Source organism: Mercenaria mercenaria, chromosome 6 (assembly GCF_021730395.1).
Source record: "Mercenaria mercenaria strain notata chromosome 6, MADL_Memer_1, whole genome shotgun sequence".
Taxonomy (NCBI): domain Eukaryota; kingdom Metazoa; phylum Mollusca; class Bivalvia; order Venerida; family Veneridae; genus Mercenaria; species Mercenaria mercenaria.
In genome coordinates, this window is record NC_069366.1 from 58,788,244 (window position 1) to 58,910,139 (window position 121,896).

The following is a 121,896-nucleotide window of genomic DNA, read 5'->3' on the forward strand; positions in this document are numbered from 1 at the left end:
GTCTACTACCATCTTAATTTTATCAAATACAGCATTGGGTGATAACTTTACCAAAATTTTGTTTGCCATGAAAAAAGCATGGACCTTGAACATGACATGTAGACAAACAAAACTAACCGTGAAAGCTCAAAGTATTTAACAGAAGGTTTTGCCTGAGGCAGTATATTTTGAGGAAAACTTAATACATGCAGGTATATTGAATTAAAAAACATTTTGCGCAGACACAACTGGGGATAATGTATATTTATGGATTGGCATTTAAAATGAAAATAACTCTAGCAAAACCCGCAACCACCAGACATCACAAGGCTTTGATTTATATATGCGCGTTACGTGGCAAAGCGTAAACGTATTACGGGCGGCCCCAAAACGGATAATTCAAATGGAAATGACGTGAACGTAAAAAAAAACCCAGATATTACCGCGCATTTCATGGAAATGTAATGACGTTGAGGAAGAATGTATTCATTTATTAGTTTTTTCGCGTTTTATACTAGAATAGCGTTAGCGCATTTTTATTTTCATTTTCCCTCGGGATTCTGCAGACGTTATAACACGAAAAAACATGCTTTATACCTATATAGACATCGCGTCAGAAGTTGAAGCTAAAAAGTGTACCGTCAAAAACGTCGTAAAATACGAACGTTAACATCTACTTTCTATTCGCTGTCGGATTTTTTTCGTCAAGGCAGCTGTGGTGTTCAAACAACAGGCATAACAACACCAAATGACCCAGCATGGAAGTCATGATCTGGTCTAGTCCCGTAATGGCGGACAGATTAGTGAACACTTATCTCACTTGGGCATGAATTAAGGCTAGTTTTGTTTAAAATATCACTGTGGATGTATTTTTGGCAATTTGGTTGAAGAAAATGAGAGAGAATATTGAATTTGGTGAAGTAAAACTCAACTTTAGTAGTCAGTAATACTATATATACATGTATATAGCTCTAAGTCACAGGCTTTATGTGAAACGCAGGAACGGCCCGGGTTCGATTCCCGATTCGGACATGTTTTTCTTGTTTTTTTTTTCTTGATTTGGCAAATTTAAGATACCATGTAGTTTAGAACAAAAACTCATGTTCTATTGTTCATAATATGACCAAACTTCAATTTTAAATCATTTTTAGACAAAATCTGGAGGTCAGTGTCTTTAAAACCTAAAATTCGTTATAAACGTGCTCGTTCATGGTGAAGTTTACTGCGTTGTCAGCTCATTTGAAATGGTCAGTTTTCAAACTCGTTGAAAAAATCTGTCAAACTGCCTCCTTACTTTTTTATTTCTTTAATCCTAGCAGCTCACTCTGGTCCATTGGACCCATTAGGAATGGAAGGTCGTAACTTGGAAAGTGTACAGGAAATGGAGGTTTGGGTTTTACATGTGTATATGCAAAAACGGTTGCCACGATATTGTATACGTACGTGTACATAAGCTCGAGGTCGAGACTGAGACTGATATTTTGTACACGTGACGTATATCATGTTAATGTGATCGAGGGTATGCATACAACAGCACTGCTGAGCATTTACTGGTGGTCGATATTGTGTATGTGTACATGTATATTAGGCCACACAGTACAATTACTGGTGGTTGAGATTAAGTTCATGTACATGTACAGAAGCTTGAGATTGTGTACATGTACGCAAGGGTTCATTCATTTTGTATATTTACTGGCCGCAAGACTATGTTGACATACAGAAGGTCGAAAGTGTGTATGTGTACATATACAAAAGGGCTCAACTGTACATTTAGTGGTGATCGATACTGTGTATGTTACATGTACTTGATGGCATAATTTGCATATTTACTGGCGGTCGAGATTATCACGAGCATGCACCTGGGTAGAACCACCGACCTTCCGTAAGCCAGCTTGATGGCTTCCTCACATGAAGAATTCAACACCCCGAGTGAGGCCAACATCGATGAGGGGCTAGCACGTGTATACAAGGTCACAGTTGTACATTCAGTGGAGGTCGAAATTATGTACGTGTACATGTACAGAAGGTCGACATTATGCACGTGTACATGTACAGAAGTTGTATGTGTTCAGGAGCTCACAAATGTACATTTACTGAAAGACGAAATTATATATAGAATATTCTTATAAAGATAGACAAGGTCACAACTGTACATTTACTGGAGGTCTAAATTATGTACGTGTACATGTACACAAGATATTAACAAACTTATGACCATGTACAGGTCATACAGATGTACATTTACTGCAAGTCAAGATTATGTGCGTGTACATGCACAGAAAGCCGAAATAATGTACGTGTACATGTACAGAAGGTCGAGATTATGTACAGAAGGTCGAGATTATGCACGTGTACACGTAAAGAATATCGAGATTATGTACATATACACGTAAAGAAGGTCGAGATTATGCACGTGTTCACGTACAAAAGATCGAGATTATGCACGTGCACACGTACAAAAGGTCGAGATTATGCACGTATACACTCAAAGAAGGTCAAAATTATGCACGTGTACACGCATAGAAGGTCGAAATTATGCACGTGTACATGAGCAGATGGTTGAAATTAATTACGTGTACATTTAAAGAAGGCAGAATCGAGCTTATGAAGGTCGAGATTATGCACGTGTACACGTAATGAATATCGAGATTATGCACGTATACTCTTAAAGAAGGTCGAGATTATACACGTATTCACGTACAAAAGATCGAGATTATGCACTTGCACACGTACAGAAGGTAGACATTATGCACATATACACGTAAAGAAGGTCGAGATTATGTACGTGTACACGCACAAGTCGAGAATATGCGCGTGTACATGCACAGAAGGTCGAGATTAATTCTGTGTACACATAGAGAAGGTATAGATTATTTATGGGTACACGTACAGAAGATCGAGTTTTCGTACGTGTACACATAAAGATGGTCGAGATTTTGCACGTGTACAAGCACAGGTCGAGATTATGCACGTGTTCACGTAAAGGTCGAGAATCTACACGTGTACATGCACAAAAAGCCGAGATTATGCGCATGTACATGCACAGGCCGAGAATAATTACGTGTACACGTAAGAATGTAAAGATTATGCACGTGTACATGCACAGAAGGTTGACATTATGCACGTGTACATGCACAGGTTGAAATTATGTATGTGTACATGTACAGGTCGTGATTATGCTCGTATACTTGCACAGATCAAGATTATGCGCATGTACATGTACAAAAGTTCGACATTATGTATGTGTACATGCACAGGCCGAGATTATCTACATGTACATGTCAAGATTATGTGCCCATACATGTACAGAAGGTCGAGATTATGTACATGTACAGAAGGTCTGAATTGTCTATGTGCACATGTACAGTAAATGCACTTTATTCCGAGCCCATGCAACCAATTACAAAATGGGACCAACTTTAATTGACAGATGGACACATATTTCAAGCCTATGTGACACATAGGGTTTATTTCTTGTGTTCTAGGTAGCCAGACCTTGACTCAATCACCCTTATGAGCTACTTACTGAAATACTCTTCATTTTCTTACCTTCTTTAAACTAGAGCTATCACTAAAGGTGATGAATGTACTCCCCCCCCCCCCCCCCCCCACGCATGCTCTGACACAGTACATTGCAATTTGACGCACACAAGATTGCATAATTATGTGGACTGTATGCATACAGTAAAGTAACAAAAAACAAAGTCCCAGAAGTCTCCAGAATATTTATCTAAAAGAACGTAACATGCACCATGCACAACTAGGGTTGGTACTGGTCACTTGTGTGAAGTTCCACTAAATTGTGTGCAAGGGTTCGGAAGATTAGGTGTGCACAAGATTGCATATGCAGACTGTATGTACATAGTAAGACCCGTAACTCTGCAAAAACAAATTCTGAAATAACCTAACATGCCCCATGCACAACTACTGTTGTTACTGATTACTTGTGTGAAGTTTCATTAAATTGTGTCAAGGGGATGAGGAGATATGGTACGCACAAGATTGTGTCTATGTGTATAGTAACAAAAAAAAACAAAGTCCCGTAACTCTGCAATTTTTTTTCTGAAAGAACCTAACATGCCCTATGCACATTTACTGTTGTTACTGATCACTTGTGTGAAGTTTCATTAAACTGTGTCAAGGGGATGAGGAGAGATGTGTGCAAAAGATTGTGTCTACACAGACAACCTGAAACCAGTATACCCGCCTTACAATTTCGTTGTTCGTGGGTACAGTAATTAAGTCCTATAGTAGCATTTGCTTTTTCCCATTAGTTAACAGAATTAAGTCATCTAATTTCAGTGCAGGGTTATTCTGTCCAGTTACTGAATTTACCTCTAGTAACAAGAGCACTGCAATGTGGAGCAATATTATGAAGGTATGATCTTTGACCCCCTAAGAGTGACCTTAACTTTGAAGCGAGCCATCGGAAACATGTGTTCTGCCCGTCGTCTCAATGTGGTGAACATTTTTGCCAATTTTCTTTAAAATCCTTTAAGCAGTTCAAGAGTTACAAAGTGGACACGAAACAGTCATAATTATGACCTTTGACCCCGAAGTGTGACCTTAACCTTGAAGCGAGCCATCCAAAACATGCACTCTGCACTTCGTCTCGATGTGGTGAACATTTGTGTCAAGTTTCTTTGAAATCCTTCAAGGGGTTCAAGAGTTAGAATGGACACGAAATTGCTAACAGACAGACGGACACTGGCGTCATAACATAATATGCCCCCTTCGGGCGTATAACTGGCTTTCCCACATGTAACTGACAATTTCTCCACATGTATTAGAGGTGAAAGACAAGTGAGTTCAGATGGAGGAACCTCTGTCAAAAGAAACATTCTGACATGATTTTCCAATCCTCCAATGTCTTAGTTAGAAGTTATGGAGCAAACGAGACAGGTACCATAACTGAAGAATCTATTTATATCCCAGTCTGGCTGTAAGGTTATAAAGCTGAATTTGAAGACCAGTCTCATCATTTCAGTATGTAATTGATCGATTTTAATCCAATCATGAAACTGACCAATAAATTCAAGAAACAAATAAGAAATGTTTATGTTTTTATTTAACATTTCCAAAACTTTTACAAAATATTAACTGATTACTATTATGCTGAAATATGACCAGATATGTTTGAATATTGCAAGTAATACATACAGACAGTCATTTGCTAACTGCCAACAACAAGAGGGCCATGATGGCCCTATATCGCTCACCTGTTATCACTGCACTTGAGACAAGAAGGTCCTCAAAAAAAATATCTAAATCCAAAGGACAGGAACAACAAAGGGAAGAAATTTAACCAAAAAGAAGAAAAAAATTCTTACAAGGTATAGATATGTCAAAAAACACCTAAAAATTGGAGGTACCATCCATGCTGTACCACAGAAAAGGCTATTTATAGTAACGTAAAAGGGAAGTAATTCAAAAGAAAACTAGAAAATGCTTTTGTAAAAAAGCGCATGTCTCCCCCAATGCAAAGTCCTATAGGCAAGAAGTTAATAGGGGTCAGGAGCGAAAGTCAAAGAGACACTGATGGTTGGCTGCAATAGGGATCATCTACTTGGCATGTCCAGTCATCCTGCTAAATTTCAACACTCTTGGCCTAGTGGTTCTCAAGTCACTGTTCAGGCTCCTGTGACCTTGACCTTTCATCAAGTGACCTCAAAATAAGTAGGGGTCATCTACTCTGCATGTCCAAACATCCTATTAAGTTTCAACATTGTAGGTCAAGTGGTTCTCAAGTTATTTCCAAAAAATGATTTTACATGAACAGGCCACTGTGACCTTGACCTTTGATAGACTGACCCCAAAATCAATAGGGGTCATCTACTCTGCATGTTCAACCATCCTATGAAGTTTCAACATTCCGGGTCAAGTGGTTCTGAAGTTATTGATATGAACTGGTTATCAATGTTCAGGCCTCTGTGACCTTGACCTTTAACGGAGTGACCCCAAAAACATTAGGGGTCATTTACTCTGCATGAACAATCATCCTATGAAGTTTCAACATTCTGGGTCGAGAGGTTCTCAAGTTATTGATTGGAAATGGTTTTCCATGTTCAGGCCCCTGTGGCCTTGACCTTTAACAGAGTCACCCTAAAATCGTTAGGGGTCATCTACTCTGCATGACCAATCATCCTATGAAGTTTCATCATTCTGGGTCAAGTGGTTCTCAAGTTACTGACCGGAAATGGTTTTCAATGTTCAGGCCCCTGTGACCTTGACCTTTCACAGAGTGACCCCAAAATTGTTAGGGGTCATCTACTCTGCATGAGCAATCATCCTATTAAGTTTCAACATTCTGGGTCAAGTGGTTCTCAAGTTACTGACCGGAAATGGTTTTCAATGTTCAGGCTCATGTGACCTTGACCTTAAATGGAGTGACCCCAAAATCGATAGGGGTCATCTACTTTGCATGTACAATCATCCTATGAAGTTTCAACATTCTGGGTCAAGTGGTTCTCTAGTTATTGATCGGAAATGGTTTTCAATGTTCAGGCCCCTGTGACCTTGACCTTTGACGGAGTGACCCCAAAATCAATAGGGGTCATCTACTCTTCATGGCCAATCATCCTATGAAGTTTCAACATTCTGGGTCAAGTGGTTCTCTAGTTATTGATCGGAAATGGTTTTCAATGTTCAGGCCCCTGTGACCTTGACCTTTGACAGAGTGACCCCAAAATCAATAGGGGTCATCTACTCTTCATGGCCAATCATCCTATGAAGTTTCAACATTCTGGGTCAAGTGGTTCTCTAGTTATTGATCGGAAATGGTTTTCAATGTTCAGGCCCCTGTGACCTTGACCTTTTGACGGAGTGACCCCAAAATCAATAGGGGTCATCTACTCTTCATGGCCAATCATTCTATGAAGTTTCAACATTCTGGGTCAAGTGGTTCTCTAGTTATTGATCGGAAATGGTTTTCAATGTTCAGGCCCCTGTGACCTTGACCTTTGACGGAGTGACCCCAAAAACAATAGGGGTCGTCTACTACAGCAGCCCTACAACCCTATGAAGTTTGAAGGTTCTAGGTCAAATGGTTCTCCAGTTATTGCTCGGAAATGAAGTGTGACGTACGGATGGACGGACGGACGGACAGACAGACAGATGGCAAAAACAATATGTCTCCTGGGGGAGACATAATGATTGTAAGTTAACAAAAGAAGGATCTGCCAAATAAATCTGTTAACATAAATGAAATTTCAGATCAGTATCTTCATTAGTTACGGAGATATACCCATTTTAATTTCAAAAATAAAGGGAGGTAATTTGACATAAAATCAGTCCATAGTTATCTACCCTGATTGGCTCGGTCCAACTAATGACAATAATGAAATTTCAAATAAGTCCTGTAAGTACTTACTGATAAAAATCCATTTTGACTACAATCAGGGGAGGTAATCAGATATAAAATAACTCTGGAAACTACGAATGGATCTGATTTGTCATGGAATCCAAGTTTTATTGTTGTTGAAGATATTTTGGAAGTTTGTATCAAATAAAACCATAAATGAAGTCTCTATATGGCTACAAAAGCCAAAATAGCCAATTTTGGACATTTAAGGGGCCATAACTCTGGAACCCATGATGGAATCTGTCCAGTTTAAGATAGGAACCAAGATCTTATGGTGATACAAGTTGTGTGCAAGTTTGGTTAAAATCAAATCATAAATGAAGTTGCTGTTGTGCAGACAAGGTCAAAATAGCTAATTTTGGCCCTTTTAGGGGCCATAACTCTGGAACCCATAATGGGATCTGGCCAGTTCAAGAAAGGAACCAAGATCTTATGGTGATACAAGTTGTGTGCCAGTTTGGTAAAAATCAAATCATAAATAAAGCTGCTATTGTGCAGACAAGGTCAAAATTGCTGATTTTGGCCCTTTCAGGGGCCATAACTCTGGAACCCATAATGGGATCTGGCCGGTTCAACAAAGGAACTGAGATCTTATGGCAACACAAGTTTTGTGCAAGTTTGATTAAATTCAAATCATAAATGAAGCTGCTATTGTGCAGACAAGGTCAAAATAGCTATTTTTTGCCCTTTCAGGGGCCATAACTCTGGAACCCATAATGGAATCTGGCCAGTTCAAGAAAGGAACCAAGATCTTATGGTGATACAAGTTGTGTGCCAGTTTGGTAAAAATCAAATCATAAATAAAGCTGCTATTGTGCAGACAAGGTCAAAATTGCTGATTTTGGCCCTTTCAGGGGCCATAACTCTGGAACCCATAATGGGATCTGGCCAGTTCAAGAAAGGAACCGAGATCTTATGGTGATACAAGTTGTGTGTAAGTTTGGTTAAAATAAAATCATAAATGAAACCAATATCGTGCAGACAAGAAATTGTTGCCGGACGCATGCATGGACGCACACACGACGGACGAAGGGTGATCACAAAAGCTCACCTTGTCACTATGTGACAGGTGAGCTAAAAATATTGTAAGTGAACAAAAGAAGGATCTGCCAAATAAATATGTTGGCATAAATGAAATTTCAGATCAGTATCTTCATTAGTTACGGAGATATACCCATTTTAATTTGAAATAAAGGGAGGTAATTTGACATAAAATCAGTCCATAGTTATCTACCCTGATTGTCTCAGTCCAACTAATAACAATAATGAAATTTCAAATAATTCCTGCAAGTACTTACTGATATAAATCCATTTTGATTACGATCAGGGGAGGTAATCAGATAATAAAATAACTCTGGAACCTACAACTGGACCTGATTTGTCATGGAATCCAAGATTTATTGTTGTTGAAGATATTTTGGAAGTTTGTATCAAATAAAACCATAAATGAAGTCTCTATATGGCTGCAAAAGCCAAAATAGCCGATTTTGGACCTTTAAGGGGCCATAACTCTTGAACCCAAGATGGAATCTGGCCAGTTCAAAAAAGGAAGCAAGATCTTGTGGTGATACAAGTTGTGTGCCAGTTTGGTTAAAATCAAATCATAAATGAAGCTGCTATTGTACAGACAAGGTCGAAATAGCTAATTTTGGCCCTTTTAGGGCCAATAACTCTGGACCCCATTATGGGTTCTGGCCGGTTCAAGAAAGGAACCAAGATCTTATGGTGACACCCAAGTTTTTGTGCAAGTTGGTTAAAATAAAATCATAAATGAAGCTGCTATTGTGCAGACAAGGTCAAAATAGCTATTTTTTTGCCCTTTCAGGGGCCATACTCTGGACCCCTAATAATGGGATCTGGCCAGTTCAAGAAAGGAACCGAGATCTTATGGTGATACAAGTTGTGTGCAAGTTTGGTTAAAATAAAATCAATAATGAAACCACTATCGTGCAGACAAGAAATTGTTGACGCACGCACGCACGGACGGATGGACGGACGGACTGACGACGGACGAAGGGTGATCACAAAAGCTCACCTTGTCACTATGTGACAGGTGAGCTAAAAATGAGTTCTACACACGCTATATGCAGAAGCGAAGCTATGTATCCACTATTTTCATGTACAGTTTCAAACAGATATATGTAAAATAATGGTAAACAAAATTGTGGGGTTTTCAGTTTCTGAAAAAAAAAAACAACATGCTAAATTCCTAAATTTAAGAATCTGCAACATAGTTTACTTTAAATATTCATTGCTCATAATTTATGTTAATATTTCTGCTTGGTGTAATTCAACGAACATTTCTTTGTGAAAACAGCTGCTTGCTATTTTATGATGCCAAAAAATTACAAAAAAAAATAAAACATACAATATATTCTTCCTTTAAATTGCATAATTTTCAGCTACTGTTCATTTAGAACTAGAAGCTTTTTGTCACAAAAACATGTCTCCCCACTCTGTATTCTTTAGCTCTGCCAGCCATTTTGTGCAGCGAAGCGGAACGTGCCTGGGATATGCACAACTAGGCTTGGTACTGATCACTTCTGTGAAGTTTCGTCGAAATCTGTCCAGCAGTTTGACCTGTGAAAGCCAGACAAGATTTTTTTTAGCTCTGTCAGCCATTTTGTGCTGCTAAGCGGAACGTGCCAGTGATATGCAAAACTGGGGATGGTACTGACCGCTCTTGTGAAATTTCGTCGAAATCAAGCCAGCAGTTTGACCCGTGAAAGTCAGACAAGATATTTCTACCTTTAGCTCTGGCGGCAATTTTATGCAGTGAAGTGGAACGTGTTGGCAATATGCACAACTAGGTTTGGTACTGATCATTCCTGTGAAGTTTTGCCGAAATCTGTCCAGCAGTTTGACTTGTGAAAGCCAGACAAGATTTTTCTATCTTTAGCTCTGGTGGCCATTTTGTGCAGCAAAGCAGAACATGCCAGCAATATGCACAACGAGGCTTGGTACTGATCACTCCTGTGAAATTTTGTTGAAATCCAGCCAGCAGTTTGACCTGTGAAAGCCGGGCAAGCTTAATGCAGACGTACAGACAGACGGCGAAGGCAAAAACAATATGTCTCCCCCATCTATGGGGCAGACATAATAACATGTTAATTCAGGAAATCAATACAAACATATTCATGGTCCGTAATGAGTAAAGCAGTTATCAATGAACAAAGTTTTTACATTTTGTGTATTGACAGATCATAGTCCAAATGAATTAAATAAGCCCTGTTCACCAATTATTAAATATCAAAATAATTTTGCATAAATCTGTTAATATTGATCGCCTCAACCATAACTAATAAAAAATGTCAAGCAAGGGCTATTTGTAAAACACATAATGACCCACCTGATAGTCCATCAAAGGAGACAAGATATTAAGTAGAAAGGGTAACCATAATGACCACTACTGTGTAAGATATTGTATGCAACCATAACTGATAACAAGAGCTGTCGGAGGACAGCAACGCTCGACTATTTAACAGCCTTGTCGCTTGAATGAATAAGAAAGTCGAAAAAGGGGCATAATTTAGTAAAAAAGTAAAATAGGGTTATGGAACCTGCATAGTGCTTATCAGCTCATGACAGTGGACAAGTGTATGAAGTTTCAATCCATTCCCATTAGTGGGTACTGAGATACCAGCTTACATATAAGAATTTAACCCAAAAACTCCTAAGTTGAAAAAGGGGCATAATTTTGTAAAATGCAAAGTTGAGTTATTGACCCTTTGCACTGCATGTCATATCATGACAGTGAACAAGATTGTGAAGTTTCAATCCTTTCCCATTAGTGGATACTGAGATACCAGCTTACATACAAAAACTTAACCAAAAATTTCTATGTTGAAAAAGGGGCATTATTGTGTAAAAAAGCAAAATAAAGTTATGGGGCCTGCTTTGTGCATGTCAGATCATGACAGTGAACAAGTGTGTGAAGTTTCAATCCATTCCCATTAGTGAGTACTGAGATACCAGCTTACATACAAAACCTTAACCAAAAAATTCTAAGTCGAAAAAAGGGGCATAATTTTGTGAAAAAGCAAAATAGAGTTATGGAACCTGTGCAATGTAAGTCAGTTTATCACAGTAAATAAGTATGTGAAGTTTCAATCCATTCTCACAAGTGGTTACTGAGATACCAGCTTACATACAAAACCTTAACCAAAAATTTCTAAGTCAAAAAAGGGGCATAATTTTGTAAAAAAAGCAAAACAGAGTTATGGAACCTGTGCAATGTAAGTCAGTTTATCACAGTGAATAAGTGTGTGAAGTTTTAATCCATTCCCACAAGTGGTTGCTGAGATACCAGCTTACATACAAAAACTTAACCAAATCGGGACGCGGACGCCGATGCGGACGCGGACGCAGACGCCGACGCATGGGCGAGTCCAATAGCTCTACTATTCTATGAATAGTCGAGCTAAAAAATGCCAAGCAAGGGCTACTTGTAAAACACATAATGCCCTACCTGATAGTCCCTCAAAGGAGACAAGATATTAAGTATGCTGTCACTTCGTCTTCGACCTTAAGGGGACACTACTCTTTCAACAGGAAACTGCAAACACATGCAAAACAAACCTTGGTTCTACACCTTCCGTGGAAGATCGATTGTTTTATGGGTTAGAAATACCTGATTCAAAATGACAACAGTTGATGTAAGATCCTTTTGAGTAAGATGCAATGTATTTGAACTACCAAAATTTTAATGAAGGATTTATACTTAATCACTTATACAAAAGTGTACGTTTCCTTCATGTTACAGATCTTCCTGAAGTTTCTTATTGTTCCATTATCTTACATTGCTGATCAGAGTCTCACAGACTGCTTGAACACTTTTGTTATTTACAATTTTCATATAGGGTAGCCCATGAAAAATTATCTGTGAAATTATTTTGAATCTGGGCCAGCATTTTCTGGCAAGAAGATTTTTGAAGTATCCACAATATGCTTAAAAGGAAAAACTGTATACATAAATGAAAATCTGATAACCACTCTGTTAGCCATGTTTTCAACAAAGTTGAATGACTTTAACATACTTGGTATAGGTACCTGAAGGACTATTTCTGTGATATTATAACAGTAGATTTCATAATTAAGTATAGTGACATACAAGATATTTCAACGATTTGACCTTGTTTAAAACCTCAGGCAACTCTGAAACTACTGAAGGTAACACTCTGTCCAAATTTTATTAAGATTGAGCCAAAATTGTGACCTCTAGAATGTTAACAGTTAAACTGTTGACAATGGACAATGCAAGTGGTAATCATAGTAGATCGTCTTGAGCACTTTGTTCTCAGGTAAGCTAAAAAAAATTGAATACTTAATTCATCTTTGCGTAGATTTAAGTAGACTAGAGTTCTAATGTGTCAGTGTTTATATACATACTGTTTGTAAATCAATTCAAAAGGCAGAATAACTCCACGGTTTCTGCTTTTGACTTATTTTTCATACTCAAATGAACAAAAATTAACGACAATATCATCTACATGTACTTGAATAAAAATGACATAAATCAACATTCACACAACTAATGGTATGCAAAATCATCAGTGTATGTCATTATTATTTCACCATTGTACAATTTGTATATACCGCAATATTATACAATCTGGGATACTATAGGGAAATGTTTATGACTACTGTAAGTAAAATGCCCAGTAATTTTTAAACCATTTCTGGCCGCAACCATAAAATGAACACATAGAATTAGCAAAAAGTTGAACACATATGTATGAAATATAGCAACATTTGTTTCAACTATGACTATTTTTGAAAAATAAAACTAGAACACAAAAATTATCAATGATGCATATATTCTCTTATTGCATAGATACTTTTACATGGGTGGATTAAAAATAACATGGACTTTCCCTAAAGATTGTATCACAAAAAAACACCTGGCAACAAGCTATCACATCTGACTGATTTCTGCAACATTTATCAATATGTTAACAGTTGTAAATTTAAAATGAAACACTGTTTTGGTATTTTTTCTTTCAATTTACCAACATAAAAAATTCCATTACTTTGTCCTTACAGGTGTTTGAGCAAAAGTCCAGGTAATTTTTTATCCACCCTCAAAATTTAATATGCAAGCACACTTTTAAACTAATGGATTCATCACATACAAAGGTGTACCCTGGCCCCGTGTTCACATAACATTTTCAGTCTCAGCTGAGTTTGATAAACTTTATTTGTCATTTATATCTAAATAGCATGTTTAAAACTAATTTTTAAGTTAATATCTATTTTCAAGTGACTTTTTAGTACTGATGGTCAGTCTTAATTGTAATTTAACACTGAAGTTCTAGTAAAACTGATATTAAAATTTCAAACTCAAAATTGTTTTGTGAACAAGGGGCCAGAGGACTGAGTATTATTACATAAATTTTGCAAAATAGTTACATTTACCTAAGTTATTGGACCGTATTTTCTTAATCTTCTTTTTTTTCAAGTTACAACCAACATAATTATATACCAACAAGAGGGCCGAAACTGCCCTTACATCACTCACCCAAGTACTTAAGCAAGTTATTTAAACAAAGGGCCAGAGTTCTGATATTATGCAAACAATCTTTTCCATCTTCAAACTTGACATGTAAATCGTATGTAATGTCCATGAAGACTGCTGCAAACTATGTTAACAATGTGAATCTGAGCAATTTTGATTTATTCAAGGGCAGTAACTCTTGTTACAGGAGTAATATTGCCTATCATCAAATTCATGCTAGATCCGGTGGCTACATACATTGTGTGTAAATTTCTTGAAAATTTCGCAAGAAATGAGGCTTCTAATGTGTTTATAAAGTTAAATGGTCACAATGAATTTGTATATAATGTGGTGTCACATCTTTTTACTATGAGAATAAAACAACTTCATTTCTTGCTAAATCATGTTTTGGATGATTGTGTTGTTTTTTTCAAACATTTCTCAAAAGTCAGAGTACTTGGTTAACATAGTTGAAAATATTAATGAATTAAAGATTACCTCACTTTATAACTCTGGCAGTGCAAGTTCATGCACAATATTGACACTAGTGCTTTTATATGTAATTACATATACCAGTGTTTTAACGCAGTTGGAAGCTCTAAGGGACTTGTAAATAAATTCACTTAACTCTAGTGTTATTAAAGCAAACTTGCTCATTTTCAAGCTGTCATAGATCCTGTAGCCATATACATTCTATGTAACTATCACGCAAATTGCTTAAGGAGTGCGGCCTCCAATATGAAGTGACAAATTCAACCAATTCAAGGTCAGTAACTCTGGCATGACTGAAACAATCCTGTCCATTGTCAAACTGACCATATACATTTGGTATAAAATTCCAGAATGATTGCTGTTATATGTTAACAATATAATTGCTGACTGACAAATAAGTGACAGACGGACAAAGGGTGATCACAATAGCTCACCCTTGAGCTTCTGGGTGCTCAGGTCAGCTTATAATGCCACTGAAAAAAAAATAAATAAAAAAAATATGTATTCTTAGAATGCCCTTGATATAGAAAAAAACATTTAAAAAAATATGTAAGAACAATAGACGAGTTTGACTTAATATTAAAGGAATGTTCCACTAATTCCTTGTGTTTCACATAACAAATGATCAATGTGAAACTGAGGTATAACTTTCTTCCATTTTTTTGCCTCGTACAAGATGACACAATCATGCTCCATGCCAAATCAAGCCATGGGCCATTAATTAAACAAATGAGACAGATTTACATTATCTTGAGATTTTCCAAAAAAATTATCAAACTCTGACCCTGATTATATTTTTACTTTTGGCAATCTGAGAAATACAGACTTTGAAGATAATTGTAAGTTAAAATCTAATGCCTACCAACCTTGAATTTAATTTCTTCTTTTCCATCAATACACATGTATATACAAGTAACGTTTACTGACTAAACATTCTTATTCTTACTTAAATAATTATGTAGGTTCAATTTTCTTCAACAAGAAAAGTGGGCTGTAAGTAAAGAAGAACAAAGAACACTATATTTTAATAATAACCTAAATTAAAGCACATTTGAACCTCAAAAGAGGTTTCTAGCACATTTTTTCCTCTTGTACAGTTGTGTGTGATCACAAGAACAGTTGTGTATGATCACAAAATTACTGACTGTACATTACAGTTGCTGACCCAGTTGCAATGAACATAAAGTAAGTTCTTTACTGTTTTCAATTGCTACATTATAAGGAAATAAGCTTTCTGTGACCAAAATGGATCATCAGTAAAAAAAACACAGGTAAGTAAATATGAAACCTCAGTACAAGAAAAGGTTATCTAGCGCATAAACAATGCTTGGAGCACTAAGCCTTTTTAACAAAAAAAGGTGATCTCAAAAAGCCATTTTACCTCTTGCTCTCAAATTAAACTTTTATAAAACAAACTTTGATGACACAATTCACCAAGGACAAACCTCAGGTAAATCTTTATTCAAAAGTAAATCACTGTCGTCATTACTTCGATGAACTCTGTAACTAGTACTTCTTCTGAAATCAGAAAGCCTATCGCCCTCCGGATCCGAAATTGAACGTTTTACGCCTAACTCTTTTGCTGGTTTTATTGGAAGTATTTTATTAGTAGCAGCCTCAAAAAGCCTAAGACTTCCCTCATTTCTTACACTCACGTCACATTTTCTATCTAAATTCACTTGAATATTTTCAAATTCAACATATTCGTTGAAACTTTCCTGTGGCTGCTTTTCATTTGATACAGACATAACATTTGTTTCAGAATCATTCTCAAATCTGACTGGCGTTGATGACCGCTGGTGCTGTAAAAAGCTCTTTTCTTGATCATCTTGGCACGATGCTTCACTGGCAAATGGTTTAACAGGAGCTCCAAAGCCACCTTTAGGGGCACCAAAACCACCCCTGGTAACCAATGGAGGTGGAGGTCTTCTTACATCAGGAAGGCCACTATTATTTCGTCTGGCACCAGTATTTGAACTAAAACGAAAGCAATACTGTATTTGAGCCGCACCATGAGAAAACCAACAGTGTGTTTGCGACCAGCATGGATCCAGACCAGCCTGCGCATCCGCGCAGTCTGGTCAGGATCCATGCTGTTCGCTTTTAAAGCCTATTGCAATTAGAGAAACCATTTGCGAACAACATGGATCCTGGCAAGACTGTGTGGATGTGCAGACTGGTCTGGATCCATGCTGGTTGCAAATGCACTATGTTGGTTTTCTCATGGTGCGGCTCATTTTATTACATGACTCCCTTTAAATTTGTGCTATTGACCAGTCTATAATTAAACACTAAATTTTTGAGGGCTTAAGTTGAAACTTGAAGGAAATAATTCAGAAAATTTATATTTGATGTATAATACTTCTGCCTACTGACCAGCAAGCCGTTCAGTAAGTGTATAATATAACTCCTAGTATAAAACATCTATCAATTTTTTTTTCTGATATATGCTAAGTTAACAGTAAGTTAGCCTATGAGATTCTGGCTTGGTAATTTTGTTTAAGATCAGTAACTAGACGACAACTTGACAAGTAATATAATTTTTATTGTATCTAAGAAAAAGACATAGAATGCCTGAATCAGTCCATAGTCAATATATAACTTCTAACTAGTTCCCCTTACAGCTGGGCAAAAGTTCAGTTTTTGAATACATTCAACATGCCTTTCATTTGTTTATACTAATTTATTTTAGGTAGATTGTGAAACAAGTTCTACGACTTATATTAATCACTCTCTACTCCTCATTCCTAATGGAATCCATCGCCATAAGGGTATGAGAGAAGAGGCCAGTTTCCCTTTTAATGCTGAGCACCAAGCAAGGGCACTACTGGAACCATTTTTCAGGTCTTTGGTACGACTCAGCCAGGGATCGAACCACCGACCTGCCGCACTCGGAGAGGATGCTTTACCACTAGGCTATCGAGACGGTCCATTCAGTGTGTATTACAAATAAATATGCAAAGTAAACTTAACATAATTTAAATCAATGTACCCATCCTCCCATGTTGGCCTGTCTGAGGTATTTAACTTTCAGTTAAAGTACACTGTGACATTCACCTTCAGAATGACCCCAACAATAAGAATCATCTGTCCACCAATGGATATTGTATCATCCTGTAAGTTTTACTGCTTATGTCCAAGCAGTCTGCAGTTATTGATAGAAGAACTATATTCAGTCTAGAGAACTTTTTCAAATCTTTCTTGAATTATTATTTATATACCTTCACAAACTGACATGACTGATTGGGTGGCACAATCAATTGTCCAATTTGCCCAGCTTGTCCCACAGCCCATAAAGACAAGTAGAATTTCACCATAATTGCTCATTTAATCATTATATGGACAAGCTGAAAATAGCTCTTGGTAAAAACAGACAAGTAAATCAAGATCAGACTTTACCAACCCCAAATCTGAAGTTAAAATATGGTACCTGTTTTTCCAATTGTCTCCTTGTACATTGTATACCTCCGCAACATAGTCCCTTACTTGGGAATACCTCTCACAATCAAAGTAGCTGGACACCTGGTAAAACAAATATGCCAGAAGAATTTAACAAGGGGGTCATGATGACCCTTTATTGCTCACCTGTTAAACTTGGCCACGGAATCATCAAGATAAACATTCTGACTAAGTTTCATGAAGATAGGGCCATAAATGTGGCCTCAAGAGTGTAAACAAGCTTTTCCTTTGATTTGACCAGGTGACCTAATTTTTAACCCCACATGACCAAGTTTTAAATTTGGCACAGGAATCATCAAGATAAACATTCTGACCAAGTTTCATGAAGATAGGGTCATAATTTTAAGTGGTCTCTAGGGTGTTAACACGCTTTTCATTTTATTTGACCTGGTGACCTATATTTTGACCCTTCATGACCCAGTTTAGAACTTGGCCTAGAGATCATCAAGATAAACCTTATGTGCAAGTCTGTATCAAATTTAAGCATAAATGAAATCTCTATATGGCTGAAAGGGCCAAAACAGAAAATTTTGCCCCTTTCATGGGCAGTAACTCTAGAACCCATGATGGAAACTAGCTGGTTTTTGAAAGGAACTGAGATCTTATTGTGACTTAAAGCGGCATGCCTCCATATCGTTCGACAACAAATTTTTTAATTTTTTTTATATATCTTGAAATAAATGCTATATTTCTAAGAAGGCTTTAAAACTTAATTACTGACAAACTTTATGTTACGGAAACACAATCACGAGAATTTGCTGTTTTTACTCCTTTTTTACGATGAAAATAGAAAAGCGTTTGCTGTTTGTCATGCTTTTACTCCAGGTAAACTGTCTCAATTATAAATATCTATATTTTGAAGTCATTATTCACTACTTCAGCTATAGGGCTATTGGTTACAACAACGGGAGTATGTCTTCAGTGCCGTGGCGGTGAGGGGTTCGATTCCCGACACAGTCATCTTTTTTACTTGAATTGGAACTTTTAAAATATTTTAGAAACAAAATTCATATTCTAATGTTCATAATATGACCAAAACTTGAATTTGAAAGAAAGATTATTTTTCAGCCAAATCTGGAGGCATGCTGCTTTAAGTTGTGTGTAAGTGTGGTTAAAATCAAATGTAAAATGTCACTTCTATCGAGTTCACAAGGTAAAAATTAACAAATTTTGGCTCTTTCAGGGAAATTGCAGTGTTATTGGAGGTCCACTATCTTAAAGAATGATAAAATACAGCAATTATACCTGTAGGTGTTCTATTAATTAAGGACAAGTAACATCTACAACTAAGTTTAAACCAATAAATATCAGGAGATAATTTAAAAGTATTCGCATAATTTTAGCAGTCCCTCATTACTATTTACAGTATCTTTTTTTCTTCACTTTTAAATAACTACTTTTCCCATCCTATATTCCAACAAGCAAACGGACAAGGAGACTGAATCATAATTCACCTCTTACTTGCTCCTTAATATCAATGCAGTTATCTTTTTTTCAAGTTTTGGCAGAGGTGAAAATATTTAAAGTTATCTCCCATACTGCATAACATACAATCTCTACACAGCTTCCTATATCACGTAATTAATAGTCAAGTTATGATAACAAGATCTGTATAACCTACTGTACCTTTTCTAGACAAATACTTGGGTAAATTGTTTCAAGGTATGGCCATGAGTCAGGTTTTTTCTTAGACAACATGCTGGTTCCCAACTTCAACAGTTCTTTTGCTGAGTATTGTATTAATGCTGAGCCTTCTGAAAAAACAAAACAAATTATAGTCAGATTCAAAACTACTTCCGACACATTCGTCAAATATCTATGTTACTAAAAGTAAAGCATATGAAGTGCACATATATTCCACATACAATGAAGAAATTTCAGGCTCCATTTTTACACTGTATACAGTATACTCCAATCTGACATACCATGGGTTTTCCTGATCATTGTTACATTTTTTGCAAGTACAAATTTTATCTACTTGGTAAATAAACAAGAGATCACAGAGTGATCTTGGTGCCCACCAATGTGCCATTTTTGAGTGTTCCAAATTTCAAGACTTACTGACTAGCTCAAGGTCAAATTTCATTTCCATACACAACACTGTGCATGTGGTCCAAATTCGAAAGCTGTAGCTTGAGAAATGTGAAAGTAGGTCACTAGATCAATTTCAAGGACAAAGTTCTTTGTACACAAAACTATGCATGTGCATCAAGCTTGAAGGCTGTAGTTTGAGAAATTTGAAAGTAGGTCACTAGGTCAATCTTAAGGTCAAAGTTTATTTCAGTACACAAACCTAAGCAAGTGGTCCAAATTTGAAGGCTGTAGCTTGAGAAATGTGAAAGTAGGTCACTTGGTCAAAATCAAGGTCAAATTTCACTTCAGAACACAAATCTATGCATTTGGTCCAAATTTGAAGCCTGTACCTGTGTCAAAAATGTGAAAGTAGGACAATGTCAATGTCAAAGTTTGTTTCGGTACACAATCTTATGCATGTGGTCTAAATTTGAAGCCTGTAGCTACAGAAATGTGAAAGTAGGTCACTAGGTCAATCTTAAGGTCAAAGTTCATTTCGGTACACAAAACTATGCACGTGGTCCAAATTTGAAGCCTGTACCTTCAAAAATGTAAAAGTAGGTCACTACGTCAATGTAAAGGTCAAAGTTGGTTTTGGTACACAAAACCATGCATGTGGTCCAAATTTGAAGGCTGTAGCTTGAGAAATGTGAAAGTAGGTCACTAGGTCAATTAAAAGGTCAAAGTTTGTTTCGGTACATAAAACCATGCATGTGGTCCTAATTTAAAGGCTGTAGCTTGAGAAATGTGAAAGTAGGTCACTGGGTCAAAATCAAGGTCAAATTTTCATTTCCGAACACGAAAATATGCATGTGGTCCAAATTTGAAGCCTGTACCTTCAAAAATATGAAAGTAGGTCACTAGGTCAATGTCAAGGTCAAAGTTTTTTTCAGTGCACAAAACTATGCACGTGGTCCAAATTTGAAGGTTGTAGCTACAGAAATGTGAAAGTAGGTCACTAGGTCAAAATCAAGGTCAACTCATGTCAAGGTTCATCTTGCCACTCAAAACCATATATGTGGTCCAAATTTGAATGTTGTAGGTTATTGACAAGAAGTTTTTAAAAGCTTTTCCCTATATAAGTCTATATAAACCATGTAACCCCCAGGGCGGGGCTATATTTGACCCTAGGAGGATAATTTTAACAAACCTGGTAGAGAACCATTAGATGATGCTACATTACAAATATCAAAGCCCTAGGCTTTGTGGTTTGGACAAGAAGATTTTCAAAGTTTTACCCTATATAAGTCTATGTAAACCATGTCACCCCCGGAGCCGGGGCCATATTTGACCCTAGGGGGATAACTTGAACAATTTTGGTAGAAGACCACTGGATGATGTCACGTACAAAATATCAAAGCCCTAGGCCCTGTGGTTTTGGACAAGAGGTTTTTCAAATTTTTTTCCTATATAAGTCTATATAAACCATGTGCCCCCCGGTGCGGGGCCATATTAGACCCCAGGGAAATAATTTGAGTCATCTTGGTAGAGGACCACTAGATGATGCTTCATACCAAATATCAAAGCCCTGGGCTCTGTGGTTTTGGACAAGAAGATTTTCAAAGTTTTTCCCTATATAAACTATGTAAATTATAGAAATAAACAAAGGGCCATAACTTACTAAACAAGGCAGTCTGAAAGACAGCTAAATCCCCCGCCACTGCTATGGATAGTGAAAGGGTAAACCTTTGATTTTAGCTGTGACCTTGACCTTGAACTGACATGGCTGACTCATGAATTCTGCACAACGTCTTGATGAGGTGATCATTTGACCCAAGTTTCATGAAAATCCTTCTACGGGTTTAGGAGATACAGAGCTGAAACCTTTGACCTTCAGTTGTGACCTTGACCTTGAGTTGACATGGCTGACTCATGAGTTCTTGATGAGGTGATCATTTGACCCAAGTTTGATGAAAATCCTTCAAGGGGTTTAGGATATACAGAGTGGACGCAAAATGGAAGGCTCAAACCTTCGACCCTTAGTTATGACCTTGACCTTGAGCTGGCATGGTTGACTCATAATTTCTGCACATCGTTTTGATGAGGTAATCATTTTACCCAAGTTTTATAAAATTCCTTCAAGGGGTTTAGGAGATATAGAGCGGACACAAAATGGAAGGCTCAAACCTTTGACCTTGAGTTGTGACCTTGACCTTGAGCCGACTAGGCTGACCCATGGGTTCTACACATCGTCTTGATGAGGTGATCATTTGACCCAAGTTTCATGAAAATCCTTCAAAGGAGTTTAGAAGATATAGAGCAGACACAAAATGGAAGGCTCAAAACCTTTGACCCTAAGTTGTGACCTTGACCTTGAGCCGGCATGGCTGACTCGTGGGTTCTGCACATCGCCTTGATGAGGTGATCATTTGACCAAAGTTATATAAAATTCCTTCAAAGGGTTTATGAGATATAGAGCGGACACAAAATGGCAGGCTCAAACCTTTGACCTTGAGTTGTGACCTTGACCTTGAACCGACAAGGCTGACTCATAGGTTCTACACATCGTCTTGATGAGGTGATCATTTGACCCAAGTTTCATGAAAATCCTTCAAGGGGTTTAGGAGATATGGACCGGACACGATTTTGTTACGGACGGAAGGACGGACGGACGCAGACCATTCCTATAATCCCTCCGCCACGGCGGGGGGATTAAAAATTGTTGAACCAGTCTGATTTTCAGGAGGACACAACTCGGGTACCAATATATCATTCTGACAAAGTTTGGTCAAAATCCCCTTGGTAGTTTCTGAGGAGATGCAATAACGAGAAATTGTTAACGGACGGGCGGAAGGACGACAGACCACGGATGCAGAGTGATTTGATTAGCCCACCATCTGATGATGTGGGCTAAAAAGAACTTGCTTTTTGGATTGTCAATGCATAACATGTCTCAAGTCTAGCTGAAAGTAAAAACCTCAAACAGCTGGTATCTGCACATTCGTAGTTATTAAATACAAATGTTCTGGTCCCTGGTCCCTGTGACCTTGACCTTTGATCAAGTGACCCAAAAATCAAAAGGGGTCATCTTCTCTAAATGTCCAATGATCCTATGAAGTTTCAACATTCTGGGTCAAGTGGTTCTCAAGTTATTGAACAGAAACGGTTTTCCATGTTCAGGTCCATGGGACCTTGACCTTTGATCTAGTAGCCCCAAAATTTGTAGGGATCATCTACCCTGTAAGCCCTACCATCCTATGAAGTTTGAAGGTTCTAGGTCAAATGGTTCTCTAGTTATTTATCAACAAGAGTGCCAGAATGTCACAATATACGCCCGTCACAGCAAATTTCTTTACACTAGCACCTGTATTTGCAAATGGAATTTTAATTTTGTAGTTGTCTACAATGTTTTTTTTAGAACTTATTGTAATTCTTTTATTTATCTAAGTCCACAAAAAAAATTTACCAGGTAGAGATACCTTAAAATACACCTAAAATTTGAAAGTAACATCTATGTTGAACCACAGAAAAGTGGTCTTGGTTTTTGCCTACGGTCAATTATAAAAAAGTTACAAAATAAGTTATTTATAGTAACAACTAAGGGAAGATAATCTTAAAACAAAAAAAACAACAAAAAATCCAAAAAAAAATTGTAAGTCCACAAAAATCTTTACCAGGCAGAGATTGATCAAAATACACCTCATAATTGGATGTAGCATGCATGTTGTACTACAGAAAAGTGGTCTCGATTTTTCCCTACGACTAGTAATGAAAAAGTTACAATATAAGCTATTTATAGTAACAACAAAGGGAAGTAATTCTAATGAAGGGAACTGCGCATGACACTTCGTCTCATGATGGTGTATAATTGTGCCAAGTTACATCAAAATCCCTCCATGCATGAAGAAGAAATGCTTCGGACAAAGTCATTCCTGTATCTGACCTTTGGCCTCTAAGTGTGACCTTGACCTTTGACCTAGGGACCTGGTTCTTGCGCATGACACTCCGCCTCGTGGTGGTGAACATTTGTGCAAAGTTATATCAAAATCCCTCTATGCATGAAGAAGAAATGCTCCGGACAAGGTTTTCATTCTTGTATCCTTTGACCTCTAAGTGTGACCTTGACCTTAGACCTAGGGACCTGGTTCTTGCACATGACACTCCGCCTCAAGGTGGTGAACATTTGTGCCAAGTTATATCAAAATCCCTCCATGCATGAAGAAGATATGCTCCGGACAATGTTTTCTTTCTTGTATCCTTTGACCTCTAAGTGTGACCTTGACCTTAAACCTAGGGACCTGGTTCTTGCGCATGACACTCCGTCTCATGATGATGAACAATTGTGCCAAGTTTCATCAAAATCCCTCCATGCATGAAGAAGATATGCTCCGGACAAAGTCATTCTTGAATTTGACCTTTGACCTCTAAGTGTGACCTTGACCTTAGACCTGGTTTTTGCGCATGACACTCCGTCTCATGATGGTGAACAACTGTGCCAAGTTTCATCAAAATCCCTTCATGCATGTAGAAGATATGCTCCGAACAAAGTCTGTGGACGCTGCCCGCCCGCCCGGGGCGTTCCCATAATACGTCCCGTTTTTCAAACAGGCGTATAACAAGAGCACCGCCTTGCGGATGCTGACGCTCATCTGATTTTTTTTGTGTAATAGAAATATTGTCCTACCCATGATTTTCTAAGTCTAAAAAGGGCCATCATTCTTGCAAAAAGCAGGATAGAGTTATGTTTCTTGATGTACAGTGTCCACTTATGATGGTGAAAAACTGTTGCCAGTTTTAAAGCAATAGCTTTGATAGTTTATGAGAAAAGTTGACTTTAACATAATACTCAACCAAGAAAATGATTTTCTAAGTCCAAAAGAGGCAATAATTATTGCAAAAAGCAGGATGGAGTTATGTTGCTTGCTGTACTGGGTCAGCTTATGATGGTGAACAAGTGTTACAAGTTTCAAAGCAATAGCTTTGATAGTTTAAGAGAAAAAGTTGACCTAAACATAAAACTTAACCAAGAAATCTGATATTTTCTAAGTCCAAAAGGGGCCATAATTCTTGCAAAAAGCAGGATGGAGTTATGTTTCTTGCTGTACAGAGTCAACTTATGATGATGAACAAGTGTTGCAAGTTTTAAAGCAATAGCTTTGATAGTTTAGGATAAAAGCTGACCTAAACATAAAACTTAACCAAGAAAACTGATTTTCTAAGTCCAAAAGGGGCAATAAATCTTGCAAAAAGCAAGATGGAGTTATGTTTCTTGATGTACAGGGTCTGCTTATGATGGTGAACAAGTATTCCAAGTTTCAAAGCAATAGCTTTGATAGTTTAGGAGAAAAGTTGACCTAAACATAAAACTTAACCAAAAAATCTGATATTTTCTAAGTACAAAAGGGGCCATAAATCTTGCAAAAAGCAAGATGGAGTTATGTTTCTTGCTATACAGGGTCAGCTTATGATGGTGAACAAGTATTCCAAGTTTCAAAGCAATAGCTTTGATAGTTTAGGAGAAAAGCTGACCTAAACATAAAACTTAACCAGGCAACGCCGACGCAGACGCCGACGACGCCGACAACCGCTCAAGTGATGACAATAACTCATAATTTTTTTTCAAAAAATCAGATGAGCTAAAAATGAAGTGTGACAGACGGATAGCCCCTTTTATCAAGGGACCCAAAATACAATAAGGGTCAGCTATTCCATAAGTCCTATCATCTTATGAAGTTTGAAGGTTCTAGGTCAAATGCTTCTCAAGTTACTGATGGGAAATAGATTTCCATGTTCTGGCCCCTGTGACCTTGACCTTTAATAGAGTGACTCCAAAATCAAAAGTGGTCATCTACTCAGCATGTCCAATCATCCTATGAAGTTTCAACATTCTGGGTTAAGAGGTTCTCAAGTTATTGGTGGAAAATGGTTTTCCATGTTCAGGCTCCTGTGACCTTGATCTTTAAAGAGTGATCCCAAAATCAATTAGGGGTCATCTACTCTGCATGTCAAATCATCCTATGAATTTTCAACATTCTGGGTCAAGTGGTTCTCAAGTTATTGATCAGAAATGGTCTTCCGTGTTCAGGCTCCTGTGACCTTGACCTTTGATTGAGTGACCCCAAAAGCAATAGGGGTTGTCTTAGCTTGTCTACTCCATAACCATACCATCCTATGAAGTTTGAAGGTTCTAGGTCAAATAGTTCTCCAGTTACTGATCGGATATAAAGTGTGACAAAGACGGACAGACGGGGCAAAAACAATATGTCTCACCCAGTGGTGGGGAGACATAATTCCTGACAGAATACACTTATCCACTTCATGTTGACGATGTATACAAAGTTTCATTTTAATTCCATGGAAACTGTTAAAGTTCAGTAAACAAGATAAAGTTAAGATCGCCACTTACACAGAAAGTTCAAATACTACATGCTTCATGAGTATATGATATAGCAGGCATAAAACTATTCTGTAATCGTAAAAAATATTCAAATCACTGTATTTAAAACAAGAGGGCCATGAAGGCCCTATATTGCTCACCTGTTATCATTGCACTTGAGGACAAGAAGGTCCACAGAAAAAATATCTAAGTCCAAAGGACAGAAACGACAAAGGGAAGAAATTTAACCAAAAAGAAAAAAAAATCTTACAAGGTATAGATATGTTAAAATACACCTAAAAACTGGAGGTACCATCCATGTTGTACCACAGACAACTGGTCTCGTGTTTTCCCTACGGCCAATAATAAAAAAGTTACTAAAACTAAGCTATTTATAGTAATGTAAAAGGGAAGTAATAAAAAAAAATATTGTAAGTGCACAAAAGAAGAATCTACCAAATAAATCTGTTTACATAAATGAAATTTCAGATCAGTATCTTCATTAGATATGGAGACATAACAATTTTAATTTAAAATAAAGGGAGGTAATTTGACATAAAATGAGTCCATAGTTATTTACCCTGATTGTCTCAGTCTAACTAAGAACAATAATGAAATTTCAAATAAATCCTGTAAGTACTTACTGATATAAATCCATTTTGATTACAATCAGGGGAGGTAATCAGATATAAAATAACTGCAACCTATGATTGGATCTGATTTGTCATGGAATCCAAGATTTATTGTTGTTGAAGATATTTTGGAAGTTTGTATCAAATAAAACCATAAATGAAGTCTCTATATGGCTGCAAAAGCCAAAATAGCCAATTTTGGACCTTTAAGGGGCCATAACTCTGGAACCCATGATGGAATCTGGCCAGTTGAAGAAAGGAAGCAAGATCTTGTGGTGATACAAGTTGTATGCAAGTTTGGTTAAAATCAAATCATAAATGAAGCTGCTATTGTGCAGACAAGGTCAAAATAGCTAATTTTGGCCCTTTCAGGGGCCATAACTCTGGAACCCATTATGGGATCTGGCCGGTTCAAGAAAGGAACGGAGATCTTATGGTGACATAAATTTTGTGCAAGTTTGATTAAATTCAAATCATAAATGAAGCTGCTATTGTGCAGACAAGGTCAAAATAGCTAATTCTGGCCCTATCAGGGGCCATAACTCTGGAACCCATATTGGGATCTGGCCAGTTAAAGAAAGGAACCGAGATCCTATGGTGATACAAGTTGTGTGCAAGTTTGGTAAAAATAAAATCATAAATAAAGCTGCTATTGTGCAGACAAGGTCAAAATAGCTAATTTTGGCCCTTTCAGGGGCCATAACTCTGGAACCCATGATGGGATCTGGCCAGTTCAAGAAAGGAACCGTGATCTTATGGTGATACAAGTTGTGTGCAAGTTTGGTTAAAATAAAATCATAAATGAAACCACTATCATGCAGACAAGAAATTGTTGACGCACGCACGGACTGACGACGGACGATGGACGAAGGGTGATCACAAAAGCTCACCTTGTTACTATGTGACAGGTGAGCTAATAAGATGAAGATCTGACAAAGGTGTAAAAAATGATCTCCTTTGACCTCATGTAAAGAGCTGTAAATGCGAAATTAAAGCTTAAATTCCAATGAAGTTTCTCTAAAACACTAATGTCAGCAGCTTTCCTAAATACTGGGAAAAGGCTTGAACCAAATTATATACCGTATTTTCCCGAATTAAGGCCCCCCTTCTAATTAACGCCCCCCACCCATTTTGGAGGGGAAAAAAGTCAACAAGAACGGGAAAAAAATCACCTACCTCATTTTTATAAGTCCACATAATAAGTAATTTACAGTACTAAAGTCCAATGTATTAAAACTTAAACACACTTTTAAACAGTCCATGTACCGTAAGTACAAAACATTTGTACTAAGTACTGTATGTCTCCAATCATCAAACAGAATATTAAACGGTAAATTTTTTGATTTTTTTTTACACCACTCACGCACACGTTTCCTGCCGACTTTAAACAAACTTGCGGCAATGTGTTTACCCTTTTCTTTGGCAGTTTTAATAACTTTTAATTTAAAAGCAGGCACAGCAGCGTGTCAAACAATTGACATTGTGTATTGTGCTATTAGCTACCCACATGTACTAAGGAAAATGTTATCGGAGTACACAGCTGTTTGGGTCATGACGTAATGTGTAATGTCGCGAGCGTGTCAAAAAAACAGACATGGAATACACGAGGTACCGTATTTAAATTCATAACAGACACACTGCATTAAATTGGATGCCAAATAATTACGTTTTGGGGGGATTAAACAACACAGAAACACTTTACAGCTAGTTTGAACGATGCTTTTAAGTTTTGCAAAAATTTTCATTTTTTATTTTTTTACCTCAAATGAACGCCCCCTCTTTGTGAAATGTAACGCCCCCGGGGGCGTTAATACGGGAAAATATGGTACTACTTATATGTCAGTCCTACCTGATTCATTATCATTGATTTGGCACTGTCTGTAATATCTAAACATTCCTCGCCTTTCTTTGACTTTACAGAATTCGGATATCATGCCTTCTTCAGCTCGCCATATCTCATCCTCTGGGCTGTAAGGACTCAGTGGTTCACGTATAACCTTAACTACAGCTTTCTCGTCATGTCCTGACCTTGCCATTTTTAATACCAAATGAACACTTTTTGTTTTATCAGATTTTAAACTTTCAGAGAGCTCTAAATCTTCCCTCATGTACTCTAATTCTGCTTCTATCAAATGTAAATCTTCTGGTAATGCAACAAATTTTGGTGGAATCTCATCTTTTAAATCATATGTTTCCGTACTCTCCTTTTTAGTGTTCTGCGTTTCAACATCTGACTTTTCTTGATCAAGTTTTAAAGAATTCACCCTGTCTGACAAGTCTTCAATGAGTTCCCATGCGTACATTTGCTCGTTAAAGCTATCATCCGAGATACATGAACTGATCTGATCATCAGTGTCAGTGGTAGAACTGTTAAGATCAGTGTCTCTCTTATCTCGGTAATCCTGATAGGACGGCGAATTCTTCATCATTGCACTTGGTATATCACAGTTCTCTAATATTGTAGCACTATCACACTGTTGGCTTTCCTCAGGGTGTTCAGCACTATCTTTTTGGCACTTCCTTAAGCTTTCAGAACTGTTAAGTTTCAGTTTCACAGCTGAATTGTTATTACTGAACTTTGGTAAGACTGACCCAGCTTTTGGAGTGGCATCTCGATCAGAGCCTTTATAATGTATTGCACTGTAGGTATCATTTTCACAAGGGTTTTGAACATTTACAGGAGTGGATGGTCTCTCAATGTCACTCTCTACATATTTACATAGTTCTACATCTACCACCTCCACCTCTGACTCCCAGTCTTCCGAGAATGATTTGGTGGAATAAGTGAACACATCTGGTGAGGAATGTTGGTTTCCTTCCATAGGAATCACACCAATATCTTTTTCATTTATACAGTTTCCTAGGCATCTATTGTTGCGTTTTCTAACTGCACTGTATGTATCATTTTCACAAGGGTTTTTAATATTTACAGGAGTCGATGGTCTCTCAATCTCATCTTCTTCATCTACATATTTACACAGTTCTACATCTACAACTACAACCTCTGACTCCCAGTCATCCGAGAATGATTTGGCAGGGTAAGTGAACACATCTTGTGCGGAATGTCGGTTTCCTTCCGTAAGAATCACACCAATATCTTTTTCATTTAAACGGTTTCCTGGGCATGTATTGTAACGTCTTCTTACATTGTCCACATCTAAGTCAACTCTGCTATTCTGTGCACTAAGGCTTCGTATTCTATCTGATTTGGGAATCTCCTGATTTTGATAACTTTTAGCTGTTTCTACTTTTGCCATGACATTTACTTGAAAGTCCAACTCATCGTCCCAAAATTCTTTTCTGTGACTTGTAGAAATGTTAGACGGAACACTATACGATCTTGAAATATTTGCTTTCATATTTACAGTGTTTTCATTTTGATGGGACAATTTTCGAGCCCTCTTCTCCTTCAACTTGTAACAGGCGTTTTGATTTAAATTCTGCGCCTGAATATTGTCATTGGTTAACAGACTGTTAAATGGTTGTATCTTGTTCACAGTGGTAGCTAAACACTTGAGATGTTCACTTCCGAAGGAAAATGTGGTTACTGCTGAATCGTCAACATCCTCCCAATTCTGTAAACATAGCAAAAATACATATTGTTAAAGTAGTCTGTAAATAAATATTTCATGTCCAATATTGTACATTATGAAAGTAATACTAACTACTAGCAATTAACATTAATGTTCTAAATACTAACTGGAAGATTTGGAGTTTGAATGCAGTGTTAACTATTTGGAGTTTGAATTTTTTCATACAGAGCAACAGTTACTGTTTTTCCACAGCTCCATAAATGATAAGGTACTTGCACTCCTTACAACCTCTCCCTTAATAATTGCCTAATGTTGTAAAACAGTTACTTGCACCCTACCCCATATACTTGTTTAATGTGGTAAAACAGGTACTTGCACCCCTACCCCATATACTTGTTTAATGTGGTAAAACAGTTACTTGCACCCCTACCCCATATACTTGTTTAATGTGGTAAAGCAGGTACTTGCACCCCTACCCCATATACTTGTTTAATGTGGTAAAACAGGTACTTGCACCCCTACCCCATATACTTGTTTAATGTGGTAAAACAGGTACTTGCACCCCTACCCCATATACCTGTTTAATGTGGTAAAACAGTTACTTGCACCCCTACCCCATATACTTGTTTAATGTGGTAAAACAGGTACTTGCACCCCTACCCCATATACTTGTTTAATGTGGTAAAACAGGTACTTGCACCCCTACCCCATATACTTGTTTAATGTGGTAAAACAGATACTTGCACTCTTTACATCCTCACCCTCAATACTTGTCTTGTTTAATATGGTAAAACAGGTACTTGAACTCCTTACGCCCTCCCCCTCAATACTTGTTTAATGCGATAAAACAAGTACTTGAACTCCTTATGCCCTCCCCCTCAATACTTGTTTAATGTGGTAAAACAGGTACATCAACTCCATATGCCCTCCCCCTCAATACTTGTTTAATGTGATAAAACAGGTACTTGAACTCCTTATGCCCTCCCCCTCAATACTTGTTTAATGTGGTAAAGCAGTTGCTAGCAATTCCACCCCATATACTTGTTTAATGTGCTAAAGCATGTACTTGCACCAAAAAACATATGCATATTGTGGTGAAACAATTACTTACATCGCACCTCTCAAAACATTTGTTTTACTGTGGTAAAACAGGTACTTCTGTATTTCTGACAAAACTATTCAAAATTTTATAAGTACCCGGTACCACAGACACCAATAAACAACTACATGTATGTGAGCTTAATATTATCCATTTCCTACTTTTAATTGCTGTCCAGGACATAACGCCCCTATCTGCAATATTCACTTACTGAAAAATTTCATGACTTACCAAATCATCCTGGTTTTCTGTCAGGCTCTCTAACATACTGAAAAATGGTGAGAAAAATGACATGTATATAACATCCATACATTTTTAATATAGGCTTGCCTGACTGTTAAGAAAGGCACTTCATTTTCATGTTTACTGTCCTCTCCTGCTTTTTGTGAATGAACATGTTTAACTAATACGAAGGTTGAAGGAAAGCTGTTGGAACTCTTTGAGTCACTAAATGAAGGAATTTGGACATTTTTTTTCTTCAGTCAGTGAATAATGAGATATTTAGTAAGTCATAATAAACGTGCAACAGAAAGATCTCAAGTTTTTAAAAATATATTTTACAATGTTTAGACTGAAAGTAAATGCAGAGTGATTCGAGAAATATTATCAAACTGATTACCAGTATTACTGCTAAATTTGTGATCTTTAATATTTATTATAAATTGCTTTTCATTGTAAAATAATTGCTATTGTGCAATATATCATTCTGGACACACATGCCTATAGCTTAAGTGACCCTTGTCATAGCAAGTGAACCACACCATGAGAAAACCAACATTGTGCGTTTGTGCATCCCTGCAGTCTGGTCTGGATCCATGCTGGTTGCAAACAGATTGTGTTGGTTTTCTCATGGCACGGCTCATATAAGAAATTCAATCCTGAAGCCTCCTTCATTTAATCAGCCTGATAATTGAGTCACCCAGCACCTTGACTGAACATGTCCACACATCTAGTTTTTACAAAGTGCTAGCATTTGTTAACTAGAAGATGCTTTTGTAAACAAGAGGGCCAAAATGGCCCTAGGTCGCTCACCTGAGAAACATACTATAACAGTGTAAACATGTTTTACCTAGGGATTTCATGGAAACAAATATTCTGGCCAATTTTCATTAGAATTGGACCAAAAATGTGGTCTCTTGAGTTTAAACAAGTATTTTATTTGATATGATCTAATGACCTAGTTTTTGAGGCCAGATGACCCATATTCAAATTTGACTTAGATTTCATCAAGACAATCATTCTGACCAAATTTTATGAAGATCAATTGAAAAATACAGCTTCTATCGCATACACAAGGTTTTTCCTTGAGTTGACCTAGTAACCTACTTTTTGACCACAGATGACCCATATTCAAACTTGACCTAGATTTCATCAAGGCAATCATACTGACAAAATTTTATGAAGATCAATTGAACAAGAGCTGTCCGTAAGGCAGCCAAGCTCGACTATCCGAAATATTGTCACAGAAGCAGGAGATTATTACCCAAAATGTTAAATATCAAAAGAGTTTTAAGTTCGAAAGGGGACATAATTTGGCCAAAATACGTATCAGATTATGGGACTTGATGTTATCAACTAGTTTTATAACCCAGAAGAAACATGTTAAGTTTCAATTCAATATCTGCATTAGTTTTGGGGATAGTAACTTGCATGTAAAACTTTAACCAGAATTTTCTAAGTCCAAAAGTGGGCATAATTTGCTCAAAATACATGTTAAGAGTTATGGAACTTGACCCAGTGAGGTTGGTAATTGACCTAGAAAAAGAATAAATAAGTTTCAAAGCTATATGCCTTTTGGTAATAGCTGTATGTACTTGCACGCAAAACTTTAACCAGGATTTTCTAAGTCCAAAAGGGGGCATAATTTGCCCAAAATACATGTCAGAGTTATTGGACTTGGTGCTATCAACTAGTTTTATAACCTCGAAGACACATGTGAAGTTTCAATTTAATATCTGTAGTAGTTTTGGAGATATTTACTTAACCAGGATTTTTTAAGTCCAAAAGGGGGCATAATTTGCCCAAAAGACATGTCAGAGTTATGGGACTTGGCCCAGTGAGGTAGGTAATTGATCTAGAAAAAGAAAAAATAAGTTTCAAATCTATATGCCTTTTAGTAATAGCTGTATGTACTTGCATGCAAAACTTTAACCAGAATTTTCTAAGTCCGAAAGGGGGCATAATTTGGCCAAAATGAAGGTCAGAGTTATGGGACTTGGTGCTATCCACTAGTTTTATAACCCTGAAGACACATGTGAAGTTTCAATTCAATATCTGCATTAGTTTTGGAGATAGTAACTTGCATGTAAAACTTTAACCAGAATTTTCTAAGTCCAAAAGGGGGCATAATTTGCTCAAAATACATGTTAGAGTTATGGAACTTGACCCAGTGAGGTTGGTAATTGACCTAGAAAAAGAATAAATAAGTTTCAAAGCTATATGCCTTTAAATGATAGCTGTATGTACTTGCATGCAAAAACTTAACCAAGGTGTGACGCCGATGCCGACGCCAGGGTGAGTAGAATAGCTAGCCTATTCTTCGAATAGTCGAGCTAAAAATACAGCCTCTATGGCATACACAAGGTTTTTCTTTGATTTGACCTAGTGACCTAGTTTTTGACCCCAGATGACCAATATTCCAACCTGCCCTAGACTTTATCAAGGCAATCATTCTGACTAAAATTCATGAAGATCAATTGAAAAATACAGCCTCTATCGCATACACAAGGTTTTTCTTTGATTTGACCTAGTGACCTAGTTTTTGACCCCAGATGACCCATTTTCAAATTTGGCCTAGATTTTATCAAGGTTATCGTTCTGACAAAATTTCATGAAGATCAGTTGAAAAATACAGCCTCTATCGCATACACAAGGTTTTCTTTGATTTGACCTAGTGACCTAGTTTTTGACCCCAAGTGACCCATTTTCGAACTCAACCTAAATTTCATCAAGGTTATCATTCTGACCAAAATTCATGAAGATCAATTGAAAAATACAGCTTCTATCGCATACACAAGGTTTTTTTTTGGTTTGACCTAGTGACCTAGTTTTTGACCCCAGATGGCCCATTTTCGAACTCGGCCTAGATTTCATCAAGGTAATCATTCTGACTAAACTTCATGAAGATCAGTTGAACAAGAGCTGTCCGTAAGACAGCCAAGCTCGACTATTCGAAATATTGTCCCAGAGGCAGGAAAATATTACCTTAAAAGGTTAAATATCAAAAGAGTTTTAAGTTCAAAAGGGGGCATAATTTGGCCAAAATGAAGGTCAGAGTTATGGGACTTGGTGCTATCCACTAGTTTTATAACCCTGAAGACACATGTGAAGTTTCAATTCAATATCTGCATTAGTTTTGGAGATAGTAACTTGCATGTAAAACTTGAACCAGAATTTTCTAAGTCTAAAAGGGGGCATAATTTGCTCAAAATACATGTTAAGAGTTATGGAACTTGACCCAGTGAGGCTGGTAATTGACCTAGAAAAAGAATAAATAAGTTTCAAAGCTATATGCCTTTTGGTAATAGCTGTATGTACTTGCACGCAAAACTTTAACCAGGATTTTCTAAGTCCAAAAGGGGGCATAATTTGCCCAAAATACATGTCAGAGTTATTGGACTTGGTGCTATCAACTAGTTTTATAACCTCGAAGACACATGTGAAGTTTCAATTTAATATCTGTAGTAGTTTTGGAGATATTTACTTAACCAGGATTTTCTAAGTCCAAAAGGGGGCATAATTTGCCCAAAAGACATGTCAGAGTTATGGGACTTGGCCCAGTGAGGTAGGTAATTGATCTAGAAAAAGAAAAAATAAGTTTCAAATCTATATGCCTTTTAGTAATAGCTGTATGTACTTGCACGCAAAACTTTAACCAGAATTTTCTAAGTCCGAAAGGGGGCATAACTTGGCCAAAATGAAGGTCAGAGTTATGGGACTTGGTGCTATCCACTAGTTTTATAACCCTGAAGACACATGTGAAGTTTCAATTCAATATCTGCATTAGTTTTGGAGATAGTAACTTGCATGTAAAACTTTAACCAGAATTTTCTAAGTCCAAAAAGGGGCATAATTTGCTCAAAATACATGTTAGAGTTATGGAACTTGACCCAGTGAGGTTGGTAATTGACCTAGAAAAAGAATAAATAAGTTTCAAAGCTATATGCCTTTAAATGATAGCTGTATGTACTTGCATGCAAAAACTTAACCAAGGTGTGACGCCGATGCCGACGCCAGGGTGAGTAGAATAGCTAGACTATTCTTCGAATAGTCGAGCTAAAAATACAGCCTCTATGGCATACACAAGGTTTTTCATTGATTTGACCTAGTGACCTAGTTTTTGACCCCAGATGACCAATATTCCAACCTGCCCTAGACTTTATCAAGGCAATCATTCTGACCAAAATTCATGAAGATCAATTGAAAAATACAGCCTCTATCGCATACACAAGGTTTTTCTTTGATTTGACCTAGTGACCTAGTTTTTGACCCCAGATGACCCATTTTCAAATTTGGCCTAGATTTTATCAAGGTTATCGTTCTGACAAAATTTCATGAAGATCAGTTGAAAAATACAGCCTCTATCGCATACACAAGGTTTTCTTTGATTTGACCTAGTGACCTAGTTTTTGACCCCAAGTGACCCATTTTCGAACTCGACCTAAATTTAATCAAGGTTATCATTCTGACCAAAATTCATGAAGATCAATTGAAAAATACAGCCTCTATCGCATACACAAGGTTTTTTTTTGGTTTGACCTAGTGACCTAGTAATTGACCCCATATGACCCATTTTCGAACTCGGCCTAGATTTCATCAAGGTAATCATTCTGACTAAACTTCATGAAGATCAGTTGAACAAGAGCTGTCCGTAAGACAGCCAAGCTCGACTATTCGAAATATTGTCCCAGAGGCAGGAAAATATTACCTTAAAAGGTTAAATATCAAAAGAGTTTTTTAAGTTCAAAAGGGGGAATAATTTGACCAAAATGCATATCAGTTATGGGACTTGCTGCTATCAACTAGTTTTATAACCCCTAAGGCACATGTGAAGTTTCAATTCAATATCTGCATTAGTTTTGGAGATAGAAACTCGCATGTAAAACTTTAACCAGAATTTTCAAAGTCCAAAAGGGGGCATAATTTGCCCAAAATACAGGCCAGAGTTATGGAACTTGATCCAGTGAGGTTAGTAATTGATCTAGAAAAAGAAAAAATAAGTTTCAAATCTATATGCCTTTAGTAATAGCTGTATGTACTTGCACGCAAAACTTTAACCAGAATTTGCTAAGTCCAAAAGGGGGCATAATTTGGCCAAAATGAAGGTCAGAGTTATGGGACTTGCTGCTATCAACTAGTTTTATAACCCTGAAGACACGTGTGAAGTTTCAAATCAATATCTGCATTAGTTTTGGAGATAATAACTTGCATGTAAAACTTTAACCAAAATTTTCTAAGTCTAAAAGGGGGCATAATTTGCTCAAAAAACATGTCAGAGTTATGGAACTTGACCCAGTGAGGTTGGTAATTGATCTAGAAAAAGAAAAAATAAGTTTTAAATCTATATGCCTTTTAGAAATAGCTGTATGTACTTGCACCAAAAACTTAAACCAGAATTTTTTAAGTCCAAAAGGGGGCATAATTTGGCCAAAATGAAGGTCAGAGTTATGGGAATTGCTGCTATCAACTAGTTTTATAACCCCGAAGACACATGTGAAGTTTCAAATCAATATCTGCATTAGTTTTGGAGATAATAACTTGCATGTAAAACTTCAACCAAAATTTTCTAAGTCTAAAAGGGGGCATAATTTGCTCAAAATACATGTCAGAGTTATAGGTCTTGACCAAGTGAGGTTGGTATTTGATCTAGAAAAAGAAAAAATAAGTTTCAAATCTATATGCCTTTTAGAAATAGCTGTATGTACTTGCATGCAAAACTTTAACCAGAATTTTCTAAGTCCAAAAGGGGGCATAATTTGGCCAAAATGAAAGTCAGAGTTATGGGACTTGCTGCTATCTACTAGTTTTATAACCCTGAAGACACATGTGAAGTTTCAAATCAATATCTGCATTAGTTTTGGAGATAGTAACTTGCATGTAAAACTTTAACCAAAATTTTCTAAGTCCAAAAGGGGGCATAATTTGCTCAAAATACATGTCAGAGTTATGGGACTTGACCCAGAGAGGTTGGTGATTGACCTAGAAAAAGAAAAAATAAGTTTCAAAGCTATATGCCTTCAATTGATGGCTGTATGTACTTGCATGCAAAAACTTAACCAAGGTGTGACGCCGACGCCGACGCCAGGGTGGGTAGAATAGCTAGACTATTCTTCGAATAGTCGAGCTAAAAATACAGCCTCTATCGCATACACAAGCTAAATGTTGACGGACGACAGACGCCTGACATCGAGCGATCAGAAAAGCATTGCTCAGGTGAGCTAAAAAGCACATAGTCGTATATGCAAGAAGTCAATAGGGGACAAGAGTGAAAGTCAAAGAGACACTGATGATCGGCTGCAACAGGAATCACCTTCTTGGCATGTCCAATCATCCCACTAAGTTTCAACATTCTGGGCCTAGTGATTCTAAAGTTATGAAATTGGATACGGTTTTTCATGTTTGGGCTCCTGTGACCTTGACCTTTGACCAAGTGACCCTTAAATCATAAGGGGTCATCTACTCTGCATGTCCAATTATCATATTAAATTTCAACATTCTGGGTCAAGTGGTTCTCTAGTTACTGATCGGATATGGTTTTCCATGTTCAGGCCCCTGTGACCTTGACCTTTAATAGAGTGACCCTAAAATTAATAGGGCTCATCTCGTCTGCATGACCAATCATCCTATAAAGTTTCAACATTCTGGGTCAGGTGGTTCTCAAGTTACTGAGCGGAAACGGCTTTCCATGTTCAGAGCCCTGTGACCTTGACCTTTAACAGAGCGACCCCAAAATTGATAGAAGCCATGTCCTCTGCATGACCAATCATCCTATTAAGTTTCAACATTTTGGGTCAAGTGGTTCTCAAGTTACTGACCGTAAATGGTTTTCCTTGTTTTGGCCCCTGTGACCTTGACCTTTAACACAGTGACCCCAAAATCAATAGGGGATATCTACTCTAAATGACCAATCATCTTATGAAGTTTCAACATTCTGGGTCAAGTATTTCTCAAATTACTGATCGGAAATGGTTTTCTATGTTCAGGCCCCTGTGACCTTGACCTTTGATGGAGCAACCCCAAAAGCAATTGGGGGTAGTCTACTCCATAAGCCCTGCCATCCTATGAAGTTTCAAGATTCTAGGTCAAATGGTTCTCCAGTTATAGATCAGAAATGAAGTGTGACGTACGGAAGGGCTGACAGACGGACGGAAGGCGACATAATTGTTGACAAAAAGTTCCAACCACATGCATTAACAGATTGTAAAAATATTAAAGGAACTGTTAATTTTTAGGAACACTTGTGGAACACCAAGTGAAAAGAGGGAGATAATTAGGTCAAAATGGAAGTCAGAGTCACGGGACTTATTAGGTCAGAACTTAACAAGACCATAGTTTTTATGACAAACTATCCAATACTTTAAAGAGCTATTAAGAAACAAGAATTTTACTACATTTTATAAGTTCAAAAGCTAGATTTTTTTATGAGTAAACTTGCATTACAATTAAAGGTGGGCCGATGGTCTAGTGGTAACATGCTTGACTGTCAATCCAGAGGTCTGGGGTTCAAATCCAGGTCCAGGCACTGGAAATTGAGATGCTCTTGAGTGTCTCCCACCTAACTTAAGAGGCCTGCACTGGTTCTTCCCAGGAAAGATGGCTTCATGTGTATCGGTGCTATACACCGGGCACATTAAAGAACCAGACTGTCTATTCACAAAGAGCTAGGCTAAGTTAGCCTGACAAGTCTGTATCTTAAAAGTTCTCTCTATCTGTTCTGGGGGCTTTGTCTCACTCTGTCCCTCTGGTCAGATCGCTCTGTGTACTAGTAGAGGATGAGGGGAACAATTTTGTTAAAATACAAAGCAGACTTACAGAATCTGATGTGTAAACTTGCATTATGATCCAAAAGATTTACTTTGGAGTTTCAATTCAACGAATACATACATTTTAGAAATATTGAAAGAAAAGTCATTTAATTAGGCACATTTTCAAAATGCAAAAATGAAGAAAAAAATGTCAAAACAAAATCAGTGTTACGGGACCTGGTAAGTGAGCTTGTCTTACTGATTCTTCTATGTTTTAAAGTTCCAGTACCTTCACAGCTGTCAGAGCTATTCAGGGAAAAGACAATGTTTCACATTTTCTCAGTCCAAAAGAGGAATGACTTTATAAAACTAAAATGCAGTTATGGGACTTAATGTTTAAATCTGCATCGACAGGTTGCAGAAATATTGCAGGAAATGTAAATTTTGGGACATTTTCTTAGTGCAAAAAAAAAAAGGGAAATAATTTTGTCAAAATAAAAAACAATGATACAAGACCTGATGTGCCAACTTATCTTGCAATCCTGAAGATCCTAAAAATCTTTTAAAAGTTTAAAAAGATTTCTGTATGTGTTCAAAAGATGTTCCAGCAAAACAAGCTGAAAGAGGAGGGGCAGGATGAAGTGATTCAAATACTGTAAACCTAGAAATGTTCGCGGATACTATGTTTCGCGTTTTTCAAAACATGGACATTTTCGTGGATATAAATATTCGTGGAATCATATCCATCGCGAATCCCGTGAAAATGAAGTCGCAAGTGAACATATTTAGTATACTAAGGTAACTATCACGGCATAGTTGCATTGATAGTATTCTTGAAAACATTCAGTTTTTGTACCCTTTAATTATAAATGTATCCCAATCATTTTCATCCATATCAACGGTTATAATTATTATTATTATACCAGATTTATATCGCGCCCTTTTCATGATAAACACGTCCAAAGGCACTTTACATATAGCAAACGCAGTCACACATGGCGTGAAATTCATCCTCTACTAGTACAGACACGGAGCGATCTTACCAGAGGAACAGAGTGAGATAAAGGCCCCAGAACAGACAGAGAGAAATCCTTTTCAGATACAGACTTGTTCACCCTCCCCCCCCCCCCCCCCCCCGCCACCACTCCGTCCCGATTATTGACAGTCAGTAAATTGCTGTTATTACACTATCATTTGTTTGCCATTTAAAGCAGTATCTTTTATTAGGTGATTAAACCACACTTAGCAGAAACAGACACAATATTTTACTTACAAATAATATATCGCATTGGCTGCTGACTACAAATTACATGTATATGTCGTTCGATAGATGCATATTGTTTCTGTTTTTATCCCCTGTTTGCCTGATGGATCGATACTGTAAAGGCTGCTACATCATACAGAAATAACTTGTCAATCAATTGAGTTAATGTGGATTTTTGCACTCATTTTATACAGTTATGGTACTAGAATTTGAGTTATTTATATCCAGGTATGTGTAAGTACAGAACCATTTTATAGAGATCTATTTAAGCTGAAGCTAGAATCTTTCGTGTTTTTGTTAGATCGCGGCTATTTAATTTCAAAGAAATATACTACCCGCGAAAGGGGCTAATTTAAAAAGCGCAAAAACATTTCTAGGTTTACAGTATATTCCTACCCCTCTCAGGAGGAGTACAATACATGATGGAATTTTGTGATTTGCCCCATGAGCTTGCTAAACTCATAATACTGAAGGCCTGTGTGGAGTTTTGAAAGGATTTAGCCTTGTAGTTTCTGAGCAACATGCTTAAACACAAAACTTTGACAAAATTGTTCATGTTAACAAGAGGGCCATAGTGGTTCTAAGTTGCTTATCTTAATATATGTATAACACACTGAATCATGAATGGGAGTAACTATATTTAGTACAAAAAACATGAAGCAGGTCAAGTGCACCTACTTGAACATCTGATCTTATTCCCGACTTTTTTAATGTTTTAAAAATCATGATAAAAACCTTTCTCTGGAGGTAAATCCCTTAATAAATAGTAAGACTGGACAGAAAACTATTTGATCAATTACAAAACTATTGAATTAACTGCTTTTATTTCAATGAAAAGTAAAACAGAACAATGTAAGTTTAAACACAGTCATTAAAGTCAAATAACAGCATCATGTAATTATAACACATAAAATGATAAACACATAAACTAAACTAGAGGTGCTTTTGAGAAAAGCGCATGTCTCCCACAATTGCCTTATCATCTGAATAGTAAGTATGTCTTTATATACTGTTTACGTGTTGGAGTAAGCGGCCTATTGGTATTTACATGTTGGAGTAACCGGCCTACATCTGTGTATCGGTGGAGTAATCGGCCTAAATCTGTGTAATGGTTATGTAAGGGCCATAATTCCGAAGTGCCTAGGCCGATTTGGCTAGTTATTGATTTTGGCTGAGGACTTATTGGCAAACACATGTTGTTCAAGTTTGGTGAAGATCGGATGAGAAATGTTCGACTTAGAGCGCAGTCAAGCTTTGTGACAAACAGACACACACACATACAGACAGGAGTAAATCAATATGTCTCCCACACCACTGTGTGGTGAGAGACATAATTAGCAAGACCAATAAAAAATTCTCTTCAATAAAGCTGAACTATATCATGGAAACTATGTATACCTCTTGGTTACTTTTTTGTAAGAACCTGGTCTAAAACAAGCAATTTAAAACATCATAAAAAGTGATCTTTAGACCATACACTGGAAGATATTCAGTCCCACTGCCTTTTAAAACCCTTAACAAAGTACCCTTTTTTTCTCTGGGTAAAATTCACATTCTTCTTTAAAACCTGTATTTTTATATATATAACCTTTAAAATATGATGTATACTGTGAATTTATTAATATTCATGGGGGACTAATTTTTGTGGATTTTGTGGTTGAGTAAATCCACGAAATTTAATCCCAACGAACAAGTAAAATTCCCATTCATTTTATGTTCAAAAGTTGAATTCCATGAATTCATATCCCCACGAAATTGCAGTTTTGACCAAAACTACGAAATTTCATGCACAGAAATTAAATAATTTTACAGTAATTGTTTCAGTGAAATATCAAATTTGAATGCAAAACAAGAGGGCCATGATGGCCCTATATCGCTCACCTGTTATCATTGCACTTGAGGACAAGAAGGTCCTCAGTAAAAATATTTAAGTCCAAAGGACAGGAACAACAAAGGGAAGAAATTTAACCAAAAAGAAAAAACAATTCTTACAAGGTACAGATATGTCAAAATGCACCTAAAAATTGGAGGTACCATCCATGTTGTACCACAGAAAAGTGGTCTCGGTTTTTCCCGACGGCCAATAATAAAAAAGTTACTAAAAATAAGCTATTCATAGTAACGTAAAAGGGAAGTAATTAAAAAAAAAATATTGTAAGTGAACAAAAGAAGGATCTGCCAAATGAATCTGTTGACATAAATGAAATTTCAGATCAGTATCTTCATTAGTTACGGAGATATACCCATTTTAATTTGAAATAAAGGGAGGTAATTTGAAATAAAATCAGTCCATAGTTATCTACCCTGATTGTCTCAGTCCAACTAATGACAATTATGAAATTTCAAATAAGTCCTATAAGTACTTACTGATATAAATCCATTTTGATTACAATCAGGGGAGGTAATCAGATATAAATTAACTCTGGAACCTACGATTGGATCTGATTTGTCATGGAATCTAAGATTTATTGTTGTTGAAGATATTTTGGAAGTTTGTATCAAATAAAACCATAAATGAAGTCTCTATATGGCTGCAAAAGCCAAAACAGCCAATTTTGGACCTTTAAGGGGCCATAACTCTGGAACCCATGATGGAATTTGGCCAGTTCAAGAAAGGAACCAAGACCTTGTGGTGATACAAGTTGTGTGCAAGTTTGGTTAAAATCAAATCATAAATGAAGCTGCTATTGTGCAGACAAGGTCAAAATAGCTAATTTTTGGCCCTTTAAGGGGCCATAACTCTTGAACCCATTACGGGATCTAGCCGGTTCAAGACAGGAATTGAGATCTTATGGTGACACAAGTTTTGTGCAAGTTTGATTAAATTCAAATCATAAATGAAGCTGCTATTGCGCAGACAAGGTCAAAATAGCTCATTTTGGCCCTTTCAGGGGCCATAACTCTAGAACCAATAAAGGAAGCTGGCCAGTTCAAGAAAGGAACCAAGATCTTATGGTGATACAAGCTGTGTGCAAGTTTGGTTAAAATCAAATCATAAATGAAGCTGCTATTGTGCAGACAAGGTCAAAATATCTAATTCTTGCCCTTTAAGGGGCCATAACTCTGGAACCCATAATGGAATCTGGCCAGTTCAAGAAAGGAACCAAGATCTTATGGTGATACAAGTTGTGTGCCAGTTTGGTAAAAATCAAATCATAAATAAAGTTGCTATTGTACAGACAAGGTCAAAATAGCTAATTTTGGCCCTTTCAGGGGCCATAACTCTGAAACCCATAATGGGATCTGGCCAGTTCAAGAAAGGAACCGAGATCTTAGGGTGATACAAGTTGTGTGCAAGTTTGGTTAAAATAAAATCATAAAGTCGACAGACGACGGACGAAGGATGATCACAAAAGCTCACCTTGTCACTATGTGACAGGTGAGCTAAAAAACAAGAGGGTCATTGACCCTAAAGCGCTCACCTGTGTACAAGTTAGGTTTCTTTTACGTTAGCCTATATTATATACATATCACACACACTTTTGAACCTAGGGCAATAATTTGAACAATTATGGTAGACATTACAAATCTGATATCACACGCTAAATATCAAGGCTCTAGCTATTATTGATTCAGAGAAGAAAAGTGACCACGCCCCCTGGCAGCCATGTTTTTTGACGAATCGGAATAATTTGAACAATCTTGGTAGAGGGTCACACAAGGACCATTTGTGTAAAATTATTTTAAAATCCGGCTAGTAGTTTCACACAAGAAGATTTTTAAAGTTACCACTATATACATATAGGGAAAAGTGACCACGCCCTCTGGTGGCCATGTTTTTGAACAAATCAAAATAATTTGAACACTCTTGGTAGAGGGTCACACAAGGAACATTTGTGTGAAATTATTTTAAAATTGGGCCAGCAGTTTCACACAAGAAGATTTTTGAAGTTTCCACTATATACATATAGGGAAAAGTGACCACGCCCTCTGGCGGCCATGTTTTTAGACAAATCAAAATAATTTGAACACTCTTGGTAGAAGGTCACACAAGGACCATTTGTGTGAAATTATTTCAAAATCGGACCGTCGGTTTAGGAGATGTCGTTAGAAGTTTTTTTCTATTTATAATTTTTAGCTTTGGCAGCCCCTATGTGCCAGCAAGAGGAACCGTTTGAAAAACTTTGGTAGAGGCCATACAAGGAACATCATGGCCAAGTTTCATCAAAATCCACAAATGCTGACAACGGACAACTTGACGGACAGACGGACGCATGCACAATGCCGGACACAGCGTGATCACAATATCTCACCATGAGCACTTTGTGCTCAGGTGAGCTAAAAAGTAGCTAGAGGCAGGTTTTTTTTACATGGTTAGGTTAATACATTCGTAATTAATTGATTACACCAAAGCCATTTATGAAAATTCTATTTACTATAGCCTTACACAGCAGAATATTGCACTGAAACAATTAGTAGCAACACATTATGCTGTTAGAATACATGTATGCACAAAAATGTTCCTACCTTCCCTGCCTGGAGAAAGAAGACGACATATCCCCTAGACCTGAATCGTCACTCTGTAATTAATAAATGTTTGTAAAAATGTCTTGTCTCAACCAATGATCACACAAAGTACTTAAAATCCAGTATCCCAGTGTCTATAGGGCATTGGTGCCCCCACTTCCTATCATTGTACATTTACATGCAACTTGTTTGATATTATTGTTTGGGGACACCTGGGGTTTGTGAGGAAACACAAAATGAAAGAAACTGAGAGTACAAAAAATCTGGGGGGGGGGGGGGGGGGTTAAATCAGGTGATTTGTTGCTGAATAAAATTACTATGAAGTTTCATGACACTGTGTCAAACACTTTTTTGAGATGCATGTGACACAAACGTTTAAGATTTTTAATGCATATGTATCTATATCAAGGGCCATAATTCTGGTTTTGCAGAGTAAAACCCAAAACAAAATCCAAGCTGCACAAATCCACATGCTTAATAATATTCCTATATGGTTTCATAACTCTAGGTTAAAAAATTTTGTGATATATGCAACAAAAACTTTCAAGCTCTTAATGCATACTGTGTAAAAAGTCATGGGCCATAACTCTGGTCTGACAGAATGAAAACACAACATATTATGGTGAACAACTTCACATGCTGTATCACAATCCTGGACAGTTTCAGGATGCTTTGTCCAATACTTTTTGAGACATGTTTGACACATTTTTTTTTTTACTAAGTCAAGGGCCACAACTCTCCGCTGACTTAGTAAAACCCCCAGTGAACAACTGCACATGATGAATAACAATCCTATGAGGTGTGATGACTCTTGGCCAAATACTTAAGATATACATGACACAAATTCGGATGGTCAGACATCTGGACAGACAGACCAGGGTAAATCTAAGTACCTGCCACCAAAAACACCTTAAGCAAAAAAGAAAATATAATGTCATAATGCTAAAGACATTAAGCATTTTGTTAAACATTAAAAGCCAAAAACAAAAGCTGAAGGTACAGTTTAAAACTAAACACTGATCAAAGTATAATTATCTACTGTCACAGGAGTGATGAATTAAACCCCCACAATACGGCCTTGTCACAGAAGTAAGCCAATGTCAAAGTTGAACCTAAAAATCAACAGGGGTCATCTGCTGGTCATGATCAACCTCCCATTTAAGTTTCAAGATCCTAGGCCCAAGCGTTCTCATGTTATCGTCTGGAAACGATTTAACTGTTCCAGGTCACTGTGACGACCTTTGATCTACTGACATCAAAATCAATAGGGGTCATTTTCTGGTCATGCCCAACATCCCTATCAACTTTCATGATCCTAGGCCCAAACGTTCTCAAGTTATCATCTGGAAACCGTTTAACTGTTCTGGGTCACTGTGACCTTGACCTACTGACCTAAAAGTAAAGTCGAACTTGACCCATATTTTATGATGTTACACATGTGTACCAAAATTTACGATCCTAGGCCCAAGTATTCTCAAGTTATCATCCGGATCCAGATCATTGCTACCTTGACATTTGACCTACTGATCTCAAAGTCGAAAGTGACTTCTATTTTATAATGTTACACCTGTGTGCCAAGAATTATATAAATCTGTCAAGCCTTTCATGAGTTATTGTCCGGAAACCATGAAAACCAACCGACCGACTGATGACAAGCTCACTCCTATATACACCCCCACCCCACAAACTTCTTTTTGTGGGGGTATAAAAATGCTAAAGTCATTTTGAAAAATTTTTGCCCCCTGTGACAATGAGCCATTAGTCTTGTTAGTTTGCATTTAGCCTGTTCTGACTGCTTGTAACGTTATTTTTTACTGACACAGTGTACTCGATGTGTTTAAGGGGGAAAACTTGAAATGAAATGTGTGAGATTTACTAGTAGAAAGCTAGCTTCCACTTTGTACGCCATTGCTCACTTGTTGTGCATAAACAGTTTGCAACTGAGCTTTGAAGTAAAATTTTTCTGAAAGATTATTTAGTTGCCCCAAAGACGGCCACTCTGTGATAAGGAAATATTAATTTAAAAAAAAATTGTGGATCTGGCTAAAATTCTGATTTTCACCGTGCTAATGAATCATTGTCACAGGGGCAAAAAAATTCAAAATGACTTTTTGGCACTTTTTTTCTGAGAACATTATCATTGTAATATATCTGGACCCATATTGTATTCTAGTCAGGTATGTTACTTCCAGCTGTGGCCCAAAGGGCAACAATCAATGTCAAGTACATTATATCTTGACATACCACCTCAATGACTCAAACATGTAAGCAAATTAAAATATAACAGCTCCATACAAGTTACAGCATTAACATGATCAGACATGACCAATGACCCCTAAGTATGATCTTGGCTTTTGAGACATATCTTTTGGTAACACTTTGTTTCACCAAGACAATAATATTATTAAACTAGATGCTCAAGGGCAACATGTTGAGCCCGCCAGCTGTCAAAAGGACCGGGAGTTGCACACGAAACTCTGTCTCACTGAGACAAACATTTGTGCCAAATAAAACTGTTGTGCCAGGTTATTTTATAATCCCACATTCAATGACGAAGATATTGTTCAGACAAAAAAACAAGGTCAATTATAGCCATATTTGACCTTTAAACTCCAAGTGTGACCTTAACCTTTAAGATATTGAACGGGTATTGCGCGGGACACGCCATCTCATGGTGGTGAACAATTGTGCCAAGTTATTTCAAAAGCCCACAATCAATGACAAAGTTATTGTCCAGACAAGGTCAATTATAGCCATATTTGACCTTTAAACTCCAAGTGTGACCTTAACCTTTAAGATATTGACACGGGTATTGCGTGGGACACGCCACCTCATGGTGGTGAACAATTGTGCCAAGTTATTTTAAAATCCCACAATCAATGACAAAGTTATTGTCCGGACAAGGTCAATTATAGCCATATTTGACCTTTAAACTCCAAGTGTGACCTTGACCTTTAAGATATTGACACGGGTGTTGCGCGCGACACACGGTCTCATGGTGGTGAACAATTGTCCCCAAGTTATTTTAAAATCCCACAATCAATGACAAACTTACGGTCCGGACAAAGAAATCAGGACAGACGCACTGACGCACACACCCACATACACCTAACAGCCATTTGGACAACTATGTCTTCGCTCCCTTACGGGCATGACAATAAAAAGATTGCTCAAAAAATGTTAATGCCTAGTCAAAGTTTTATATGACCTTCAACTCCCCAGTGTGACCTTGACCTCTGAGATAGGGGCAGGTGGTTTGCAAGGGATCCTCCAGCTTGGAATGAACTTTGACTTTAAGTGTGACCTTAACATGTGAGACAGAGGCCTGGACTTTGTGGGACACTACCTGTATTATATGATCAACTGACTTAAGCAGTTAATTTACCTTTTTTACCTTGACTGGCTGCTTAACATAGGTATGACTGTATTCAGATAGAATATTTACATTTATATAGACTATTTTAGCGAATCGAAGTGCTAGAGTATAAACATGTTTAAATATGGTATGATCCGATAAATCAAAGGCCATTACTCTCAATCAAATGGTTAAGATTTGGCCTAAAATAAAAGCAATTTATAACCTAAAGGTCATTTACATAGTGTAAAATCTTTAAAGATTTCTTAAAAAATGTGGATGCTTTGAGGTAAACAAGATCGCTCACCCGAGTTACACCGCTTGCCTGAACAGTAAAAGTTTCTACTAAATAAATATGGGCGGGTAATGGTGTATGTCGTGGGGGGGTTGTAAAAAGTTGAGGGAATGACAGCTTTGGATACATAGAGATAATATCAAACAAGAAGATTTTTTAAAGTTTCCACTGCATATGTACATGGAAAAGTGACCACGCCATCTAGCGGCCATGATTTTTAACAATCATAATAATCTTAACAACTTGGTAGAGGGTCACACAAGGATTATTTGTGTGAAATTATTTTAAAAGAGTTTTGAAGTTTCCTCTATACATATAGGAAAAATTGACCACGCCCTGTAACAGCTGTTTTTGACAAATCAAAATAATTTGAACAATCTTGGTAGAGGGTCACATATGTGAAATTATTTCAGATTCAGACTAGCAGTATAGGAGATGGTTTCAGAGAAGATGCTGTTTGAAGAGTGGACAGACGCCGATGGTGAGTGATCACAATAGCTCAATCAAGCATCTAATGACAACACCAGTCTTCCAATAATCCTAAAAGCTCATCATTAGCACTTCCTGCTCAGGTGAGGCAAAAAACAAACTTAAAATCTTAAAACAGCAAAACAAAATCAAATAATTAGCACCATTGGGTAGAATTTACAAAATGGACTCGACACAAACACACTTCTCTATTACCGTCGATAAAAGTCAATAAATGAAACATCCAACACCAAAAAGCACCAAAATATGTATGCTACTACCATCACCAAGTCTATTTTAAGTCTAGATATTTTCTCACCACTTGTGACAGTAGACGTGTTTGACGCAGCATGGATGTTGGGGGTTTAGAATTTTGCTGTGATCCCTCCAAGTCAGCTAGAGCTTCACTGATTAACAAATTTGCTTTCATCTCAGCTGGTTTGTCTGTCATAGAAATGTCATCTTCTCTTTTGACTTTGGTCTGGCTTTCAACAACATCTTCTTTGGGTTTAACAGGTGCTACGTCACTCAAGCCACTGTTCCCATCCTGAGATCCTACGGAAATAGAAAAGGTAATGTTGGTTCATACTAAACTTACAAGAAAATATAAAACAATTTTTTTTCAACAACTGTTCCAAGGACAATATCCTTTTTCTTCAAGGATTACCCACTACCAAAACAAGAAATATCTCACTATAAGTTAAAATGAAAGAAATTTTTCTGTATCTCACATAAATACAACTACTGTGAAATCACTATTATTCGTGGGGGATTAATTTTCGTGGATTTCGTGGTTCAGCACAACCACAAAATTAAGCCCCTACGAACAAATTATGCCCATGATAATGTAAATTGTACTCAATGTCACCAAAAAAGACACCATAGCTGTCCGATTATGTCCATGGTCATGTGCATGCGGCAGTACTGACCTGCAGCTTTTGTGTAGTTTATGGAGGCTCTATCAACGGTAAACATAGGTATGCGTCGGAACAAAACCGACTATTTCATTCAGACATTTACCCGTGGTTTGTTTACGATATGCTTGTCAAAGTAAAAGTAGATATTAACTAGAACTGTCACAGGAGTGACTCATACCCCCACCATACGGTCTTGTCACAGAAGAATGGCAACCATAAGAAATCTTAAAAATACTTTGGAGTACTTCATCCTGGGCTTCCACATATAAGTAATACTAGTATAATACTAGTAAAGTAATACTAGTAAATATATTAAATCTCTAATATTAGAGATACACTAAAAGTGAATTTAAAAAAGTGTCTTACCGACCCATGTTACCACAGAAAAATGTTTTTACTTTTTACATAGGACTTATAATAAAAAAGTTAGAAAAATACCTAAAATATTGAAAATCTAAAAATAGGATTTCTAAAAATAGACTAATTACTGGAATTTAAGGGGAAGAAACTCAGTACAAAAGTTAAAAAAAGGTTACTTCCCTTTGGCTCTAAGCCAATCAGAATGAGATATAGTGAAAATACATCAAAATTAACCTTAAATTCTAGGTAAAAGGGGACACAATTCAAGAAAAATTAGTGTCAGAGTTATGCACCTTGTGTCACATGATGTGGGTGATGAGGTGGAACATCTGTTTTAAGTCTGAATCAAATCCATTCAGTAGTAACTGAGATATAGTGAAAATACAACAAAATTAACCTTAAATTCTAAGTAAAAAGGGACATAATTCATGAAAAATTGGTGTCAGAGTTATGCACCTTGTGTCACATGATGTGGGTGATGAGGTGGAACATCTATTTTTAGTTTGAATCAAATCCATTTTGTAATAATTGAGATATAGTGAAAATACATCAAAATCAACCTTAAATTTAAAGTAAAAGGGGACATAATTCATAAAAAATATTATGTCAGAGTTAAGCACCTTATGTCACATCATCTGGGTGATGAGGTGGAACAACTATTTTAAGTTTTAATCAAATCCATTTAGTAATAACTGAGATATAGTGAAAATACAACAAAATTAACCTTAAATTCTAAGTAAAAAGGGACATAATTCATGAAAACTTGGTGTCAGAGTTATGCACCTTGTGTCACATGATGTGGGCACATGATGTGGGTGATGAGGTGGAACATCTATTTTAAGTTTGAATCAAATCCATTCAGTAGTAACTGAGATATAGTGAAAATACATCAAAATCAACCTTAAATTCTAAGTAAAAAGGGGCATAATTCATAAAAAAATGGTGTCAGAGTTATGCACCTTGTGTCACATGATGTGGGTGATGAGGTGGAACATCTATTTTAAGTTTGAATCAAATCCATTTAGTAATAACTGAGATATAGTGAAAATACAACAAAATTAACCTTAAATTCTAAGTAAAAGGGGACATAATTCATGAAAAATTGGTGTCAAGAGTTATGCACCTTGTGTCACATGATGTGGGTGATAAGGTGGAACATGTATTTTAAGTTTGAATCAAATCCATTTGGTAATAACTAAGATAATAGATTTCGGGACGCGACGGGACGGGACGCGACGGGACGCGACAAAACTGACTCCTATATACCCCCCTCAAACATGTTTGGTGGGGGTATAAAAATAGAAGTTTGACATAGTGTATGCTGCAGCTGTTATTTGAATTTTTCGGCCCCGCTCTGCAATGTTTATATTTACTGACTTGAGTCAACTACTACTACTTTGGGACTATAAGATATTATAAATTAATTCCTAGATTTGCATCCAATACATTATTACCCAATTCACAATACACGTTTTTCACAGGAAATAACACATGCACAAGTCCAACAGCTTGTAATTTTAGATGCAGACGCACATTCATTTTGCAAAAAAACAGTCGGATGAAGGTCTAGAAATCGTGTGCAAAAACATGTTTTTAGCAACATAAAATCAGTAAATCTATAATAGTTTTTTTTTTGTTTTTTTTTTATAAATTTGCAATACAATTACTAGTTCTTGTTTGAAACACAATCAAATGATCAATGTGATGAACTTTATATTTGTTTCGATTATGAAAGCTAATTGTGTAAGACTATATCCCAGATGCTACAGTTTTGACACTCTTTTAATTGACGTTGAATTTTCTTATTGAATATTTCACAGTTTCATTAAGTTTTGCAAATTAGGAGTCGTATGAAATTATAGATAACGCGGTCGTTAATTGGCACATGATCACTCGCTAATCTCCTGTGGCGTAGATTGCCAGAGCTCCAGATAAGCTTTTGGTGCAAATGGGTATTTACCCATCACTTTTTGTCTGAACTGGGTATTCGAAATTTGAACTGGGTAAAAATAATATCATTACCCAGCCTTTTCAGAAGTAATTGGGTATTTGCTAAAACCAACTGGGTATTTTACCAATCTCGCACTAACAATTGAGTAATTTTTGCTTAAAGTATACATGGTATATATCATTGAACAGGACTGACTAAGCAGCTAAGTACTTCAATGGTGCCCTTCAATGTTTAATACAAAAATGTATTTAAAATTGTAATGAATGTTCCATACTGCTGTTTTCTTTTTCACTTTTAATGAAGTCAGAGATCAGTTCATCCACAATATCCCGAACGATGTGGTCACCACAATGTGCATTCTCCCAAAAGATATCATCCAGTATTGGTGACACTACATCGTCAAAAACAGATAACTGTCATTGTTGAACAGCAAAATATCCCACTAATTAGTTTGTGCTGCAACAATGTTTATTCTTCAACTCTTTTACATTTTATTGGCGTAAAATTGTTTACAAAGTATCCAAATAACACCAATCAGCCGACTGAATGGTCCTGTGATTTTTCCGATAAATTGCAACCTGTTCTGCGGTAACGTATAACCAGTCAGTCAAATGTAGCGTTAAAGTCTCGTACCCATTCTAGTAATAAGGAAAATGCGATACGCAAGCTATTTTTTATGAATTGGGTATTAGGAATTTTACTTGCGTTTCATTACACACACTGTATGAATTCAATTGGGTTTTCTGCAATTTTAATTGCGTAAATACACAAATACGCAGCTTATCTGGAGCTCTGGACTGCAAATTCGGTAACCATGGTAGCGCTGTTTGACACGTGTAGGTTTCACATGTAAGAACAAAATGATATACTGGATCTAATTCTGTGGAAATTATAAAAACACAAGAAGCTACGCTCAATAAACACCTGAAGCCCCCAGTGGCATCCTTGTCGACAGATTTTGCACCTAAGTCCAAAACGAGGTCAAGGTCAAGGTCAAAATGAGGTCAGGTGTGCTATTGATACTAGACGAAACGGTCCCATTTGGTTAACCAAGAGATGGCCCATATAAAGCAACCTAAGTCCAAAATGAGGTCAAGGTCAAACTGAGGTCAGGTGATGTCTGAAGATGAGGAATGGTCACAGGTTACATCTGCCTTAGTATCAAGTCATTCTAGTAAGGGGTATTGATGCTAGACGAAACGGTCCCATTTGGTTAACCTCGTACGGATGAATGGACAGGATAATCATTATATGCCTCCCGCATCAGTAGATGCTGGGGGCATAAAAATTCAAAAATTGAAAATCCACGGATTTATGTCCCCACGAAACAGCCATTTTGGTCAAAACCACGAAATTTTGTGCCAACGAAAATAAATGATTTCACAGTATTTGACATTGGATGACTTTTTTAAGCACAGACTTACTGAAAACAGGAAACACTTAGAAAATGCATTTTGGTAATGTTTGCAAAAATTAGCTGGCAAATAAATTTTTGTTTATAAATTTGCAAAAGGCACTTGCCCAAAATTATGGCAATTAATTTCCTAAAAAAAATTGAATATTGGAAGCAAACTTGTAATTTTCTTGTGTGGCTGGAAATCAAAATGAATCATAAACACGTAAAATAAGGTGCCATTAAACTTACTATTTATCCTTGAGGATTTCAATGGGGCTGGTTTTTCAAGCTTTAAACAACGTAAGGCCCTCTTCCCGACAGTTCTGTTTTCTTTGTCATTTTTTTCTGGTGCAATCACTGCTTTTTCGGTGCTGGCTTCCTCTGTTACAACTGTACCAGGATCCTTGGTAAGGCCATTTTTCCTGGGAGCTGGCTTCGCTAAATTTAGGGCCCTACTCGCCTTTCTAAGTGGCTTTTCCATTTTCTGTTAAGAAAAAAAGTCCAATTCATAGTTTATCTATAGCATGTTATTTCTGATAAATGCAAAGTGTCATTAAGACAATATTCCTTGTTGAAAAAAAGAACAGTATCTTTTTCCAAGACTTTTGAAAATCAAAGACCTGACTGACCTACCATTTATTTCACAGCCTGATTGAAAATATATTCCAGACTTGTTCCAAATCTTTTCTTACAGATAAGTCAGTTTGACTGACAGACTTAGAAATTCACACTTACTTGTATGCCCAAGTTAGTATAATATCAGGTCCAGTCAAATAATTCTACAAACTGACTTGTCAAATTTGCAACCTCTGCTTTCAGAACAACAACAAATTTAATATCATGATAAGAAACTGCATCAACTGAAAGTGCAAAACCTGAAGAATAACAGATTGACCAATAGATTTACAAACTGATTAATTTATTGTTGGTAAGTTAAATATCAATAGCCCTTCCCCAAGCCTCCAGCAGTGTACCTAATGGCTTATCTGAAGCTAACATCTGGCATTTGTAAACCACACAGCCTCAGTGACATTAATCTGACAGGAACTACTAAATGTAATTATCTGATAAGTAATCCTATTTAATCCTTTGCATAGCCACAACTGCCTTGGTCAAAATGAGAAAATGTGACAAATGTGCATAAAAATTAATAAGCAATTTATAACATGCAGGCAATAAAATGCTCTAAGATCATATATCTCCCACAGTGCAGATTGTGGAAATGCTCACAATGCCTTTGATTAACCTTTAGCATGCAAGATAAATTGTCGTCTGCTGGAAATGTCGTCTGCTAAAATTGTAAAGTTCATTCAATTTGCTCCAAAATTGGAAGAAATATTGTCAGAGTAGCAAAAAGCTTGGAACCTGATCAGACGCCGATTTAATCGGCGTCTGATCTGGTTCCAAGCTGTTTGCAAAGGCTGTTAAATTCGCCTGCAGCAGGCTAAGGATTAAAATGTGGCTGCCACATTTTTCTGTTATGATAAAAATATATTAATTTTTTAGTACATCCTATTTTCAATAATACTTTTCTCTTATATTTCTCAAAGGTTTGAATATTGATTAACATAGAACATATTGAGTCCATTGTTTTTATTACCCTCCTGTATATTTCTATCTGTAAAAGTACATGTACAGTATAAAAAGTAGTGATTTGTCACCCATGTAGTTATGCAAAACGTCTACTTTATTATATGGACAGCTATTACATCTTACATCTGTTGTAAAATTCATGATTTACATTGACTATTTTCTCATTTATTTACATAAATTTTACAGAGATACCTTGTAATGTAATTAGATAAAATCATATCAAGATTGTTCTTTTGTTGATAAAACTGGCTTTATAAACCCTTTGTTGTTTGTAATGGTTGCCTTTTATACATCAAAATAAAATTTACAGGTCTGTAAAGCTTACAATTTTATCTTAAAAGCAGATGAAACAGCTTTCCACATAGATGTTATGCATAAATTTACATGGTTAGAAAAGCACTACTTTTAATATTGCACATGAACTGTTGTAGTTAGAGCAATAAAGGGAGGTAATAAAAACAATAGATTCAATAAAAACATTCTAGCATATTCAGCAATATTAAAATCTTTGACAAATGTTAAAGAAAGTAATTTAAATATCAACAAGAGCTGTCTCCATAGGATGACACATGCCCCCGATGGCACTTTGAATGAATAGTTATGGCCAATGTTAGAGTTTAGGACCTTTGACCTACGGACCTGGGTCTTTCGCGCGACACGTCGTCTTACTGTGGTACACATCCATGCCCAATATTTTTAAAATCCAAGCATGAATGACAAAGATATGGACCGGACACGCCCGTCAATGCACTATGTTGAAATATGACCTTTAACGTCTAAGTGTGACCTTGACCTTTGAGCTACGGACCTGGGTCTTGCGCACGACACGTCGTCTTACTGTGGTACACATTTATGCCAAGTTATTTGAAAATCCATCCATGGATGACAAAGATATGGACCGGACACGAATGCACTATCATGAAAAATGACCTTTAACGTCTAAGTGTGACCTTGACCTTTGAGCTACGGACCTGGGTCTTGCACGCGACACGTCGTCTTACTGTGGTACACATTCATGCCAAGTTATTTGAAAATCCATCCATGGATGACAAAGATATGGACCGGACACGCCCAACTATCATGAAAAATGACCTTTAACGTCTAAGTGTGACCTTGACCTTTGAGCTACGGACCTGGGTCTTTCGCGCGACACGTCGTCTTACTGTGGTACACATTCATGCCAAGTTTTTTGAAAATCCATCTATCGATGACAAAGATATGGACCGAACACGAAAATTGCGGACAGACTGACAGACCGACAGACTGACAGACGGTTCAAAAACTATATGCCTCCCTTCGGGTGCATAAAAATAGGATTTAACAAGAAATTGATGTATTTCATATTCATAACAGAAAATGTGGCAGCCACATTTTAAACAAGAGGGTCATGATGACCCTGGATCACTCACCTAAGTAATATGAGGTACATGTTTCAAATGTCAAACTGATGCTAAAATATTAAGAAAGTAGGTCACATTCATGGTCACTGAAAGTCAGTTTAAAGACTGGTGTGCAAAACTGTATTTGTCATCTAAATTTCAAGGCTCTATCTTAAAAAAACAAAAAAGTAGGTCAGTAGGTCAAGGTCAAAGGCAAGCGACCCCTTATTACTTTGGGTCTTCAGGTAATTATAATAAAACAGTCTAGGAAATATGATCAGAAAATTTTAAAGTATTTTTTCCTATATAACACATATAACAAGTGACCCTGGGGCAGGGCCTCTTTTCACCCCAGGTACAAGTATTGATAGGTTTCTTCTATGAAAGCTGTTACACACATTCTTTAACCTAGGGCAATAGTAAGACAGTACTACGGACCTGGGTCTTGCGCGCGCATGTCGTCTTACTGTGTCACACATTCATGCATAGTTATTTTAAAATCCATGCATGAATGACAAAGATATGGACTGGACACGCCCATCAATGCACTATCATAAAAAATGACCTTTAACGTCTAAGTGTGACCTTGACCTTTGAGCTACGGACATGGGTCTTGCGCGCGACACGTCGTCTTACTGTGGTACACATTCATGCCAAGTTATTTGAAAATCCATCCATCGATGACAAAGATATGGACCGGACACGCCCATCAATACACTATCCTTTAATGTCTAATTGTGACCTTGACCTTTGAGCTAGGGAACTGGGTCTTGCGCGCGACAAGTTGTCTTACGGTGGTACACATTCAAGCCAAGTTATTTGAAAATCCATCCATCGATGACAAAGATATGGACCGGACACGCCCATCAATGCACTATCCTTTAATGTCTAAGTGTGACCTTGACCTTTGAGCTACGGACCTGGGTCTTGCGCGCGACATGTTGTCTTACTGTGGTACACATTCATGCCAAGTTATTTGAAAATCCATCCATCGATGACAAAGATATGGACCGGACACGCCCATCAATGCACTATCCTTTAATGTCTAAGTGTGACCTTGACCTTTGAGCTATGGACCTGCGTCTTGCACGCGACACGTCGTCTTACTGTGGTACACATTCATGCCAAGTTATTTGAAAATCCATCAATCGATGACAAAGATATGGACCGGACACGAAAATTGCCGACAGACTGACAGACGGTTCAAAATCTATATGCCTCCCTTCGGGGGCATAAAAAAGATTTTTAAAGTGTGGTAGCTGATAACCTATTTTTAACCAAAAAGACCCATATGTTCAATGAACTGGAACCATTTGAATAACTTTGAAAAAGGAGTACCCAGAAACTGTTTGTGTAAATTTTCATCAAAATCCATTCAGTGATTTTGGAGATGTTGTTTAAAGAAATTGTTGATGAAAAGTGACAACGCCCTCTGGTGGCCATGTTTTTTAACGAATCGGAATAATTTGAACAATATTAGTAGAGGGTCACACAAGGACCATTTGTGCAGAATTATTTTAAAACCGGGCCAGCAGTTTCACACAAGAAGATTTTTTAAATTTACACTATATACATATAGGAAAAAGTGTACATGCCCTCTGGCAGCCATGTTTTTTGATAAATCGGAATACTTTGAACAATCTTGGTAGAGGGTCACGTAAGGACCATTTGTGTAAAATTATTTTAAAATTAGGCCAGCAGTTTCACACAAGAAATTTTTTTGAAGTTTCCACTATATACATATAGTGAAAAGTGGGTACGCCCTCTGGCGGCCACGTTTTTTGACCAATCAAAATAATCTGAACAGTCTTGGTAGGGTCACACAAGTACTATTTGTGTGAAATTATTTTAAAATTGGGCCAGCAGTTTCACACAAGATTTTTTTTAATTTCCACTATATACATATAGGGAAAAGTGACCATGCCCCCTGGTGGCCATGTTTTTTGACGAATCAGTATAATTTGAACAATCTTGGTAGAGGGTGACAGAAGGACCATAAATTTGTGTAAAATTATTTCAAAATCTGACAAGATTAAAAATGTGGTTCCAGTAAGATTTGAAAAACATGTAACTGGTATCTGAAGGTCTAATAAGACTAACAAGAGCTGTTCATAAGACAGCCAATGCTCAACTATTCAAATTCTTGTCCCAGATACAGGAATATTACGTTAAAATATCTTTAGAGTTTCAATCAAGTATCTGCATTAGTTTTGGAGATAGTAACTTGCATGCAAAACTTTAACCAGGATTTTCTAAGGCCAAAAGGGGACATAATTTGGCCAAAATACATGTCAGAGTTATGGGACTTAATGTTATAGTAACCTAGTTTATAACCCTGAGGACATTATGTGAAGTTTCAAATCAATATCTGCATTAGTTTTGGCGTAACTTGCATGCAAAACTTTAACCAGAAGTTGTTCAGTTCAAAAGGGGACATAATTTTGCAAAATACATGTCAGAGTTTTAGGACTTGATGCTATCACCTAGTTTTATAACCCAGAAAACACATGTGAAGTTTCAATTCAATATCTGCATTAGTCTTGGATATAGTAACTTGCATGCAAAAAGTTTAATCAGGAATTTCTAAGTCCAAAATGGGGCATAATTTGTCCAAAATACATGTAAGAGTTATGGGACTTGACCCAGTGAGGTTGGTAATTGACCTAGAAAAAGGAAAAGTAAGTTTCAAAGCTATATGCCTTTAAATGACAGCTATATTTACTTGCATGCAAAACTTTAACCAAGGTGTGACACCAACACAGATGCCAGGGTAAGGAGAGTAGCTCTGACTATAAGAACTAGATGTTTGTCCACAGGACACAGGTTCTCTCACGTCCTGTTACTGTACATGGTTTCGTGACTCTAGGTTAAATATTTTTTAAGATATATGCAACACAAACTCTTAAGGACTTCAGGTGTATTTTTTACTAAATCAAAGGCAGTAACTCTGGTCTAGAAAAGGAAAGTGTGGCTGGCGCCGGACGGTGAGTGGTCACAATAGCTCACCCTGTGCACTTTGTGCTCAGGTGAGCTAAAAACAGGTGCACAACTTCACATTTTAAATTACAATCTTTTAATATTTTATGACTCTAGGTTAAGTTCATTTTAAGATACATGGGACACAAACTTTTATGCCATTAATGCATATTTTTGACTATGTCAAGGGCCAGAACTCTGGTCTTCTAGAGTGAATCCAAAACAAAAACTCAGGATTGGTTCACAAATTCACATGTTGTAAAATACTTCAACAAGGTTTCATGACTCTACGTGAAATACTTTTAAAGATCTGATGCAACCCTAGTTCTATATCGTAAAATAAATAAACGTCGGACTTCAATATTTTACGATTTTGACATTTCATATAGTTCAACGTTTTATCGAAGTTATGAATTTCCCGGTAGAGCTTTCCGCAAAATATCTTGCGAAAGGTTTTACAAGTTCACGGTGGAAGTGACTGAAAAGTGATAGCTAAATACCAACAATGGACAAAGAAACCTATTTTACACACCAATTGAACATACCGTCTTACTGAAAATATTGAGGATCTGTCCGCACTTTGAAAGTGAAATTTACATCCATGCACTTTCGCAACACAACACTAAACTGTCAAATCTTCTTTATTATAAAGAATGATTTTAGACGAAACAAGAGCTGTCTCCATAGGATGACACATGCCCCCGATGGCACTTTGAATAAATAGTTATGGCCGATGTAAGAGTTTAGGACCTTTGACCTACGGACCTGGGTCTTGCGCGCGAAACATCGTCTTACTGTGGTACACATTCATGCCCAATAATTTTAAAATCCATGCATGAATGACAAAGATATGGACCAGACACGCCCATCAATGCACTATCATGAAATATGACCTTTAACGTCTAAGTGTGACCTTGACCTTTGAGCTACGGACCTGGGTCTTGCGCGCGACACATCGTCTTACCGTGGTACACATTCATGTCAAGTTATTTGAAAATCCATCCATGGATGACAAAGATATGGACTGGACACGAACGCACTATCATGAAAAATGACCTTTAACGTCTAAGTGTGACCTTGAACTTTGAGCTACGGACCTGGGTCTTGCGCGCAACACATCGTCTTACTGTGGTACACATTCATGCCAAGTTATTTGAAAATCCATCCATCGATGACAAAGATATGGACCGGACAAGAATGCACTATCATGAAAAATGACCTTTAACGTCTAAGTGTGACCTTGACCTTTGAGCTACGGACCTGGGTCTTGCGTGCGACACGTCGTCTTACTGTGGTACACATTCATGCCATGTTATTTGAAAATCCATCCATGGATGACAAAGATATGGACCGGACACGAACGCACTATCATGAAAAATGACCTTTAACGTCTAAGTGTGACCTTGACCTTTGAGCTACGGACCTGGGTCTTGCGCGCGACACGTCGTCTTACTGTGGTACACATTCATGCCAAGTTATTTGAAAATCCATCCATCGATGACAAATATTGACCGGACACGAATGCACTATCATGAAAAATGACCTTTAACGTTTTAAGTGTGACCTTGACCTTTGAGCTACGGACCTGGGTCTTGGCGCACGACACGTCGTCTTATGGGTACACATTTCATCCCAAAGTTATTTGAAAATCCATCCATCGATGACAAAGATATGGACCGGACACAAAAATTGTGGACAGACTGACAGACTGACAGACCGACAGACAGAAGGTTCAAAAACTATATGCCTCACTTCGGGGGCATAAAAATATTTTCTCATGGTCAGCTTTGTAAAACAAGAGGGTCAGGATGACACTGAATTGCTCACCTGAGTAATATGAGCCACATGTTTCAAATGGCAAACTGATGCTAAAATATTAAGAAGGTAGGTCAGTAGGTCACATTAATGGTAACTGAAAGTCAGTTTTAAGATAGGTGTACAAAACTGTACATGTCATCCAAATTTCAAGGCTGTATCTTAAAAAACAAGAAAGTAGAACAGTAGGTCAAGGTCACAGTCAAGTGATCCCTAATCACTTGTGATCATTAGGTAATTATTTTAAAACAGTCTTGGATATATGATCTGATAATTTTCATGTATTTTTTCCTGTATAACTCATAACTATAACAAGTGACCCCGAGGGTGGGGCCTCTTTTAACCCCAGGGGCATAATTTGAACAAACTTGTTAGAGATCCACCAGGCAATGCTACATACCAAATATTAAGGGCCTAGGCCTTGAACTTTTAGACAAGAAGATCTTTAATTATTTTCTTATGTAAGATTATGATAAACTTGGTACCCCCAGGGCAGGGCCTCTTTTTCACCCCAGGGACGTAATTTGAACAATTTTAGTAGAGAAACACTAGGAAAGACAACCTACCAAATATCAAAAGCCTAGGCCTTCCAGTTTCAGGCAAGAAGGTTTTCAGTTTTTTTTCCTATATAAGTCTATGTAAAACTTGAGATCCCCCGGGGCTGGGCCTCTTTTCACCCCAGGGCATAATTTGAACAATTTTGGTAGAGGACCACAAGGCAATGATACTACATACAAAATATCAAAGGCCTAGGTCTTGTGGTTTTAGACAGGTTTTTCCTATATAAGTCTATGTAAAACTTGTGACCCCGGGGCGGGGCCTCTTTTCACCCTAGGGGCACAATTTGAATAATCTTGATAGAGGACCATGAGATGATGCCACATGGGAAATATCAAGGCTCTATGCCTTGCGGTCTGGGACGAGAAGATTTTGAAGTTTTTCCATTCGGTTGCCATGGCAACCAGAGTTCTGCATGGAATTAAATTCTTTGAAAAATTTTGAAAGGGGACCACCTAAGGATCATTCCTGTGAAGTCAAGTGTAGTTCTGCCCAGTGATTTTCAAGAAGATTTTTTTATAAAATGTTGACGGACACACGACGAACATTGAGCGATCACATAAGCTCACCATGAGCCTTTGGCTCAGGTGAGCTAAAAATGCGGCCCGTTACTAATGTATTGTCTATGTAGTATGCATTTGTCTATAACCAATGGGTGTAACCAGCATTTATTGATTGTAATTTAATTAAAAGTTATTTCAATAATTTTTTAGTTCATATCAAAGCAGTTTGAAAGGCCAATCCACATGTATTCGGCGGTACCCATGCATTAAATAATGGCTGGAGATTTTTCACTTGTGCCGTAGGCTAAACGTATTATTTTTAGTCTAAGCATGTATAACTGATTCTATATATTTATTCAGTGTTGTATTGTTCATGATATTTCATTAAAATACGCTAGAAGTGTCTGTGTAATGCGTCAGCTGGGCTTTTTTCCCCTATAAATCTACCTCCGGTAAAAGGAGGTAATCCCAATGCAAAACAAGAGCTGTCAGTGGCCAGCACGCTTGACTATTCTCAGTGCTTGATAGTATAATATAAGCTATGAGTAAAACTTTAACATTACAATAAGCATATTCTAAGTCGAAAAAGGGCCATAATTCAGTCAAAATGCTTGAAAGAGTTGCCGCCTCCTTTTTACAGACTGGGGTCATGAGGGTAAACAAGTATGCAAAATATGAAAGCAATATCTCAATGGACTTTGAAAATATTTAGGGTGGTACGCAAACTTTAACATTTATTCTAAGTCGAAAAGAGGCCATAATTCAGTCAAAATGCTTGATAGAGTTGCCTCCTCCTCTTTACAGACTAGGGTCATGATGGTAAACAAGTACGCAAAATATCAAAGCAATATCTCAATGGACTTTGAAAATATTTGGGGTGGTACTCAAACTTTAACATTTATTCTAAGTCGAAAAGGGGCCATAATTCAGTCAAAATGCTTGATAGAGTTGCCTCCTCGATACCTTTTAGGGTTTTTGCTGTTTTAAGATAGTTTAACTAATTTGTATGTATATTTAGGTAAATTATAATACTGTTGAACAATTAATTACTGAAATGCAATTCATTAATATTTCACACAAAAACACATTTATGTAGATTTTGATAATTTGCAAATTGTTCCAATTAAGACAATTTCCGAAAGCATTTTCCCAATTCTATCGGTGTTGATGGCATTCCCAAATTGATGAAGAAAAAGGCCTGGTCAGGTAAGTGATTGGTGATGCAGTTTTAGTTATGGTAAACCAATATATCACGTGTTTGAGAGTTTTCCTACATCTACACTTCAATAAAATAAGGTCGAAATTTGTGCTATGCAAACAGCTGTCATTCAATTAAACTTGACACAGGGACATGTTGAACGTCCATATATTAAAAGGTGCCCTGTGCAAGTTTAATGTTATTGAACTAATGCAACCCAAACTTTAAACTTTTACTTTTCACTAAGTCAAAGACCATAACTCTGGTCTGGCTGAGTGAAACTGCAAGCAGAACACCAGGTGCACAACTTCACATGCTATAATATAATGTCCAGCTGTTTTATCACTCAGTCAAATACTTTTTGAAATATATGCAACACAAAAACGTATACCACTTCTGCATATTTCTGACTTAATAAAGGGCCATAACTCAAGTCTGATGCACAAAATCTTGAACAAACCCCCAGGTACACAACTTCACATGCTGAATAATATCCTTGTTTTGTATCATGACATTAAGTTAAATATTTATAAGATAGTGACATAATTTTTATCCCATTTTATATATATTTTTGACTCAGTCAAGAGCCATAACACTAGTCAGGCTGAAAAAAACTCTAACAAAACCTGCACAAGTTCACATGCTGAATGTTTCATAATTAAAGGTCAAATACTTTTTGAAATACATACCACACAAACTTTCAGGCCTTTTTTCATGCATATTTTTGACTAGATCTATGTCAAGTGCCAAAACTCTGGTTTGACTGTGTGACATCACAATTAAAACACCAACTGCATAATTTCACATGCTGATAATGATAGGCTATTAACAAAATAATCCCATGAGGTTTGACGGCTCAAGTCTGTGTCAAATATTTTTTTGAGATGTGCACAACACAAATTCCGATGGACGACTCTAACTGCCCAACCACATCAAAAAAAAAATGGGAGGCAATATTAATAAACTCGTGCCAAAAGAGAGAAAAGTCGCCAAAAATACAATGATTTAGTGTTTTTCAACCTCAATTGTCTCCCTTCGTGCACAGCTTGCGTATATTTTCTACATATTTACATACGACAATGCTATGTACACATTTGCAAAACGTTTAAATACCTCACAGCAATAATCTTTTTTTCAAATATCTACTGAAATATACCTGCAAAATTTTTTTTTCCTTTTATTTCCAATCCTCCAACTTCGTGTCCCGGGGATTTAAAGACGGACTCGATTTAGGTCTTCCAAGAAGGGAATGGCCTTCCAGCCGGTCTTTTCAAATGCGGCTTAACATAATGAAAGATGTATACTGTACATCATTAAAGGATCATTAGCTAGCTGGAGATCTGGCAAGTAAGTCACTGAAAATACGGATTGTAGAGGATTATAATTCTGGAAAACGTTATTGAATTGGTCCCTTTTATAATGTGACCACCATAGTGAAATGAATTGTAATACACATTATCATCGTCAAAAGACCTTTGACCAGTGGAGGCAACAGTAAAACTTAGCTATCAATAAATAAATATTAATGGGAATGAAACTAATGCCATACACTTACAGCAGGTGCCCCCCCCCCCCCCCCCCCCCCCCGATAAATTATTAAGTTTGTCCACACATTTCAAGTAGAGCTGGTTTCATGCAGTTGATGCCAGTCATCAGAGCTTGAATGTAAAGTTTAAATGACAACTTCAGTTATGGCCATTGGAGCAGAGGCTACAACTGCCGTCCCACAAATTATTGAAGTAACGGCAAAAAATGTTGGTTTTTAGACTTGTATGGGTGTGATTGTTAAATCCATGAATAGTTATATAGTGTCATGTATGTACTTTAAAAATATCTTCATTTTGCACAGTCGGATTGTAACATACTAGAAATGCGATAGGAATTTTTCCAGCAATATTTTATTTTGTAGTTATATTTAACAGATATGCCTCTATGTACATTATCAGCACTGCAAAAGAACAAAAAAAAATAGTTTAAAGCTTTGAAGGCAAAATATGTTTTCGCAGGAATCTTACTATCAAAATTTAGATAGGATCCTCACAAGTTAATGACCCACAGACCAGTATTTCATTTTTATTTGAGAATAGTTGTTACTTCAACTATAGCTGCTTCTTCACAAGAGCATTCTATATTTAGCGCCCAAACTAGGCTGTCTGTTAAAGTAAATTTATATTATTTATATAATCAATTCTGTTCTGTTAAAGAGACCTTTAAAATAAAATATTTTGCATGAATTAGTGATATAATCTCTTTCTATACATCAATGTATTCTTTTAAATGTACTTGTGCACTGATACAAAAACACAATATATATAATTTCAATGTGAGAATAAAAAAAAACATTATGCAGGGTCTTACACAAAATTTGCGCACGCAGCGGTAAAACTGCGATTATTCTGCGATTTGATTTAGCACTAAGTTCAAAATTGTCGTCATCTACATTCAAAATAATACACGCAATGTGGGCAGCCATATTTACAAACCTTCTGTACACTCTATTTACTTTAGTCAGTAGATGAGTTTTCTGTGTAAATCGAGTAGAATATAATGTTCGCTACCATTCTAAGAAGAGCTAAATCGAGTCCGTCTCGTGTCATAAGAAAAGAAGGTTGTGATAATTACTTCAGGCTAAAGTGCAGTAAATCATGCTCATCAGGTAAAACTCACCTCGTCTTACAAGTTTATGTTCGTTGAGGAAATTGTTACGTCTTACAGAATCCTGTTTGGTTCATGTCGAGTGCCGTCCGTCGTGTTTTAGGCCGATGCACAACGCGCGACATAGGCCTATACGATGCGACACAACGCGCGACAATACGAAACGACGCGGCAATGCGATACGACGCTCGACACACGATACGACGAGCGACAATTCGATCTGACACTGATATCGCACGTCGTGTCGCATTATCGTGCGTCGCGTCGCGAGTCGTGCGTCGACTTAAAACACAATGGACGACACACGACATGAGCCAAACAGGATTCCGTAGATTTATCACCACGGCAATACTTAAATCACAGAAACAGACAAATGTCTCACTGCAGTCTAGGTTCGATAAGGTCCCGTGCCAGGCTGCTCTCCATGTTCTACGGGGTTAGAGGCAAAATAATATGCATGGATGGATTTAACAGCTTCCTTGGCGAGTCACTTATCTGCCTGCGTTAACAACATAAGGAGCGTGCTTAATTGTGCCTCTGTTATTCCTGCTCTTTCATTCTCTTAACTCCTTCAAAAATGTTTATACAAAATTGGAACTTTTCTGTTAATAACTCAAGCAAATCGGTTTAAATTATAGAATGTACAAACACGAATTTGTATTTCAAGCTTTTACCTTTTGACCTTAGCATTTCACTTTGTAAATTCAGATGCATGAATCATCTGTTGCCAATAGAAAACGCTTAGGTAGATTTGAAAACATTGCAAGAGAACAAAGAACTTGTCATCTGTGTAACAGTAACTTATTAGGAGATGAATTTCACTATCTTTTTAATTGCAAATACTTCAATGTTGATAGAAAGAAATATGTAGATGAGTACTATTATAAATATCCAAATGCTCCCTTATGAACAGCGACAATAAGAATACTTTGTTAAAACTGGCTGTCTTCTGTAAGAAAATTATGTCTGTTTTTATATAAATGGTTATTTCTCATCCTACACAATTATCAGTTACTTCAGCAACTATTTGTCATGTTTTACATGCCATTTTGATTTTGTTACTATATGAATTGTTATTGTTATAATTGTTGTCAGATGCCCTTATGGGCCTTGCTGTAAACCGTAAACTATTTACGACATCCCGGACTACTTACAGTTGATTATGCTTTATACAGGAACATCAGGATGGCAAACTTTGGAGTCGGATAGGTGCCCAAAAATGACAAGTTCTATATACACATTACTAACAGAAAAAAAATCCGTTGACACACAGAGGAAGAAGTAGACAAAGCACAATATTTAGGTCTTATAATTAACCTTCACAGATCACTATCTACAGTTAACAATTCACCAAGAAATTTTAAGTCAACAACACTTGATTCATATTGCACCGTATAACGCCCACCAACTTGCAGTGCCATGGGAAGACCAGTAAGCTATGCAACGCTACCCATGTGAGACCCGTCGCGGAATATGTCAGTGATAGTTGACCTCTCTGTGACTACCAGCTTACGTCAGGTGGAGATAGTGCAGCCAGTGGAGATCAGTATGTTTTTAGTGGGATTTTTTCCAGCCGTTTAAAGGACCAGCAGTGTGACATCGAGATCTATGTTGAGCCAGCTTCAGTGGCCGTCACTACACAAGTTTGGGTCCGCAAGGTCACGATGATAATTGGATAATTCTATTAGTCTATCAGTTGGTAGATACTCCATATTTTTACCTTCAACAAATACCCTCGGTTAGAGGCCACACAGAGACGTTCCTGCCGCCTTTCACACATGTCCTAGCCCACCAGGAATCTTTTTTTTCAGATACCTTTAGCGTCAGTACAAGTAGCCTACATTGTACATACGCCATAAACATTGGTGTCTGCTGGAACAAAAAAAAAGTAACACAGAAATTTAAGTCGCATATTTTCGCGATTTTTGCAACTGGGGTGGCCGCTTTTGAGCATTTAGTAAGGCAACGCGAAAAAGACAAACTAAAATTAGCTCGATCGCTCTTTCCAAGCAATTTTAAGAAGTTTTGAAATACTACTTGAACAGGACGACTAAATCTATTTATTTAGAATTATGTTTGCTTAATACTATATATTATGCAATTAATAAATAAAACAGAAATGTGGTGTAAAACTTACGTTTGGCAATCTGCTATGTTATCACGTGAAATTTATCTTTTGTATACGCACCCGCCAAAGGTACTCCGCAGAATACTGACGTTGTTTCATTATTATGTCTCGTGTTTCTGTCTCTAAATTTTGCATACATTTTGTCTTCATGATAAAGCTCGATTTTGTGATGGACTCTTGTGATGATCTACTAGCATTTATACGCTATGCAGTTATAAAGAACTTTCGTATTTCGAAACTGCACAACTGACTCCTTAACACGAAAGTTTCGTGTACGTTGCTCTGGTTGCCATCTTATCTATCAGAAGTCAAAGTATAAACCTTTAATTTCTTGAATTTCGCATATTTTTGCTAGCTTTAGTGTAATTGATTGCTTGAATGATACTGTCTTTTTTATCATTTTAATCTGCAGTTACAGATAACAATTTCTCCCGTTGCTATTCAATAATTGTATAGAATCGGACTTTATCATATGTCTATTAAGTTGACGTCATGACATCACGAAAACAGTTGACGCCACTCATTAGTAACGGCAGATCATTGGAGTGTAGCTGACGACGCTTAATTTTTCCGATTTTTTCATTATGAAATAACAATGGAAAAAGAAAACACTGGCTGTTTTGCGTGGATTGTAAGCTTTAAGCAATCATGCAACGAACGGGTAAATCAGTTACACTAGAATGATGATAAGTCCCTACCAGTTTAATATTATAGTCATTCCATTGAATAAAGATTTCGAAAAAATATCGGGTAAAGCATAGATTTTATGAAAATATCTTTTTTCATTTGCAACTAATGATATTGGTTTCAGTTAAGTCCATTTTATTTGAAACAATATGTCCACATCTACTCAAGTCGCATTTTTGTTGTTTTCCAGTGGGCAAGATTCAGAAATCGGCTCCGTCGTCGATTTTACGCTCGTAGAGGTCAGACCATAGACCCATCAACAATTGTGAACGAGACTGGTACCAAAGACATGGTTATTAGTATAACTCCTTACAGGAGAAACAAAGTAATACCAGAAAGATTAGTTGATCCGAGAGCAACTGGAAAAGGTTTGTGTCTTTACTGAAAATGTAACATTGTACGTCATTGTTTGGAATAAAAGATTAGACGGCCACCGTCCGCCATTACAGTACTGATTCTGCGAGTCTACCAATTTGTAACAATTATAGTAAAGTAAATTATACTTTTGTTTGTTAGTAATTATAAAATTAAAGTAATTACAATATTATTTCGTAAATTATGTATAGTATTACTTGATAAGCATGTAACCTAGAGCCACGTAGCAAAATTAACGTAAAACCAAAGAACCACGAACATTTTCTCTGCATCTCGTAGATCTATATGTCTTCCCGTTTAACCACTAATAATGTAAACTGACCATTATTGAAAGGCCACTTGTCAACAAAGACCAATATTGTTTATTTTCCAAGGATGGTATTTTCATACAGGTTTGACTGAAGAAGTACATTATACTACCCTCATATAGAATCAACTATATATAAAAAACCTAGTTTATTATTCTAGACGTAAATCTGTTTAAAAATGTAGATTTTGTGATATTGCCATGTGATGGAGGAAATTTAGAATATTGTGGGTTTTTTTCTTTCTATTATCTAAGCCGAATCAGAGACTTTCAATAATGATTTTTAAAAAGTTTTCTTTGATTATCGAAATGTTTACTTATTTTGTCAACAGAATTGCCAGAAGATGCTGGAAGTGTACTAGCTACTGAAACTGATGAGAGCTTCGAAAAACAAGGTAATTGTTTTACTCAAGTATTTGAAAACTTTGCTTAAATTTATTTTTATGATATGTTAATTTATAGAAAAGCATACAGTATGCCGCTACACCAACTTAGATCTAAACGGTTTTATTTATTTATCTTTTTTTTTTTCAGTTGGAGACTACGTGACCTGTATTATAACAAAAGCTACAGACATTTTGTTGCAGGAGAGACAGGCGTCACTAGGCAACCAAAATGTCATCGTGGAAAATTCTGCAGACGCCATTCCTTTGTCTCCAAGTATCATCAGTCGTAAGTATAGCTTTTTATAATATCTCTAACGAATGTAGTCTAGACAATACAATGACACTTGTTTTATCCGACACCAAATGGTACAAAGTGAAAGTGTCGGATAAGTTAGGTTGTCGGTTGTAGCAGCGTACTCTGCTTCCTAAACGCTTGTAATATTTGGTATATATATGTTTATCAGTCAAGTGTTAAAACCAGATATGTTCATATTATTGGAGATAGTGATATCTTTTTCATTGTATAATAAAAACAATTTCAGTACTTTCTATTAATACGAGAAACGTGTCTTAATTTCATGGGAGCTGAAACAAATAGGAACATTTCCTAGAAATCATCAAAATTAAACATGTAAATTTTGTAAATTAGAGCAATGCATTAGATATTAAATCGTATCGAGGTGTCCCATATTGTAGCGGTTTACCTATGTCTGTTTCCCATCATTTTTTAAAACTATACTCAGTTCCAAAAGAAAGTGTGCACTTTTAAGTTTAAATATTTCAAAAACTTCCCCGACGTTTTTGTTTCAATTTTTCATACACTAACCCTCAGGTATAACTCAAAATCTAAAATGCACACCAATTTGTTTACGAACTGATTTAAATTTTGGTACCAAACATTATAAGTTTTCATGAAAATAACCGAGAAAAAATAACAGAAAACTAAGTGCACACTTTCTTTTGGAACTGAGTGTAAGCTGAAATGTATCTATCCAAGACTTCAGGTTTTCGCCAGGCCCGAAGCCTCTGTTTTTGAATAGTGTCACAACATATTGCAAGGTTTCATGAACACAATTGTGACTTTCAGTAATTCAGTAGTGACACGTAAAAGCAAGGTTTCGTGAACCCAACAGTGACACAAATAAGCAAAGATTCATGAACCCAACTGGAGAAAAGCATTGACGTTACAAGTAACTTGCTATATTGAAAAGGAAATCTTTGTAGTAAAGCATCCCCCGAATAGTACAGACATTTTGAGATACTATTTTGTAGTCAAAACATTATATGGAATAGGGGAAACTTCCCGTTCGGGAAGTTAACTACTGGGTTTTCCCGACTTCATGAATGGGAAACAACTTGATACTAAATATAGTAACTTGATTCCCGTTCGAGATGTAAAATCATCATTTTTGGGCTTGTTTCATTCAAAAGGTTCGGTGCATAAGAATATGCATGGTATCATATATGTACACCTTAGAAATAAATCTTAATTTCTAACGTACAATATTTACAAACAATTTTCCCGTTTGGGAAGTAGGGTAAAACCATAAAATGATTTCCTGAACTGGAAGTTTCCCCTGCTATTTGGTAGCATCTATGTCTTCTTTTATAGAAATCGCCGACATTGCAGTGACAGAAAGCCTGACCAATATTGTATTAAAATCAAACATAAACCAGTCCGCTATTCACAACACTATCAGAGAATATATGGGTAAGTAACTGAGTGGTAAACATTTTTTTTTTTGTTTATTACATTTTTTGAGGATACATACACGGCGGCTGTTAATACAACTATATGCATATTATCATGTCAAATAATTTAACATGAAAAACATATCTGAGCAATGGAAAACCTAGGAGAGCAGACATAGAAGTTGTAAATTCTGTCAGCCGCAATGAAAGTTCTTATGGACTTTGCCATACAAAAGATCACGTTTGTAGTTTCAAATTGTAATAATATTGACGTTAGGTAAATTGTGTTTCCAGTGCAAAAGTCTTTAGAACTGTTGGCGGAGACGTTGATGACGGGCAGCCTGCTGCTAGATTAAAACGTAAGTATAGTCAGTATATAATACCATCACCTCGAGGCAGAAAGTGCTTAACTCCATTATGATTAGCAAATAAGCAGTTAACAGTAGTATAGGCGTCTCTTTGGCCCCACGACTGCGCATGCGTGAGAATGACGTCATGCGCAGCGGCCATTTTGAAATCTAGTTTTAGAATGACATCACCTTTCTATTTTAAGAATGACTTCAGAATGTTATAGATAGAAACGACAGTAATAAACCTATTTTTCATACCAAAAGTGACTTTACGTTCTATGAATAGAAATGACTCCCTAAAGTAGATAGAGCCGACTTATATACCTATCTAGGGCGTGTTCGCGCACATTGAGGGTCAGCCCTACACGGGGAGATAACACGAAAACAAAATATTACAAGAAAATCAAATAGAATATTAATTATATTTAACCATATAAATTCATCTCAGATCTAAATGAACAAATACATTTCTTTTAAATCAAAACAGATTATATTAAAAAGTAAAGAACGTAACTAATCTAAAACGAAATATTTATAACATTGAAACTAAAACATTAGGCATTGTTTAAGATAAATACATGTTTAAAGAAGCAAGATTTACTAAAGATTACTTTTTTTGTCCATGATGTGTACCCCTCGGCGTCCACTAAGTAAATGACCATGTAGCTGTTTTAACAAGAGGTCGTTCAAATGAACTCGTAGTCTAATTTTAGAATGAACTTCCGACATCGGTGCAACTATTTTTAGGTATGTATGCTCATAGCGATGGTCATTAATCAAACGAGTCTTTGATGATCAATCATGTAAATGCCACGCGTTCTCTTCTGCATCTTACCGTCAAATGACAACGGTAATCAAAGTCTGAATACTTATCAGACTGAGAGAATAAAATATTTTCGACAGGCTTAAACCCGTACACCGAGCTATAGCGTATAAATACGATGATTTTAGCGCAGGATTCGATTTATGGGCGCATTAATATAATTATAAAAATAATTACAATTTCTTTAATAAACCCGATACGATATACAATAGAAATAATTAACTAAATTATTCATACAACTTACCAGTCCGGACCAGTTCGTCTAATGAATCAAACTGTAGATGGTTGAATAGAAATATCGTTTCACTACCAACAGCCAATCGGAATGCAGTATTTTGACAAGCGGTAACACTTTTCCAATAAACCTGACAGGTTAAGACCAGTATCACTTTACTCCGCGCTACATATATATTGATTTTAAAGAGCGCCGTTAACGCTTTATGCATAAGTATTGAAATGATTATAGCAAAATGTTATTAATTTCTTTACTTTACCTGATACTAAAATGAAACAGAAATATTTAATTTAATCGTTCATACAGCATAAACCGTGATATACGCTCTACCAGACCCTTTATCCGAATGATATTTACCTGTAGAACTTCAGTATAGTATATAACACTTCGCTAACTACAACCAATCAGGAAGCAGAATTTTGACAAGCGATAGCACGTAGTTTAACATTTGTCCGCATTATTGAGCGCGTTTTATAATTTCAGTGTATAGCTTTAATCTCTTTCTTCTTTATAAATACTAACGGAATTAAAAAGCTTGATTATTGAGTTTATTTATTTCCTCTAACGGTTTACAATATTTTTAATGTAATAATAGAAAGGAATGTTTACGGTTTAGAATACAGATTAATACCGTCGTTTCTAAACATAAAATAGCCAATCAGAGGGCAGGAAAAACGAACCAATGAAACATCTCCAATAAAGTCGTTTTGGCCAATGAAAACGTCGAAATTTTAACCAATCAGCGCTCAATATTATTAACGAATGACATCGCGAATTCAGAAAGCGAATCGTATATAAGAGAGTGCACAGCCGGCATCCATTGGAATTCATACGGGTGACACGGAAAACTTTACCGTTAACACTTTCACCGGCGCAGACGAATTTTGCGGGGATACAGGCGTTCTCTTCTGCAAATGACAACGGTAAGTCTGAATACTGATCAGAGAATAAACTATTTTGACAGGCTTAAACCCGTTCTATAACGTACAAATACGATGATTTTACATAGCGCGATTTATGAGCGCATTAATATAATGATTACAATTTCTTTAATAAACCCGATACGAAATACAATAGAAATAATTCACTAAATTATTCATACAACTTACCAGTCCGGATAAATTCGCCTAATGAATCAATGGTTGAATAGAAATATCGTTTCACTACCAACAGCCGATCGGAATGCAGTATTTTGACAAGCGGTAACGTTTTTCCAATACACCTGACAGGTTGAGACACGTATCGCTTTACGTCTACTCCGCGCTATAGTGTACATATATATTGATTTTAAACAGCGCCGTTAACGCTTTATACATAATTATAGAAATGATTATAGCAAAATGTCTTTAATAAACCCGATACGAAAAATGAAACAGAAATACCTAATTCAATCGTTCATACAACTTACCTGTCCGGATAAATTCGCCTAATGAATCAAATCTTTAGATGGCTGAATAGAAATATCGTTTCACTACCAACAGCCAATCAGAATGCAGTATTTTGACAAGCGGTAACGTTTTTCCAATACACCTGACAGGTTAAGACCCGTATCGCTTTGCGTCTACTCCACGCTATATATTTATTGATTTTAAACAGCGCGTTAACGCTTCATACATGATTATAGAAATGATTATAGCAAAATGTCTTTAATAAACCCGATACGAAAAATGAAATAGAAATACCTAATTTAATCGTTCATACAGCATAAACCGTGATGTGCGCTTTACTGGATCCTCTATTCGAATGATATTTACCTGTAGAACTCCAGTATATAAAACATCACTACCATCAGCCAATCGCAATGCAGTATTTTGACAAGCGGTAACACGTTTCCAATACACCTGGCAGGTTAAGACCCGTATCGCTTTGCGTCTACTTCGCGCTATAGTGTACATATTTATTGATTTTAAACAGCGCGTTAACGCTTTATGCATAAGCATAGAAATGATTATAGCAAAATGTCATTAATTTACCCGATTCTAAAATGAAATAGAAATACCTAATTTAATCGTTCATACAGCATAAACCGTTGTGTGCATTGTACCTGAGATCCTTTAATCGAATGATATTTACCTGTAGAACTCCAGTATATAACACTTCGTTAACTACAACCAATCAGGAAGCAGAATTTTGACAAGCGATAACACGGATCGACTTTGTTTTCCAATACTGAGATAAAACCGCAGGGAAAGTTTAATATTTGTCCTTTAAATGAGAATTATTGAAAATAAGTGCCTCTTGTCTGGTTTTTACCGGTTTAATCCAGTATTACTATTTTAATTGACCAATCAGAATTGAGATAAATGCCGTTCTTACTTCAAATACAAGCTCCTTTTGAAATCGAGGCTTTGTGGCGAGTATAAAATCATTCAGAAGTCAAATCATGGAAAATAGCTCGGAAGTATTCCAGAATATGATGAATTCCTTCGCTGCTGACCTAAAGGAAGTGTGTCCAGTACATCACAAAGTATGGCTTTACGAAGCGCATTACAGTAAAGTACATTTTGGGTTTTCGGAAGACATTTGGGTAGAATTATTGACAAGCTATATAAGAAACAGGACGAATTTGAATGTAGACTTCTCCATCATTCACACTGGTGATCCGTATACGGACATGGAGATTAATTTGCCTGACGGACATTATTTGGTAGACATAGAGTGTGCTTTAGGCGACTTTCTGAAAGCGAAGGGATGTCTCTATGTTCAGTACAAGGACATAACAAAAACGAGAATAGAGTTCGATATGAATTACTCTACATGGGTATATATGCTCCGACAATACATGAGCAAATATCATCCGAAAATAGAACTCAAGTGGTGCGAACATAGCTTGCAACCAAATTCCTATTGCCCCTGTAACATCAGTACTAACTATGCTCTGTGATCATCATGCAAACAGAAATTGGTAGAAAAGAGCATTTAAAGCGTTGAACTAGTTGCTGAATTGTATTGATCAATTACACGAAAATTGTATGAAAGACAGGCTAAAGAGGCAGTTTTAAATAGTGTAAGTGATGGATGTGTTACCATCGGATCTCTGTAGAAAACTATTTTCCGGCTGTGTAGAAAGACCGTATATACCGTTATGTTACATGTTGGACTATGAGCCGTATAGAATGGCTCTCAGATGAATTTCAATATTGGGGCGATCAGTGACTGGATGACTTATATTCCTGAGAACGAGGAAATAGCGCTTTATGTTAACGATGTGATACGATGGGGTGGCTAAGAATTTCAATACGATTGGTTTCCAGTCCGAGAAAAGAATAATAAACATGATTTTATTTTACTGTAGATATCATTGATGCAGTTCTTCATTTAGAATTGCGAGAGGCGCTTATTAAAAAGCATAATATGGATTTGTGAAACGAAATAAAATACAATAAACGAATATGTCGTTTTATTTGTGTACACCTACCGACGCTTCATCTTTTCCGTTAAATCAAATTCGAATTTATAGGTTATAAATAACAAAGACATATTGTTCTTTTAATTTTTTATTGCCAAAGCTTGTATTACTAAAACAGGCTACATGTATCAACTAAAATAAGAAACAATAAATTCATCATTCGACTTCTTGCGATACACATCAAACGGTTTTAAAATGTCCTTCATTTTTCGTCCGGAACATCGGTTCGTAATGTAGTATACGCAATACAGTCCGCATATGTTTGAATCCGTATCCTGTATTTGACTGAAGTTCATCCAATAACGCTTCTTTAACGCTAGCTCAAAATGAACTTTGTAGTGCTCCGGTCTATTACCTAGTGAATCGAAAAATTCGTCGGGCCCTCTTTTTGGAAAATAAAAGACCACCCAATGTTTTCCTGATCCCTGGCTCGTGTCTGTATTCGAAATGACGTATTGTCCTCTACGTATTTGAAGTTGGTCCGCGGCGCAAATTGTCACAGGGTACTCTTTTAACATTTCCTCGAGTTCAGAGTTATTCATTTTAAAAACGTATAGGTGTTCCAATCTATAGTATCTTGGGTCATGCTTTCGCGATATTTCTTACGTCTTGGGCTGTCTAAATCGCGACTCAAAGGTGTGTCCATTTTATCCCTATGTCGCTTCAGATCACTATGCTTTCGTGACCGTCTTATTTCCGACCTAGCAATATCAACCGCTTGGGCTACGGGTGTCACAAGTTTTACTACGGGAGTACAAGTTTTACTACGGGGAGATCTTTCCCTTTTGTTCTTGTTTCATTGCTTCCCTGTCTCGTTTCTTTTTTAATTCAGCCATTTTTTTCGATCTGCACCGCTTCCTACAAAGTAACGGCCCTCTCTGACGTTTTGTGTCAGAATTAGAATATAGTATATCACACTATTTTCAGAATCTCAGCTAACTCCTGATTGGTTTATAATATGCACGTGGTCACGTGTCTGTTCTCTATATAATGAGTCTTCTTACAATGCTAATAAAATCTGGAAAATAGATCCCTCGGAAGCACCGAAAACAAGGCAAAAAGTGAAAATTGCAGACTCGGTTTGATTGAGTCTGTTCAAGCCTTTTTATGTTTTTTCAATTAGTAGTCAAACGAATCTGATTTATAAATTGTATATGGTCACGTGTTTATTCAGTCGACGTCCAGAAACAAAGTCAAGATTTAATGTAATATACTTGTTCTTACGCAGTTTCAATATCAATACATGTACATGCTTTCGATAGTTCAGCCTATTCAAGTCATGAAAATAAAAGTTAAATGTTTTACGCCTAACTATTCTTACGCGCTTTCAATATCAATATGAGCTTCTGAATGGTTAATATTTTCAAAATAATAGAATTGAAAGAATGTGTAGAATTGAAACAACTTATTAACTAGAGCTTCCCATGTTAGACATTGAGCCACAATCTAACCTCTCTCACCTAAAACACGTACATCAAGGACTCAGTACTACAGATCGAGAGATGGTATGACCCTGGTTAGCTTTGCTTCAGTCCATTTTCGTCACGGAAGAGCTTACTTTCCTAGTACAAGCTAGCCGTGACACTCAAATTCTTGTACTAAGATGATCTTAACGACATCCTAGTTTCAGCTCCAGCCACTTTGTATACTAGTTAAATATGATCATATATCAAATATGAAATGTAATAAAAGATATTAACTTGTTCTATCAGTTAAAAGCTACGTGTTCTCTTCTGCATCTTACCGTCAAATGACAGTAAGTAATCATAGTCTGAATAATTATCAGAGCGTAAAATATTTTGACCGGCTTAAACCTGTACACCATGCTATAGCGTACAAATATGATGATTTTACATAGCGCAGTATGCGATTAATTAATATAATTATAGAATTGATTACCTAAGTATATTAACGGATTTAAAAAGCGATATCCTTTGTTTATAGAAATACTGATGTTTTTAACCACATTTTAATGTAGTGCAGATACACTGTCTCAAAAGTTCATATTTAAGTAACAACTCTACACAAATCAGTGTGATTTATTAGTTAGATATAGTGTCAATATGAAATGTAATAAAACATTAACTTATTCTATCAGTTTAACGCGATGTATTCTCTCTATAACGTACGGTCAAATTATATTATTGTTCAATTTATTTGACCTGTCGAAAAGTGGACCCGACTTTTATTATATTCTGTTCGAGCCTATATAAGATTAACATGAAAGCCGGGAACATGTTTTGACAGGTCAATTAAAATAAACATTAATCAGCCAGTAAATAACTACTAGTGTGACTAATTATTAGAGCACTTTGACAAGCCATAACACAGATCTATTTTTCCAATACTAAGATAAACAACAAGCTGTAAAGCTTAATTAATATTGCAGTGATACAATCAACGCTATATGTTAAATCTACTGACAATTTGTTTTTGAAGTTAATGATTTCAGACGATACAAATATTGAGATAACATTATAATAGTAATCGGTAAATTAATTAATTGTCGTGCAAAAAAAAACATGTCGTAATATTGAGTAGATATACTCTCAACCGTTCATATAATTTCAGTGTGACGCGTTCACCCCGCAAAAGTGCTGAAGTGTATCGAGGGCTATAATCAAGTACAATTGCTAAATCCACTCAAAAAAGACTGAACTTGTCCGAACGCTTATGAAGTAAACATCGGGTATAGATATTGTCACTGAATGAGGAAATCCGATACCCGCTGTATTTTTTATAATTCAAAGCACGTACGTAATAGAACGCATGTCACGTGATAGAAATATAATGCGTTAATTTGTGTTTATTTAACTAATTAAATGAATGGTTTTAACCTAACCATTCAGACTTTATTTTTTGTCGATATCTGTCGAAGATGTATGGAAATATGCGTATTGTAAAATGTATTAGCGGTATATTGGTTATTACGGATATATTTGTTATGAAATTCATGCCACATTTTCTCCGTGAAATACATTTTCGCTACAGATTTTTGATGTATGTAAAGAATGAATCACTATTTCAATGGCCGTTTAACGCAGAAGGTGTAATGTAAAATATCTTCTTTCTGAAAAGCGAATACAAAATTTAATGAGTACTTTATTACAGCGTCGATGGTATTTAAAATTTCAGAATTTTCCATAGTGTCCGTTAACGTTTTTGTCAATGCTGCTTATAAAAATGTTAAAGTTGTTTTAAAAAATGTTACGGGCGTTTAGATATTTGTCGAATGTGATTCGATTTTTGCACTTTAATATGTAATTTTCCATAGGGTCCGTTTACGTTTTTGTCAATGCTGTTTCAAAAAGTGTAACAGCTGTTTTAAAAAATGTTACGGACGTTCAGATATTTGTCAAAGGTGATTCGATTTTTGCACTTTAATATGAAGTTTTCCATAGGGTCCGTTTACGTTTTTGTCAATGCTGTTTAAAAAAAATGTAACAGCTGTTTTAAAAAATGTTACGGGCGTTTAGATTTTTGTCGAATGTGATTCGATTTTTGCACTTTAATATGTAATTTTCCATAGGGTCCGTTTTATGGAAAATTACATATTAAAGCGCAAATGTTTACTTCATAAGCGTTCGGACAAGTTCAGTCTTTTTTGAGTGGATTTAGCAATTGTACTTGATTATAGCCCTCGATACACTTCAGCACTTTTGCGGGGTGAACGCGTCACACTGAAATTATATGAACGGTTGAGAGTATATCTACTCAATATTACGACATGTTTTTTTTTTGCACGACAATTAATTAATTTACCGATTACTATTATAATGTTATCTCAATATTTGTATCGTCTGAAATCATTAACTTCAAAACAAAATTGTCAGTAGATTTAACACTATAGCGTTTGATTGTATCACTGCAATATTAATTAAGCTTTACAGCTTGTTGTTTATCTTAGTATTGGAAAAATAGATCCGTGTTATGGCTTGTCAAAGTGCTCTAATAATTAGTCACACTAGTAGTTATTTACTGGCTGATTAATGTTTATTTTAATTGACCTGTCAAAACATGTTCCCGGCTTTCATGTTAATCTTATATAGGCTCGAACAGAATATAATAAAAGTCGGGTCCACTTTTCGACAGGTCAAATAAATTGAACAATAATATAATTTGACCGTACGTTATAGAGAGAATACATCGCGTTAAACTGATAGAATAAGTTAATGTTTTATTACATTTCATATTGACACTATATCTAACTAATAAATCACACTGATTTGTGTAGAGTTGTTACTTAAATATGAACTTTTGAGACAGTGTATCTGCACTACATTAAAATGTGGTTAAAAACATCAGTATTTCTATAAACAAAGGATATCGCTTTTTAAATCCGTTAATATACTTAGGTAATCAATTCTATAATTATATTAATTAATCGCATACTGCGCTATGTAAAATCATCATATTTGTACGCTATAGCATGGTGTACAGGTTTAAGCCGGTCAAAATATTTTACGCTCTGATAATTATTCAGACTATGATTACTTACTGTCATTTGACGGTAAGATGCAGAAGAGAACACGTAGCTTTTAACTGATAGAACAAGTTAATATCTTTTATTACATTTCATATTTGATATATGATCATATTTAACTAGTATACAAAGTGGCTGGAGCTGAAACTAGGATGTCGTTAAGATCATCTTAGTACAAGAATTTGAGTGTCACGGCTAGCTTGTACTAGGAAAGTAAGCTCTTCCGTGACGAAAATGAACTGAAGCAAAGCTAACTAGGGTCATACCATCTCTCGATCTGTAGTACTGAGTCCTTGATGTACGTGTTTTAGGTGAGAGAGAGGTTAGATTGTGGCTCAATGTCTAACATGGGAAGCTCTAGTTAATGAGTTGTTTCAATTCTACACATTCTTTCAATTCTATTATTTTGAAAATATTAACCATTCAGAAGCTCATATTGATATTGAAAGCGCGTAAGAATAGTTAGGCGTAAAACATTTAACTTTTATTTTCATGACTTGAATAGGCTGAACTATCGAAAGCATGTACATGTATTGATATTGAAACTGCGTAAGAACAAGTCTATTACATTAAATCTTGACTTTGTTTCTGGACGTCGACTGAATAAACACGTGACCATATACAATTTATAAATCAGATTCGTTTGACTACTAATTGAAAAGACATAAAAAGGCTTGAACAGACTCAATCAAACCGAGTCTGCAATTTTCACTTTTTGCCTTGTTTTCGGTGCTTCCGAGGGATCTATTTTCCAGATTTTATTAGCATTGTAAGAAGACTCATTATATAGAGAATAGACACGTGACCACGTGCATATTATAAACCAATCAGGAGTTAGCTGAGATTCTGAAAATAGTGTGATATACTATATTCTAATTCTGACACAAAACGTCAGAGAGGGGCCGTTACTTTGTAGGAAGCGGTGCAGATCGAAAAAAAAATGGCTGAATTAAAAAAGAAACGAGACAGGGAAGCAATGAAACAAGAACAAAAAGGGGAAGATCTCCCCGTAGTAAAACTTGTACTCCCCGTAGTAAAACTTGTGACACCCGTAGCCCAAGCGGTTGATATTGCTAGGTCGGAAATAAGACGGTCACGAAAGCATAGTGATCTGAAGCGACATAGGGATAAAATGGACACACCTTTGAGTCGCGATTTAGACAGCCCAAGACGTAAGAAATATCGCGAAAGCATGACCCAAGATACTATAGATTGGAACACCTATACGTTTTAAAATGAATAACTCTGAACTCGAGGAAATGTTAAAAGAGTACCCTGTGACAATTTGCGCCGCGGACCAACTTCAAATACGTAGAGGACAATACGTCATTTCGAATACAGACACGAGCCAGGGATCAGGAAAACATTGGGTGGTCTTTTATTTTCCAAAAAGAGGGCCCGACGAATTTTTCGATTCACTAGGTAATAGACCGGAGCACTACAAAGTTCATTTTGAGCTAGCGTTAAAGAAGCGTTATTGGATGAACTTCAGTCAAATACAGGATACGGATTCAAACATATGCGGACTGTATTGCGTATATTACATTACGAACCGATGTTCCGGACGAAAAATGAAGGACATTTTAAAACCGTTTTGATGTGTATCGCAAGAAGTCGAATGATGAATTTATTGTTTCTTATTTTAGTTGATACATGTAGCCTGTTTTAGTAATACAAGCTTTGGCAATAAAAAAATAAAAGAACAATATGTCTTTGTTATTTATAACCTATAAATTCGTATTTGATTTAACGGAAAAAATAAAGCGTCGGTAGGTGTACACAAAAAAACGACATATTCGTTTATTGTATTTTATTTCGTTTCACAAATCCATATTATGCTTTTTAATAAGCGCCTCTCGCAATTCTAAATGAAGAACTGCATCAATGATATCTACAGTAAAATAAAATCATGTTTATTATTCTTTTCTCGGACTGGAAACCAATCGTATTGAAATTCTTAGCCACCCCATCGTATCACATCGTTAACATAAAGCGCTATTTCCTCGTTCTCAGGAATATAAGTCATCCAGTCACTGATCGCCCCAATATTGAAATTCATCTGAGAGCCATTCTATACGGCTCATAGTCCAACATGTAACATAACGGTATATACGGTCTTTCTACACAGCCGGAAAATAGTTTTCTACAGAGATCCGATGGTAACACATCCATCACTTACACTATTTAAAACTGCCTCTTTAGCCTGTCTTTCATACAATTTTCGTGTAATTGATCAATACAATTCAGCAACTAGTTCAACGCTTTAAAATGCTCTTTTCTACCAATTTCTGTTTGCATGATGATCACAGAGCATAGTTAGTACTGATGTTACAGGGGCAATAGGAATTTGGTTGCAAGCTATGTTCGCACCACTTGAGTTCTATTTTCGGATGATATTTGCTCATGTATTGTCGGAGCATATATACCCATGTAGAGTAATTCATATCGAACTCTATTCTCGTTTTTGTTATGTCCTTGTACTGAACATAGAGACATCCCTTCGCTTCCAGAAAGTCGCCTAAAGCACACTCTATGTCTACCAAATAATGTCCGTCAGGCAAATTAATCTCCATGTCCGTATACGGATCACCAGTGTGAATGATGGAGAAGTCTACATTCAAATTCGTCTGTTTCTTATATAGCTTGTCAATAATTCTACCCAAATGTCTTCCGAAAACCCAAAATGTACTTTACTGTAATGCGCTTCGTAAAGCCATACTTTGTGATGTACTGGACACACTTCCTTTAGGTCAGCAGCGAAGGAATTCATCATATTCTGGAATACTTCCGAGCTATTTTCCATGATTTGACTTCTGAATGATTTTATACTCGCCACAAAGCCTCGATTTCAAAAGGAGCTTGTATTTGAAGTAAGAACGGCATTTATCTCAATTCTGATTGGTCAATTAAAATAGTAATACTGGATTAAACCGGTAAAAACCAGACAAGAGGCACTTATTTTCAATAATTCTCATTTAAAGGACAAATATTAAACTTTCCCTGCGGTTTTATCTCAGTATTGGAAAACAAAGTCGATCCGTGTTATCGCTTGTCAAAATTCTGCTTCCTGATTGGTTGTAGTTAACGAAGTGTTATATACTGGAGTTCTACAGGTAAATATCATTCGATTAAAGGATCTCAGGTACAATGCACACAACGGTTTATGCTGTATGAACGATTAAATTAGGTATTTCTATTTCATTTTAGAATCGGGTAAATTAATGACATTTTGCTATAATCATTTCTATGCTTATGCATAAAGCGTTAACGCGCTGTTTAAAATCAATAAATATGTACACTATAGCGCGAAGTAGACGCAAAGCGATACGGGTCTTAACCTGCCAGGTGTATTGGAAACGTGTTACCGCTTGTCAAAATACTGCATTGCGATTAGCTGATGGTAGTGATGTGTTATACTGGAGTTCTACAGGTAAATATCATTCAAATAGAGGATCCAGTAAAGCGCACATCACGGTTTATGCTGTATGAACGATTAAATTAGGTATTTCTATTTCATTTTTCGTATCGGGTTTATTAAAGACATTTTGCTATAATCATTTCTATAATCATGTATGAAGCGTTAACGCGCTGTTTAAAATCAATAAATATATAGCGTGGAGTAGACGCAAAGCGATACGGGTCTTAACCTGTCAGGTGTATTGGAAAAACGTTACCGCTTGTCAAAATACTGCATTCTGATTGGCTGTTGGTAGTGAAACGATATTTCTATTCAACCATCTAAAGATTTGATTCATTAGGCGAATTTATCCGGACAGGTAAGTTGTATGAACGATTGAATTAGGTATTTCTGTTTCATTTTTCGTTTCGGGTTTATTAAAGACATTTTGCTATAATCATTTCTATAATTATGTATAAAGCGTTAACGGCGCTGTTTAAAATCAATATATATGTACACTATAGCGCGGAGTAGACGTAAAGCGATACGGGTCTCAACCTGTCAGGTGTATTGGAAAAACGTTACCGCTTGTCAAAATACTGCATTCCGATCGGCTGTTGGTAGTGAAACGATATTTCTATTCAACCATTGATTCATTAGGCGAATTTATCCGGACTGGTAAGTTGTATGAATAATTTAGTGAATTATTTCTATTGTATTTCGTATCGGGTTTATTAAAGAAATTGTAATCATTATATTAATGCGCTCATAAATCGCGCTATGTAAAATCATCGTATTTGTACGTTATAGAACGGGTTTAAGCCCGTCAAAATAGTTTATTCTCTGATCAGTATTCAGACTTACCGTTGTCATTTGCAGAAGAGAACGCCTGTATCCCCGCAAAATTCGTCTGCGCCGGTGAAAGTGTTAACGGTAAAGTTTTCCGTGTCACCCGTATGAATTCCAATGGATGCCGGCTGTGCACTCTCTTATATACGATTCGCTTTCTGAATTCGCGATGTCATTCGTTAATAATATTGAGCGCTGATTGGTTAAAATTTCGACGTTTTCATTGGCCAAAACGACTTTATTGGAGATGTTTCATTGGTTCGTTTTTCCTGCCCTCTGATTGGCTATTTTATGTTTAGAAACGACGGTATTAATCTGTATTCTAAACCGTAAACATTCCTTTCTATTATTACATTAAAAATATTGTAAACCGTTAGCGGAAATAAATAAACTCAATAATCAAGCTTTTTAATTCCGTTAGTATTTATAAAGAAGAAAGAGATTAAAGCTATACACTGAAATTATAAAACGCGCTCAATAATGCGGACAAATGTTAAACTACGTGCTATCGCTTGTCAAAATTCTGCTTCCTGATTGGTTGTAGTTAGCGAAGTGTTATATACTATACTGAAGTTCTACAGGTAAATATCATTCGGATAAAGGGTCTGGTAGAGCGTATATCACGGTTTATGCTGTATGAACGATTAAATTAAATATTTCTGTTTCATTTTAGTATCAGGTAAAGTAAAGAAATTAATAACATTTTGCTATAATCATTTCAATACTTATGCATAAAGCGTTAACGGCGCTCTTTAAAATCAATATATATGTAGCGCGGAGTAAAGTGATACTGGTCTTAACCTGTCAGGTTTATTGGAAAAGTGTTACCGCTTGTCAAAATACTGCATTCCGATTGGCTGTTGGTAGTGAAACGATATTTCTATTCAACCATCTACAGTTTGATTCATTAGACGAATTGGTCCGGACTGGTAAGTTGTATGAATAATTTAGTTAATTATTTCTATTGTATATCGTATCGGGTTTATTAAAGAAATTGTAATTATTTCTATAATTATATTAATGCGCCCATAAATCGAATCCTGCGCTAAAATCATCGTATTTATACGCTATAGCGCGGTGTACGGGTTTAAGCCTGTCAAAAATATTTTATTCTCTGATCAGTATTCAGACTTTGATTACCGTTGTCATTTGACGGTAAGATGCAGAAGAGAACGCGTGGCATTTACATGATTGATCATCAAAGACTCGTTTGATTAATGACCATCGCTATGAGCATACATACCTAAAAATAGTTGCACCGATGTCGAAAGTTCATTCTAAAATTAGACTATGAGTTCATTTGAATGACCTCTTGTTAAAACAGCTACATGGTCATTTACTTAGTGGACGCCGAGGGGTACACATCATGGACAAAAAAAGTAATCTTTAGTAAATCTTGCTTCTTTAAACATGTATTTATCTTAAACAATGCCTAATGTTTTAGTTTCAATGTTATAAATATTTCGTTTTAGATTAGTTACGTTCTTTACTTTTTAATATAATCTGTTTTGATTTAAAAGAAATGTATTTGTTCATTTAGGTCTGAGATGAATTTATATGGTTAAATATAATTAATATTCTATTTGATTTTCTTGTAATATTTTGTTTTCGTGTTATCTCCCCGTGTAGGGCTGACCCTCAATGTGCGCGAACACGCCCTAGATAGGTATATAAGTCGGCTCTATCTACTTTAGGGAGTCATTTCTATTCATAGAACGTAAAGTCATTTTTGGTATGAAAAATAGGTTTATTACTGTCGTTTCTATCTATAACATTCTGAAGTCATTCTTAAAATAGAAAGGTGATGTCATTCTAAAACTAGATTTCAAAATGGCCGCCGCGCATGACGTCATTCTCACGCATGCGCAGTCGTGGGGCCAAAGAGACGCCTATACTACTGTTAACTACTGTTTTTGCGCTGATCTGACATGTTCGCATTTTCACAAAACATTGAATTAAGTCGTAAATTACCTTTCAAAGTGTAATTTAAAGTTTTGTTTTCTTTTTATATTTTCAAACTGGGAAGGATTATCAGACCAAATTGAACATACTTATTACTGAACATTATTATGCTTCACTTATCAAAAACAATAAACTTAAGGCCTTCTTTTCTTTATTTCAGTGCTGAAAAGGATATTACAAGAAAGTTATATTGAGACGAAGTTAATTTAGTGTTATAAAATATTTATATTTTCATCGAATCGAATCATATTTTTTAAAATTGTTTTTATCATGTTTATGAGGTTCTGAATTTTATTTTTGTATAATAAAGTTCATGGAAACTTCAAATAGTCATTGTTTCAAGTGAAAATATTATACTTGCTGTTTTTCCTCATGAAACTCATTCTGATAATACCCGGTATATAATGCAGGTTTATGCAGTAGCTTCGTCCGCCCGTTCGTACGTCCGCCATTCACAAAAAAATGGATTCTTCGGCGGCAGCATTGCAGTACAAGATGAAACCGGACGGGGACGTTTATTGCTGGACAGTAGTCTTGTTATACATGCTAAGCTCAGATCATCTGCGAATCAGATTTAATCTGTATCACAGGTTGAAACGTAAATATATAGACCAAAACGGTATATAATGCTGTAATAGATTAAATCTGATTCGCAGATGATCTGAGTTTAGCATGTATAACAAGACTAGTGTCCAGCAATAAACGTCCCAATCCGGTTTCATCTTGTACTGCAATGCAGCCGCCGAAGAATCCATTTTTTTGTGAATGACGGACGTACGGAAGGGGTGACGAAGCTAGGCAAAATGCTCAAAACATATAACATTATGTAATAGAGGATACCATTATATCTTGTACATTGACCAAGGTCAAACGTATTGTGTTATATTAGTACGTCTGTTATTAAAAGAGTTTATTATATATTCACCCTAATGCAAGCTGTGAGTTTCGGATCTTTTAAACATAATTACATTTAGGGAAACCATTTCATAACCGTTAATATTTGGCCATTTTCTCTTTTATTATAAAAGAGTTACAAAACAAAATTTGTATCATGTGCAATGGGTATTGCTTATGTTGCAATCTGTTCTTGTTACTATTACTGAGTTGTATACAACTGTCGCGGGGAAAGTGAACAATCATAAAAACATATTCTGAAATAAAATAAAAATGAGCCGTGCCAACTTCAAGGGAAAACCAACATAGTGGCTTTGCGACCAGCATGGATCCAGACCAGCATACGCATCCGCGCAGTCTGGTCGGGATCCATGCTGTTCGCTTTCAAAGACTATTATTATTAGAGAAACCATTAGCGAACAGCATGGATCCTGTCCAGACTGCGCGGATGCGACCAGCATGGATCCAGACCAGCATACGCATCCGCGCAGTCTGGTCGGGATCCATGCTGTTCGCTTTCAAAGACTATTATTATTAGAGAAACCATTAGCGAACAGCATGGATCCTGTCCAGACTGCGCGGATGCGCAGGCTGGTCTGGATCCATGCTGGTCGCAAACCCACTATGTTGGTGTTCTCATGGCACGGCTCAAATGATGAACAGACTCAATCAAACCGAATTTGCTATTATTTTGCTTGGTAGTTTTCTATGCTTCCAAAGGATCTTCTTATAGATTTTGCAAACTATCACAACAGCAATCTTTAACTTGTGCCGTGTGGCGGCCGTAAAAAGTCTCCCCGTACTTGGATTTAGTGTTGTTATATTTTCTGGTCCTTTGGGATCATGGAGTCCACTCAATATCTATATAAGCGTGACAGGTGCTCCACTTTCCATTACCTCTCATGAACAGACTCATTCAAACCGAGTCTGCTATTATTTTGCTTGGTTGCATTTCATGCTTCCAAAGCAACATTTTATAGATGATTTTTTTTATCTAAATGCCGGATCATACGATTTATTCTTTTCATTTATTTCTAGATAAATGAATAGTAAATATTTTATCAAAACTGAGATGTTACGCAGTCATTGATAATAAATATATTAAATTCTACATATATTTATTCAGGTGGAATTCTAGAAAAATGTCAAATATACGCACAAAACTGAAAACATATATGTGTCACGAGCTGCAAAAGAGGATATTCTCTTGCACATTAAATTGTATTAGAAAGTGTGTTATTATTTTTAATGATTCACTAAATTCACTCTTTAAAAAACACTAAGTAGATGTACTTGTGTGAACCAAAAAACGATCAAATTCTGATTTTTGTGTTAGTTCGGTTCACCATGCAGCGAGAAACTGTTCATGTCTATCGGCGTTATTCGGACATTTTATTTTTTTGTACAAATGCATGCAGTTCTCAAAGGCCTTACACGTGCATGCCATTACTATGTCAAGGTGAAGTTCAGTGGGACAAAATTTCTTATCGTCAAAACGGTCCAAACTTGGGACCTAGTGTCCTGAAAAGGAAGATAAACAAAATATGATGACATTTCTCAAATCGTCAAAGTACACCAAACAATATAAACATGTCTGTTGTAAAAAGTATTCTATTGATGTTCGCCATCTTACCGGTATTGTCGAGTGGATTATTTCTAAACACGAAGTGTGACGTAGACGTGTGGCCGTCAGAAAAAAGGTTTAGTTAATCGTGTTTTTTTTAAATTTATTTCTCTTTACCGCAAACACCACTTGAAAGACTGATTTTTGTTAGTGGTGGTTTCACAAAGAATGCCACTCTGCCAATACTTGTTATTTCGCTAAGAAATTGATGTAGGAGCGTGTTCAAAGTGTGTGTTGATGGGGAGTGAGAGTGTGGGCTAGGGGATTGGGTTGGGGGTTCCCATTGAATACACTTCAGTACAGTAAAAATTATTTACCGAGTGGGCAATTTTCGCTGTTGCCTTGTTCTCGGTGCTTCCGAGGGATCTACTTTCCAGATGTTATTAATTAACTTTTATATTTTCCCATCATGGTAGTATGCCATGATATCCAACGGATTGTGTAGACCGCGGTTAGTTTCTGATGTGGGTGTCCATATATCTTTACTTAAAAGTAAAAATCATACTTTTAGATAACTACCTGAAGAATGTTTAGGAAAAGCAATAAGTCAAACATCCAGTCTCCGATTTTCCAGAGATCCAGCAGTGCGAGTGTTTGAAGTCCCTCAAGAATGCAACAATGGCACATTCCGTTGGGACTATCCTCAAAAGACCGTCCATCTAAAATTTTTGAACCACTACCGTAGGCAGATGTCTGTATGTATTCGCGACGGCATGCTTGGTGACATCTTCACTGTTCGGGATATAACGCATACTCTCGGGATGCCGATGGTCATTGGAGGTAGTTTTGGTTTTAACTCTTATTCTTCGTTCCTTCTAAAGCAGACTGGTTCCAGAATTAACATTTTTTCTCAGCTTCAGAGTTTTTGACTTTACAACAGGATTCGAAGGCCTAAGGTGTCCGTTCGGAACCTATTTCAAACATGGACAAGAACACTTACCTTCCACGAGCCAGCTTCCTCATATGAAATATTTCAGCATCGTTTGCGAGGTTTCGACCTCACAGTGAAGAGGTCAGCAACTTGATCTGGAACACTAATCTACTAAAAAACGCAGCAAGATCCAATCTTTGGTGTAACTTTTACGTTAGACACCTGTTTTCTTAAATTTATGGGTGCGTCATGATTATAAATAAGTAATTTTCTTTTTTTAAAAAACCCTTACTTTCATATATCGAGTGACCAGCAGGCAACTCGAGTTTGTATGCCCGAGAGCACAAGACTGCGAGTTCGATTATAATGAAAACTGAATAAGGCTTTGAGTGATATTCTTCGAGAGCGAGTCAGTACCTTATCGACACACAGTTCAAGTCGACGGAAAAGATCTGAAATGGGTTTGCTAGAATCAGTATCAAAACACCGTGCTAAAACTCGCAACTTGTGACTAAAAATTGCGTTTTCAATATTGCGAAATCTTCTTAATCGTGTTGAAGTTCTATCATTCTTTTTTCAGAAAAGGAAAGCTGCACTTTGAAGTACCATGAGGCAATCACATTGAGAATTGATGCTCCGGAAACCCTCTACTATGTTGGTTCGATTCTGTATCATGTGTATGAGGAATAATAGTGACAAGTTATACAATAATAATTATGTCCAAAATCCAGTGTGTTGTCGTTCTTGTCCAAGTAAATATTCTAAATTCTTCTTAGATACACTTAGTTTGTGTGAAGACGTTATCCAGTTAGCTTGTTGAAGAGCAGAAGCGGTTCTCCACAGGTGCTCGATAAAAAAGTTTTCGGATCACGGGTAATTAGGGCCCTCCTCTATCACTCACCACAGTGGGAAAATCGCCATATGTCTTCGATTGTGTCAGTTTGATTTGCATACAAAAACAAGAGGGTCGTAGTGGCCCAACATCTCTCACTGACACATGGGTGCATGATTTCTTAGTAGGGGACCGCTGCCCAATGCTATCAATCAAATACATAAGGTTTTTGACAAGAAAAAAAATTTTTTTTCTATATAAGTCTATGTAAAACTAGCGAATCCCAGGACTAGGCCAGTTTTCATCACAGAGGCATTATTTGAACAAACTTAAATTGGTAGAGGACCAAAAATATGTTAATACTGTAGAACACAGTGCGGGGCCAGTTTTAACCTAAGAGGCATGGTTTGAACACACAGGGTAAAGGACCACTTCACAAAGCCATATGTCATTTATCTAGGCTCAACGGCTTGAGGTTTTAGACAAGATGTTTATAGTTTTTTCTGTACATGTGTAAGTCTATGTAAAACAAGTGAACCCAAGGGCGGTGCAAATTTTGAACCAAGGGATATGATTTGAACAACCTGCTAGGCCACTACAAAATGCCAACTATCGCGATGTTGTTGATTTTTACGTTTTTCCTGTATCAGTCCTTGTAAAACAAGTGAACCCCTGGATGGCGCCAATTTTGACCACAAGGACATCACTTGAATAAACTTAGTAGATGACCTGAACCAAGTACTAAGCTTTTGGCCTTGCGGGTTTACGGAGGAAGGTTTTTCTTACATAAGGCTATGTAAAACATGTGAATCCAGGTGTGTGGCCAATTTTGACTCCAGGCACACGATTTCAGCATATTTGGTAGTGGATCACGAAAGGAGACGTTACATACCAAATATCTAAGCTTTGGGCTTTGCGGTTTTGAAGTTTTGGTTAACAAAATTCTGGATAGAATGGAATTCTTTTAACAACTTTGGTACAGAACCATCCATGAATGTCTAGACCAAGTTTCATCAGATTTCAGAGGAGATGTCGCTTAAAGATGAGTGTGGATGGACGGACGACGGACGGTGAGTGATCCATTTGGATATACCCGGTGCCCATGTAAGGATGCTACAGACCAAGTTTGGTGTAAATGAAAACGGTTCATGAGAAGACGTTGAATGGTGTTCCTATATTTAGCTCTGGCTACCCGGTTAAGCTGAACCATTTAAATAAATTTGAGAAAGGCGTATACGTTGTTTAAAGCTTCTATTTAGCTTTGGGGTCAGGCATAACCATTTGTATAAACCTGGGACAGGTCCATAAATGGATTCCACACAAAGTTTGGTGGAGGGTCAGTATGCGATTTATGATGAGTTCTTTAAAAGGTTGTTCTATTTGTAGCTCTGGTGACCCCTACAAGGGGTCAAGCAGAAACATGTCAAGTGATGTGGACGAAGATGAGGAACTACTATCTTAAATTGAAGCAAATCCATCAAACAGTAATTAGAAGATGAACAAAGTTGCAGACAAGGATGCTAGTTTTTATATATATATTTTTGTTGGGTTTAAGATTGCACCGACACAATTATAGGTCATATGGCGGCTTTCCAGCTTTGATGGTGGAAGAAGACCCCAGGTGCCCCTCCGTGCATTATTTCATCACCTAGATAGAACCACCGACCTTCCGTAAGCCAGCTTGATGGCTTCCTCACATCAAGAATTCAACGCCCCGAGTGAGGCTCGAACCCACATCGATGAGGGGCAAGTGATAAGTCAGCAACCATAACCACTCGGCCTTTAAATTACCATCAACTCATCAAATCATAAGACATTCATCCTGTTGAAGGCAGTAGGCCCAAGCAATCGGAAACCCAAATAGCCTACTGAACAATGGACAGACCTACAATGTACCAACTTCTTTAAATAGAGCATAATAAAAATAAAATGTTTACACAGAACAACGAACGATTTACCTATACTAATAGCTCTACCTAAACCTTTGACCAACAAGAGAGCCAAACTACATCCGAAGCATTGTTCATTGGAAAGCCGGGCACTAAATTGCAAACACATGAATGAATAGCACCATCACGCCCAGCTGATCACTTCACATTTAACAGTCACTACAACCTTATCCTTAGACCACCCGACAATCAGTAGGGGTCATTCAATGCCCATAAGCAATGTGCCCGCATGTCTGACAGTCGTAGTCATTTTAAAGTTATTGAGCACTGACGTAACTAGATGCCCACGGGCAACATGTCGAGCCTGCCCCCTGTGACCTTGACCTGAGATTGAGTCGAACATTTATGCAAAATATAAACAAGATTCCTTAATGCAGGTCAGTTATGGGTTGGACAGGATCTGACATGATCTCCAGCTGTGACCTTGACCTTTGAGATAGGAACCTGACGTTAACATTCATGCCAAATATAAAAGATTTTTCCATGCATGTCAGTTATGGTCCGTACAAACAAATCCGGACGGACATGCTGGACAACTGTCTTCACTTCCGCAAGCGGGCTCGACAAAAATCAATAGGGTTAATCCAGTGCCCACTGACATGTACCAGCAGATTTTTTTTTTGCTTGCAGGTATCAGACCGCTCTAAAATATTCGAGGAAACGATTTTTGCACCAATAATGTAACCTTGGTCCTATGCCCTCTATACCAATAGATGCCCTCATACAAGTTAAAGAGTTCTCAAGATACCGAGCAGAAAAGATTTTCTTAACGTCACCTGGACCTTTACCCACCGACTTGAGCGAACAGACGTCATCCACTACCAATGCGAGGAACATGTCATGTAAACCTTGTCCTTTGACCTTTAGTACGAGACATGAACTGCATTTGGGAAATGTGCCTGCCAAGTTAAAGGGTCTTCGGGATTGGGAATCTCAAACTGTTGAGCTGACTATTATTTTTGTACCAGTCACTGTGACCATGACCTCTAGTCTCTAAACCAATAGGACTCACAGTGCTCTCGAGTAGAAAGTTTGATGATCATTAAAGATTTCTTAAGCAATTAATGAGCGGAAATGATTTTTGTACAGTCAGTGACCGTGACCTTCAGCTCCGATGCACTGCTCACAGCTTGCAAAGTTTGATGATAGCAAGTCGAAGCATTCTCGAGTTATTGCGCAAGAATTATATTTCTAACAGACAGATGGCCAGTGCCATCACATAGTAAATCCCTTCCGGCATATAAATATGAAAAGAAAAAAATAAAACCACCGTAATTTCGGTTTCTTCTTTATTGAACTTTAAACATGATTTAAGAGAATGAAGACAAATGTTCTCATGTTGACAATGTATATAAAATACTTTACATAAAACTGTTGTTTATCCATCTATAAATGCATATATTAACATCTGTCAGCCTGCTGTATTGCACAATCTTCCACAAATAAATAACACACAGAATGTTTTTTAAACTTAACATTAACACACTATTAAAAGTATAAGACCTGTAATAGACTCGAAGTTAGGTTATGTTTCAGGCCAGTGATGCTGATGTCCCTTCACAACAACCCCTTAAGTAACCTCTACGTCTTATACACACCCAATACTTTATTAGATAATGATCTTGACAGATTGGCTAATATCATTTTTACAAATTTAGAAAAGCTAAAAATTATCGACCAGCGTAATCTCCTGAATTAATACCATCTTCCACAAAAGTCAAATGCAGATTTGTTGAAAAATCTACACAACCAGGACTTTTGATTGCACTGAATTTCTTTTTATAACCACAAAAATTCGAACATCTCCAAAAAAATTCGAACTGTAAGAAGGAAAAATACAGCTAGCACTAATTGTAAATATTCTATCAATACATCAGCTGATGGATACGGACAATATTCGATGGAAAATTATACAAGGGTTATGTAACAAGAGATCCATCAGAAGGAGGGAAACTTTAGGAAATAAATTATATTTTAAGTTCTACCGGAAACATCACTGAAATCGGTACTTTTTAAAAGCTATAACTCAATTCCTACTATCCATATTTATTGAGCAAAGTAAAGTGATATGCATGTCTGACTAGAGAACAAATATTACATGTATTAAATATATCTATACATCAAAAACTTTGGTATCGAACTCATAAAACCGTCACCAACTGTACATCTCGATCGTCAACAAAAGCATTTAGGCTGAAAAGATGGCAAATAGAACTTGGAAATGTCAAGACTTTTGCCAAAGGACAATTTGCATGTTTACACCGCTCTAAGCAATTTAATATTTCCAGTGAAAAACGATTAACACTGTATATTATGGCGTACCTCTGGTTTACCAGGATCAACTATACACGCAAGGTTTAACTGCGTAGAAAAAAAAAATTCACATGTGGAATGTAAATTTGAGGTCATTGAAAACAAGTATACGGCACATTCAAAATAAGAGCACCAAAGTTTTATCTCCGATTAGGCAGTTATTCATATTTAGCACGTCATGGATTTAAAAACTAACACTACTTTTATTCATCACTATCATTTGGTTTGTAAACTGCCATTTATTTAACATACACCATATATTCACTAATTAACGTTTTCACCTCATCCCCAATATTTCAAATTTTTTTATTTCTTTTTTAGTGTATTTAAATCACAATACCCGAACTGTGATAGGACTGTAACTGTTAACAGTTTGATTTGCATTTTCCACTTACTAAAAAAGTTTTAAAACAAATAAATTTGAGGACCTTAATAAATGGACCCCTTATGCAAAATGTGATGTCAAAGGGTTGTTAATGAGGGAATATATGGTAGTAGGCATCCGCTGTTAGCGTATTCTTATGCAAGCTTATAAAAAAATTCATACAAAATCTACGGAATTTGATTCCATTTCTTTTCTGACAACCTAAGTTCAAAAATCATTACACATACATTGTAAAACCACACCCTGCACTTTTTCACAATTGTAAAATATATCTACAACCGAAATATATTACTGAAAACTAATTATAAATGCACAGAGCTCAGCTGGAAGCTGTCGCAAGTTTGGAGCCGAAAATTTTTTCGTTTTATTTCCTGATGATTATGTACATACATGTACAATCTCCAGCACAATATCTTTTTTTAATGATAATTTGAGTAGAAAATATTATCTAAGAAACTCCTCAAAAGGAGACTTGAATCATATGTTGTTACTACAATTTAAAATATGTTTTAATGTCATTTTAATACGAAAGTGCTTTAAAGACCGATCATATTAGTTTTCAGTAATATATTTATTAATTTAAAAATATCACAAACTCATATATAGTTCTCTAGTCAGACAACAGAACAACATGCTTTCGTGTGAAAAGTTCTATTAAGTACTGTTTATCGGTGTAACTAGCATATATTCTAGACACTGGAAAACTTGTCACTTTCTCTTGAATTGTCTCCAGACAGAAGATTATTCTTCTCCGGAGCCACGTTTGCTTTTTCGTTTCCTTGGTGATCCACCCCTCGGTGATCCCTTTGGGGACTTGTCTGAAAAATAGAGAAAGTATACTTATTTCAAATTACTGCTTTTAATGCTTTATAGTTGTTTATTCAATGCAGTTAGCCATTTGGCTGCAGCTCTAGAAAGCATCACTGCAAAAATGCATGACAGGTAAAATATGCTTTCATAATTTTTCCCACCTCTGGATTGAGATATGCAACTGTTAAAGGACTTTTTTTCTGTACATAATGACAGGAAACTGGTTTTTATTAACATGTCGAATTACACTGGTTGGTAAAACTGCATCTGCTTCCCATAGAAAGATTCTTAACTAAAGACAGCCAAACTTGTAAGTTAGAGAATAAAGCCTGGCTCATCACAATTTTTGTTCAGTACTCCCTTTCTCAGGGGGAATTCATACTTTTGGTAATAAATAATCATTGCCAAGTTTTATGCCATAATCATACAGATAATTTAATAAACCAACACTTGTGCCCACTGTTTATGGTGTTGCATTTGTCTAAGATTGTTAAGAGCTAATAAGGCACAACTGGGCAATTTTAGATCTATTGCATTTTCGACAATGACCTGAACAAGTTTATAACAACATATTTTTAAACCAACTAAGAAAAGTTCTTTTAATTTACTGGCAAAGCACTGAGCACTCCATTCAAAATTCCCCTATCACCTTTTTAATTCAGAAATAACCTGCCTTGCTATTTTCATTAAAACTATCAAATATGGAAATTGCCCAAAGTGCTTCACGTACTTAACGAGAGATTTTACATCCATAGCACTCAAGAAAGCTCAGCAAACAAAACCAGAGAGAGACTAGACTAGAAAATAAAGCCTGGCTTATCAAATGTTTACTTCAGTACTCCCTTTCTCAGGGGGAATTCATACTTTTGGTAATTTTATGACATTATTATATGAATAATACAATAAACAAATACTTTGCACCTTTATGATGGAATTGTTTAAGATAATAAGGTACATGCCCAAAGAACATCTACACCACCTGTAAGTCTCAACAAGACTTCCAAGAGACTACAGCCTGGCTCATCATAAATATAGTTCAGTACTCCCTTTCTCTGGGGGAATTCATACTTTTGGTAATAAATAATCATTGCCAAGTTTTATGTCATAATCAAACAGGTTACATACATCAGAGCAATGCTTTGTTTTGGGCAACAATCTCAAGTCCACTTTTTATGGCGTTGCTACAATAGCAAAGGTCCAAGATTGTTTTGGTAAATATATTATAGGAAAGCATACAATCTGGAACTTTAAAATAGTATTTCTTTGATTGATTAAAATGAAAAGGAATTGACCAGCATGCCATTCAGTAGGTATATGGTAGTACCTTTCAAAAACCTCCCTGGTAAAAAATTTTGCCCCCCCCCTTTCAGCTGTCAAGACTTAAAACTTTGGTGGAAAAGACTAGCTGGGAAAAGCCTGGCTCATCACAGATCTTATTCAGAAATCCCTTTCTCAGGGGAAATTCATATTTGGTAAACATGATAATCATTGCCAAGGTTTATGTCAAGATTGATAATATAGTTCTTGAAACTTGAAACAGAAAGGAAAGAAAAGAAAAATATTCCTTTTACAAGGTAGCAACAAATTACCTTATATATCATTTATATCATCAAGGTTATATGGAGGTTAAGAATGGAGACACCCTGGTGCACCAAAGTAAAACCCTGGCTCATCAAAGATCTTATTCAGTAATCCCTTTCTCAAGGGGATTTCATATTTGGTAAACATGATAATCATTGCCAAGGTCTATGTGATGACTAGGTTCCTTGATACTTGGGGGATAAAAGCACTGCAGAGAAAAAGGCACCATTATATGACAGCTACAAAATTACCCTATATAACATTTAATGTTTTCACAAAGCTGTCAAGTGTTAAGTCAAATGGAGACAAAGAATGGAGGCCCAAAAAGTCTGAAGTAAAAGCCTGACTCATCAAAGATCTTACTCAGTAATCCCTTTCTCAAGGAGATTTCATATTTGGTAAACATGATAATCATTGCCAAGCTGTCAGGATAAGGTTTTAAAACTTAGGGCAATTGAAAATGCGTATCTTGACATCTGAGGTAAAACTTCCACTCCCAGAAAAATACAAGGTCATGAAATCTAGACTTGAAATTTTCACTTGCCTTTTGCTAGTATGTGAGCTAAAATTTGTACCTTCAAAATTACCCAATATACATCATGTATTGTTTAATTAGCATCAAGTCATGGAGGCTAAGAACTGAGGTCCCATGGAACTCACAGGTAAAATCCTGGCTCAGCGAAGTTTTTATTCAGTAATCCCTTTCTCAAGGGGATTTCATATTTGGTAAACATGATAATCATTGCCAAGGTTTATGTCTTTATTACAAGTTTCTTGAAACATGGAACAACAAGAGCTGTCGGAGGACAGCAACGCTCGACTATTTAACAGCCTTGTTGCTTGAATGAATAAGAAAGTCGAAAAAGGGGCATAATTTAGTAAAAAAGTAAAATAGGGTTATGGAACCTGCATAGTGCTTATCAGCTCATGACAGTGAACTAGTGTGTGAAGTTTCAATCCTTTCCCATTAGTGGATACTGAGATACCAGCTTACATCCAAAAACTTAACCAAAAATTTCTATGTTGAAAAAGGGGCATGATTTTGTAAAAAAGCAAAATAAAGTTATGGGACCTGCCTTGTGCAAGTCAGATCATGACAGTGAACAAGTGTGTGAAGTTTCAATCCATTCCCATTAGTGAGTACTGAGATACCAGCTTACATAAAAAACCTTAACCAAAAAATTCTAAGTCGAAAAAGGGGCATGATTTTGTAAAAAAGCAAAATAGAGTTATGGAACCTGTGCAATGTAAGTCAGTTTATCACAGTAAATAAGTGTGTGAAGTTTCAATCCATTCCCACAAGTGGTTACTGAGATACCAGCTTACATACAAAACCTTAACCAAAAATTTCTAAGTCAAAAAAGGGGCATAATTTTGTAAAAAAGCAAAACAGAGTTATGGAACCTGTGCAATGTAAGTCAGTTTATCACAGTGAATAAGTGTGTGAAGTTTCAATCCATTCCCACAAGTGGTTGCTGAGATACCAGCTTACATACAAAAACTTAACCAAATCGGGACGCGGACGCCGGCGCATGGGCGAGTCCAATAGCTCTACTATTCTATGAATAGTCGAGCTAAAAAATATAGCAAAGAAAAATGTAGAATTACACTAGGGATCACTTACTCTTTTCATGAAATGCGAATTTCCAAGACATATAGGAGGCCAAGAGCAAGAATTGAGACCCACTGGAAAATTCTGGCTCATCAAAGTTTTCATTCAGTAATCCCTTTCTCAAGGGGAATTCATATTTGGTAAACATGATAATCATTGCCAAAGTTCATGTCGGTAAATATATAGTGGAAAGCATACAATCTGGAACTTTAAAATGGTATTTCTTTGATTGATTAAAATGAAAAGAAATTGACCAGCATGCCATTCAGTAGGTACATGGTAGTACCTTTTCAAAAACTTCCCTGGTAAAAAATTTTGCCCACCCCAACCCCACCCCACCCCACACCTGTCAAGACTTTTAAAACTTTGGTGGAAAAGACTAGCTGGAAAAAGCCTGGCTCATCAAAGATCTTATTCAGAAATCCCTTTCTCAGGGGGAATTCATATTTGGTAAACATGATAATCATTGCCAAGGTTTATGTCAAGATTGATAACATAGTTCTTGAAACTTGAAACAAGAGGGCCAAGATGGCCCTAGGTCGCTCACCTGAGAAACACACCATTACACAAAATAACAGTGTAAACATGTTTGACCTAGTGATTTCATGGAAATAAATATTCTGATCAATTATCATTAAAACTGGAGCTGAAATCTTGAGTATAAGCGAGTATTTTCTTTGATTTGACCTAGTGATCTAGTATTTGACCCCACATGAAATTTGGTCAGAATAATAATTATTGCATTGATGAAATATAGGTCAAGTTCAAATATAGGTTATCTGGGATGAAGATCAAATGAAAAGTACAGCCTCTAACGCATACACAAGGTTTTTCTTTGATTTGACCTAGTGACCTAATTTTTGACCCTAGATGACCCTTTTTCCAAATCGGCCTAGATTTCATCAAGGATATCACTCTGACCAAAATTCATGAAGATTAGTTGAAAAATACAGCTTCTATCGCATATACAAGCTTTTTCTTTGATTTGACCTAGTGACCTAATTTTTGACCCTAGATGACCCTTTTTCCAAATCGGTCTAGATTTCATCAAGGATATCATTCTGACCAAAATTCATGAAGATTAGTTGAAAAAAAACAGCTTCTATTGCACATACAAGCTTTTTCTTTGATCACACCCAGTGACCTACTTTTTGACCCCAAATGACCCATATTCAAACTCGACCTAGATTTCATCAAGGCAATCATTCTGACCAAGATTCATGAAGATTAATTGAAAAATACAGCCTCTAGTGCATACACAAGGTTTTCCTTTGATTTGACCTAATGACCTACGTTTTGACCCCAGATGACCCCTTTTCGAACTCGGCCTAGATTTCATCAAGATAATCATTCAGACCAAAATTCATGAAGATTAATTGAAAAATACAGCCTCTATCGCATACACAAGGTTTTTCTTTGATTTGACCTAGTGACCTAGTTTTTGACCCCAGATGACCCCTTTTCAAACTCTGCCTAGATTTCATCAAGGTAATCATTCTGACCAAGTTTCATGAAGATCTGTTGAAAAATACAGCCTCTATTGCATACACAAGCTAAATGTTGACAGACAGACAGACGACAGACAGACGACAGACGCCGGACATCGAGCGATCAGAAAAACTCACCTGAGCATTGCTCAGGTGAGCTAACAAAAAGGAAAGAAAAGAAAAATATTCCTTTTACAAGGCAGCAACAAATTACCTTATATATCATTTATATCATTAAGGTTATATGGAGGTTAAGAATGGAGACACCCTGGTGCACCAAAGTAAAACCCTGGCTCATCAAAGATTTTATTCAGTAATCCCTTTCTCAAGGGGATTTCATATTTGGTAAACATGATAATCATTGCCAAGGTTCATGTAATGACTACAATGTTATTAGGAGAAAAAAGTACTGCCAAAAATTTTGTACCATTTTATTGTAGCACCAAATTTAACACTTCCATTGTAATGAAACTGTCTAATGGCAAGTCAAATAGAAGCCAAAATTTGAGGCCCCTGGAACACCTAGTGTAGAGACTGGCTCAACAAAGTTTTTATTCAGTTATCCCTTTCTCAGGGGGAATTCATACTTTTGGTAATACATAATCATTGCCAAGGTCTCTCATGATAAGAAGGTTCTTAAAACTTGAAGTAAATGTGTGTCTCTATTTACTGTCACTGTACACTTATAAGTTAACTGCTGACAATGCAATATCAATATTACAATGCAGTGCTCCAGTCTGGGATTGATATAGACAGGGCCCCCAGCTAGGGGTAGGTATATGTGGGGGAATCTTGCCAAACTAGAGATGCTTTTGAGAAAAGCGCATGTCTCCCACAACTGCATCATCATCTAAATAATAAGTCAGTCTTTATATACTGTTTACTGAATCCACATGTGCATGCCCTTTCTTGACACCAAAAGGACCCCTATACTACTAGTAGTATAGGGGTCGGTTTGGAGGTAAAACTACGCAAGAAATCTGAGTGATTTTGGTAATTCAAGGGCCATAATTCCGAAGTGCCTAGGCCGATTTGGCTAGTTATCGAACTTGGCCGAGCAATTATTGGCAGACACATTTTGTTGAAGTTTGTTGAAGATCGGATGAGAAATGTTCGACTTATGCGGACAAGCTTTGTGACAGACAGACAGACTGGAGTAAATCAATATGTCTCCCATACCACTGTGTGGTGGGAGACATAATGAAATGTATACCCTAGAGATGGCCTTTGGTGCATTTTCTAACTGGAAATACTGTGCTTCATTTTTTAAATGTCACCTATTACCATGTCCACTGAATTTATGTCTGGCTCATCACATTTTTTGCTCAGTATCCCTTTCTCAAGGGGAATTCATACTTTTGGTAATAAAATAATCATTGCCAAACTTGTTGTGTTACTTCATCATAATTAGTTTCGCAAACGCACTATGTTGGTTTTCTCATGGTGCGGCTCAATTATGAACTTACTCATTCCTTGCAGAGTTTCCTGTGGGAGCCAGCTGTAATCCACATCTGTCTTCGTTGTTCCCATCTCCACCTTTGGGGCTGCTTTGCCCTTTCCCAAGCGCTTTTTCTGAAATATTAAAAAGAATAATGAGACTACATCTTGACTACAAGATAGTCCTTAGGACAAAATTCTTACATGTTCAACTGACCATTAAAGCCTCATAATGCCTTTGTTTAAAATGTGGCTACCACATTTTCTGTTATGAACATAAAATACATCAATTTCTTGTTAAATTCTATTTCTTATTACTACTTTCTTTAACATCCGTCAAAGGTTTGAATATTGCTGAATATACTAGAATGTTTCATTAAATCTATTGTTTTTATTACCTCCCTTTATGGCTCTAACAATAACAGTTCATATACAATACTAAAAGTAGTGCTTTTGTAACCATGTAAGAACACATAACATCTATTTGGAAAGCTGATTCATCTATAAAAATTTAAAGCCCTATGGACCTTTAACTATTGCATACATATACTGTTCAGAACAACTGCTAAAAAATCTTTGCCTGTAAAAAAAGTCACTAGACTGCAGATCAAGTTCATCATTATAAGGAGTAACGAAAAGAATTTGAAAGCCAAGTATAGTGGAGAACTTAACTGCATTTCTTTATCTAAATATAAAATCTACTACAAATGGTGGTGGTTGCAGCGGCATCATATACAGTGATGGTTCCAATACACATCACTCAAGAGCAAACACCAAAATTTCCCTGTCAAGAACATACTGAAAATGTCGGACCATAACTATAGTACTGGTATTTACATATATAACTGGTGCAAATAATTTCATGTACTTACTCCGAATGATGTAAGAAGCTGTTGAGCTCCGACAAGTGCCAGAACAAGGATAGCAACAAGGAAGACGTACAAGAAGAATGTTTCACCATCCAAACCCTCATCTGGTTCAACAACGTTTATTGTTTCATTGAAAACAGCATTCTGGAACTCGTTACCTTCCTGCAATAATTGACAAACTGAGAAATTTTCATTTACAATTACAGAATACATGTTCAATAGAAGCCTCAAGGCTGTTTGACATAACAATCCTCATTTCAAAAAACTTCCAACAATATATTACTGATAAAGCTATTTATGCATAAGAAACATAAACAGTACCTCGTTTGCAATTTAAAAACTTCATAAAAATTTTTTAAGAACAATACATGTAATCCAGAACATAAAATTGGGTTTGGAGACCCGACAATGGAAGTGCGTGTCTTAAGATTTCAATTCAGCAGTTTCAGTGAAAATGAATTGTGTGAGACACCTATGCCAAACCATATATTTTATGACTTGATTCAAACACATCTCAAATGTAATCTTGCAAGTTTCAAGAGGGTTTAACATGCCCAACACATGCAACCGCTGGCAATAACTTGCAATTGTGGACTTTCAAATTCTTCTAAAGGGCATAATATTTCATCAAACACAAAAGCCTCGATTTTATGTTACAATTCAGCAGTTTCAGTGAAAATGAACTGTGCGAGACACCTATGCCAAGCCATATATTTTATGACTTGATTCAAACACATCTCAAATGTAATCTTGCAAGTTTCAAGAGGGTTTAACATGCCCAACACATGCAACCGCTGGCAATAACTTGCATTTGTGGACTTCCGAATTCTTCTACAGGGCATTCATCAAACACAAAAGCCTCGATTTTATGTTACAATTCAGCAGTTTCAGTGAAAATGAATTGTGTGAGACACCTATGCCAAGCCATATATTTTATGACTTGATTCAAACACATCTCAAATGTAATCTTGCAAGTTTCAAGAGGGTTTAACATGCCCAACACATGCAACCGCTGGCAATAACTTGCAATTGTGGACTTCCAAATTCTTCTAAAGGGCATAATACTTCATCAAACACAAAAGCCTTGATATGATAGTTATTTAAATGAAACATGGTACAAGGAAGTACTAACATTTTTTTAAGAAATAAAGAGTGCTGAACCTTTATAATGAAAATTCTAAATTAATGATTTTATCATTCTATAAGAATATTAGGTACAAATGAGACAAAGGACAAAATAGAAGAGTTGCCATTTCAGTTTTTAATGAGAAATGAAAACAAACAGGACCTCCACAGTTAAATGAAATTCATTTTACACTGCTATGGCATTAGATTTTGCTTGCGCCAAATTTGGTTCATTAATTTAATTGAAATACATGAATTCTATCCACTCTTTTACAAATCTGTCTCGTTTTTGTCCCAGTAGCAACAAGAGCTGTCACTAATGGTGACAAATGCCCCGGCAGCGCCTTGACCTTTGACCTGGTGACCCCAAAGTCAGTAGGGGTCGTGTACTCAATAAGTACTATCAGCATGTGAAGTCTGAAGGTCCTGGGTGCAGTGGTTCGTGAATAAAGTGCCTTCATGCAAAAAGTTAACGTTGTGAAGAACGAACGAACTAACGAACGGACAGTTGAAAACTAATATGCCTCCCTTTGGGGGCATAAAAATGGGAGAGTCAAACCTGAACAAAGGACAATTTGTAGCTTAAATCATAAAGAAATGCACATATATATATATATATATAAATACATACGGAATCTTTGTAGTTGAGCAGGATGCAGAGACCAAATGGACGAGAGTTGAATGCCTCACTAGGGGTGAAACCATACTCAAATGAAGCCTCCTTGTTGGGTTCAACAACCTGGTTCACTGTAAGGGCTGTAAACTGGTTAACAGAAACTTCATTTTAATAAGAGGTAATATCCTCAGTCATATAAATTATTAAGTCAGATAAATATTTGTTTCTGTGCAAATGAAATAAAGTTTCATTACAACAAGATATACCAATCCCTGCTTTCTTAACCCTTCTCATGCTGGACACGATTGAACCTGCCTTCGCGACCAGTGAAGATTATGATCAGCCTGCACATCCATGCAGTCTGATCAACATCTGCACTGCTCACCATTCATTTTTTTTGTATGCACCCCATTTAACAGTTAATGGTAGTGTCCAAACTGAAAGATGGACAAGTTCATTACAGAAATTTAGCAGGGTAAGGGTTAATGAAATCCTTTGTTGAAAAACAGTTATTCACCATCTAAACTTATGTTTCATTGCATTATGCACTATATTAATTTTCATTTAACATTTCACCAGCACACACTGAATAAAGACGTAAATATCTTAAGCTAAGAATCAAGAAAGAACATACATTCTGTATGTAGAAGGAGTAATCCTGTGGGTATCTGAAGGATGTTTCAAGACTTTTCACTTCAAAGTCTTTCTCTCCTTTGTTCTTGAATCCAACCATAAACCTCACTACCTGACCAGACGGAAGATCTGAAGAAATCAACACTCAAATTAAGCATATTCCATCAACATCAGAAGCCATATAACTCTTGCAAATTTTTTTATTTCTAGTCTGTTAAAAAAAAGGCTAGAGATTCCATTGGAAAACTAGAAATGTGCCCATGGGACACAGATGCCCCCACTACATGCTAATGCTGTCAAAAAAACTTATTTCTCTTCGTAATGACTGTAGGTAAAATATTTTCGGAGCTACGCGCGACAAAACATTAAAATGACAATTTTTTCCTAGGTCAGGGGCCATAACTCCAATACTGAATGAATCCGGACGCGAAACCCCAGGTGCACAACTGCACATGCTGAACAACATTCCTGTAAACTTTGGTGACTCTAGGTCAAATACTTTTGGAGCTATGGGCGCCACAACATTAAAATGACCAATTTTTAACCAAGTCCGGGGCCATAACTCCTACACGACTGAATGAATCCGGACGCGAAACACCAGGTGCACAACTGCACATACTGACCAACAATCCTGTAAACTTTGGCGACTCTAGGTCAAATACTTTTGGAGCTACGCGCGACACAACATTAAAATGACCAATTTTTAACTAAGTCAGGGGCCATAACTCCTCCACGACTGAATTAATCCGGACGTGAAACCCCAGGTGCACAACTGCACATGCTGACCAACATTCCTGAAAGTTTTGTGACTCTACGTCAAATACTTTTGGAGCTAGGCGCGACACATAAAAATGACCATTTTTTTTACAAAGTCAGGGGCCATAACTCCTACACGACTGAATGAATCTGTACCCGAAACCCCAGGTGCACAACTAGATATGCTGACCAACATTCCTGTAAAGTTTTGTGAGTCTACGTCAAATACTTTTGGAGCTAGGCTCGACACATTCTTGGACGGACGGACAAGGGCAAATCTGTATGCCGCCCCCAAAGTAGGGGCATAAAAATGCAGTCAGTGTGAAGACAAGTTTTAGGGATCACTGCCAATCAACCTGAAAATCCCAAACTACTACTGCCCATCCCTTACTCAATCTTACTTTTCTTAACTGATGTCAGGGATTTTTTTTTACAAGGAGGGGAAGAGGCCCAGGCCTGTGATTTGGGGAAAAATAGCTCGGGATATTTGGACAAAGGGGAATAAAAAACCGAATGTAAAGTCATTTTTTGGGGGGAAACTGCATGATTTAAAAGAAATTTTCTGACGGAAAGGGGCCTATTAAAGGCCCCTATTACAGAAGGAAAAAAAAACAAACTTGGATGTCATCAATTATAATATATATATATATATACTTATACAAAATGTACAATCAAGATAGTTTACCATTAGTGTTAACAGGTTTGGTAAAGAGGATAGTAACATCAGAATCCTCCGAAGGTTTTAACTGCGTATCCTCCTCCTCTTCCTCTTCTTCACCCTAAACAGGAGAAAAATGTAATCACAAATTATAAGAGCATTTCAGAAGGAATTGTACACATCCCTCCCCATCCCCACTAAAACAAGAGCACCGCCTTGCGGGTGCTGATGCTCATCTGATTTTTTTTGTATAATAGAAATATTGTCCTACCCATGATTTTCTAAGTCTAAAAAGGGCCATCATTCTTGCAAAAAGCAGGATAGAGTTATGTTTCTTGATGTACAGTGTCCACTTATGATGGTGAAAAACTGTTGCAAGTTTTAAAGCAATAGCTTTGATAGTTTATGAGAAAAGTTGACTTAAACATAATACTCAACCAAGAAAATGATTTTCTAAGTCCAAAAGGGGCAATAATTATTGCAAAAAGCAGGATGGAGTTATGTTGCTTGCTGTACAGGGTCAGCTTATGATGGTGAACAAGTGTTGCAAGTTTCAAAGCAATAGCTTTGATAGCTTAAGAGAAAAAGTTGACCTAACAGAAAACTTAACCAAGAAATCTGATATTTTCTAAGTCCAAAAGGGGCCATAAATCTTGCAAAAAGCAGGATGGAGTTACGTTTCTTGCTGTACAGGGTCAGCTTCTGATGGTGAACAAGTGTTGCAAGTTTTAAAGCAATAGCTTTGATAGTTTAGGATAAAAGCTGACCTAAACATAAAACTTAACCAAGAAAACTGATTTTCTAAGTCCAAAAGGGGCAATAATTCTTGCAAAAAGCAAGATGGAGTTATGTTTCTTGATGTACAGGGTCAGCCTATGATGGTGAACAAGTATTCCAAGTTTCAAAGCAATAGCTTTGATAGTTTACGAGAAAAGCTGACCTAAACATAAAACTTAACCAGGCAACGCCGACAACCGCTCAAGTGATGACAATAACTCATCATTTTTTTTCAAAAAATCAGATGAGCTAAAAAGAAGGTTTTTAGTGAAGTGACTGCATCTACAAATGATTTCCATTAACTGTTCTATTTCAGTGGAAGACTGATCATAATATTTGTTTCTATAACAAAAGTTGTTTCGTAAGCCGGTTAGTGTTAATTAGTGTCTTCAGTGTCAATGTTAAGGTTATCTTACCTGTTCAGTTTCAGTGACAGCCTGATCACCTTCTTCCTGTCCACCTTCATCTGTCTCAACTGTAGCTTCATCATCATCCTCACCATCTACTTCTCCTTCCATAGCATCATCAGCTCTTGCAACAAAACTGCTTCCAGGGCCTGCAAATTATGAAATAATAATGACAAACTGAATTATTGTGAAATCGTTTAATCTCATGGGGATATAAATTTGCCAATTTGTGCCTTTGAAGGAAATTTTACATCTAACTTGGGATCAAATTTCATGGAATAACTAGTCCCCCCATAAATGAAAAATAAGATTTCACAGTAGAAGCTTTATTTAATGTCGACAAGACATTAACATTTGAATGCAGGTTCAACATGCTTTTGAATCAACAGAACAAATGTACTTTAATAACATAAGCTGCATCTTAACAAATTTCACCAGGGTAACCAGGTATTCCGAACCAACTTTTCACCCCTTACCAAGTATTTCTAGGAATCTTTCATATATTCACTTGCCCAATGGGCAACTGAGTATGAGTTTTTGCCTGCCCGCACTTCACTTTTATCTCCCCAGGGCAATAGGGCCTGGGTCCAGGTATATTAGGGCAAATCACGGCATTTAACACTTAGTTCTCAATGCGGCCACGTACGCATAATTGGTCCCGGGATATGCGTGTTTAATGAAGCTCGAGTCCCCATACGCAAGTTTCTGCAGTGGGGCGCAAACTTTACCTCCGTAATTAATTGTTTACAAACACCTGCGAATACACAAGGTTTGACTCTGAGCAATATTAGTGGGCGGAATTACTCGCTCGTCATTGACTGCCGCGTATATAACCAATCAGCATTGCCTGTTTGCATTACACTGCGAGACAAGACAGCATGTGTATTACTTACAAAATTACACACAATTGTCTGCGTGTTTGCAAAGGTGACCATCGCTGATTGAAAACCAATAGTTTATAAAGTGTTTGAAGTAATTTCGATTCAATTGTTCTCTCACGTACTTATTACGTGGCAGAATTAAAGAACATTTTAGAAAAAGTTAAAATTATAATTCTTCCAGTAATTATGATGCTGCTGATGTGGTCTTACCGTGATTATAATATTTCTCTGCAAAATTTCAATTAGTTTCAAATTTTGTCACAATGCCGGGTCAGCAAACATTGTTTGGTATAGGAGTAAAAAGAAATAAAAACAATGCAAGTGAATCCTCAGACTCTGAGATCGATAGTGACATGCAACAAGAGCTGTCACAGGAAACAGCGCGCTTGACTATTTCAATGCTGGATAGTGAAACTGGGCACATCTGAGAAAACTGGAGCTGTCACTGGAGTGTTTAATGACTCCAATGGTGGATGAAGATAATTTGCACAACAGCTCGAGTCTGTGTCAAAAATATTAAGTAATAATAAGAGAGGCAGAGCTCCAGATAAGGGCCGTATATTCGTAATTAATACGAATTTAAAATCTTGTCAGTATCAGTACGAATTTATTTTCAAATGTGGTCGTATCAGTACGACATGTAAACAGTATTACGAATTTCAAAGGAAGTTCAAGCCTTATTGCATGTCAGCACGGAGTTGCGCATTTAGTGGGGCGTAAAAAAAAATTGTTTGTTTCCGGTGACCCGACCTACCTTATTTTTTTACCGTCGACCCTAAACTTTTTTAGCGGTAAAATCGGGCCGCATATTTTTGCAAATAAGTATATTATTATTTTTATAGCTCTTTGCACGAATGGACTACTCCACCGATCGGGCGAGTGGTTTTTTCGTGGTAACTTTACCAAATTGAGAAATTACATCAGGCAAAATTACCTGGATTGACTGGAATTTACCTGCGAATCGTAAAAATATCAAAACGTTGTGCTGGTAATTTTCCATTCCACAAGCACGTGCGCCCTATCGTTATATCTAATTTACATCGTGGTTACTTTTGACACAAAAAACGTGCATAGTGCATTCATTTTTTAATATAATCACTTCAAATTTTCAACACCACTTGAGAACTAATACAGTTTGAGTTCTATAACAATTTTAATAATATATCGACAGGAATGTAGGCAAAATTCTTTAAAAACGATCAAATTTTCATATAATGTTTTGTAAAATTTCTAACAGCGCGATCTTGATTATTTACTTCTTTCTTAAAGTAAATAAACGGTACATACTATAGTAATAAAATTCAGACTTTTGACCAGAATGTACAAAAAACACAATTAAAAAATCTTAAATAATGAAAAAGCGGCAGCAATTTAAATACATGGAGTAAAACGATTTTTGGCAAACAGATTTCTGTTAGCACAGCAGAATAGGTTACGTAGGGCTGTCATTGATTGGGTCTTAGGCGTATCGGCGATACCGATATATCAGAAGACAAATATCGACGATACATCGATTTATTGATTATTAAGTTAGATTAACGATCTATTTGTTCATATGCATACTATATACCTTCCTGTAAATGCTATCTGTAGTTTTATTGCCTACTTTCCATATTTCTGTTTGATTGTGTTGTATTTGTATTTATAAAATAAAAGAAATACATAAAAATTAATAACATCTTTCATTTTTATTTTGCCTTCACTCCTTTTTTTTGCATTTATCCAAATTTACAATTTTGTGAACTTTAGTTGTTTTTTAGGGTCTGAGTGTTTATTTGGATAGTTTTTTCTCTCTGTAAAATATCGATTTTTGAAAATGGGAATCGATAATCGATCGACAAAAAAATATCGTTGATACATCAATATCGTTTCTATCGATGACAGCCCTAAGGTTACGTGACCTCGTGAACGTAAATAGAAATGTGGTTTTAAAATAAAGCAGTATGATGTTGTTGCTGATTTTAGTAAATTTTAAATTATTCATTGTACATGTATTTTTTGACACAACACTTTGTTAGATATTCTTTTCAAACAATAATGTAAAATTCCTCGAGGGCAAATAGGTCACATAGGTAGGCTATCCGCTATCATCATTCACGGTTGGACACATTTACATGTCAGTTTATTCGGGATATTGCACATTCGCTTTTAAAAAAAGATAAAGAAAAAAACTTTTTTATTGATTTCTTCTCAACAATTTAAGGAATCGAAAAAGTACGATTAGACAGTGATGTGTCACATGGCGCGAAAACATGACGTAATGCCATGACAATCTCGGGCAACTATACCGTTTTGATCTCCACTTCAGATGCCATAATAACCGACACACTTCTTTTAGCTCTTTGAGGGGGTGTTAATTGATGATGAAAACAAGGCTAATTACTTAGTTTATCATCAGAATAATTACCGATAATTGTTAATTTTTTTTTTTCACTTTCAACACGGGTCGACGTCGGGTGGATGATGATTATTGTGTCTATATTTTGGGACACTTTACAAAATAATTATTTTTCGGGATAACAGATTGCTAGTCTTCCATTTTTAATTATTTAAGAAATAAGCCCTGTTTCTTTGAGTTAATTGAAGTTATGACGTTTGGAGGTCCACTAAAGTCTGAGCAGGTCTACTAGATTTCAGCAGTTGGTGGACCTGCTGAAAAAAGTTAAGGTTGAGGCCTGCAGAGGCTTGAAAAGACAGGTTTTAGATGGGATTTATAGTAGTAGTAAGACGTTGAACAACCACTTGCAGCTTTAATAATTCACAATTTGGGCATACCAGTCAAAATTTCATTGTCTGGCATTTCCAGTTAATCCAGAATTTTAGATTGGGGTAGGGGCTGATGGTATTAATCTCAATGCAGATCAAAGATGCAAATCATATTCCTGGCCAGTGTGCTTTTACTTGGTTTTAGTTTGAAATATAAATGTTGGTTGTTGAATAATATTCAATATTAAAATTATATTATTTAAAGAGAGAATCCACAGCAAGATTTCATTGTAGGGTTAACGCACGTTTTTTTGTGTAACAACATCTGCAGAATCCCAAGGGATTGGTTGGTGCACGAGCCCGTAGGGCGAGTGCACCAACATAGCCCGAGGGATTCTGCAGATGTTGTTTCACGAAACAAACGTGCGTTATCGCAATTCTTGCATAAAACACAACTTAAGTGCTGGAAATATCGAAAAAACAAGACTATCCAGCTGACATTAGCCGATCGAAGTCGGCCGTTTCAGGTTGTTATGGACACATGTTTTATTTATGCATTTCCAGGGCATACAGAAACAGTGCGTATTTTATACATGTCGAACGGACATTCTTGTTGTGGTAATTTCTTTTATATTAAATATATGTAAAATAAGCATGACTTCCCCTTTTTCCGATATATCGGTAGGAACTTTAGCTTTAGAGGCTCGGAATTATGAGAAAAGGGCATAACCCTACACAGCATCCTGTCTTTACACAATTTGCAGGTGAGGTGCCGACAGAACACAATTCTGCTTGGTTTAAATTAATAGTCTGCCCCTTACGCTTTTTAAATGTAAATATTATCGTTTAATAGAAACTGGTATCAATACCTATATTCTTCATGTCGTTAAGAATGAAATCTCTAGGCCTATAACTAGAAAATTTTGCTTTGCACCCCACCCCATCGCGATCAAAGTTTGATAAACACAAAAATTTGAATTTTTCCAACATCGATATAATCAACTTAGATTGGATTTATAAACTCAAACATGGTTGGTGAGATCTACAAATAAATTGAAAAATATATAATAAATACCTTCTGTTCATCAAATGTTCATTAACTGTGGAAAAATCCTTCAAACTTTACGCTTCGTCAATGTTTATGCTTTACATTACACACCATCACTGTATCAGTAGACTGCATAGATGTGTAAAGTAGACACAAACATTTTTTAAAAGTTTTAGTGTAAGATTTAAAGTTAGCATGTCAACTTTCTCGACTCAAATTAATTTGGAAAACGAAATTGTATTTTTGTAAATTGTTGTTTGCCTATCATTTTCAGGGATTAAATCGCGGCGTGTAAACTTACTTTGAGTCTAATACGCGTAATAATACAATAATAAGGAACGTCAATTCAGTCGCGTATTAAGAGAGGTAGCGCTTATTACAAGTTAAAGTAAAGTTAGGTTGAAAAATGATATTTTTAATAAATATGCAGATGAAAAGATTTCATAAATCTCGGACCTTTCGACTTCGGCCAAAATTGATTCGGGATCCATAATTTGCTTACGTTGGACCCACAACAGCATATTCAAAACGTTCACCAACAACGCGTGCTCACGAGAATCTCCTTGTTTGTACACGTTTTTTCCCTGTTTGTGCATGCCCAAAATCAGCAAAAAACAAAGGTTTTATGCAAGAATCAAGTTTCACGTTTAATTAAATATAAACCATGTTCTCCGCAAGTAACTGCCAACTTCTCCACATGAATAGCGGCGGAGAATGAAAGATATAGGACACAACGATCCTAAGACCACTTGATCCGTAGATCGACTGCTCTACCTTGAGCTAACCGGGTGGGCTTATAAATCTGGAAATGAAAAAACAACAACAACAAAACGCAAACATGTAAAGCAAATATTTTTTTCATAATATTTAGATACACAATCAAACGGCATTTTATATTGCTAAAACATCATCAAAGTCATTGTACATCTGGGTGTAAATCAAACATAACAATAGGATGCATGTTAATAAGGTTTATAATCTCCCTGTTTGAAACTACGGTAGTGTTACATGCAGGTTTAAAAAAAAAAAAAAAAAAAAAAAATGCCTACCTACCTACCCTATTTTTTTTGGCCATGTCACTGGAAACAAACAACTTTTTTTTTTAGGCCTGGTCTGGAACCCAATATATCTTTCCGGTACATTATTTAATTAGCGAAAAGCAATAGACTGGTTTACCACTTTATTGCATTATTTTGCTTCTTTTTTCCCAATGTACCAATCCAGTCAAAATAAAATGGCAGCACACAGTTGTGACAGTGCGAGAGGCAGGTCGAAAAAGAAATTAGAAATTCAAAAGAACACACTGCTTACATATGTTTCTTCATCGGCAACAGAAATAAACATTGAAAAAGACATTATTAGTCCGATTGTTGATGAGCTTGTGGTTGCTGCTACAAAACCTGCTAACAAGAGCACCGCCAAGCAGAGCAATATACGGAAGGGTTACATCAGAGGATGGGTGCAAAATTTAAAGAACTTGACTGTTGAAGCCCGAAAGACAGGTACAACAAAGGGAAGAAATTCAATTTTTTTTTCTAAATCCACAAAAAGTCCTTACCATATACAGGTATGTCAAAATACACCTAAAAATTGGAGGTACCATCCATGTTGTACCACAGAAAAGTGGTCTCGGATTTTCCCTACGGCCAATAATAAATTTCTTTTCAAAATAAGCTATTTATAGTAACATTTAAAAGGGAAGTAATTCAAAAAAAATTTATTGTAAGAACAAACAAGAGGGCCAAGATGGCCCTAAGTCGCTCACCTGATAAAAACACCATAACAGTGTTAACATGTTTGACATAGTGATTTCATGGAAACAAATATTCTGACCAATTTTCATTAAGTTTGGATCAAAAATGTGGTCTCTTAAGTGTAAACAAGCATTTTCTTCAATTTGACCTAATGACCTAGTTTTTGAGCTAAGATGACCTATATTCAAATTTGACCTAGATTTGATCAAGGCAATCATTCTGACTAAATTTCATCAACCTCGATTAAAATATACAGCCTCTATCGCATACAAAACGTTTTTCTTTGATTTGACCTAGTTTTCAACCCCAGATGATCCATTTTCAAAACTGGTCTAGATTTCATCAAGGCTTTCATTCTGACAAAATTTCATGAAGATCAGTTGAAAAATACAGCCTCTATCGCATGCACAAGGGTTTTCTTTGATTTGACCTAGTGACCTAGTTTTTAACCCCAGATAACCCACTTTCAAACTTGGCCTAGATTTCATCAAGGTAATCATTCTGACCAATATTCATGAAGATAAAATGAAAAATACAGCCTCTATCGCATACACAAGGTTTTTCCTTGATTTGACCTAGTGACCTAGTTTTTGACCCCGGGTGACCCATTTTCAAACTCGGCCTAGATTTCATCAAGGTAATTAATCTGACAAAATTTCATGAAGGTCAATTGAAAAATACAGCCTCTATCGCATACACAAGGTTTTTCCTTGATTTGACCTAGTGACCTAGTTTTTGAACCCATTTTCAAACTCGGCCTAGATTTCATCAAGGCAAATATTCTGACCAATATTCATGAAGATCAACTGAAAAATACAGCCTCTATCACATACACAAGGTTTTTCTTTGATTTGACCTAGTGACCTAGTTTTTGACCCAAGATGACCCATTTTCGAACTCGGCCTAGATTTCATCAAGGTTATCATTCTGACCAATATTCATGAAGATTAATTGAAAAATACAGCCTCTATCGCATACACAAGGTTTTTCTTTGATTTGACCTAGTGACCTAGTTTTTGACCCGAGATGACCCATTTTCGAACTCGGCCTAGATTTCATCAAGGTTATCATTCTGACCAATTTTCATGAAGATCAGTTGAAAAATACAGCCTCTATCGCATACACAAGCTAAATGTTGACGGACAGACAGACGACAGACGACAGACAGACGCCGGACATCGAGCGATCAGAAAAACTCACCTGAGCATTGCTCAGGTGAGCTAAAAAGGGATCTGCCAAATAAAAACAAGAGCACTTCAATGCAGAGCAATATACACAAAGTAGAGTCATATACGACCTTTGACCCCTAAGTGTGACCTTGACCTTGAAGCGAGTCATCCGAAACATGCGCTCTGCACGTCGTCTCAGTGTGGTGAACATTTGTGCCAAGTTTCTTTGAAATCCTTTGAACAGTTCAAGAGTTACAGAGCGGACACGAAATTGCTAACGGACGGACGGACACCGGGGGTATAACATAATACGTCCCTGCGGGCATATAAAAAGCACAATGGGTCAAAGTTGCAGCCAAAGATGCTTGACGAATGGAAACAGCAGTTTAATATGACACATTTTTAGCCAAAGTATGATATAAGAGTCTTACTAATTTTATTTCAAAAGTAAGTAAAGTGGTATCAATACTAAACAATTTCCTTTTTACTACCTTTTGTCTGTTATCTGGTAGTACCGTTACTAATTTCACAAAACATCAGGTAGTACCATAACTAATTGCACAAAACCTTATCTGGAGCTCTGAGAGAGGTGAAGATAAAGGGTATCAAAACACTATATAAGTATAATTCTAATTCTAAGCAAAAAGGGGGCATAATTCATAAAATATTGGTGCAAGAGTTATGCACCTTGAATCATATGATGTGGGTGATGATGTGGAACAATTACTTCAAGTTTGAATCAATGCATTGTATAATAACTGAAATAGAGTGAAAATGCACCATAATTAACCTTAAATTCCAAGTAAAAGGGGGCATAATTCATGAAACATTGGTGCCAGAGTTATCGACCTTGTGTCATATGATGTGGAACAACTACTTTAAGTTTGAATCAAATCTATTCAGTAATAACTGAGATAGAGTGAAAGTGTATCAAAACTTTAACCTGAAATTCTAAGTAAAAAGGGGGGGAGGGGGAGGATAATTTATGAAATATTGGTACAAGAGTTATGGCCTTTGTGTCATATGATGTGAGTGATGATGCTGAACAACTATTTTAAGTTTGAATCAAATCCATTTAGTATATGAGATATAGTGAAAGTGCCTCAAAACTTTAACCTTTTTGATTTGGGTTTTACGGCGCATCAACACAGTATAGGTTAAATGGCGCCAAACAGGACTACAAATTTTGGTTCCACATCTCATTTACATCGAAATAAAAACATGAGGTATGGAATCAAAATCAAAACTTTAAGTAGAAGGGGGATAATTCATTAAATATTGGTACCAGAGTTATGGACCTTGTTTCACATAATGTGGGAGATGATGTGGAACAACTACTTTCAGTTTGAATCAAATCCATTTAGAAATAACTGAGATAGAGTGAAAGTGCATCAAAACTTTAACTCGAGATTCTAAGTAAAAAGGGGGATAATAATGAAATATTGGTGTGTGAGTTATGGCCCTTGTGCCATATGATGTGGGTGATGTGGGAGGAATAACTATCTTAAGTTTAAAGCAAATCCATCAAGTAATTACAGAGATAAGGAGAAAAAAGAGAAAGTAAAAAAAACTTTAACCAAGTTGGGGATGCGGAAAGAGGCCGACGCCGGGGTGAGTAGGATAGCTCTCCATATACTTCATATAGTAGAGCTAAAAATGAGATGAAATGTTCTGTGCATTATTGTATTCCAGAAAAGAGCAAATGTTTTTTAAATCATGCAATATTGCTAATAAATAATAGTGTCTTACATTTCACCTATTCTGTCTTTACCTTTTAAGCTAACCAGAGCATTGTTTAGGTGATGCATTGTGACCACTAAATTTGTTACTTGTTTGTACAAGAGGTCAAAGTTTTGACGAAACGCTTATGTCTATCAGTCGGTCTGCTTAGGACTCACTGCAACTTAAAATTGATAGCGAGAACCCTGGAATTTATGACATTGAATCCAGTTATTATTTGCTGAAAAATACACTTCTTGTTTCATAGGACAGGCCTTTTTTATGCTGATTTTAGGGCCGAAATTCGGCCCCATTCCCCAATCTAAAAAGTATACTTTTTTCCCCACCTTGGCCAAAAATTCCCCATGCAAAAAAAAAATGAAATTAGTTTTGATTTTCAGTCCTGATTTTAACAATTTTTCAGCAAATATATTCCTCCAAACAATGATTTCGCGACGTAAATTTCCCCTCCAAAAAGGGACCTGGTACCCTTCCTCAAATTTACAAAAAAAGGGCTGTAGGAAACTTCCAGAATTTAAACTGGTCAGTCTGACACGGGTAGCAAAAAAAAACCCTCCGAAAAACAATGTTGTGGGAACACTGTCAAAGTCAACAAAAATGGCTAAGACTCAAAGTACACAATAATATTCATGAACTATGAATGAACTTTAACTCGAAAACAAAGTGTCAACCTACAGGTAAAAACTTCATTTACACAACTTTTGTTTCATTCAACAGTCAAACTGTTAGCGTACAGATCTTCAATCTTTAAAAAGCAAGCTTACTTGTTTTAACACCCGTTTTAGAAATTTAAACTTTATCATTCCATCTTCAAGAACACAATATCGTACGAACTCCTTTCCCCCCACCCCGCACAATCAGATACTGGAATGCCTTGCAGGGTTTACCCTTGGAAATTTTGATAGGGGGTCATAATGACCCCTTCATGTTTGACTTTGGGGGTCATTTTCAGTTTCAAGGGGTCATTTTTGTAACTTGCTAAAAAAAAACAAAAACAAATAGATAATGATCAAAAATAAAAAACCCAAGAGAAAATCCTGTATTAAAATGTGTTACATTACACAAAGTTTTTTCACACTACTATTATTCAACTTGTCTTTTATAACTTCGACTTTTTTCACATTTTTCTTAAAATCGGACTACAGTGTCAACCATCTGCGTGTCTGCTGATTAAGTGTTGTTGAGAAAATTTTCGCAGCCCGATACGAGTGATAATAGATCTACAAGGCCGGCATTTCATCTTGCCATTTAATGTTTGTAGATTTCGTTTCGGTTTCATTTAAAATTGAGGACGAGGCAGTGACAGGGCTTTCCTCCTGTGTAGAAGACAAAAAACATGTCATCTTTTGTTAGTGAGGCATTTTTGTTGAATGGTTTACCATATAAAGAGACACAGAGGTTTATCTGAGAATTAAGTGTAGAACACAGTCTACCTTACTATTTCGTACCTACGCACGAATCTGTACTTATGCCGTTATTTTGACCAGTAATCATGTTGTGCCACTAATGACGCGTTCAGATCTATTTATTTTGAGGGTCATTTTGAAAATCAGTGCTAAAACGTACAAAATTGTGCGTCAAGGAAAACCCTGGCCTTGCTTATAACATCAATGACAGTGTGAACCTTCAGTGCTTCACATCTGACCTCGACTTGTATATGTACTAATGTCATCTTACTGTTTTTATTTTTAACCAAGCTGTATATATAACTGCTCTTACTCTCTTAACACATGTATGTCATGTATATCTACAGGGATACTCCCAACAATCAATTTCTAATCATAACTGGGAGGTAACATAACATAGCAACATGTTTTTAACAACTGCCCCGACCTTCCAGTTCTGATCAGAAATTGACTGTTGGGAGTATTCCCGGCAAATTTTGGAATGTGTCACTTTATGTACCAGACACTTTAATGTACCAGCACTTTATGTACCACTTTGGACACCTTATGTACCACATATATGATATATAGTAGATGATCATTTTTGTTTTGATTTGATGAAAATGTTTTATTTTATGTTACTTGAAATGTTTTTTTTACTAAATTAAATGTTAATTAATAAGGACAAGGTAATTTATATGCACATAGGAATGTTAACAACATTCTATGGACTTAAGCTGATTAAATCAAAGTTGTTTTCACAGGTAATTATCACATATTGACAGTGCTACACAATGAGATACAATTACTATATAATATATAGGTGGTACACTAAGTGTCAAAGTGGTACATAAAGTGTCTGGTACATAAAATGACTGGTACATAAGGTGTCGCACCCCAAATGTTGCCATTTTTTTACGATCAAATAATTTTTGTAGCATATAAACAGAAATTAATTAACAATACCAACTCTGATAATGAGTTAGTTTTCTTCCACGCAAGTTTGAAGAGAAATACAAACAACTGCACCTTGTCAAAGCGCTCGCAAATATTTCCTAAAATAATTTGCCACGTCAAAGGTTTTAGAGCTGTTGACCGAAGTAAGAAATCACTCACCATTCCCAAATATCATCAACGTTGTTGGTAAAACCAACAATAGGAATAGAATTAACTTTCCTAGAAACGTATTCATCTCTGATGTAGCAAAATACTTCTTAATTTGTCTGATTAAAACTGATAAACTACCAATACAATTTACGCCGGTAAGTTCAACCCCTTTACAGACCGGAAATAAATTTTCGACAGAAACGAGGGCGTACTCATATGTTATGATCATTTTGATTGGTTGTAAGAAAAAATCAACCAACCAAAATAAGTTTGAGTCCATAAGAAAAATGATTTGTTCGATTCTATGGGAAGAAGTAATGTGCAAAAATAACATTTTACCAGTACCACGACTGCGAGAGAAAATACTAGATTTATATCTAATAAACGAAATAGCATCAGAATTCTACCGAATAATATAAAATTTTATTGCACCTAACGACTGTAAGAAACTTAATAGATATTATTGTGGAAACCACATCTACTGTGTACTGCTCAACAATCAATTCTGATTATAACTGGGAGGCGCTTTGTCCGGGACAGACTGTTAAAAGATTAGCAAGCTCATTAGGTGCAAAGTTAGAAAGAACTACAATTACTAAGATTACTGGACACAAGTCCAGCAAGAATTTCATAGGATTAGGACCAAATACAAAAAAAGCAGTTTGTATTTTTGGAGTGGATTTCAACATACCCGATGTGGATTGGTCAAGTCATACCATCACAGGAGCCAACCTTTACCCACTGAGAGTGAGCCAGACGTTTTTGTACATCACCATGGACTTGGCCTAGAACAATAAATTGACTTACCAACTCGTCAACAGAATACACTAGACCTGA

At 36.5% G+C, this 121,896-nt stretch overlaps 4 protein-coding genes across 6 annotated transcripts; 2 read left to right on the forward strand and 2 right to left on the reverse strand.

The window, feature by feature from the left end:
• Positions 1–5,029: 5,029 nt before the first annotated feature.
• LOC123548783 (uncharacterized) lies at positions 5,030–65,147 on the reverse strand. 3 transcript variants are annotated; one of them, XR_008371377.1, is made up of 11 exons: positions 65,052–65,147; positions 54,123–54,357; positions 49,569–49,804; positions 45,132–45,184; positions 42,063–42,092; positions 31,668–31,704; positions 28,654–30,379; positions 19,410–19,537; positions 17,755–17,846; positions 9,174–16,301; positions 5,030–8,041 (listed from the first exon to the last, which is right to left on the reverse strand). XR_008371377.1 is itself a non-coding variant. In XM_053546046.1 (10 exons), the coding sequence occupies exons 2-10, from the start codon at positions 54,352–54,354 to the stop codon at positions 15,755–15,757; spliced, it is 3,081 nt and encodes a 1,026-aa protein (XP_053402021.1). In that variant the 5' UTR covers positions 54,355–54,357; positions 65,052–65,147; the 3' UTR covers positions 9,095–15,754. The 3 variants fall into 3 exon arrangements, 2 of the variants coding, with proteins under 2 accessions (XP_053402021.1, XP_053402022.1); XM_053546046.1 differs by lacking the exon at positions 5,030–8,041 and having other exon boundaries at positions 9,095–16,301; XM_053546047.1 differs by lacking the exons at positions 5,030–8,041; positions 42,063–42,092 and having other exon boundaries at positions 9,095–16,301.
• A 3,949-nt stretch (positions 65,148–69,096) lies between these two features.
• Positions 69,097–87,954, forward strand: LOC123548782 (uncharacterized). The gene is made up of 7 exons (XM_045336320.2): positions 69,097–69,339; positions 69,556–69,733; positions 70,380–70,442; positions 70,582–70,719; positions 72,046–72,144; positions 72,420–72,484; positions 87,794–87,954. Exons 1-6 carry the CDS (start codon positions 69,274–69,276, stop codon positions 72,479–72,481), a joined length of 606 nt encoding a protein of 201 aa, XP_045192255.2. The 5' UTR covers positions 69,097–69,273; the 3' UTR covers positions 72,482–72,484; positions 87,794–87,954.
• Positions 87,955–90,072: 2,118 nt separating this feature from the next.
• Positions 90,073–91,742, forward strand: LOC123550099 (uncharacterized). The gene is made up of 3 exons (XM_045338536.2): positions 90,073–90,227; positions 90,726–90,931; positions 91,603–91,742. Exons 1-3 carry the CDS (start codon positions 90,118–90,120, stop codon positions 91,710–91,712), a joined length of 426 nt encoding a protein of 141 aa, XP_045194471.2. The 5' UTR covers positions 90,073–90,117; the 3' UTR covers positions 91,713–91,742.
• Positions 91,743–95,075: 3,333 nt separating this feature from the next.
• On the reverse strand, positions 95,076–121,257 carry LOC123548781 (translocon-associated protein subunit alpha-like). The gene is made up of 8 exons (XM_045336318.2): positions 121,069–121,257; positions 109,279–109,418; positions 108,113–108,206; positions 106,673–106,800; positions 106,054–106,185; positions 104,301–104,459; positions 103,458–103,563; positions 95,076–97,319 (listed from the first exon to the last, which is right to left on the reverse strand). The coding sequence occupies exons 1-8, from the start codon at positions 121,142–121,144 to the stop codon at positions 97,243–97,245; spliced, it is 912 nt and encodes a 303-aa protein (XP_045192253.2). The 5' UTR covers positions 121,145–121,257; the 3' UTR covers positions 95,076–97,242.
• Positions 121,258–121,896: the final 639 nt, after the last annotated feature.

Excerpts from the sequence above, each read along its gene's own strand:
- LOC123548783 (XM_053546046.1), bottom strand. The coding sequence starts at position 54,354 with ATGGAAAAGCCACTTAGAAAGGCGAGTAGGGCCCTAAATTTAGCGAAG. Across the intron at positions 30,380-31,667 it reads CAGAAAACCAGGATGATTTG|AATTGGGAGGATGTTGACGA; the intron begins GTAAGTCATGAA and ends CTATGTTTACAG. Across the intron at positions 19,538-28,653 it reads AATCAATGATAATGAATCAG|AAGGCTCAGCATTAATACAA; the intron begins GTAGGACTGACA and ends TTGTTTTTTCAG.
- LOC123550099 (XM_045338536.2), top strand. The coding sequence starts at position 90,118 with ATGTCTGTTGTAAAAAGTATTCTATTGATGTTCGCCATCTTACCGGTA. Across the intron at positions 90,228-90,725 it reads GTGTGGCCGTCAGAAAAAAG|AGATCCAGCAGTGCGAGTGT; the intron begins GTTTAGTTAATC and ends CCGATTTTCCAG. Across the intron at positions 90,932-91,602 it reads GATGCCGATGGTCATTGGAG|AAAAGGAAAGCTGCACTTTG; the intron begins GTAGTTTTGGTT and ends TTCTTTTTTCAG.
- LOC123548781 (XM_045336318.2), bottom strand. The coding sequence starts at position 121,144 with ATGAATACGTTTCTAGGAAAGTTAATTCTATTCCTATTGTTGGTTTTA. Across the intron at positions 106,801-108,112 it reads CAAACCTGTTAACACTAATG|ATCTTCCGTCTGGTCAGGTA; the intron begins GTAAACTATCTT and ends TGATTTCTTCAG. Across the intron at positions 103,564-104,300 it reads AGCTTCTTACATCATTCGGA|AAAAAGCGCTTGGGAAAGGG; the intron begins GTAAGTACATGA and ends TTAATATTTCAG.
- LOC123548782 (XM_045336320.2), top strand. The coding sequence starts at position 69,274 with ATGGAAAAAGAAAACACTGGCTGTTTTGCGTGGATTGTAAGCTTTAAG. Across the intron at positions 69,340-69,555 it reads AGCAATCATGCAACGAACGG|TGGGCAAGATTCAGAAATCG; the intron begins GTAAATCAGTTA and ends GTTGTTTTCCAG. Across the intron at positions 70,720-72,045 it reads GTCTCCAAGTATCATCAGTC|AAATCGCCGACATTGCAGTG; the intron begins GTAAGTATAGCT and ends CTTCTTTTATAG.